This window comes from Muntiacus reevesi, chromosome 21, assembly GCF_963930625.1.
Source record: "Muntiacus reevesi chromosome 21, mMunRee1.1, whole genome shotgun sequence".
Classification (NCBI taxonomy): domain Eukaryota; kingdom Metazoa; phylum Chordata; class Mammalia; order Artiodactyla; family Cervidae; genus Muntiacus; species Muntiacus reevesi.
The window spans coordinates 41,140,743-41,284,921 of record NC_089269.1 but is presented as its reverse complement, the minus strand read 5'-3'; positions in this window follow the sequence as shown (position 1 = coordinate 41,284,921).

Here is a 144,179-nt window from a genome sequence, read left to right as displayed (position 1 = left end):
GAAGGCGAGGGTGGGATGTTCTGAGAGAACAGCATTGAAACAAGTACACTATCAAGGGTGAAACAGATCACCAGCCCAGGTTGGATGCATGAGACAAGTGCTCAGGGCTGGTGCACTAGGAAGACCCAGAGGGATGGGATGGGGAGGGAGGTGGGAGGGGGGATCGGGATGGGGAACACATGTAAATCCATGGCTGATTCATGTCAATGTATGGCAAAAACCACTACAATATTGTAAAGTAATTAGCCTCCAACTAATAAAAATAAATGGAAAAAAAAATCTGCCTGCCAAGCAGGAAACCCAGGTTTGATCCCTGTGTCAAGAAAATCCCCTTGAGAAGGAAATGGTTACTCACTCCAGTATTCTTGCCTGTAAATCCCAAGGAGAGAGGAGCCTGACTGCTGAAGTCCATGGGGTTGCAAAGAATCAGACACAGTTTAGCAACTAAACATCAAGAACTTTCTCTACTAGGAGTTCCAAAATTCCCAAATATATCATTTTGAAAATCACTAGGATGGTGGCTTAGACCTCAGTCCAAATTTAGAAAGCCAGTGTTATCCTGACACAGCTTCTATATAGCCACACTGTAACTATGTGGCTTTGATCTCTGTGACCTTCAGCTTTTTCAAATTCAGTTAAACTAGTGAGGGTGGGAAGGAAGAAGATGGCTTAAATTACATCCTAGTCAAAACATTTACAATGTTTGATCTACATTTAATTGCTTACAAAAATGGAAGGGCTTAAGAGTTTACAATCAATGTATTTCTGAAATCCAAAATGATAAAGTCCTCAGAGGAAATGTAGCAATAAATCATTGTTCAGACAGTTTGAAATACAAGCAGTTTTTTTTTTTTCTTTGTATTTTAGAGCAATTTTGAATTGCATATAGAACCCCTATGATGTTCTCTGATCATAAAAATAAATGACTAGAATGAAACAGATGAATAGCCAATGGCTATAATACATATTAATTGAATTATTTCCTAAGTACTTCACAAATATGAATTCATAATAGCTATTATAGAAAAAAGAAATTTCAGTCTTTATAAGGTCTAAACCTTGACAATCCATTTGAAGCACCTAGTGTTCTCTTTTTCCTAGATTCACTGTGTAGGGGTTTAAAAGAACAAAAGAACAGGGGATTCCTAAGAATAAAATAAAGTATTTTCTCAGGTTTTTTTTTTTTTTTTTTTTTGCTATTGTTGTGTGTCAGTTCAGTTTTTGACCTTTAGAACACATCGTGAGAAGTTCTATTCATTATGAATATTCAATCAGTCTACTGTGACACCTCAATCTAGTAGGTCTACATTTATGAATAAAATGAAATAGTTTTGAAATAATCATTAGAACATTAGTATGTCTATCAAATGGTGCTCCCATAGACAATTATTTGGGCAAATTTAAGATAATCAAATACCTTAGAGAAAACAACCTATTTTTCTCATAATTATGAATGCTCAATTTTTAAGATTTTGGTGTTATACTTCTTTGGGCTTCCCTGGTGGCTTGGCAATAAAGAATCCACTTGCCAATGAAAGAGACACAGATTCGATCCCTGGGTTGGGAAGATCGCCTGGAGAAGGAAATGGCAACCTCTCCAGTATGCTCACCTGGAAAAATCCCATTGACAGAAGAGCCATAGAGTCACAAAGAATCAGATACGACTAATGACTAAACAACAACATTCTGCTTCCTTACTATCCACTTGATCTGGAAGGCCACTTTCTACTTTCTACTACTGTAAGGCCACAATGTAAGGACTTTAACTCACAGGAAATATTAAAATAATTCCTTGCCCTCTGCATCCTTGGCCAAAGATGATGGAGAATATGGTCAAGGTGCGTGTTTCCCCCTTTCGCCTGTCTGAGGCTGCAATGGCCTTCAACTGCTTCCCTTTCTGTAGTTTCTCTACAGGACTCTCTCCTCTGGGTGTAGGTAATCTCTTTTCCCTCTCATCTTACTTAGGGGGTACAAGTGGCAACACTGATAATTGTGCTTCTGTGTTGCTGCAGTGTTCTCTGTGGTTTTTTCACAGTCTGCCTACACAATTGTAAATACTGTCTGTATAAAACCCTCCAGTAATCATGGTGAAACAGATCACCAGCCCAGGTGGGATGCATGAGTCAAGTGCTCGGGCCTGGTGGGCTGGGAAGACCCAGAGGAATCGGGTGGAGAGGGAGGTGGGAGGGGGGATCGGGATGGGGAATACATGTAACTCTATGGCTGATTCATATCAATGTATGACAAAACCCACTGAAAAATAAAAAACAAACAAACAAAAAATCCTCCAGTAATCATGGTATATGTGTTTGACTCCTACTTATTGTGGTCAGTGATTAATACCTACTATATCTAGTGACAACATGTAATACAAAGTGTCTTAGACCTGACCCTTTCAAAATTCCATTTAGCCTTTAAGCACATACTAAATGAGTGCTCACACCATGTACAAGTTATTCTGTGTATAATGAGAAAGCAGTACTATATTACTTTCTCTTTCCATTCTGTTGCTACTAACATCTCTAAGGGCTTCCCTGAGAGCTCAGTTGGTAAAGAATCCACCTGCAGTGCAGGAGACCTCAGTTTGATTCCTGGGTCAGGAGGATTCACTGGAGAAGGGAAAGGCTACCCACTTCAGTATTCTGACCTTGAATTCCGTGGACTGTATAGTCCATGGGGTCACAAAGAATTGGACACAACTGAGCGACTTTCACACTCACATAACATCTCTAAATGGCTACCATCTCTAAGGCTTCCTAAGACTCATTATCCAGTTTTAAAAGCCTTCTTTTAAATATGTAAAGATTTTACTTTAATGCTTGCTACAGTTCTGAAAGGATTTTTGTCTTTTCTTCTTTAATTTGTTATCTGCTTCTTTTCTTCTTCTTCTTCTTCTTCTTTTTTTTTCTCTCGTGCATTCATACCTTGAGCAGATACTCACCAAACATCATCATTGGTCAGGAGCTAGGATGGATGTAGTGAGCAAAGTTTACAAATCCCTCCATCCTCTGGAGCTCACATCCTGATAATCATTCTTTACCTTATACCATAGGGCAGACACTCATTTTTAATCGGACCATGAAAACATTAATCTTTTCCACATCACTCTACTGGGATCATTTCATATTTCTGAGCAGTAGGAAACTTCATCTACATTTTTTTATGTTGTTGTTCAGTGACTACGTCGCGTCTAACTCTTTGTGACCCCACAGACTACAGCAAGCTAGGCTTCCCTGTCCTTCACTGTCCTCTGGAGTTTGCTCAAATTCATGTCCATTGGGCCATATTTTTACGCTCCTTATATGTGTTCTCAGTTCTTCAAATTGCTTCTATCTCCATAGAAAATCTTTCTGTGGCATTTTAGACTATGTGACTCATTGATATTCATGCTGTTAATGTCAATTTATTCTTATCCAATCTTTTTGAAGTTTTTTTTTCTTTTGTTTTCTAAAAATATGAAATGTGAATGGCAACATTTAAGATTTAAAATAAAACATCCAACAATTTCTTCACGTATACCAAAAGGGATGTTTCAGATAGATCTTGTTGACAAAGATGTTTGGAATAGACAAGAATGTTTCTATCTATTTATTTTTGGCTTGAATACTTTAAAAATTTTAGGATGTAACTTTAGAACAATTTAATTAGAGCAAAACATAAAACTCTATTTTCCAGGATCAAATTCTCATTTCCTATATGATTCCTAGCATCCTCCCAGAGATGTGGAAATTTTCTATGGTTCATATTAGCTGGAAAAGAAAGAAGGCAAAAGGAGTAGGGGGCTGCAGAGAATGAGATGCTTATTTATCATCACCAACTCAATGGACATGAATTTGAGCAAACTCTGGGAGGGAGATTGAGGACAGAGGAGCCTGGCATGCTAAAGTCCATGAGATCCCAAAGAGTCAAACATGACTTAGCAGTGAACAACAACAACAAATATTTGAATTAGGAGCCAAGTTGAAGCTGCAGAGTCTATAAATGTTCTGGAGTCATCACGTTCTACAGATATCAGAGATCTTTTACAACCACATATTATTTACTTTCCAGAAATAGAATGCTTATGAGTGTATAGCAGTCTCCTGATTTCTCACCATATATCCAGTTACTGTGTAAACATTAAAAATAATACAAGATCAAGATAAAAATATAGGTTTTTGGTTATTTAGTTTTCAGTTTTTCAACCTAGTAAGTAAACATTTACTTTTTTTTTTTTTCTTCAAAGTAGGTTTGCTTTCAGTTTCAAGATACTGATTGCAGAGATTTCTTTGAAATCAGCAGGAAGTAGTTCCACCAGTTTGTTAAGTGGTTACTATATGGCTAAAACCCTTTGAAATTTCTGAACAGGAAACAGCAGATGAAACTTTCTCTCTGTGTCAAAATGTCACTTGCGGTATACATAGATATATTTTACAAAAGGTGCACTATTGCCTCTGAGTCTTGAGTCTAGGATTGGTTACAAAGAATAATCTTTGTGCTACATTGATTGTTCAAAGTCTTTATTAAATTCCACTAGAAATACACTCCAATATATTGTACAAGTAGTAGAAATGAAATCACTGTTAATTTTATATGTAGAATGAAAATAAATATCATTTTAGGATTCTATTGTTCCATCAGTTCAGTTTAGTTCAGTTGCTCAGTCATGTCCAACTCTTTGTAACCTCATGGACTCCAGCATGCCAGGCCTCCCTGTCCATCACCAACTCCGGGAGTTTACTCAAATTCATGTCCATTGATTCGGTGATGCCATCCAACCATCTTATCCTCTGTCATCCCCCTTTCCTACATCCTTCAATCTTTCCCAGCATCAGGGTGTTTTCAAATGAGTCAGTTCTTCGCATTAGGTGGCCAAAGTGTTGTGCTTCCCTGGTAGCTCTGATGATAAAGAATCTGCCTGCAATGCAGGAGACCTGGGTTCCATGCCTGGGTTGGGAAGATTTCCATGGAGAAGGGGAGGGTGATCCCCTCCAGTATTTTTGCCTGGAGATTCCCATGGGCAGAGGAGCCTGACAGGCTATGGTCCATGGGGTCACAAAGAATCAAACCCAACTGAACGACTAACATTACTATCACTCAGTTCAGTTCCGTTCCGTTCAGTCTCTCAGTCATGCCTGACTCTGTGATCCCATGGACTGCAGCATGCCAGGCTTCCCTGTCCATTACCAACACCTGGAGCTTACTCAAACTCATGTCCATAGAGTCAGTGATGTCATTCAACCATCTCATCCTCTATTTTCCCCTTCTCTTTCCACATTCAGTCTTTCCCAGCCTCAGGGTCTTCTCCAATGAGTCAGTTCTTTGCATCAGGTGGTCAAAATAATTGAGCTTCAGCCTCATCATCAGTCCTTCCAATGGATATTCAGGACTGATTTTCTTTAGAACTGACTGGTTTGATCTCCTTGCAGTCCAAGGGACTGTCAAGAGTCTTCTCCAACACCATAGTTCAAAAGCATCAGTTCTTTGGTGATCAGCTTTCTTTATCGTCCAACTCTCACATCCATACAGGACTACTTGAAAAACCCTAGCTTTGACTAGATGGACCTTTACTACTATTACTAGATCATATTAGAACATTCAATTAACCCCTGCATTTCAGTGGCTTACAACAGAAAAAAAAAATATTTCCCTATCAGGCTATATATCAGTTATGAGTTAACAGGGTAATATCAGCTTCTCCGTCATTCAAGCTCCTGCTGTTTATTGTACTGTGAGGGATAAAATCATTTGCCCTGACCCAGGAGTCTCAAGTGTTCTGCTAGCATCCAAACAATATATTTTCTCACCTTCTGTACTATTTGGAACATAGGTTTCTATGATACATATCTAGGAGATGCTAACAAAATAAAGTCTTATCTTTTTATGCTTCAACCCAAAATTGACACATCAAAGACCATCATTGGAATTTGTCACATGACCCTAACAAGTGGAAAGGTAATGTACCCTTCCTGGGTTCAGTTCTCCAGAAGAAAAGAGCCCCGCATACTGATGAATCCTAGTAATGCATAACCTCATGGGCTTTCTCTATTATGTGACCTATGGGTTGGCCTCCTATTCCCTTAAAATGCCATATATAGATAATGTGCATTTGCTGAAAGAATTCCTATAAAGAACTTACTCTTTTTATGACTATAGTTATTTCCAATTTGGGAGTACTAGTGTTCTTTTCTAGATTTGTGTTGAAAAACTGCACTTTTTATCCAGTAAAGATTATAGTGACTTGCCTCTTAGTGCATTATTTCACTTTTTTCTTAGAGGCAAAAAGCTAATCTTCAAAATTTTGCATACTTCAATGATTTCTTGACATTATTCTCTCCATATTAGACTGATATTTACCTTCTGTCTTTCAATTTAGACTGTATAATGAGTATTGAGAAGAGCGCTATTAACATGTCATTCTTTCCGGATGCTCCCAAGAAAGCTTTGGAGATTTTTAAATCACTGTACAGTTTTCAGTAACTATAAAACTATTCCACGGCATTGAAACTGTCTCATAGAGTTTCAGACTCTGGGTGATAAGTAGGTTTAATCTCATAAATCATTTCTGAACTATTGGTAGAATCAGCTTGGATTACTTTGTGGAAAAGTGCTGTGCTAGCTGCCATGGGCCTGCAAGGAGGAAAAAGCACATGCAGTGAATAATATTCCAAGCCAACTGAATCCTCTAAGAATATCACAAAAAAGCACAGTCTGATTGAGAAGGAAAGTGTCATTAGATGAGAAAACTCTTCACTTGCCAGCCCAAGTGGGACCTCCTGGACAATATTAAAGATTTTATTTTTATGCTAAAGCAGTGGAAATCCACCAAAGGAGTTTAGCCTGATAAGTACCCCTCATTCCCACAGAACAACTGTGTATATGGCTGCTTTCTCTTTGAAATAACAACTGACCTTTTCTCTAGACATGACTCCTAAGACTAAAACTTAATCTATTAAAATATCTATTGCCACTTTGAAAGAAAACATAAGGAGATGGAGAAAATTCAGAAGGGTAAGTATTTCTGTTAAGGCAAGGTGCTTGTTGATCTGCAAAGATAAGGGAATGTCTCAGAGGATAAGGTTTAGGGGAGACATAGCAAACTGGAGTTTTTTTTAAAAATACTCTCCATTTCTCTGAAAACTCTGTCTAGTGCTCTGACTTTTGAGAACATCCTGTTTTATTGATGACTCTGAAATTTTGACATGGTTATGCCAGGTTTTTGGTTATTTATTGGTCCAAACATTTAAAGCAACAGAAAATTAAATTCAATTAGATTACTGCCTATTCTAGCATATTGATATTATAAACACTTTCCTTCTCTGGATTTTTACATTTGATAGTTTGTGAATGATTGCTAAGCTTTTATGAAAAATGATTTTAATTACTTTATAGACTTTAGTTTTATAATTTTGATAATCTGGAAAACAAATGCTATGAAAACAAATCTGGAAAACAAATGTGATGTGTGTATGTGCTAAGTCACTTCAGTTGTCCTTGACTCTTTGTGACCTTGTGGCCTGTAGCCCACCTTCCTTCAAAAAAAAACCACAGATTTAGTACTTTCAGTACACTCTGGGAAGTAATTAATCAACACGACCAGTCATTATCTGTAGTAGTTTCTTTTGGGGAAAAGAAATTTGATTACTTTTCAACCCACAAGTGCATTAAACATGGAGTCATAGAGTTTCTGGCTAAAATATATCTGCTTCTTGAGCAACATTATGGAACTCACAAAATAATCTGCTATTTTTTTTTTAAACTTGGCCTAAGGATAGGAAATTTGTATTTGGACTCATTCTAAAAGATGTATATCTGAGTTAATCAGATATGAACCCAAGAAGAATGTTTATCTGCAAGAATGCTATAGGCAGTTTTTATCAGTTTTCTCATGCTAACTGTTCTCTGCCCCATGAATTATTCTAATTCTTATGAATCATAAATTAAAACAGACTTTTGAGATAGTAGAATAAAAGTAGCAGCATCATGATTAGCAATACCATTTCCCAAAGTATCTATGCAAACAAAACAGAAGAAAGAAATATATATATAAGGCTAAAGGATGTTATCTACAACTGTATACACAGTCCTGGTATGAATAACAGGTTCAGAAACTATTTTGTAACATAAGAGTTTTGGAAGCCTTACGTGCAGAATACAGTTAAGTAAATTTTTTTAATCATAAATATTTAATGAAGTTTTCTTAAGTGAATGAATAAATCACAAGGATCTATACAATAAAATTATTCCTGATTATTACTTTGGTTGAATACAACAAAACATGTTAATAGAAATGGATTTCAATATGATTTATTTTAGAATAACAACTCTTATTAAACATCAGCTTTCTCAAACTCTAGAACTAAGAGAAAAATAAGCTTTTATTTTACCAAGGACTTTAATAGTTACTGAAACAAATTTACTAATGAGTTGTATCAAGAAGGATATACTAATTATGATACAGATATTTGTAGAATAGAAATTTCAATAATGTTCTAAAAATGAGTCTCTCTAGCTTATAGGGATGTTTAATTTACAAATGTGTATTTTCTGAAAAAAAAGTCAATCAGAGTTTCCAATATTTTAAATTAAATGTACATTACTTAAAAGAGAAGTAGGTACAAGAATTGTAGCCAAAGACAATAAGCTCTGTAGAACAATGTTCTGAGAATAATTTCTGTGCTTATGGTGAGCACATGTTTCATCATCAGTCTGAGGAAGAACAGCTATCGATAGCCTGTTTAGCCCTTTTGTTCTCCAGCCCCTTTCTGCTCGGTGTGGTACTCCGACTGCGAGGACTAGATTAGTTCACTGCCCTGTGCTGCATGCAACACCGTCTCTTAAGACACAAGAATAAAAGTTGCTTCAGTTCAGTTCAGTTCACCACTCAGTCGTGTCCGACGCTGTGACCCCATGAATTGCAGCACGCCAGGCCTCCCTGTCCATCACCAACTCCCAGAGTTTACTCAAACTCATGTCCATCGAGTCGGTGATGCCATCCAACCATCTCATCCTCTGTCGTCCCCTTCTCCTCCTGCCCCCAATTCTTCCCAGCATCAGGGTGTTATCCAATGAGTCAACTCTTCACATGAAGTGGCCAGAGTACTGGAGTTTCAGCTTCAGCACCAGTCCTTCCAATGAACACCCAGGACTGATCTCCTTTAGGATGGACTGGTTGGATCTCCTTGTGGCCCAAGGGACTCTCAAGAGTCTTCTCAAACACCACAGTTCAAAAGCATCAATTCTTTGGTGATCAGCCTTCTTCACAGTCCAGCTCTCACATCCATACATGACCACTGGAAAAACCATAGCCTTGACTAGACACACCTTTGTTGGCAAAGTAATGTCTCTGCTTTTTAATATGCTGTCTAGGTTGGTCATAACTTTTCTTCCAAGGAGTAAGCATCTTTTAATTTCATGGCTGCAATCACCATCTGCAGTGATTTTGGAGCCCCCAAAAATAAACTCAGCCACTGTTTCCACTGTTTCCCCATCTATTTCCCATGAAGTGATGGGACCAGATGCCATGATCTTAGTTTTGAGTCAAAACTTTTGAAAAGTTTTGAGCTTTGAGTCAACTTTTTCACTCTCCTCCTTCACTTTCATTAAGAGGCTTTTTAGTTCCTCTTCACTTTCTGCCATGATGGTGGTGTCATCTGTATATCTGAGGTTATTGATATTTCTCCCAGCAATCTTGATTCCAGCTTGTGTTTCTTCCAGCCCAGCGTTTCTCATGATGTACTCTGCATATAAGTTAAATAAGCAGGGTGAAAATATACAACCTTGACGTATTCCTTTTCCTATTTGGAACCAGTCTGTTGTTCCATGCCCAGTTCTAACTGTTACTGCTGACCATCATATAGGTTTATCAAGAGGTGGGTCAGGTGGTCTGATATTCCCATCTCTTTCAGAATTTCCCACAGTTTATTGTGATCCACACAGTCAAAGCTTTGGCATAGTCAATAAAGCAGAAATAGATGTTTTTCTGGAACTCTCTTGCTTTTTCAATGATCCAGTGGATGTTGGCAATTTGATCTCTGGTTCCTCTGCCTTTTCTAAAACCAGCTTGAATATCTGGAAGATCACGGTCCATGTATTGCTGACGCCTGGCTTAGGAGAGTCAAAATTGGACATCTGATTCAGATCAGTGATATTTCAGTGAACAGGTTAGTTCAACATTCTGTGGTGTGTAATACAGTTTGGAAAAACACACACATATACAAGACATTTCTAAGACAGCTAGTTATATGCATGGTTCAGGATAGTGTTATTTCTGACTTGACTTCAACTCTTCCTGCTCTCAAATGACAACAGAACTCACATGACTTATGGAGGTTGAGAAGTCCTAAAATCTAACATTATGCTGGAGATCCAAAGGAGCCAATAGTGTAGTTTCAGCTTCAGTAGTGAAGCTCTGGGAACTCGGAGACATGAAAGCTCCAGTTTGAAAGACGGGAAGTTTGAGACCCGAGAACAGCTAATGTTTCAGTTTGAGTCTTGTGGCAGCAAAAGACCAATGTCCCAGCTAAGGTCTTTTGATTTCAAGGGATCAAGAGTCAGACACAACTGAGCATGCACACACTCATACTAAGGAGGACAACACTTTATTCAGTGTACTGATTGATTCAAATATTAAGCTAATCCAGAATGATGCTTACAGGCACACCCAGAGTATTGTTGGACCCACTGTCTAAACAAACTGAGGCCCAGCAAATTTGACATGTAAAGTTAGCCAAAATGCAGGAAACAGTGAATTTACGCTATGCATAGACATAAAGAATTAATCAGTAACTCTTAAGCAGTCTGCTACATTAAACATTCTAAGTAATTTTTTTTGCATGTCAAATAGAAATGATAAACATCTTTGCTAAATTTTACAAGAATTGAAATTACAATAAATTAGATATGTATTGCTGCTGCTCTTAAATCACTTCAGTCATGTCCGACTCTGCTACCCCATAGACAACAGTCCACCAGGGTCCACCGTCCCTGGGATTTTCCAGGCAAGAGTACTGGAGTGGGTTGCCATTGCCTTCTCCAGATATATATTGGGAAGTATGCATATAATAGTAGAAAAAAACATATTTTCTAGGAATTCGAATATTCAGTCATTTTCTAAGACTCTGAAATCCTGGCAAATTTGAGATCCTAATGGGACCCATGATAATGGACATGGATTATTTCCCTCCATTAAACATATATAGCCACCCAGTAAGTAATGAGTTCATCAGTTTATTTCCAAAGTTTGTAGAAATATTCAACTTTGTAAAAATTTGCATAATATTTATTTTATTTACCTATATAAACATATACCATCTTCTTTTCAGAAACTGAGGTAGTTGAATCAGAGGACAAATTCATTTTCTTACTACTAAGTAAGATCCTTCTTTGCAAATATGTAGCTGAAGTAATGTGGCCATTTCAGTCATAATCTCACAGTTAGAAGTTTTGAAAGTTTTGTTGATTTTTCTAAGGTTCAAGTATATCTTTCAGTATAATGTGTGCTAATTTCCAAAATAATATCCAAGTGGCTTAAAAGAGCACGACTTTCCAAAGGGTTGCTTAGTTTCCCTGATACAGTTTTCATTGTGACAAATTATAGTAAATAATGTCACAAACTTACATTGTAGGGTAGAACACAATTGCTGCAATTATATTTGGGGTTGTTTTTACTAAATAATTCTCAAAGGAATGCATTTCTAATAATGTAGTAAAATTTTCATGCTGATATGCAATATTAAGAGAACATTTTCCATTTTCCTAAGTTTTACCAATAATGTTTATGTTCATCCACAAGCCAATTTTAAGACTACTTTTAGGATTGAATGTTTATCAGTAAGGAAGGGCCATATCAGGGCAAATTTCTTTAGTGCCTGTGGAATGATAGTTTTCATCAATCCCTATTGCTCTCTGAGGTCTTTTTACAGTTCTGCAAAATTATATTGTCTTGTTTTAAAGCTTGAACAACAAATGAAACATATTATTTTGTCCAATGAAATTATATGGAGGCAAAATCTTGCTTGTCTAGCATAATTAGATTCTCCAGCTTTCTGAGAGAAAATACTACTGTACAAAAGAATTGTTCCATGCCAAAAAAAGAATTTTTTTTTCATTATTTTATTGATAGGTAAGTCATAGTTGAATAAACACCATATTTTTCCCATAATATCACACATTAGGAATACTATGATTATTTTACTTGGTTTGACAATGATTATAACTACCCTTTTCAATATTTGGAGTAAAATGTTTAAAATTAATAACTCTTTAGTAATAAAGAACTATTTTTTCCTATAGACCCAAGTTTATTTCTTTTAGTCACTCAACTTCAGAAAGATTTGAATTTCTACTGAAATAGTTTCAACTTTTAACTAGATAAATTTTTGAAAAGGAACAAATTTATTAATTATAATAAAAAAAGATTTCTTCTGTATTTGGGAAAATTTTTTGATGGGATAAAATTATATTGATGGGAAATTCTGTATTTTGGAATTGCTGAGAGAAATTCAATGTGACTAGGATACAAATAATAAAAAGAAAATAAATATAATTATACACATGAGATATGCACATCTATTTTATGTATATACAAGCAAAAGAAAAACAATATAATGATGAAAATTTATTGAAAATTCTGTGTCAAAATTATTTCTAAGAATCTTATATGTACTGTCTCATCACATTATTAAAATAGCCCATGCAACCTGTACAATATAAACCCATTATGTAGATGTAGACATTGAGACTTAGAAACATCAACTTAGTTGCCTGTCATAACATAGCTAAGAGCTGAGGTGAAGCACTGACTATTGTTATTCAGTCACTAAGCTGTGTTCAACTCTTCACGAACCCATGGACTGGAGCATACCTGGCTTCCCTGTCCTTCACTACCTCCCTCAGTTTGCCCAAGTTCATGGCCGATGAAACGGTGATGCCATCCAACCAGCTCATCCTCTGTCGTCCGCCTCTCACCCTGTCTTCAAGATTTTCCCCCGTCAGGGTCTTTTCCAATCAGTCAGCTCTTCACATCAGGTGGCCATATTATTGGAGCTTCAGCTTCAGTATCAGTCCTTTCAATTATTTTTCAGAATTGACTTCCTTTAAAATTGACTGACTGAATCTCCTGGCTGTCCATGGGATTCTTAAGAGTCTTTTCCAGTGCCACAATTCTAAAGCATAATGAGCCATGAAGAATTGACTAGGAGTAATAAAAAATAAGTACAGTTTACAATATGCTAGTCTCAGTTTATGATATGTGTTACTTCTCGTCACAAAGATAATGACCTGTATTTGAGATTGATTTCCATCAGATCTTCACTTAGTGCTACCATATTTTATTTTAGTTATTATAATGTTAGGTTACTATAAGGCAGAAATGAATTTTAATTTCTCTGTGGCCTAACACACACACACAAAATAACAATTCCCAGTAATGAAAAATTCAAATAAGCAGTGTCTCCCTTTAATGCAATGGAGGGTATTTGACCTCCAGTGTGAGAAGGTAGAAGAAAAGTAAGATAGAAGAAGCTGATTAGCTTTTATCCACCTTGACCTAAATCAGAAACACATAACTCCAGTCACATTCCTTTGTCCTGAAGTATTTGTATGCCTTCAATTCAACCTCAAGGGGGAATGTAAAATGCCAGGTCATACATGGAGATTTAGGGAGTGCAATATCTTTCCCAGCATTTACACCAATTTTTAAACTTTATACGCTGTAATTTTCTTTATCTTTCTGGCTTACTTCACTCTGTATAATGGGCTCCAGTTTCATCCATCTCATTAAAACTGATTCAAATGAATTCTTTTTAATGACTGAGTAATATTCCATGGTGTATATGTACCACAGCTTCCTTATCCATTCGTCTGCTGATGGGCATCTAGGTTGCTTCCATGTCCTGGCTATTATAAACAGTGCTGTGATGAACATTGGGGTGCACGTGTCTCTTTCAGATCTGGTTTCCTCAGTGTGTATGCCCAGTAATTAGCCTCCAACTAATAAAAAAATAAATAAATAAATAAAATAAAATAAACCTTACACGCATTTTTGTATGTTATTGTTAGATTGGATTTCCCCCAAAGGCAACTCTAAAACAAGGGATCAAACAGACGTACTTCATTCAGCTAGGGAACCCAGGAAACACTGGTAAAGGAATGAGGTATTTAAATGAATAAGAGGTGTAAGTCAGTAAAGGTTAAACCATAAAGGAAGCTACAAGTACAGCTTACTTTTGCTGGAAACTCTGGTAATAAGAGGATTCAAAGTCATCAACAAAGAAGAAAGGAAGGTGAAATGTTTGTGCACTATCATCAATTTATCACTTTTAAGGACATTAGTTCCTTGGAACTTTTAGTGTGCCCCAAGTGTAGGATTGAGTGTTCCAGGGGTAAGAGAAAGTCCCTTGGTAAAGAGATCCAGATATTGCCATTGGAAGTCATGAAAAAGGAGAATATGGACAGGATGTTTACTAGAAATACACACATTATGTCTGTGTGTATGTGTTTAAGTGCTCCTTATCTTATTTATATATGCACATACACATATGCAACATATATCAATGAGTATCATATATATAGTTTGTGTACTGAATCAGTGATCCCCAACATTTTGTCACCAGAGACCAGTTTCATGGAAAACAATTTTTCCATAGACTGGGGGTGGGGGGTAGGGGTTGGGGAGAGGGTCATTTCAGGATGATTCAAGCATTTTACATTTACTGTGTATTTTATTTCTATTATTATTACATCTGTTCCACCTCAGATCATCAGGCATTAGATCTCAGAGATTGGGAACCCCTGTACTAAATAGTATATATAATATATGATAATAAAAAATGCTCTTATTAAGTGCATCATTTCCTTTTGGACCAATATATACATATATATATCTGCAAGTAAGATAAATTCAGTTTTTCTGACTGTCCCAGTGGAAAGCAAAGTTATCCTTAATGCTTGCACTTCTTGAAGTTAAGGAAATGATATGGTTTGACTTGCACACAATGCAATTCTCACATCGCATATACTGGTGCAGGATTTTAAGCTGAACATTTGAGAACTAAGGTTTCTGAGTGAGAAAAAGCACTCTGTATGATATGAGTTGCCTGAGATGTGCTATCTGTGAATGGGGAATATAGTTGTGATATTACATACACTTCTTTTTAACTTACTTTCCTTCAAACAACAACATAATGTATAATTTGAATCACTCAGTGATGGGTAAAGAATGCACAGGTAACTGTGAGTTGAACAAAATGTTATGCAATTTTAATATTAGTAATGTTGATAAAACATTAATCACTTTAAATATTAAAACTATGAAGTTATTAAACTTATGTGTATATTATTTTTTAAACCAGCTTCAGTTTATCCATTTTAAATGTATAGTACTTTACCAGATGTATTTTATTTCTCTTTTTCATCTTGTGATTTCAGAGGTTTTAACTCTTTAGTTAGTAAATATTCTGTATATAAAAACTTCAAAGCAGATATATTCTCAAATTTAAATTTTTAGAAGAAAGAAAAACATTTCTTCTAAAGCCATCATTTCTTCATCCCCAACTCCAGGTTTCTTACTATTTTCATCAAAGCCCTACCTGGTTTGGCTCCTGAATAATTCTCCAATATCATGTCTTACCTCTTTATCCATTGCTCATTTCATCTTAAGTGACCACTTTCATTTCTTCAGGCATGTCAAGAATGCACTGAGCTTTCACATTTGCTGTTTTCACTGAAATTGTCTATTACCAGTTATGTGCACTGTTCTCTCAATATGTTCAAATCTCTGCTAAAAGGTAAAATCATCAAATAGAATTTCTTAAATCATCCCACCTAACATGCAGCCCCAAATTTATTCTTTTCCTACCCTGGCTTTATTTCATTACTGATGTTTATCATTCTTGAGAACATTCATATGTTCTTATGTTGTGTAGTTGCTTATGAATGTGTGGTTTTCTCCTCAATTAGTATATAATCTTCATGATGGCAGGGATCTTTACCTTAATCTCTCTAAAATTCCCAGTGCCTAGAACATTGTCTGAAAATATAGAACACATTAAAAATTTTTCTTTAATTGATACAAATCAATAAATGGATGAATTCACGTAAAGCAATTGTCTCATAGTATTAAATAGTTATCTTCAACACAAGTCATGTCAGCTATGATATTAAACCAAGATTTCTGATGACTACATTTGACTTAATTTATTTGTTCCTTTCAAAAACCCTGAGAACTGGGATTTATTATTATTTCTGCATTATTAGGGTAAGATAGTATCTAAGTTTCAGATTTAGTCTATATAGATAGTTACTATTTGAGCATACATTTTAATGGACTGATTTGGTGGAATGGTTAAGTAGCTAATTTTTTTATTTTTGTGAAAGCAAACAGGAATTTCTCAACAACAATAGAAGAGAATTTATATTTTTTGTTAGTTATTTTGCTTGCTTGTTTTGTTGTAAGGGCTTGCTGAGTGACTGCTGAGGGGTTTTTACTTTAGGTTATAGTAAAAGCTACAATTATCATATTGTATCAATCAGAGGTAGCAAAAATGATTCATAATATGGCATTTAGAATATTATAAAAAAATGGACCAACCAGAAATAAGAAAAATATTGAAACAATTTATGATTCTAAATGGGAGTATAAAGCATTGACTTTAGCCTTATCAACACCAGGGAAGAAGATGTCTAATCATCTTAAAAGACTTGTGATGGTAGTGTCTCCTGCAGCAGTCCTGTTAAACAGCTTAATTTGTATGTTCTGGGACTACTTGCTTCCCTAGGTATGACCATAGACCAAGTTTTGTTTTATTAAGCATGATAATGTAGCAAGAATAATTCAGATCATAAATATACTTTATCCAGTACCTCGTTCTGAAATCCAATTTCCTATCTGCCTCATTAGGTTCTTTCCATTTCTTTGTGAGAGCTTAGTGTGTAGCTTGGCTATTCTGTTAATTGCATTTAGCTATGGATTTCTAGAGTATTCGGTCCTGGTAAATGGGGTTCATTGGAAAGTAGACTACCATTGTGTATGTGTGTGTGCACGTGTGTGTGTGTGTGTGTGTGTGTGTGTGTGTGTGTGTGTGTGTGTACAGTTTCCTGGAATCTGGGATCAAATTACTCAAACTAAGAAAAGGATGTTGGAAATACAAGGGGATTTGAAACATGGGAGAACAAAGCATCGGCAATGAATACTTTATACAGATGATAAAGAAAAGAAAGAAAAAATAAAACAGGCTGTCAGTGATGCCAAAGGAGCACAGTTTCACTATTACCTTTGTTGCTAGATAATATAACGTAATTGTTCTCTTTCCGTTAATCTTTTCGTCATTAGTTCTCTCAGGGCAAAATCAGACCTCTATTCTTCAGGGATATATACATAGCAAGTGACTAAAATGGTGAGTTTTCGGGAAAAAGATTTCCCTTGTGGCTCAGCTGGTAAAGAATCTGCCTGCAATGTGGGAGACCTGAGTTTGATCCCTGAGTAGGGAAGATCCCCTGGAGAAGGGAAAGTCTACCCACTCCAGTATTCTGGCCTGGAGAATTCCGTGGACTGTATAGTCCATCAGGTCGCAAAGAGTTGGACACGACTTAGCAACTTTCATTTTCACTTTTAGAGGAAAAAAGAGGGCTTAAATAAATCAGTAAATTTGATTCTGAAAATTGGATCTTCATTATAATTCTTTTTTTTTTTTTTTTGTGGGGCTGTGGCTTTTTGAAAAAAGTACAGATTCCAGAGTCTTGCTACCAAAACTATCAGTTTAGACTAGGCGAGCTTGAATGACATAAATCAGTACATTCATAAAGTATGACAGGTTGTTAGAATTATCAGTCAGAGTGGGAACAACATCGTTTTCTCACTTGGATGCTTGCCCCTGTTCTGAGGGTCTAAGATACTGAACTCTCCACAGTCTCCTTTTCTCCCATGGCTGCAGTGAGAATGAAATAGTAACTCTCTGTTGACGTTGATCCCATCTTATTTGAGCATCGATAGCCTGAAAGACTGATGGATTTCCAGCATTCTCTGTTCCATAGCTGGAGAGTGAAAAATGTGGAACTACATTTAGAGCTTTTGCTAGACAAGTCACCTTAATCTGACAGCAACTCAGGGACACTTAACCTGCAGTTTCCTGGCATGCTCAGGGCATGTTGCTTTGTTTTCAATTGCATTTCAAGGTATCTTGGAATGTCTTTGTTAATCACTCTGTCTTTAGTCTCCCACTAAATTCCACTTTATTGACATGTACACGCTGTTATTAATATGTTTAAAATAGATAATCAACAAGGGCCGACTGTATAGTATAAGCAAGTTTTCTCAATATTCTCTAATAATCTAAATGGGAAAAGAATTTGAAAAAGAATAGATACATGCATATGTAAAAAAAGCAATTAAAAGCTATTTTAATATATCTTACCAATTGAGTTTCAGCATGTGATTGGTATCACTGCACCTGTCTAGAATGTGACATTGGCAGATTAATTCTGTTCTACATTTTGGTGTTACTGATTCTCTCTAAATGTCATGCACTTTGCATGGATGATAATGACAATGATAAAATGGCATCGAACATTTTAAAAGCCAAATTGCAGTACCTTTTGAGTGTTAGAAATTCAGAGCTATCATTAACATATGTACTAATGCATATTATACATAATATATAATATAAATAAATATATTATTTATATTAAATAAACATGTTATTAATGCATAAATGTGTTATTAATAAGCACCCTGTGGCTCAGATGGTAAGGAATTTGCTTGCAATGCAGGAGACCTATGTTTGATCCCTGGGTTAGGATGATCCCTTGGAGAAGGAAATGGCAACTCATTACAGTATTATTGCCTGAAGAATCCCATGGACAGAGGAGCCTGGTGGACTACAGTCCATGGGGTTGTAAAGAGTCAGACAGGATTAAGTGACTAATACTTTCACTTTCACATTATTTCTATATAATAAATATTATATAATATAGATAGTAAATCATTATATGATATAATAAAAGCTATAGAAAATAATAGATAATCATACATGTCATATGTCATATACATACATGTATACATGTATGCATATATACTTAATTTAAATGAAAATTTAATAGGATATCTGTACCAGATAATTTACTTATAGCTCCAAAGATATTGTAGCATTCTTGATTTGATTTACTTCTTCTTAAATTTATTTTCATAAGAGAGGGAAAAGCATGGAGTGATTATTTTAAGATTGTATTTTCATGTGAAAATTACGTCTTTGAGTTCCATTTCCCCTATGCTGATTGGTGACATCAGACTTATTTCACATGGCCATTCAAAGCACAGCATGAATCTGCAAATTAACTCAGAGCTGTTGTAATTTCCTCATGCAATTGTCTTATTTTTTTCTGTTATGTAAATTATCCAGATGGCAATAAGATCTTAAGAGATAAACAATATAACATAATTTGGATAAAATCATACATGATTATATCTATGTCTGATAGTGGGGAAATGAAGGTAGAATGATGACTTCAACTTTTGGAAATATAGTTTCTTTTTCCAAGTTTGAATTACTGTTCTGCCAATTGCTACTTTTTGTTGTTTTTGAGCAAATTTTTGGACTTAGGTTTCAGATCTAGATTGACCTTGATAATATAAGAAATAAAAGAGTAATCTTTCAAGACTGTTTTAAAGCCTAGAGAAAATATTTGTAAAATGTCTGTCTCACAATTTTATTCAAGTTGTTTTCACTACTGTAGTCTCAAAAGTTAATACGATAAAGTAATCACACTAATGTGGTAGTGATTATTTAGCCACTAAATCATGTCTTACTCTTGAGAGTAAGACTGTAGCCCCCTGCCCACCCCCTCAGGCTCCTCTGTCCATGGGGATACTCCAGGCAAGAAAACTGGATTGTGTTGCATTTCCTTCTCCAGGGGATCTTTCTGACCCAGGGATCGAACCTGAATCTCCTGCATTGGCAGGCGGATTCTTCACTGACTAATTCACTGGAAATCTTTACATCACACTAATAATCACATATATACATACATATATGTTGCCTGGAGAATCCTTATGGACAGAGGAGCCTGGTGGGCTATATACTCCATGTGGTCACAGTCAGACATGACTGAATCACTGGACACAGCACAGCATATATATATACACAGCATATATATATGTATATACATATATATATATCTCATTTACAAAATATAACTGAGGATATTGGACATATAAATCATATGTATAATTTGATATTTGTAATTTGATTATAAATCACGATCAAAACTTCTTAGGTTCTTCAGGTTTAGAGAAGAAAATAGTTTTTCATATGCAAATTTTCTAGAAATGTGACCTATTGCTTCATCATAACCACAGGTATAACCTTCTCTTTTCCCTTGCCCTTAGAGTTTGAACACTATAATTCTAAGGCTATGGATGCTTTCTTTCTCTTAGGTATTTCTCTGCACATCAGTTAAGTTCCTGATGGTCTTGACCTTTAACGATTCTGGCTGGTATAACTTCATGTGCCCTGAATTCGTTGTTGTAGACACTGCCCTAGTTCTCATTTGTGATCCACATTGGGAACAGAATCCACTCTCATATGACAAAGTTCTGTCAGGCCATCTACAAATGTTGCCTGCACTTGAATCTTAAAATACTTCCTTAAGCTTCGTTCTGGAGAAGGAAATGGCAACCCACTCCAGTATTCTTACTTGGAGAATTTCAGGGACAGCGGAGCCTGGTGGGCTGCCATCTATGGGGTCACACTGTCGAGACCAGCTTGACAAGCAGGGTTTCTGAAAGTGCCATAAGGTGAGAGAATGAGAAACAAGACACAAGAATTCAGAGAAAAGCGAGGATCAGGGGACCAACACCGCTCCAAGGTGAAGGTGCAGAAACTGAATCCAAGCCAGCTTTATTATACTTTCATCTGTGAATGAAAGAATATGAGGGGAGTTAAACCATAACTCATGTGGCCTTCAGGGCCAAAGAACAAAATGGTCATTAACCATTGAGTAATTAGGAAATAGTAATCAATAACAAATCAGTAACTAATATTCTTATCTATAGATTTTCCACCAGATAGGTAAAACATGTAACTCTGAGACCCCAGTTGAGAAAGTTGAGAAACAGTCTGGAGTCAATTTTCTGATCCCAGGATCATATCTTGTTTTCAAGATTATGAACTGTTCCCTCTGGAATTGTTCCAAAAATCTCATGCCTTATAGCATCCAGTTTGTCAATAATTATAAATTTCTTTTGCGAACCTTCCTCGGGCCTGGTTTTCTTTTATTCTTGCTGTCTCCTACACACACAGTCGGGCACAACTGAAGCGACTTAGCAAAAGCAGCAAGCTTGGTTTGGCTGCTCTTTATACACATTCATTTTATGATAGGAGGAAAACAGCTTTCAATTCTCATAAAGCAGTGATGTTTGTTTATAATTAAAAAGAGAAACTCCAATCACAGTCCACAATAACTGTTTTTTAGGTGAGTTCAATTATAGAATGTGAAAGAATTGTTCAGTAAGAGGTCAACCTAAAGTGTTCTTGAATCTGTTTGCTGGTATTTACTGCCTCATCTCTCTGTTAGTCCTGCAGGAACAATTACCTGGAGAACTTTATATGGCACTTCTGTGTTCACTATGCATGACTGCTCTTACACATTTGTTTCACTTGAGATCACATCTATTGCTGTTTACATATCACTGTTTCTTGGCTATGATTGTAGGACACATGACAAGGATATGTAAAGGATGACAGAGATCATGGGGTGAAATGGAAGTATGCACTTTGGAGTGAAAATATAACTAAGTCAGTGATTTTTAATGGTCTATTTAGATTAGATTACAGAGTGTGTAAAGAAACAAAAACTTCAACAATCACATTGGCAGTAGTAGTGATTGTATTGATGCTTAGGAATTAGAGACAAATCTTTACAGAATTTGAACAAACTCATGCTGAATTAGTGAATAATGTTTATGAAATCTGAGTTAGTTTCAAATGATTGGGTAAAATTGCATGGTAACTTAAGTAGTAGAATGTCAAGATTAATTTAAAAAGTTACCATTTCATTTACATATTCTGATATGTACACAAAAGCCCTCATGGGGCAAACATTTTTACAAATAGCTAATTAATTCATTAATTAAGTCAACATATACTACTGTGTTCTAGACACTAGGACACAGGAAATATAACAAGGGATAAGTTCATATTGAGGAGATATACAAGTTAATGTATAGAAGTCAGTTAATGTATAGAAGTATGTTTTGAGTAACAGACAAGATATGCCACACTGTAAGTCAAGAAGCCACAACCTTAAAACTTATTTCTGGAAAGAAACACACATACACATATAACTTACTTTCATGCTGAGAATGTTGAGAAATTCAATGAACAGAGTACTTATAACAGTGTGTAAGTGTTTAGAAAATGCAAAGAGAAGAATAAAGTACTCAAGGGGTGGAGGATGGGGGTAGGACACGAACGACTAAGAAAACAAACATATTCTTTTTTTGTCTAGCCTTGAAGTTGGTTGTCACCACTAAGTACTCAACTGGAGAAGAAGATACTCAAGAGGATAAAAAACAGATCTGTGTGTTCACACCATGTATATATGCATATATGTGTGGGTGATTGTGTGTGTGTTACTATGTTCTCTGAGGTGTGAAGCAGAATTAACAATATTACACCTTCTTCCTTAAGAAAAAAAAAAAAAAAACAACACAGAAATCACCTATTCCAGACCACTTTTGTATAAGTGAATATGATATTTGTTTAACCTTGGGATATGACTAATTTAGAAGGGAATGTTCAATTCTTTAGGCTCAAAAGTAAACTCATCCTCATCAATATCCCTCAAAGAACATTTTTAATGCATTTTGGTTTATGACATTCCCCTTCATATAGTTCAATAAGCTAAAATCTTAACAGCATTTGTTATTTTGTCTTTTTCCCTCATTCTCAGTGACTATGTCTTTCCAAATCAGTTTGGGATCTTTAACTCCACAACTTTCTGTTTCTCCTCATCTGCTTCAGATATATTGTTTTCTCTTTCCTATAATTTGTTTTCAAAAAGTGGTCCTCACCATAATGAAGACTTTGGCAACCCTTTCATCAATATCATCAACCACATCTATAACTTCTCCACAGTCTTAGCTTTCTAATTTAGGGAGACCCATCTCAGTTGGAGCTAGTAGTAGAGAACTTGGCTGCAATGCAGGAGATGTGGGTTTGATCCCTGGGTTGGGAAGAACCCCAGGAGACAACCCACTCCAGTATTCTTGCCTGGAAACTCCTGTGGACAGAGGACTGGCAGGCTACAGTCCATGGGGTCGCAAAGAGTCTGACATGACTGAAGTGACTTAGCACATATGCATCACTTACATGACCTGTGCACACACTTTGAGTCTGGAAAAATAATTCTGCATCTATGTTTTTAAGAGTTCATTTTAATGAAATTCCGAAACTCTTCCATGAGGGATCATCATGGTCATCCTGATAAACCTTACCTCTATCACAACTGCATTTAATTATTAAAAATGACTGTTTACTCTCCTAGCCAGTTAAGGTAAATGGGTTAAATGTTTCAGCTCCAGTCAATTCAGACTCATAGATGGACCTCTCCTACAAGTGGTTGATTGATGATTAGTGACTAACAGTGAACTCCTGAGCTTTCTTAGTTATCATCATATCCAGAGACAGACACAAGGTTATCTTCCAATAGAAATCAATCACACGAATTGAGGAAGCAGAGATCAGTACCCCAGTGTTCATTGCAGCACTATTTACAATAACTAGGACATGGAAGCAACCTAGATGTCCATCAGCAGATAAATGGATAAAGAAGTTGAGGTAAGGGTGAGACAATACATTAGAAGGACATGCGATCATCTTCCCCTGTGAGAAAACCCAATGGAACACTACTCAGCCATAAAAAGGAACACATTTGAATCAGTTATAATGAGGGGTATGAACCTAGAGCCTATTATACAAAGTGAAGTAAGCCAGAAAGAGAAAGACAAATATTGTATATTAATACATATACATGGAATCTAGAAGGATGGTACTGATGATCCTACATACAGAGCAGCAAGGAAGGCCCAGACAAAAAGAACAGAGCTCTAGACTCAGTGGGAGAAAGAGAGGGTGGGATGATTTGTGAGAAGAGCATGGAAATATGTGCATTACCATATGTAGGATGAATGACCAGTGGGAGTTCGATGCATGAAACAGGGCACCCAGGGCTGGTGCTCTGTGACAACTTGGAAGGATAGGGTGGGAAGGAAGGTAGGAGGGGAGTTCAGGCTGGTGGGGGGGTGGGGGGTGGCATATGTATACCTATCACTGATTCATGTTGATGTATGGCAAAAGCCATCACAATATTGTAAACTATCTTTCAATTAAAACAAATAAATAAAATTTTTAAAAAACAGCATAATTTTTCATTCCAAATGCTAAGGTTTAGAGAACAGTAACGCTGGTAATTTATGTTTTTTCTCTTGCTGATCATCCTCTTTCAGCATATACTAACTTCCAGATTAACAAGGATAATCCCACATGTTATTGGAGGTCAGCAGAGAAGTATAAATATTGCTCAGTTTGGGTAGGTTGTCTTTAACCACCACTGTTCCTCTAGGTGGCATCTGCTGAGTAAAATCTCATATTGTTCTGCTCCAATCATTTTGAATAATTACGCACTGGAATCAGATACTGAAATCCATGTTTGTGTTATGGGCTCCATTCTCCTAGGCTATGCACTTTGCAGGCTTTTCCACCTGATCCACCCAAACATCCTCAGGCTTTTTGCTTATTATTCCTGACCATCAGACTGCTCAGCTACACTCTGTTGAGGTGTGCAGGTCTCTGTAAGGTTACTCTATGGCATTTTTATGTCTACTTTTAATTTCACTATCATAAAATATAGATAATCAGCAATGGAATTGGACATTTTGTTAGTTGTGCAGTCACCCTAACTACTCTTTGGAGATGTAAGCACACTGTCTTCTCACCTCAAACATTCTTACTCTTTTCTTTCCTCTAGTCTTTTGAATGTGCATTTCTTTTCTCTACGGGAGAAATTCTAGCATTTGTGCAATTTTCCATTGTTTCCCACTCTGTATTTTTCATGATGTAAACTCTAGGCTATGAATCTTTCAGACTCTTGACATTGGTGTGCTAAAATTCGTTTGTAAAACAGCCTAGCTTTCATACTAACAAAGTGTTTCTGCTTTAAGACTAGTATCTTTGTAAACATGAAAAATAATTTATTTAGAAATCTACTTTTCTCCCTGAAGCAGTGAATGCCACTGTTTCGTATTACATACATTTTAGGATATTTTTGCCTACAAGCAGAAGAATTTAGTCTCAAGTTGGTTTAATCAGTAATAAAACATATATTCCTACATGAGGGAAGATTAGAGTGGTGTTGTCTTGAAGGCAGTTGTTTCAACAGTTCAAGAACATTTTAAAACGCTGGACTCTTTAGAAATTCTGAGTTCACTCTCAGCCTGATAGAAAGATAGCTATAGCCATTCTAATTTTCAGAGCTCCAGGCACATTCACATCATGAGGAAAATGAGAAACCTATCTCTTCTTTTTTTTTTTTTCTCTTCAAAATGGGAAAATTCCCTGAAGTTTCTGAGTTCACTGCTACCCATCATAGTAGTAGAAATGTAGTCCATTCCTGCACCAATCTCTGGAAAGATATCAAAGATTATCCTAAGGTTGATTATGCCAATGGAATCCACCCTCCCCTGGGGCATCATGGGGCAGAGGGAACAGGTATATATCTTCAACAATGGGTTCTATTAGGAAGGAGAATGGCATGAATGTTCATTGGGTAGCAAACAGTGAAGTCTGCAACAATCTTAAAACGATATTATTCAACAAAAATGTACTTGTGAGGAATTTGAAGACATATTTATTTAGCATCCTAAAGATTTTAGACTTGTCCCTCAAAGAGGGGGCACCACTGAGGGTTTCTGAACAGAGGTATAAGATGACAATATTTGCATTAAAGGCTGAACTTAGAAAACATGGGGGCAAGTGGACTTCTATGTATGATGTGTGTACAGGGTGGGAGTGGAGAGGGAGTGACATACAGAATTTCAGGAAGCCCCACAGGTTTTTTAATAAATTAAAGAGAAGTGAAGTGCTCAAACACAAAGAGTGTAGAGACAGAAGAAAAGGTTTTTATGTTACAAATTTTCCCACTGTCTTTTCTTTCAAAAGAAATTTTCTGTTGGGATTTGCCTCTTCAGACACAAGTTTCCATATGAAAGTGGTTGGGGCTGGCCCCTCTAACTGGAGAATGGAGAAAGGTAACTATGAAATGGCATTTCTTTGGGATTCAGTTGTTCTTTTCCTAATTTTAATGAGATTGAGCATGAAAGAGTTTAGTTTTTTTTTCCATTATATGAAGCCACATTTATCAATTAATTGAGACTAAATACTTTTTTTCATTCATGATTTCACTCAAATGGGTTAATTCTGTATTAATATTTTTTTCATGTGTTGTTGTTGTTGTTGTTGTTCGCTTGGTCAGTCGAGTCTGACTCTTTGTGACCCCATGAACTGCAGCATGCCAGGCTTCCCCGATTCTTCACCATTTCCTGGAGCTTGTTCAAACTCAGGTCCGCTGGGTCTGTGATGCCATCCAACCATCTCATCTTCTGTCATCCCCATCTCCTCCTGCCTTCAATCTTTCCCAGCATTAGGGTCTTTTCTAATGATTCAAATCTTCCTACCAGGTGGCCAAAGTATTGGAACTTCAGCTTCACCATCGTTCCTTCCAATGAATATTCAGGATTGATTTCCTTTAGGATTGACTGGTTTCATGTGTCACTGAACTTAATTTACTATTTAGATTAGGATTCTTGAATCAATGGCTATGAGTGTGATAAATGCACAACTACCCTTCCCTGCCCCCCCACTAGTTTTTGTTTGATTTGGCATCAAGACTGTTTTCCACTTGTAAAATAAATTTGAGATTGAACTTTTTCCTGCCATCTAAAACAATTTTTATAAGTTTACAGTGAACTGTTCATTGATATTTAGTGAAGCCATCCAGAGTCCCAGAGTTGGTGTTATTTGGGAGCCATCCAGTTTCAGAGTTAGTGTTATTTCAAGAGATAATCACTTGTGTGTGTGTGTATGAGTCACTCAACCGTGTCCAACACTTTGCAACCCCATGGACTGGCTAGACTTCTTTTATCTGTGGAATTCTGCATGAAAGAATACTGCAATAGGTTCCAATTTCCTTCTTCAGGGGATCTTCCTGATCCAGGGATTGAACCCAGGTCTCCAGCATTGCAGGCAGATTCACTTAAGCCATGCATTAGGGCTCAAATAGTAAAGAATTCATTTAGTGAAATGGCAGCCATCTAGAGTTGGTGATATTTCAAGGAAAAATTAATTACTGGCTCATTTTTCTAAATGTTTCCATAGGGCAGGTGAACTATTTTCCCATCTGAAACTATGTTCAAGAATCACCACAAAAGGGAAGAAGAGACTGTCTTTGAACCAGATACTCAGGACATGTTATATTTTGTTGTATAGTCTTATAATGAAGCCTCAGAAGGCTTGAACATTGAAGGAATGTGTAATTAGCTAAGGCTATGTTATTTATTTGACCATGTTTTTACAAAAGTAAAAATATTAAATTATACATCTTCCTCCACTCTTTATTAGAAAATTCATCCACATTCTCCCAACTAATGGAGTAAACTTCCCCTTGAGTAAGACTGGTATCCAGGACTTGTAGGCACCTCTCTATACAAAAATGATGGGACTGAAGGTTGGTCTTCCAAGGTCAGTTTCTCAGATATCACATAACACTACTCAGTCCAGGCTTTCAGTTCAGTTCAGTTCAGTCACTCAGTCGTGGCCAACTCTTTGCGACCCCATGAACTGCAGCATGCCAGGCCTCCCTGTCCATCACCAACTCCTGGAGTTTACTCAAACTCATGTCCACTGAGTCAGTGATGCCATCCAGCCATCCATCCATGCCATCTGTCATCCCCTTCTCCTCCTTCCTTCAGTCTTTCAGGGTATTTTCTAATGAGTCAATTCTTCACATCAGGTGGCCCGAATATTGGAGTTTCACCTTCAACATCAGTCCTCCCAATGAACACTTAGGACTGATCTCGTTTAGGATGGACTGGTTGGATCTCCTTGCAGCCCAAGGGACTCTCAAGAGTCTTCTCCAACACCACAGTTCAAAAGCATCAATTCTTCAGTGCTCAGCTTTTTTTTATAGCCCAACTCTCACATCAATACATGAATACTGGAAAAACCATAGCCTTGACTAGATGGATCTTTGTTGGCAAAGTAATGTCTCTGCTTTTTAATAGGCTGTTTAGGTTGGTCATAACTTTCCTACCAAGGAGTAAGTGTCTTTTAATTTCATGGCTGCAATCACCATCTGCAGTGATTTTGGAGACCCAAAAAATAAAGTCAGCTACTGTTTCCACTGTTTCCCCATCTATTTGCCATGAGGATATGGGACCAGATGCCTTATTAGTTTTCTGAATGTTTGGCTTTAAGCCAACTTTTTCACTCTCTTCTTTCCCTTTCATCAAGAGGCTCTTTAGCTTATCTTCCCTTTCTGCCATAAGAGTGGTGTCATCTGCTTATCTGAGGTTATTGATATTTCTACCAGCAATCTTGATTCCAGTTTGTGCTTCATCCCACCCAGCGGCTTCTCATGATGTACTCTGCATAGAAGTTAAATAAGCAGGGTGATAATATACAGCCTTGACACACTCCTTTTTCTATTTGGAACCAGTCTGTTGTTCCATGCCCAGTTCTAACTGTTGCTTCCTGACCTGCATACAGAATTCTAAAGAGGAAGGTCAGTTGGTCTGGTATTCCCATCTCATTCAGAATTTTCCACAGTTTACTGTGATACACACAGTCAAAGGCTTTGGCATAGTCAAAAAAGCAGAAATAGATGTTTTTCTGGAACTCTCTTGCTTCTTCAATAATTCAGTGGATGTTGGCAATTTGATCTCTGGTTCCTCTGCCTTTTCTAAAACCAGCTTGAACATCTGGAAGTTCACAGTTCACATATTGTTGAAGCCTGGCTTGGAGAATTTTGACCATTACTTTACTAGCGTGTGAGATGAGTGCAATTGTGTGGTAGTTTGAGCATTCTTTGGGATTGCCTTTCTTAGGGATTGTAATCAAAACGGACATTTTCCAGTCCTGTGGCCACTGCTGAGTTTTCCAAATTTCCTGGCATATTGAGTGCAGCACTTTCACAGCATCACCTTTTAGGATTTGAAAGAGTTCAACTGGAATTGCATCACCTCCAGTAGCTTTGTTTATAGTAATGCTTTCTAAGGCCCACCTGACTTCACATTCCAGGATGTCTGGCTCTAGGTGAGTGATCACACCATCTTGATTTTCTGGGTCGTGAAGATCTTTTTTTGTACAGTTCTTCTGTGTATTCTTGCCACCTCTTTTAAATATCTTCTGCTTCTGTTAGGTCCATACTATTTCTGTCCTTTATTGAGTTCATCTTTGCATGAAATGTTCCCTTGGTATTTCAAATTTTCTTGAAGAGATATCTAGTCTTTCCAATTCTATTGTTTTCCTTTTTTTTCTTTACCCTGATCACTGAGAAAGCCCAGACTTTGGCCTACTTGAGATGTCTCCTCCAGGAGTTGTATTTACTACTAAAGAAATTAAGCACTTCACTCCGTGTGCTTAGCGGCTCAGTTGTATCTGATGCTTTGCAACCCCTTGGACTGTAGCCTGCTGGGCTTCTCTGTCCATGGAGATTCTCCAGGCAAGAATACTGGTGTGGGTTGCCATGCCCTCCTCCAGGGGAATCTTCCCAATGCAGGGATCAAATCCAGGTCTCCCACATTGCAGGTGGATTCTTTACCATCTAATTCACCAGGGAAGCCCAAACACTTCACTTATTTCTGTGTCTAGAACATAATTTGTACCTACTGTGTTGAGTAAAGGTGGAGAGTTTTAAAGCAATAAATTAGAAAAATTAAAAAAAGAGGTTATACTGCAACTGATATGCCCCTAAACATATTTCAGAAGAGTCAAAACTTTGATGAATATTAAAACATTTGTGTCTGATTAGTATCTTTTCCCCACCCCCTTCACATCTTTCAGAAACATAAATGTAAGTATTATCAACCAGCCACTAGTCACGTCCTAGTAAAATATTTGAGAAACCTACAATTGGCTAATACTGATATTTTGGGGCATATGAGTAAAAATATAACAGAGAAAAATGGGACAAAATAGGTCACCAATATGATAATACTTCATTGGTATTAACAATAAGGTTCTTATTCAAACCACTCATAGGACTACTCCTGATGAAGGGCATAGCAACCCACTCCAGTATTCTTGCCTGGAGAATCCCATGGACAGAGAGAGGAGCCTGGTGGGCTAGAGTGCATGGGGTCACAAGGAGTCGGACACAACTGAAGCACCTTAGTACACACATATGACTCCTACTTGCAGCCAGAGGAACTAAAAAGAATAGAGTCGATTAACCCTTGGCAAAAACATTAACAACTTTACAACTCAAATGAAGAGACTGTAAAATGGTCTGGTCTTTATCAAAACATTCAGAATTTTTCTACTCTAGAATCACAAGCTCATCAAATTTCATTCTTTTATAAATTATACTTCAATTTGCTCTAAAATCTGAGCTGAAGTTTATTTTGATGGTTTCTTAGTGCTTTCATAATATTGGTTTTATGTTACATGATGTCGAACTTACTGCCAAATAAAAATTTGAATTGTAAAAAAAAAAATAAAAATAAAAGTAGTGTGTGAATTTAGGTCAGTGAAATTCTGAATTTTTTAAAAAAATATTTGACTACCTCTTACATTTAGCCATCTGGTTATAGAATGAAGTATTTATTTTAATGTTTTCAAAATAATTTTTAAAACATTAGTTTATTTTTCATTGTGTTTTTGATAGATGGCTCTGTTAGCTAGGAACTACCCCAGCAATTAGCATAGCAATCATGCAAGATTTTTCTCATTCCATTTAGATACCAAATTATGATAAATTCCTCTTATCCTCTTTTTTGCTATTATAAGAGGAATGTTATCCATAATCAGAATCCATGAATATAAACCTCATAATATGGTTCTGTAATAATTGCAAAATAAAATGAAGTAATTTGCCATAATAAATAGATTTCTCTACTTGTACATTTAAATGAATACGTGTACTGTTTCAAACATAAATCAGTTTGTAAAAATGCAAACTATTCAAATGCAAGCTGTTCAAATGTAGTTTTAAAGAGTAAAAGAAAAGCTTTTCATTCCTATCATTTAGAATCTGACAATTAAATGTGTATTTCACTAAGCTCTCTTTTATATTGTTGTAATAATGTGAAAACTCTGGCAGACCAAAGACATAATGGAAAACCAAGTATTAAATATTAAGAAGTTACTACTACAACCAAAATAATCTCAAATGAAAATGCATTTGTAATCTCTGTTCCTAAAATAGCTATTTTTAAAAGTTTGACATTTACTGGTTTGATTTAGAAGGGTTAAATAAGATAATATTCGCTGAAATTTGGAAATTTCAGAATCGCTTATTAAATATTTTATTTAAGGTAACAATTAAGGTACTCTTATTAAATATTTTACTCTTATTTAAGGTAACAATTAAGGTACTCCTATTAAGGTAACAATTAGAATCTCAGTCTCCTGACCCGTAGACTGCTGAAACTTTATTACCCCCACAAAAGGGGAAAGAACCTTACTGGAACAGTCAGCAGGCTAGAATTCCAATGCCACTCTGTTTCTTAAAATATTTGTGACGTTCAGCAGATTCATTATGTTTTCTGATTTTCACCTTTCTCATCTGCTTAGTGAAGACTATAACAATTTAGCATCATTATGGAGATTTGATGATACAAAATTGGGAAATGAGTACATCAAGGCTGTATGTGTGAACTTTTATGCAGAAATCATTATGTCAAATACCAGGCTGGATGAAACACAAGCTGGAATCAAGATTTCCAGGAGAAATATCAGTAACATCAGGTATGCAGAAGACACCACCTTATGGCAGAAAGCAAAGAGGAATTAAACAGCCTCTTGATGAAGGTGAAAGAGGAGAGTGAAAAAGCTGACTTAAAACTCAACATTCAAAAAACTAACATTGTGGCATCTGGTGCCATCACTCCATGGCAAATAGATAGGGAAGCAATGGAAACAGTGACAGACTAATTTCTTGGGCTCCAAAGTCACTATGGACCATGACTGTAGCCATGAATTAAAAAAACAAACAAACAAACAAAAAACTTGATCCTTGGAAGAAAAGCAATGAGAAACCTAGACAGCATATTAAAAAGCAGAGGTGTTACTTTGCCTGCAAAGGTCCATATAGTTAAAGCTATGATTTTTCCAGAAGTCATGTACAGATGTGAGAGCTGAACAATAAAAAAGGCTAACCCCTGAAAACTGATGCCTTAGAACTGTGGTGTTGAAGAATACTCTTGAGAGTCCCTCAGACAGCAAGGAGATCAAACCAGTCAATCTTAAAGGAATCAACCTTGAATATTCATTGGAAGGACTGATGCTGAAGCTGAAGTTTCAATACTTTGGCCACATGATGTGAAGATCAGATTCAATTGAAAAAGACCCCGATGCTGGGAAAGATTGTAGGCAGGAGGAGAAGGAGATGATAGAGGATGAGATGGTTGGATGGCATCATGGAATCAATGGACATGAGTTGAAGAAACCCCAGGAGATGGTGAAGGACAGGGAAGCCTGGTCTGCTGAAGGCCATGGAGTTGCAGTCAAAAATGACTGAGCGACTGAATGACCACAATAACAACAAATTGTTTTTCTAACAACCCATTCCAGTATTTTGCCTGGAGAATTTCATGGACAGACGAATCCAGCGGTCTATGGTCCATGGAGTCACAGAGTTGGACATGGCTAAGTGACTAACACACACAAACACACACACAAAGCTTCACTGGGGCTTCCTAAATGGTGCAGTGTTAAAGAATCCGCCTGCCAGTGCAGGAGATCCTAGAGACATGGGTTTGATCCATGGGTCAGGAAGATCACCTGGAGTAAGAAATAGCAATCTACTCCAGGATTCTTGCCTGGAAAGTTCTTTTGACAGAGGAGCCTGGTGGGCTACAGTCCATGGAGTCACAAAAATGTCGGACACGAATGAATGACTGAGCATGCACGCATGCAGTGCTATTGAACACCAGTTATTTCATTATCACAAATATTTTTTTCACTGTAAGTCTTTCTGATATAATGCTATAAACATAGAAGCACTGCTCCATGTCTCCTTTCAGTTCAGTTCAGTCGCTGTTACGTCCGACTCCGTGCTCCAGGGAATCTGGTTCAGTTCAGTCGCTTAGTCCTGTCCGACTCTTTGCGACCCCACCGACTGCTGCATGCGAGGCCTCCCTGTCCATCATCAACTCCCAGAGTTTACTCAAACTCATGTCCATTGAGTCGGTGATGCCATCTAACCGTCTCATCCGCTGTCGTCCCCTCCTCCTTTCGCCTTCAATCTTTCCCAGTATCAGGGTCTTTTCAAATGAGTAAGCTCTCTTTTAAGAAGTGATATTGTAATTTTAGATATTACTCTAATGGTACAACATGGAATCTATGTTTAATCTCAATATTGTATAGCCATTTTGGGTTTAAAACCCCAACTTTGTATTAAGAAGATTTAAACAGTATATTTTATTTAACCTAGGAGAAGTTGCACCCAATCCTTATCTCTTTGCTTCTCCTTAAGCACTAAATTGCCAGCTCAGCAAATTACAAGAACAAAACAAAAAACAACTATGCCTCTCAAATGGAACCCTCCATGCATATCTGTTTCATAAGTATTTCCTAGTGTTATTTAAGATCTCAGTGAGAGTTACTGAGGTAGTGTCAGATGCCAGGAAATTTGCCTCAATCTTGTGTTCCCAGTTTCAGGTTCTCTGCTCATCAAGCCCTGCCAAAGGTGGGATCAGGCTGGATGGAAGCCATAGTCAAGTGCTGCAAATCTCCAGCTAAACAGACAAAGCTGTTCTCCCCCTGCAGTGCATTCACTACTGTTTATCCCCTATGGCTTGCATCAACACTGTATCTTCCTTGTAGAACGCATAATCAACTATTAGAAAACAAAATAATGAAGAGAATAGATTCTCTAATATGGGGGAAACAAAACGTTCTTGTATAAAACAAGGAAACAAAATTGGAAAATAAGGCAAAATAAACTTCTGGTAGCAGTCAGAAGGAGGGAAACAGCTGCAGCAGAGATGGTAATAAGAGAGAAAGCATAATTAAACCAGATGTTTTAAAATGTGCAATTTTAAATGATATACAACATTGATTTAAAATATAAATGTAAATAAAAGTGGATGGATGGGAGGCATAATTAAAACCAAAAGAAACAAAAATAATCTCAGTGAACACGAAATTAGAATGATAGACAATAACTGCCTTTGCTTAGCCAACTAAATATTAGCTGGTGAAGAAGATTTTTCTTGATCTTAATTTTAGTGCTGCTTAATCAAACATGCATTTAACAGGGTTTCAGTAGGCGTGTTCAGTGATGATGAACTTCAGAGAAAATGAAACAGGAAAAATTGTGCGTTTATAACATTTTGGAAATACAGTTCATGGTACTATATTTAATACTCTCAGAAATTTCTACAATCTAAGATCCTGGGGTACTCTCAGTGATGAGACTAACTTAACAGTTTACTTATATCCCAATTCTCTCCACTGTCTCACCTTACCCCAAATTCTCTTTTTGCTTGAACTAGCATTTTCCTTTCATCCTGAAACCCAGCTCAACCTTATGACTTGGAAAACCACAGGTCTGTAACTGTTTTCTCTTGATCTGCTCCTCCCCCATTTTTTAATGTGTCATCCCCTACCTGCACTTCCTGGCACCTACTGCTGGCAAGCCTGGTAACACACACACTGCTGCGTGGGCTGGTCACATCAGGGGCTGCCATAAAGGACAGAGCAGCTACTGAGGTCCCTGTAGAGGAGACGGTAGGGAAGAGAGGAGGGGTACTTGGTACCGAAGCCCTGGCTGGAAGGTTGGGTTGCCTTCAAAGGAGGCAGTATGAGTGCTTCCCAAGGTGGAAGGTGGAGCTCGCATTGCCTCAAACACGGGGCCTCTTGATGAAGCAGTGGCTGGGTATCTCACCAGCAGAGGCTGATGAAGTAAGCATATGAAGGACAAGGGAAGACAGGGTACCTAGGAACTCTGGAATTTCATCAGGGTCCTCACCCTAGATAATATAACTGGTATATATACAAAAACACATATATGTGTGGACTTCCCAGGTGGCACTGTGGTAATGAACCTGCCTGCGAACGGGAAGATCCGCTGGAGAAGGAACGGACAACCCACTGAAGTATCCTTGCCTGCAAAATTCCATGAACAGAGGAGCCTATGCACGATGGGCTACAATCCATGGGGTTGCAAAGAGTCAGTCACAACTGAGCACACCCCACCCACATGCATATATATATATAGGCACATGTATATGAAGAATGAACATCTCTGTGATGAGTGTTAATACAACATAAAACTAATTATTAATCTCCTTTAGGATTAATCTCCTTCTACTAAAGTAAATCATTAGATTTACTTTACTTTGTTGAGATGCTTCAGTTCTATTAATTATTTCTTATGACTCTCCTACTTTGTAATTGGTACTTTATTGCATAAGTACTTATATAGTGTTCTAAGCACTTTATAAATTGTCATTTTTTCATCCTTATTACAAGCTTTTGAGTCAGAGACTCATCTTTATCCTCATTTCAGAGAAAAGGAATGGAAGTGAGCCACTGGGGATGCTAAGTATCCAGCCCAAGGTCACAGGGACAAAAATTGGGAGGTCTGAAATCTGAGCTCAGGACTCCAGACTGTGCATTTCCTTCCAAGTCTATAAAACTGAGTGCCTTAATTACCTATGGTTAATTAGTTAATTAATTAGAATCAGACACCTACATTTTGTTCACTATCAGCCTGGAGTTCACACACACCATCTACTGCAGTCCTCACCAAATCCTTTGAGGAAGTTACTGAATTTCTGTCTTAAAATTGTCTTTAGCCCTATTTTCTATCTTTCAAGTATTACCAACCAGCTATATAAAGTTGGTGCAGAGGTTCACTCAACTTTTCAAAGCATTATCTCTTGATTTGTTGTCATGAGGAGAGAAAAATTACAGCGAGAAGGGAGATTTTTTTTCCCCCTTTTTAAAACATGTGCAGGAGGGAGCTCCAGGAAGGAGGGGATATATATATCAGTTCAGTTCAATACCTCAGTCATGTCTGACTCTGCGGCCCCATGCATTGCAGCACATCAGGCTTCCCTGTCCATCACCAACTCCTGGATCTTGTTCAAACTCATGTCCATCAAGTTGGTGATCCTATCCAACCATCTCATCCTCAGCAGTCCCTTCTCCTGCCTTCAATCTTTCCCAGCATCAGGGTCTTTTCCAATGAGTCAGTTTTTCGCATCAGGTGGTCAAAGTATTGGGGCTTAGGCTTCAGCATCAGTCCTTCCAATGAATATTCAGGACTGATTTCCTTTAGGATTGACTGGTTGGGTCTCCTATATAGTTGATTCATTTTGTGTACGGCACAAACTAACACAATATTGTAAAGCAACTATACTCCAATTTAAAAAAGTAGGTACATGTCTGCATGCATTTAATATGTATAAGTTGATATATTTATAATATATAATTATTATATTGATAACAAAAATACCTTTGGAAATGTATAAAATCATGCATATGATCTATTTAGCCATGTGAGTCTTGGAAAATGCACTGCATTACAGTCTTCCCCTGTTCCTTTGCCTGTGAGCAAATCCCGTGGCCAATGGTCTCAGTGGGGCTTCTGTTATCTCTCACAACAGAAGCAGACCATTTGGAAGTTGACTACCGGCTGCCAAGATATGGCTTAAAGTACAGTTAATGCTCTTTTTCAAATAAAATAAGGTTTCTTATATAAAGTCTCTTCCTGGGTGTAAACAAAAAATAAAACAGGAACTATGACTAATAAATTGGCCAAAAAAACATTTTTTCGTATCTTGAGAAGAAGGATTTTAAATGTGTTCTTTGCATCTGTTTCTACCTTGATGAATTTAAGTAAGCATTGAATTTCACATCTGATCTAATGAAAAGAGGTAAAATCTTGAAAGGATATATTTTCAATAGGCTCCATGAGGTAGAATCTAATTGAAGATTTCCAAGGAAACAGAAGATGGAGTATTATTTGTTATCGTATCACAGAATAGGATATGACATATTTAAATAAAATAAGCATGTAAAAAGTAATATAGTTTGTATACTAGTTTATCTCTTTCTTTAAAAGTGACCTAAAGATGGTCAGATTGAAAGAGTGAGAACTCCCTTAAACTGCTGCAGATGTAATTGAAAAATTCTGGTGTCATATAATAATTTGAGAATAAGTACCTTCCAGTGATCTGACACTAACAACCAGACAAAGTCATTTACATGGAAACTGTTAGAAGTTACTAGAAACCAGCTGGCACATTTCAAACAGTAAGTTAACATCCATACAATGCATTCTTTCTCTCTCTCTCCAAGCAGTTAAAAACAGATGAAACATTTTACTGATTAAAATTTTATTAATTACTTATTGTCTTATTAAAAATTACAGAAGCAGAACTAAATTTTGTAGATATAAACAAAAATGACAGTTTCAGGGCTTATCCACGGCTGTGCATTCTGGTTTTAAAATTCAGAATAATGCAATGTCCAAAAATGGATGTTAGAGCATGGACATACATAAAAAGGTGCAAATCTAAAATGCACATACACTGGAAAAATTAATCTCTTTCAGTGGGCTCTGGGAGAAGCAAACTGCGTGAGCATATTGATGAGAAACAGATCCTCTAATGAGTCAGTGAAGCTTTATTCTTTGTTTGAATTTTGTGAAAATATATTGTGTTGCTTTGGTACTTTTGAGAAAAAGATAGCATTCATTCATGAAAAGATATTCCTAGTTTTGATGAAAGTTAGAAATGTAAGGCTACATCTGAGTTTAAGAACAACAAATTTCCTTTAGCTAAAAATTCTTGTGCTATATTCTTTAACTCTATTGTTAATGCTCTTCTTTTCACTATCACTATTTTATTCACCTATCTCTATTTTCTGATGTATGTATAAAGCATTATATTGTGCTAACAATTTGACATTTTATTTGTTTCAATGGTATTTAGACTATTTGTCCAAGATTAAGTTAAATCATCCATTTCCTTCCTGATTAATTAATAATCATGCCATACCTTAGCCATCTACAGACAGTAATATGATTAAATCATCAGAAAAGTTAGCTTGCTAAGATAATTGAATCAGATCTACATGTTACCTGGATTTCAGTGGATTCAGTGAATTTTTATATCCCTTAAAAATCATATTCCATCACTGGTGCCTGTTTTCACTCAATGCACACAGTAAAGAGGGACAGAAAATAAATGTTTCAGTAAGGTGAGCAAAAAAGCAACATTTCATCCATCAGTCACTGTCCTTCTCATAATTTATAAATAAAAGATATAGGACTTTCTTAAAAGGATGTATTTAACCACTTCTCTGCATGAAATAGACATTTGAATCTTTAAGAATCTGCTGAAACCCAATGACTGCTTCATTTTTTTTAATGGAAAAAATATGAAGTAAGGAGAAAGATTAGACACAAAGAAGGAGGGATTAGAATTTAGTGCAAGATCATTACTTCTGTTTTACATGAATTAGTACTGGGGTCAAGTGAGTGAATTATGTATCTGAGGGCATAACAATGATAACATCTGAAATTCAAACATAGATTTTTCTGATTCCGAAGCCCATCCTACTGGCAAATGTGAGCCATTCTTTTGAATAATTATAAAACATTTTCTTGATAATTAATATATCTAAATGATATTTTCAAATTGACTTAGCTATTATTTTATTGTCTAATTTATTACCTATTTGAAAGTGAAAATGTTAGTTGCTCAATCATGTCCAACTCTTTCAGATTGTATGGCCTATTCCCTTTCAGTCTCTGTCCATTGAATTCTCCAGGCAAGAATACTGGAGTGAGTAGTCATGCCCTTTCTCCAGGGTATCTTCCTGATGCAGGGATTGAACTTGGGTCTTCCTCATTGCAGGCAGATTCTTTACCATCTGAGCCCCAAGGGTAGCCCAATTACCTATTTAGCTTAGATCATACTATATATTTCTTCTTAAATATTTATAATTATTTTTTCAATAATAATTAATTTCAAGTCAGATTAATATGTAAATCTACCTTTTAAAATCCAGAGCATTATAAGCATAATTTTTTTTATATTTGAGGTAAATGTGCATGCATGTTCAGTGGCTCAGTTGTGTTGCACTCTTGCATCACCATGGACTGTAGCCCACCAGGCTCCTCTATCCATGGGATCTTCCAGGTAAGAATACTGGAATGAATTGCCATTTCCTTCTCCATGGGATCTTCCTGACCCAGGAATCAGCCATGTCTCCTGAGTCTCCTGCTTTGGCAGGCAGATTCTTTACCATTGCATACTTGGGAAGCTCAAGATAAGTTTATCTACTATTAAAGAAAAAAAATTGTGACCTTTTTATTCTACAAGGGAATTTGCCATAATTAGACATTTCATTGTGAAGCTAATGATTTACAGAGGAAAATGCAGTTCTATTCAATCGCACAGCAAAAAATCTTGACTCATAAAGGCTCATGGAGATTTTAATAACAGTTAAAAGTTTTTATGTGAGTATAAGAAATAGATGTTCAAGATGCATAAAAAGATGACATTTTGCAGTGGATCAAAAAAGGGAACATATGTCTGAGATTATAGAAATATGAAGAAGCAACCTAACTGCTCCGTTTCCTCAACTCTAATCTATTCATTGTTCTTCCTTTAACAGTTTCAGTGTCCTCAATATTTGTGATTCCCTAGGTTCTGCTTTGGTCAAAAAGGTCAGCATCGAAATTTTCTTCTCTGGTTCAGAAGAAAAGATGGGAATGTATAAAAAGAAAGTTCTGAATGAGGCTCCGGAGAGATCCTGAATCCCTGAATCCTTCAGATTTAAATTTCTCAGAATTAAAAGCACATGCTGATTACTTGAGTTCCCTTTGGAAGAACAGCTCAACTTTCTATATTTTTTCATTGAAATATAGTTGATTTATAATGTGTTAGTTTCAGATGTACAACAAAGTGATTCCATTATTCATATATATATATATGTATATGTATATATATATATTTTTTACATTCTCCTCCTTTCTAGGTTATTATAAGATATTGAGTATAGTTCCTTGTGTTATACAATGGGACCTCATTGGTTATATATTTTACACATAGTAGTGTATATGCATTAATTACAAACTCCTAATTTATCCCTTCCCAACCATTTCCCCTTTGGTAGCCAGAAGTTTGTTTTCTGTGTCTGTGAGTAGATTTTGTAAATAAGTTCATTTGTACCATCTTTTAGATTCTGCAGCTCATCTTTAGCAAGAGAAAGTTAATAAATCATGAAAGAAAATTTTCTAGATGTACTAAGGGCTTCCCTAATAGCTCAGTTGGTAAAGAATCTGCCTGCAATGCAGGAGACCCTGGTTCAACTCCTGGGTTGGGAAGATTCCCTGAAGACGGGATAGGCTTCCCACTCCAGTATTCTTGGGCTTGCCTCATGGCTCAGCTGGTAAAGAATCTACCTGCAATGTGGGAGACCTGGGTTTGATCCCTGGGTTGGGAGGATGCCCTGGAGAAGGGAAAGGCTACCCACTCCAGTATTCTGGCCTAGAGAATTCCATGGACTGTATAGTCCATGGGGTTGCAAAGAGTTGGACATGACTGACCAACTTTCATTTCACTTCATTTCACAGATATACTAAGTGGATGTAAATGTTGAGACTGGATAGGGGGCTGGAAATCAAGCAGAAGAACTGATTTGGAGTAAAAACACAGAGAGAGATGCAATTATTTTAGGAAAAAGTAATTTGTAGATAGATATTAGAAAATTAGAAAATAGTATCTGAATAATAGAACAACAGGAATGATAAAACATACAGGTTCAAGGAGATGCTGAATTAATTAAAGAAAAAGCACTAGAAGAATGATTCTCTGAAATGAAGAATGGATTTAAATATGTAGATTGCAATTGCAAGGGTCAACTGAAGTTCAGACAGATCTGATTAGGAAAAAATGCTTATATACATACATACATACATACATATATATATATATATATAGAGAGAGAGAGAGAGAGAGAGAGAGAGAGAGAGAGAAGGGAATGGCACCCCACTCCAATACTCTTGCCTGGAAAATCCCATAGACAGAGGAGCCTGGTAGGCTGCAGTCCATGGGGTCGGGAAGAGTCGGACACGACTGAGCTTCACTTTCACTTTTCACTTTCATGCATTGGAGAAGGAAAAGGCAACCCACTCCAGCGTTCTTGCCTGGAGAATCCCAGGGGCGGTGGAGCCTGGTGGGCTGCCGACTATGGGGTCGCACAGAGTCAGACACGACTGAAGCGACTTGGCAGCAGCAGCAGCATATGTATATATACGTGTGTGTGTGTGTGTGTGTGTGTGTGTGTGTGTGTGTGTGTGTGTATTTAGTCTTATTTTGGTAAATGCCTAAACAACACAGATGAGATTAAAAATGGCTAGGCATGGAAAGTGAGACTAGGGATTAACAACTGATTCTAATACCTGTGTATTTCTGCTTAGAGATGGTTAATGATTAGACCCTTGATAGAACAAATCTTGCAGTTCTTACTTAGGGAGCCCAAGGGGTGAGAATCTGGCCCAGGCTATCATGAAATGGGCCCATTTGTGAGATCGTTTCTGTTTTGTGGCTGTGCTGGTCCTTCGCTTTTGTGCAGGCTTTCCTCTAGTGTCGGCAAACAGGGCCGACCCTCTAGTTGTGGTTTGCGGGCTTCTCATCGCGGAGCTTCTCTGCGGAGCACAGGCCCTAAGCTTCAGCTGTTGCCACCGCCAGGCTCCTAAGCACAGGCTCAGCAGTCGTGGCGCATGGGCTCAGCTGCCCCAGCGCACGTGGGATCTGCCCAGACTGGATCAAACCGGTCTCCTGCACTGGCAGGAGAACTCCTTACCACTCTGAGCCACCAGGGAAGTCCTAGATTTCATTTTTTTATTTAACTAATATTTTGGCAGTATTAATAAGATATAGCTGTGCCAGAAAATAGAAGCTAGTCCATAGTCCTGAGAGACTTCATAACCAGCCAAGTTTGAAATCCTAAGGATTCCTTGAGTTGATGGCTCGCTTCTCTATGTTGATGCTCTCAGTACCCATCAGGTTCCTCTAGAGATCACGTGGGCCCCAAACTCAGCAAATGGGGACTTCCGGAAGTTCCATTTGGGAATCACAAAAATTGCAACATATTGTTGCTGTGAATGCTACATTTTCCCAGATTTTGTGATTTCATGTAATGAAAAATTAAAAAGCGGCACTGCATGAAGCCCATTTTGTGTAAGCAATTTGGTTGTTGGTTTGAACTGGAGATCACGGATGTTTCTAGAACCGAGAGCAAACTCCTGAGCTCAGAAGCAAGAGTCATTGTCACAGCCTCAGCTTTGGATAACGGAAAGTTCAGAGACGGCAGTTCTGACAGACTGTGATCGTGGACATTTGGTAAATTATTCTTGATTTGATGTGAACATTCTGTTGCATCTTTCTGGAGATGAATGTTGTGAGTAGAGTTTTGGATATTATAGCCGCTCTTCCTCAGCAGAACGGCCATGTTGCTCTGAGCGCCGCTGTCTTGTGCATGGCCGCTCAGTCAGGTTGCTCAGCCATGTCCGGCTCTGTGACCCCCCACGGTCCTTAGCCTGTCAGCTCCTCTGTCAACGGGAGGATTCTGGAGTGGGTTGCTAGGCCCTCCTCCAGGGGATTTTCCCAAACCAGGGATCTCCCGCATTGCAGGCAGATTCTTTTCTGTCTGAGCCGCTAGGGAAGCCCATGAACACTGGAGTGGGTAGCCTATCTCTTCTTCAGGGGAACTTCCCGACCCAGGGATTGAACTGGGATCTCCAGCACTGCAGGTGGATTCTTTACCAGCTGAGCTACCTGGGAAGTCACAAGTTGCTTTGACAATGACTAAAATTGACTGACTGAAGGTTGTAGACAGAGCCCTTTGGGATTATTAGAAACTGGTGCACAGTGAACTGTTATCCCTTGGAGAAGGATGAAAAAACAGTAAGAGAGTGTTGAAAGCAAAATGTGAAGATATGATGAGTGGTGGGTGAAGCCTATTATGTTTATGAGTTTAGTTTATTGACTGCTGTCAATGACGAAGTCAAGATTTAGTGTCGTTTTCTTAAATCCTATTTGGTATCACTTATAACTAGTAAGTAAATAAAACTATTTTATTTCCTGAAATATTAATATATACCTAAACAAACAAGTACTCAGGTAATATACATATAGATGTATGTCAACATTTCCTTATATACATCACTTTCCTTTCTTATACTATAGCAGTTTTATACAACAGGTGGATTTTTATTATACTTTTGCATATTATTTATTTCTGATTATTTTCCTAATAATTAATTTTATGTCCGTGTTTATGTAAAAGTCAATTTTAAAGTAGTTTGTTATAAAATTTTTTCTTTCAAAATGTAAAATAGTGCTATTTTAATTTTCTTTTAAAGACATTAAATGACAAAGCTTCAAAAAGTCAGTCATTCTTTAGTACTTAATATTATACCATTAGAAGACTATGAAACATCTCTGTTAAAGGCCTTACATTAGCCTTTCAATTTTTTTTGTCTTTATAATATATTTGGGCAAGTATTCATCACTTTAGCTTCAAGAGTGATTCACTATCTCTGATTCCATTCCAAAATATGAAACAATTTCAAGTGAGCTATCAGGGAAGCCTTTGAAATATATAGGCAGTTATTTTTCACACAGGGAGTCCTTTAATTGCCTACAATACCTAAATTAATAAACAGCTTCTAAAGATACACTGTGGTCAAAACACAAATGTGAACGTTTAATATATATGTGTACTGTAATTATGCATATACACATATATGTATTATTCTATCATGCATTGAATAATATATATATATAATGCTTACATAATATGCATTGTCTTTATAATTATGTAAAATATGTGCATACAATATGTTATAGACTGTGTGTGTTTAGTACAAAGAAACTATAAGGGGCTAAAAATAACTGTGTGCTTGCACAGTTGGGGCAAATTATGGACAACAAAATACAAAAAAATTCCAACTGCCAGTTCTGAAAAGCTGGGAGCAAAAGCAGAGTCCTGCAAAGAACACCACGAAAGGAGTGGGCAAACCACCTAACCCACACCTCCTCTGACCCCCTAGACACACTCCCACTCTCACAATCTACAAGGAGCCAACTAACCCTCCACCTCTTAGCAAACAAGCAAACTAGGGAACATGCCACTTGAACTTGCTCCCTCCTGCTGCAGCAGGGGCCCCAATAAAGCCTTGCTTGAATTTATTGTCTGGTCTCTGATCAATTTCTATTGATTAAAGAGGCCAAGAACCCCAGTCAGCAGTCATAAGTCAGCAGTGCTAAATAAGCAGGTTATATAATCCAAATTAAATTTTGTGAAACTTTAATAGTTTAATATTTGTTAAGGCTTTCTGTGTGAATTAAAAATAAATACTGTCACACATTCATTTTACCTTCTTGGTGTAACCTTTGTGAAATCACAGTGTTATCATGAAGAAATTTGATATTTGGAACACTAAAATAATAATCTTGCCATGTTAGGCAAGAGTCTGACAAAAGACTTAAATAAAACTGAGCATGTTTGCAACAGGAAAGTTTAGTGCCTTCTAATTTCTATCATCAAAGAAAAAAGAAATTGTCCAGTGATAGCATAGACAGAAAATAACAGCAAAAATGTGTCTGCTTTCTTATTGAACTGAGATTTTATGAACTCTCCTTGCCTCGTGGCTGGCCATAGGTTTTTACACTGGCCGGTTTGCCATCTCGCTCAGAATATGAGAGAAGTGTTCACCCTGACTTATCTCTTTCTCATCAGAGTTAGCTGCAGGAAACATCAGACCAAGAAATTGTTTCATAGCTTTGCCATAAAGCTTTAGAAGAGGACTCTTTATTCCTGAGCTGTATAATTTACTTTTTTTTCCCCTGGGATTTTATTTCATTTTATTTATTTATTTTTTTATTCCTTAGAAATGTAGGTTTCAGGGGGATACATTCTTTGAGGAAAAGCAACAAAACACACCTTTGACCTTATTCTCTTTCATCCTGTCTGATTTATTTATTTGTTTGTTATAACAGTGATTTCAAGCTTGGGTCTCAGGTAATAATCAACTTGAGTATGACATTAGGACAATTCCCTTAGTCCCTAGTCCACTTCTGATTAAATCCCAGGGGATATTAATGCTGACTTGGAAAGTTTCCCTAACAAGGTTGGGACCATCTCCTTGACTCTGCCAACAGGACCTTCAACTGATGACACAGATTTATCCAGGACCTTCAAGTGTCCAGAAATGTTATCTCCTGAAATGTTCTGACACAGCATTCTGTCTAGAAAATTTGATGTAAAAATATATATATAAGCCCTTGAACTATGAGAGAACAGTTCAGCTTCATCATTTTCAACTGCATATCTTTGCCTAATAGTATAGAATGACTGAAAGATTAAAAATCCTCATCAGGTTCTTATACGTAAAAAGTGTTAAAATAAATGCCAAAGAACTAGGGTTTGCTATCAATTTTACACCTTCTAATTCGAACACATTCTGCTTATTTAACAAATTTAATTGCTACTCGGAGATATTGGCAGATTCGATCAGGACCACAGAGGTGATTTATGGAAAAGAAGAAGGTGGAGTTCTCAACTTCCAGACCACTGATTTTTCCAGCATGTCACATTAATGCTAATGCTATCTTTATTTTCGTGTGTGTGACAATGATTCCTTGACATAATTGCTCTTATTTTAAGGCAAATACTAAAAGATAAGGCACATTATTAAAGCTAAAATTAGAAAATTTAAAATAACTTAATAACATTCATGTTTAATTATATTTAATAATAAAAATATATTAAATATTGCATTCTTAATTACTGTAATATTTGATTAATGGAAATATCAACAAAGCAAAATATCAGGCCAATCTCAAAGCAAACAAATAAGAACAGATATCTCTTCTCAGACAAGATAGACATTTTTTACAGGACACTTGAAGGAGCTTATTTATAAGAAAGCCCTGGCCATTCAGATTTCTACATTCCGATTGTTTCCAAGATAGTGATTCTGCTTAAGGTAATGCTCAATTTACATTCCGGAGACAAAATATTTTTGAGTGGGACCACTTTAAGTTGAATAATCACTCAAATAAAAACTTTCACTGGACTCAGAAATGTGACCAGCTGAAAGAAAATAAATCTAGCTTTAATCACATATTGAGACAGAAACAAAAGAGCGTAGATTTTAATTATTCTGGTTCACAAAGATGCTGACACTCATCTAAATTCTTTTCTGGAAGTGACGATCAAAACATCCACATGGACTCTTTTTGTTACTTTATAGGACAGTCATTCTCATTTGGTACATTTGTATAGCTTTTCTTCATGGAAAAATCAAAACATTTGTCCATGAAATAGTTTATGCTTAATATCAGGATAAAGCTAAAAATGTTTTCTTGGGGGTAAAATTATGTTATAAAGTCATGTGGAGTCATATATATATATATATATATATGTACATATATGTGTAACTATAGTATAAATACAAAAAATTTATCATTTCAATCTTTTTAAAATATGCAATCCTAAGACATTAAATACATCCACATTATGGGGAAACCATTGTCACCATCTATCTCCAGAAATTTTTCATCTTTTCCAACTGAAATTCTGAACCGTTAAACGCTAAATCCTCCTTTCTGCCTCCGCTCAACCTCTGGCCATCACCAATCTCTATAAATTTGGCTATAATAGCAGCTTCATGCAAGTAGATTCATACAGTATTTGTCCTTTTGTAACTGGCTTACTCCACTTAGTATACTGTCTTCAGGAATGATCTGTGTCGTAACATGTGTCAGAATTTTCCTTCTTTTTTAAGGCTGAATGATACTATCTGCATTTATGCCAAATTTTACACATCGATGGGCACACGTTTGTTTCCTCTTGTTGACTATTGTGAATGATCGTGATTTGAACTTGTGTGTGTTAACAACACGTCTCCGCCTCAGTTCTTCTGCATATATACCCAGAAGTTAAACTGCTGTGAAAAGGGAAAGTGTTAGTCTTTCAGTTATGTCCGATTCTTTTAGGTCCCATGGACTGTGGCCTGCCAAGCTTCTCTGTTCATGGAATTCTCCAGGCAAGTACACCAGAAAAATAAAGTAGTCATTCCTATTTCCAGGGAATCTTCCTGACCCTGGGATCGAACCTGCATTGCAGGCAGTTTCTTTACAGTCTGAGCTGCCAGGTATCACATGACCATTCTATGTTTAATTTTTTTTTAAAGATATCCTCATACTGTTCTCAGAAATGACTGTATCATTTTGCATTCCCACCAGCAATGCACAAGGGTTCCAGTTTCTTCAAATCTTCTCCAATGCTAGTTTATTCTGGATTTTGTTTGTTTCTGTTTTTTTTTTATTGTTTTTGTTTTGGTTATCCAATAATAGCCATTGTAATAGGTGTGATGTGGTATCTAATTACAGTTTTAATCATATTTCCTTAATGACAGGTGAAGATCGGCATTTTTTCATGTGATTACTGGTTATTTTCTGGAGAAATATCTCAAGTTCTTTCCCCATGTTTCAATCAGCTTGTTTGTTTTATTTCTGTTGATCATGCCTGTATCTTAGCAAGTAAATACTTGGAATGAACACACTTTTACAAATATATTAGGATGATATCTCAAAACCCATTTTATTTCAATTTTCATAAAATTTCTCTAATATAATACTAAAATATATTTTTATGTGAACTTAAAGAACACTGTTTCCTATATGCAGCATGATGTTCTATTTTTCAATGACCAACTGAATATATAAATGATTTGACTATTTTGAAGAAAAATGTAAAAAAAATCAGTGGAGATAAATTTTAGTCCAAGCTCTACCCTGACCAGCTTTCTCATTCTTAGAGAATTTATAGAACCTATTTCATTTTTAGTAAATTAATATATTTAATTTTTTAATTTGTAAAACTTGCAGTTGTCCATATTGCATCTGATTCACCTGCCTTTGTTTCATTACTTTACACCTTTTATGACAATCTTTCAGAAGTACTGCACAAAGTCTTCATTTATTCAAATATGGAGTCAATACCAATATCACATGTTTTAACATTTGATACTTAGAGCTCCTTTCATTGTCATGAAACTCTTTTTCAATTTAAGCAAACAGAAATTTTTAATGTTGAATCACTTTATTTAAAGTGCCAATACAATTGCACTGCATACCTTGTTTCAGATTGTTTTCAAGTCTAGAGAAAGTCAATTAGTTTATGCCAGAGACTTTGTGATTCTCATGCTATAGGGAATAAGATTGCCTGGTTGCCACAATCCATTTCTTTTTTCATTTATTTTTATTAGTTGGAGGCTAATTACTTTACAATATTGTAGTGGTTTTTGCCATACATTGACATGAATCAGCCATGGATTTACATGTGTTCCCCATCCCGATCCCCCCTCCCGCCTCCCTCCCCATCTGATTCCTCTGGGTCTTCCCAGTGCACCAGCCCCGAGCACTTGTCTCATGCATCCAAAATTAGCACTTCCCTGGTGGCCCAGCTGGTAAAGAATCCACCTGCAATTTGGGAGACCTGGGTTCAATCCCTGGGTTGGGAAGAATCCTGGAAAAGAGAATGGCTACCCACTTCAGTATTCTTGACTGGAGAATTCTATGGACAGAGGAGCCTGGAAGGCTACAGCTCATGGGGTCTCGAACAGTTGGACACTACTGAGTGATTTTTCACTTTTGTAAATTAAATTGCTTCTGTTTGAACTGTAGCTATATGTGTTATTAAGACAATGAGTGGTCAATATCCTAAAACTTATCCAGTGTTGAACCTGAGAATGAAACATCTGGGAAATGCAAATTAGCCTCTTGTGGTTATTTACATAGCAAGCTTATTATTATCATTATCATCATTATTATTATTCACCATTTGAAAAATAATGTTCACATTATATAAATCAGTTTTAGAATCAATCCCATGCTTTAGTATTTTTCTCATTCTATCTTTGGAAAGCTATTTAACTGATAAGTCAATTTCATTGACAAGTCAATTAGCAGTTGACTTGTTCATCTGAAAATTTTCAGCGAATATTGTATAAAATATTTAGATACAAGCAAAATCTGAACATGCATTTTGAGATGACTTTATTTTAGCTGAAATTAGTATATCATTAAATAACATGTTATTTACAATCCTTTTTACTATTTCATGGCACCCTTCCATTATTTCCAAATTGTATACAATGACCATATTTACTTTAGGGATTATAAAAATGAAAACAAAAAGAATAATTTTATTGATCTCTTTTTATTAAAATGTATTTCAAGAACAGAACCGATGTGTGAACATAAGAATGGATATGTTTTCCTCTAAACATGGCTACCTGAAAATAGGTATTGTCAGGGTTATAAGAGTAACATTATTTTTATTTCAGATAACTGGCCAGTGTAGCTACTGAATTTTCTTTTGCTTTCACTCTCTTGATGGGGCTTTGATTAAGATAGAATTTGCTTTTCAGCTCAGCGCTGCAGCTCAAAAATTCCACTGTAATTGCTACCTTAACGCTCTGCTGGGAATCTTCATTAACTGTTAACCCAGAGGAGGGGGAAAAAAAAAGCCTGACAGTTTTAGAAGTGAAACTATGAATATCACAGAGTTCAAAATAATCTCTGAATATAATACCATTTTGAGAATGTTGGGAAAGAAGTATCGGCAGGATGGTGGAAAGAAAATGAGGCAAAATTGGCTTTGTAGTCAGGCCTCAGTGCATTTTAAATTACAAGTGACTAGAGTTATTTTAATAATGGTTAATACGTTCTGAGTGGTCTTTGTGGGTCAGTCATTGCTCTAAGACATTTGCATGTGTAGGTTTATTTAATACCCACTGGAAGCTTGTAAAGGAGCAAGACAATTTCAACAGTTTAAGTAATTTCCTACAACTATAAATGATAACCACATAAGTAACAAAGAGTATGATGCTTATTCTAGTAAAAACTATTTTAATACATTATGTAAGACTTTCTGAAACAATTATTCCAGAAACATTGTCATGTCATGCTCTCAGTCCTGTCCAAGTTTTGTGGTCCCATGGACTGTAGTCAGCCAAGTTTCTCTACCCATGGAATTTTCCAGGCAAGAATGCTGCAGTGGGGTGCCATTTCCTACTCCAGGGTATCTTCCCCACCCAGTAATTGAACCATCATCTCTTGCATCTCCTGCATTGGCAGACTGATTCTTTACCACTAGCACCACCTGGGAAGCCCCAACATTTATTAAATTTACAGGACATTCTGATTTTTTAATTTGCATTTTAGATTTGTACAAGTGTGTTTTCAAATACTGTCATATCACCATTCAAAAAACATAAAACGTTATCACCATCTTGTATTAATTATTCATGTAGAAAATTCTAGGTGACCGAGGATGACTCCCATAATGCCAGCTTCATATGAAAAGCTACATATCACATTCCCTGCTTAAATATTCCTGTATATGTTTTAGTTTCTTTTTCAAGAAAAAAGGTTAATAGGAATGATTTTTAAAAACAGTACTTAAACTATAGAGAACATAGCTGAATTAAGTTAATGGCATCCTAGTAAAACTTAAATTCTTATAAATTAATGAATACTGCTCTTCTAAAATAAAATTCAAATTTTTCTTTCAATATTGCTATTATAGGAAATATTTTTGTGCAAATATTAGCTCTCTTATTCAAACAAAAGGTTATAATTTTGCTTTTTGAATGCTGTATTGATTTAGTATAAACTTGCAGAATCACTGGCTGCTGCTAATCCCAGGAGTAAGATTTATCTTAAGAATTTGACAAATTGACATTCTCTAAAATTTAATATTGATAAATAGCTTAAGAAGCAATTTTTAATTTGTCATCATTTGTGATTTTAAGGGGCAGCAAATTTTTATATGCAGTCTTTGTTAGACCATGCTAGCAGACTTGTTAGAGTTATTATGAGATTTAAAAATTAGGATATTAATAAAATTAAGATTTTTCAAGAATAATTTAAAAATTACACTACTGAAATCAATATTTAGTACAAATCTATAGAATTTCAGTACAGCTAAATATTAGACTAAATTTATTTTTTTTCATTTATTTTTATTAGTTGGAGGCTAATTACTTTACAATATTCTATACTATGAAGGGTGAAACAGATCGCCAGCCCAGGTTGGATGCATGAGACAAGTGCTCAGGGCTGGTGCAGTGGGAAGACCCAGAGGGATGGGATGGAGAGGGAGGCGGGAGGGGGGATCGGGATGGGGAACACATGTAAATCCATGGCTGATTCATGTCAATGTATGGCAAAAACCACTACAATATTAGACTTAGTTTAATATTTAAATATTCACAGCACCAAAAAGTAAATATTCTCTAATGATTTAGCTTCTTAAAGTAATTCAATAGTCACATTTTTATGATGTAGAAAATATTATTTTTTAGGTGAGGATTGAGCTTTGGTTAGAATTTTAAAGGTCTGTGTTTTATTATGAGAAATTTTTCTGATATAATAATTACACTAATAAATAACAATTACAAATTTTTTACTTGTACTTGGGAAATTACACTCCACAAGCCCTCAAAAGATAAATCTGAAAGATATGACTTGTAATTACATCAAAAATCTCTCTCAGGGTAGCTCACCAAGAGAAAACTTATAAATACTTCACAAGCAGTTTGGCAGAATATTGACACAAATGTTAACATTTAGTGATGAACTTTGCTTCATGACAATAAAGAGGAGAGCATTGTTTAAAATAGGAGGGCCTGTTTAGAAAATGTCAGAGCTATATTATTAAGGAAAGAATTGTTTAGGCAGTAAGTTGTGTCTGACCCTTTGTAACCCTATGGACTGTGGCTCACCAGCCAGAGGATTTTCCTAGGCAAGAACACTGGAGAGGGTTGCCATTTCCTTCTCCAACGGACCTTCCCCACGCAGCGATCAAACCCACATCTTATCTAGGGTGAAACAGATCACCAGCCCAGGTGGGATGCATGAGACAAGTGCTCGGGCCTGGTGCACTGGGAGGACCCAGAGGGATCGGGTGGAGAGAGAGGTGGGAGGGGGGATCGGGATGGGGAATGCATGTAACTCCATGGCTGATTCATGTCAATGTATGACAAAACCCACTACTATATTGTAAAGTAATTAGCCTCCAACTAATAAAAATAAATGAAAAAAAAACAAACCCACATCTCCTGCACTGGCAGTCAGGTTCTTTACCAGAGGCACCAGGGAAGCCCCAAGGAAAGAATTAGAGGAATTGAAACTATAGGAAAAGTTAATTTTATTTAAGCAGTATACATATAATAATGCATTTATTAGATGGGTTGAATGAGATATATATGATTAGAAAATTCATTCTATTAGTATTTTATTAATACTCACCACTGGATAGAACTTTATTTACTGTGTTTTATTTCAGTAAGTTCTAAACAGCAAAATGAGTATAAAATTACCATGCTTGGCACAGGAAGTTGAAGTTACAAATAGTTTTAAGAATTATTAGACAGAAAGACTTTGCCCCAAAATCCACCATTCAAATTGAGTGTGCCATTTTCCAAAATTTATAGCATGGTATTCTCCTGTTTTATATAAGAGCAAAATGAACAAAAAACTGATAAAGCTATTACGATTTGTGTATGTGTGTACACACATGTGCAGGAGATCTAAGAGATGCAGATTTGATCCTTGGGTCAGGAAGATCCCCTGGAGGAGGGCATGGAAACCCAATCCAGTATTCTTGCCTAGAGAATCCCATGAACAGAGGAGCCTGGTAAGCTACAGTCCATAGAATCACAAAGGGTCTGACAGGACTTAATCAATGTACCACCCACACATACACAGACTAGTAGTACTACTGGAAGGATATAATTACTTTCCTGCTTCACTCCATAATATGTACGCTTTTTCTTCCTTTTTTAAGAAAAAATTTTATTTTAATTGGAGGTTAATTCAGTTCAATTCGTCATGTCCAATTCTTTGCAACCGCATGAACCTGCACGTCAGGCCTCCTTGTCCATCACCAACTCCTGGAGTTTACCCAGACTCCTGTCCATTGAGACAGTGATGCCATCTAACCATCTTATCCTCTGTCATCCCCTTCTCCTCCTGCCCCCAATCCCTCCCAGCGTCAGGGTCTTTTCAAATGAGTCAGCTCTTTGAATCAGGTGGCCAAAGTATTGGAGTGTCAACTTCAACATCACTCCTTCCAATGAAAACCCAGGACTGACTTCTTTTAGGATAGACTGGCTGGATCTCCTTGCAGTCTGACTCTCAAGAGTCTTCTCCAACACCACAGTTCAAATGCATCAATTCTTCGGTGCTCAGCTTTCTTCACAGTCCAACTCTCATATCCATATATGACCACTGGAAAAACCATAGCTTGACTAGACGAACCTTTGTTGGCAAAGTAATGTCTCTGCTTTTTAATATGCTATCTAGGTTGGTCATAACTTTCCTTCCAAGGAGTAAGTGTCTTTTAATTTTGGGGGTGCAGTCACTATCTGCAGTGATTTTGGAGCCCCCCAAAATAAAATTTGTCACTGTTTCCACTGTTTCCCCATCTATTTGCCATAAAGTGATGGGACTGATTGCCATGATCTTAGTTTTCTGAATGTTGAGCTTTAAGCCAACTTTTTCACTCTCCTCTTTCACTTTCATCAAGAGGCTCTTTAGTTCCTCTTACTTCCTGCCATAAGAGTGGTTTCATCTGCATATCTGAGGTTTTTGATATTTCTCCTGACAATCTTGATTCTAGCTTGTGCTTCTTCCATCCCAGCGTTTCTCACGATGTATTTTGTATATAAGTTAAATAAGCAGGGTGACCATATACAGCCTTGACGTACTCCTTTTCCTAATTGGGATCAGTCTGTTGTTCCATGTCCAGTTCTAACTGTTGCTTCCTGACCTGCATACAGGTTTCTCAAGAGGCAAGTCAGGTGGTCTGGCATTACCATCTCTTTCAGAATTTTCCACAGTTAATTGTGGTCCACACTGTCAAAGGCTTTGGCATAGTCAATAAAGCAGAAATAGATGTTTTTCTGCAACTCTCTTGCTTTTTCAATTACAAAGCCAATGTTGGCAATTTGATCTCTGGTTCCTCTGCCTTTTCTAAAACCAGCTTGAACACCTGGAATTTCTCTGTTCACGTATTGCTGAGCCCTGGCTTGGAGAATTCTGAGCGTTACTTTATTAGCGTGTGCTGCTAAGTCGCTTCAGTCGTGTCCGACTCTGTGCAATACCATAAACGGCAGCCCACCAGGCTCCCCTGTCCCTGGGATTCTCCAGGCAAGAACACTGGAGTGGGTTTCCATTTCCTTCTCCAATGCATGAAAGTGAAAAGTGAAAATGAAGTCTCTCAGTCATGTCCGACTCCCAGCGACCCCATGGACTGCAGCCCACCAGGCTCCTCTGTCCATGGGCTCTTCCAGGGAAGAGTACTGGAGTGGGGTGCCATTGCCTTCTCCTTGCTAGCATGTGAGATGAGGCTAATTACTTTACAATATTTTAGTGTTTTTGCCATACATTGACATGAATCAGTCACGGGTGTACATGTATCCCCTATCCTGAACCCCTTTCCCCCTTCCTTCCTCATGCCATTCCTCAGGTTATAACAATGTGTAACACACATTATTTTTCATTGTCACGAGAAACCTGTTGTCTTATTTCAAAACTACAAGGCTAAGCAGACATATTTTTTTTCTTCAGAATGCTTTTAATATACCCCATCCATGTCAAATTTCCAATAACTAACCTATAAACTGTGACTAATAAATTACATTAATACCACAGCAAAGTATACCTAGTCTATTGAAAATGTGGTTGTAATAAATATTTGTAGTTAAACTGCCAAAGACAACTGTGTTTTCCATAACTGAATATAAAGGTTATATTCCCGTGTTTCAGTTTTTTATATATCCATTTTACATTTAGGTAGAAGTATATATTAAAATGATATTAAACTTAGCATTGTTTTTCATTTCAGAGCAAGATAATTCTGAGTTCCTGAGTTCTATCTGTGTCTTTACATTACCTTATTAACTTGAACATTTGTATAGTTTTATATTCATATGTAACATAGATTCTTCTCTTTTAGAAAGTACTATGATATCATAGTCTTCCTTGGTGGCTCAGAGGGTAAAGAATCTGCCTAAATTTAAGGAGACCCAGGTTTGATCCCTGGGTCAGGAAGACCCCCTGGAAAAGGGAATGGAAACCCACTTCAGTATTATTGCCTGGGAAATCCCATACACAGGTGAGCCTGATGGCTATGGTCCATGGGGTAGCAAAGAGTAAAAACCAGAACAACATATGATATATAACTGGCTTTCCTGGTGGCTCAATGATAAAGGATCCTCCTGCCAATGCAGGAGGTGTGGGTTTAATACCTGGAGAAGGAAATGACAACCCACTCCAGTATTCTTACCTGGGAAATCCCATTGGCAGAGGAGTCCATGGGGTTGCAAAAGAGTTGGACATGACTTAGAGGCTAAGCAAAAAACATTCACCTATAGCTTTATTTGGGACTTCCCTGGTGGCTCAGAGGTTGAAGTGTCTGCCTGCAATGTGGGAGACCCTGGTTCGGTCCCTGGGTTGGGAAGGTCCCCTGGAGAAGGAAATGGCAACCCACTCCAGTGTTCTTGCCTGGAGAATCCCATGGATGGATGATCCTGGTGGGCTACAGTCCACGGGGTCGCAAAGAGTCGGACATGACTGAGCGACTTCACTTCTTCGCTTCCCTTATAGCTTTATTTACAGGGCAAATGATGATAGTTGGAAATAATTGTTGATTCCAAGGGACAGGGTAAGTTATAATACCTCATATCAGCAGAAATTCTTAGAGTTGGTAATACAAATCAAGTGCCTATTTGTGTGTGTGTGTGTGTGTGTGTGTGTGTGTGTGTTGATAGAGTCCTTCTGAATTTTACTGGTATTAGTCATCAGCGATTTTGTTAATGCACTGAGTGTTCAATGTGCACTGTTCTATCTTTAACATGGTGCAATGTCTTGTATTTCATTTTGTAGCAAAGTAAATCATAATCTTTGTCAATGAAAAGGAAAGAGGGCAACAAACAAGGATAAACCTTGATTGGTATCCTTTACATAACATCTACTAATTTGGAAGTTAAATTAAACCATCAAGTTAGGAATATTCCTCCATTTGATAATTGTCAAGAGACCACATTTTGTTTATTTGGCTTAAAAATTATGTTTAAACATCCTTCAAAGTTATGATGAGTTCTGAAAATTTACCAGTAATACTTTTTGCCTTACTTTTAGAAAAGAGAGATCGTGATCAAGAGAAACACTTAATATGACTATGTCTATTATTAACTGTGGAAATAATAACTTGGGTAACATACTTGAGTGTCTTCTAATCTCGTTTAAAAGGCTCATTTTCTTAAAATAAATTGACTCATTTTCTTACAAGGTGTGTTAGATAGAATTAAGTTTTAAATTATCTGTAGTTTGATCTATAAATTGCAGTACTTGGTTCTTTTTATGGGTGTTGTGGTGATAGGGGAACTTATAAAACTGACAGTTTGAATTTCTAAGGTCATCCCTCTCTACAGGTAGAAGAGAAAATGTCACAGGGTAAATTCTATATTGTCATACTTAATGGAGCCAAAATTTCCTAGAGGATTTTATGATGTAGTCTGGGTAATGGATGTCATATCTAGCAATCAGCTAAGACTGAAGATCTGAGATAAACTAAGGATACTGGCGCAAATGGTAAAGAATTCGCCTGTGATGAAGGGGGCCTGGGTTTGATCCCTAGACTGGGAAAATAACTCGGAGAAGGGAATGGCTACCCATTCCAGTATTGTTGCCTAGAGAATTCTATGTGTAGAGGAGTCTGGCGGGCTGCAGTCCATAGGCTTGCAAAGAGTTGGACACAATTGAGCAACTAACTCTTTCACTTTTTTCAAGGATGGTTTTGGGTATTTTCTGATCCAACAATTACACTAAATGGAAAAGAAAACAGAGCAAAAGGTGGCTATGAGTGGGTGACAACAAGGGGTCTATAGAAAATGAGAAAAAAAGAAAAGACTATACACAATCAGGTAAAAGAAAGAATAGAAGATTAGACAGAGGTCTTGGTTCATCATCTTGGAGGGAAGATTTCCACCAACATCACTGCTTTGTTCCAATGGTCTTGGTTTAGCTGCATAGTTCTGAAATTGGCTGTTTCTAGGGGATCTCCAAGAATCTTCAGTTTGAGTTCCTATCTTAGAGTAGCCTTCCAAATGTGTGGAATTGGGAATTGTATCTTTTTAGTTATGAAATGTGAACTCGAGTATTGACTTCCATTTTTTTTTTCCTTAACAGAACCTAAAATGATTCCTTCAATGATGTTCAAATGTTTTGTTTCTTTTTCAATAAATAAAATCCTATGGTTGAAGATCACAAAAAAAGCTGTTTCATAAGATGTAGGAAGAACATCTGAATTTCTTGAGATTTGGTTACAATATGTGAATTCCTGGCAATATTTTGTAAGGCAAAGTCTGGTGTCAGAAATAAACCACTAAAGGCATGTATCTTCCAGTTATCAGTTCAAAAGGGATAAGTGAGTGTGCTTGAGGGAGCAGACTATATGTATATAATGTCTAGGGGTCTATGTTTAGACAAGGTAGTTCAAAAGTTTCTGAAATCTTGTCAATTTTTATACATAGATGCTCCTTCTTCTGCCTTTCCAGATGGTCCTGAGTGGTAACTGCAGTGCAGATTTTGCAGTTTCTTAATGTTATAGCCATACATAGTTCTTTTTAAATTGTTCCCCAAAAAGTGTGTGTCTCCTTCACCTAATATAAAAATTGGTATGCTCTGGGGTTGAATACACAAAATCATGCAGGCTTTTAGCAACTGTAAAAGATGTAGCTTTTTTAAAAAAAATGTTTTACCCCACCGTTAAAATAGATGTAACTGATTGAGACATTTTTCTTTCCCACAGATGGCAGAAGCTTGATGAATTACATCTGGAGATACTCAAATGAAGAGTAAAGCTTTGGTTTCCGGCCAAGTGCCACCTCCCCCCCCCCCCCCCCCAGAATTATGTGGTTGGCACATCCCCTGTAACTCAAAGTAACCTCTAGTTTTCTTTCAGTGTTTTACCATTTTGCCAATTTGCAACAGTAAATGATTTTCCTCTACTGTGATATAGGGTTTTGTGGGGAAATTTAGCTCATTCATTTGAAATTATCTGATGTGAACAAGTGGAAGTCTTAGGAGCATTAAACATGATCTGAGTGAATGATGTAACAAGACTTTTCCACGTGTCCTTTTAAAAATCAGCAGCTAAACATTACTATTTTATAATGTCCTCTTTGAATCCCTGGAGATATTTATCCTTTAAGTACTTAGTTATGACTTTATCTTGATTATGGTTAATTGTTTGATATTATAACCTGCTAGAGAGTTTTCTTTGTCTTCCATATACCTTAAAAAAATATTTTCTTTTCCATTTTGGCCTCAGATTTTAGAATAATGTCTCACTAGCATGCAATAGTGCATTTGAAAGTTTTTAAATTTGTATAATTCTGATGAAATTTCCATCAGAAGTGAGAAATTCCCTTTTGTTTTCCAAAGCATAACAAGGTCATCTACTACTGAAAAACATGTCTACTATTTGCATATATGTGTACTCAAGGATGTTGTTTAGTTGACAAACCCTAATGTTACAAAATCCAAGTTCACTCTGCTCACTGCCAGAGAGGCCAACGAATCTGAAAGATGAGACAAGAAATACAACTTTATTCAGAAAGCTGGCAGACCGAAAAGATGACAGACTAATGTCTCAAAATAACCATCTTACTGGGGTCTGGATGCCAGGTTCTTTTATGGATCAGAGATGGAGGTGAAGTGAGGAAGCAAAGTAAAAAGGCCATTAATCTTGCCCAGTATCTCCTAGAATGACAAGTCTCAGGTAGGGAAATGTGTTAATTTCTTCCTTCCTGCCATCTGCAGGTGGACAGGGGTCTGAATATAGGAACTTTTGTTTAGCAGTCAGGCAGAGAGACAGGTTCTTCTGAGTCAGGCTATTATGTATAATTATAATAGCAAAAGACAACCAAAAAGCACAGCAAAGAAACAGTTCCAACATGGAGTCAGAATCACCTTCTCCCTACTAGATTGTTCAGTCTTTGTGCCATCTGGACTAATTTTATCTCAGATATAGGACTGCATAATAAAGAAGGATTTTTGTTAATGATAGCACAAGCTTTTCATTAACCTCTAGTTTTGGTATTGAGATATGATTCATGAACTAATAACATTAGGTCAGTGTTCCTAGTGGAAATCTTTAGTGAATCTGACAAAGATAAACTTTCTTAAATAATTATGGCAACAGCAAGTATTCTATTTTTCTGGTAAAGCCCAGAGAATGGTGACATGTAGGGTGTTACAATGGAATTAACAATGCTGGAAAGAGATCAATAGATTCAGGTAACAGGTTAATCTGTTGACTTAAACATGTTGTGTTTCTTTAGTTAGTAGTGTATATACTGTATAAAAAACTATGAAGTAAAGTGTAGAGCTTAGAACTAGCTCAGTAAGAGCATCAATATTTTTTGTAGCTATTGTCCTAAAATGAAGCAGAGATAGGCCTTTGCAACCTGATCAAGGATGAAGCTGTAATATACAGTGCATTTTTATATTTTCCCTGAAATTGAGTTAAAATTATAAGAATTCCAGGTCACTTATGTATAAAAGATATTCCATTAGTGATACCTAGCTATTGAAGAGTCTTTCAGATTCTAAATGGACTCATTATGTTTAGGTTCAGTATTTAGTCAAGTAACTAAAGAGGTTTTGGAAACTCAGGAAAAAAATATTACATTTATGTCTTAAATATCCAGTTAAATCTAGAACTATGGACAGAATATTTGTGTCTCCCAAATTCATATTTCATGACCTCACCCCAAGATGATGGTAGTTGGAGATGGAAACTTTGGAGGTGATTAGGTCATGAAGCTGAAAAGTTTATGAATGGGATAAGTGTCCATACTCAAGAGGCATGAGAAAGTTCCTTAGCCCGTTTCCCCAAGTGAGGTGCTGGTGACAACATGATCATCTATGAACCAGAAAATGCATTCACTGGATGCAGAAACTGACATAGAGGACACTCTGATCTTGAAATTCCAGGCTCCAAGCTGTGAGAAGTCAATTGCTCTTGTTTATAAGCCACTCAGTTTATGGTGTCTTGTTCAGTGGCCTGAGTGGACTAAGACACCTAGGAATTTTTCTGATTGCCATTTTCAGTTCAGTTCAGTTCAATTCAGTCTCTCAGTCATGTCCGACTCTTTGTGACCCCATGAATTGCAGCACGCCAGGCCTCCCTGTCCATCACCAACTCCGGGAGTCTACCCAAACCCACGCCCATTGAGTCGGTGATGCCATCCAGCCATCTCATCCTGTCATCCCCGTCTCCTCCTGCCTCCAATCCCTCCCAGCATCAGTGTCTTTTCCAATGAGTCAACTCTTCACATGAGGTGGCCAAAGTACTGGAGTTTTAGCTTCAGCATCAGTCCTTTCAATGAACACCCAGGACTTATCTCCTTTAGGATGGACTGGTTGGAGCTCCTTGCAGTCCAAGGGACTCTCAAGAGTCTTCTCCAACATCACAGTTCAAAAGCATCCATTTTTCGGTGCTCAGCTTTCTTCACAGTCCAACTCTCACATCCATACATGACTACTGGAAAAACCATAGCCTTGACCAGACGGACCTTTGTTGGCAAAGTAATGTCTCTGCTTTTTAATACGCTATCTAGTTTGGTCATAACTTTCCTTTTAAAGAGTAAGCGTCTTTTAATTTCATGGCTGCAGTCACCATCTGCAGTGATTTTGGAGCCCCCCCCAATTAAAGTCTGACACTCTTTCCACTCTTTCCCCATCTATTTCCCATGAGGTGATGGGACCAGATGCCATGATCTTCGTTTTCTGAATGTTAAGCTTTAAGTCAACTTTTTCACTCTCATTTTGCAAGGGGTCTAATATAAATTTGAAGAATTTCTAGTCTATCTGGAGAGACAATCTTTTTTCTCTTTAAGTAGAATATACCCTAAATTATCGACATCATGCTGTTGTCATGGTTAGATTCTTTAGATCTAGTTTCATTTTAATTTTCCTAGAGATAGGAATAAAGTGTAGTGGAATATGTACTGAGTGAGGTCAATTCCGTTCTTGAGAGTGGAGACACGATTAACACCCTATTTTCACCCCAGCTTCTATTGATAACTTTGAACTCTGAACAGAGTCTCTGTATTTCAATTGCCTCCTCTGCTTTCTTTAATTACATTATGTTGCTACTATCTTAGTTAACTTTATTCATTTACTTCATCTTCTTTTTATCCTGGTACTTGTTGAAATTTCCAACTCATTGGTGAATCTCTTTATCACCTTGTCCTTATCACCTTGTCTGGGAATTAAAGGTACCTATTACTCTTTAACAGAAGCAATGATAATTCACTGTACATTCAATCATGTCATCATTCTTATTTCCAATGAAATGTATAAATCAGTATCTATTGCATTAACTCATTAGTCAACCATTCACATTTGACTATAACAGAGGAAGTGCTTATCTGACTCTTCATTTTGGGGGAGGGCAAGAAGAAAATATTTTGGCCCACTCTTTACAAAGGAGTATACTGACTCACCAAAGGACAATAGAGTTTAATGAATGTGAATAATAAAATTATATTAAAATTAAGTGCAATGAGTATTATATCTATTCAAGATAGTCATGGCAATAAATATAGTACAGTGTATCCCATTCCACATTCATCCACTTTCACTAAAGAATTGGTGATTAAAATCTCTATAACATCAATATTTCATGGAAAATGTGGTCTTAGCCTTTGTCATGTTATTGTAGTCTTTCTATTAAAAAAAGGAACCCTGGCAATCATTATGAAATTTCCACATTCATTTTATAATCTATATTAGTTTTTCAATGTAATATGTCAAAAAGTTATAAAATAAGAGAAAAAAGTCAATATAATTGGAGCATTCAAGGAACTCAAAAAATAAATTCAAAGGAGCCATCTACTAGAAAGACTATCTCATAAACTTATAAATGTAAAATATACCTCACACTGACAGGTTTATTGAAATGGCCTTGTTGATAAACTATGGGTACACAGTTGTTAAGGACAAAAAATTCTTAGAGGTGAGTGATAATAAACAGTGATGTGGTCTTAAACAGCTTCAGATAAATTATAAAAGTTTTGTAGAGAATTTCAAAAATTTTAAAATTAAGTGTTATAATTATTGGATATATTTAAGATAAGGGCTTGCATATGTATAAAAATTCTCTAAACAGCAAGTAATGTTCAAATGGTTACATGAAGGTAAACAAAGACAAGTCTACGAAAGAAATTTTGAGTTTTAGAAATCAATACACAACATAGTAATCATTCTTTAACCCTTTGTAAAAGGGGAGCAATACTCTGGGCTGTTTAGCATTCTTTCCCTATTTCGTTCTGTGTGCTCTGGTTTTGCTTTACAGGGAAATGTTTTCCCCTGAAATTTAACAACATTTGTTCAAAAGAGGGCAGTGTGTCTTCACAAATGTAAAAAAATGCATATATAAAACAAGATTCCCATATGTTTTTTAATTTCAATCTTTTGAAACTATTGAGTGGAAATGAGTTTGAGTATAATGAATATAAGAACATGCTGCTTTAATTTGAGAAACTTTTTGAAATGAACATTATTTTTACTTAAGTTGTTTTAGCATCATGTTAACTTACATAAACATGAAACATAAATGGTTTGCTTTAGACAATGGTCAAAGATTAAATCCTTAGCTAATCAACAGTATTCTCAGTGTAAAATATGGCAAAATACAATTAAGATACTTGTAGATTTTGCTGAGTTATAGTACACATTCATTTAATTTTCAGTAGAGAGTGGGGGCAATTTACACATTCCTTGGCTTTGTAATTACTATTTTTTCTATACTACATATTAGAGTTTAAACCAGAATTGTTGTTTCTGAAAGCATTATTACCATTGTCTGAAAGATGTATCCATAATGAGATGAAATTTGAATTCATAGTGACCTAGAAAGCATTCCCTCATTCTAACTTGCAATATATTAGCCCAAATCTTGCTACCCATCCAAGATAGAATAAAGTATAAGGCAAAGTGTTTAGCTTTATCATTTTAAAAGGCATTGTTTTTGAATGATATACTAAAATGGGTGAGAGAAAAATATCTGGAAGAACAGAATCATATAATTTAGTCAGAAGGAAGTCCTGAACCTGGCATGTGATCATAAACTTATGGCTTTTTGCCCCTTGGTCCAGTGTAGAATTTCTTTATGGACTATACAGGACTTTCCTGGTAGCTCAGATGGTAAAGAATCCTTCTGCAGTGCAGGAGATGCGGGCTCCATCCCTGGGTCAGGTAGATCCCTTGAGGAAGAAAATGGCAATCCACTCCAGTATTCCTGCCTGGAAATCCCACGGACAGAGGAACCTGGCAGGCTTCAGTCCACTGGGTTGCAATACAAATATAGATCTGATTGCTACGCACAGTTTAAACAACTGTAAAATGAATGCTAGTGTATTCATCATCCCAGTTAAGAAACAGATAGATGCCATGTCTCTGAAACACCCTATCTTGGTTGTTGATTGGATCCTCATCATTCTTTTTCTTCTGGATCCTCACCATTCTTCTTCCCTTTCTCCTAGGACAGTGATCACACTAACTCTGCTAATCACACTAACTGTGCTAATCACACTATCATATTTAATTAGCGCTCACATTATGACCCTAAATAACATTTTTTTAAATTATCTAAATTTGAAATTTAGATAATGTTTTCTGTTATCATGGCAACAATACAAAATTATTGTAGAAAAACAAGTTGAATAGAAGGGGTGATGATATCCATCCTTGTCTTATGTCTGATTATGATGACAACAGAGACAATATATTATCATTCAGTGTTTTTACTGTTGGTTTTTGTACATCTTTATATAACATTTGGGGACTTATCATCTATTACTGAGTTGAAAGAAATTTATTTTATGCTTTTTAAGTCATGAGTGGATGTGGGATTTTATAGAAAGCTGCTGGCATTTATTAAGAGAACCATATGGCTTTTATCCTTTGTGTTTAGCATATTCATTGTTAAGTAATTTTGTAATGTTGTATTAATATTTTATTTTTAAAATTCTCAATCTGGCCATAACCTGTTCTCATTTTTAGCCATCTGAGATAGAAATTTTGCATCACTGATCTTAAATGATAATGACCTGTAATTTTATTTACTCACACAGTTCTTGACTGGTTTTAATAACAATGTTAAACAAATTTTACAAAATCACTTGAGTCTGTTTCTTCTTGTTTTATTTATGCCAGATTTCTCCTTCCTTCTGTCAGAAACTCGAAAGTTTCCTAGAATTACTTATATTTAGTATTCCATAAACTCTGGTGTGCTTTATTAGTTTGTTTTTATTTTATAGCCCACTCTAATGCTTGACATATGATAGGCACACAGGACATAATTTATTTATGAGAAAATGTATAAATAATTGACTAAATGAGTAAATACCAATGCTGTAGTAAGCCATCATTTATTTTTTCTCCCAAAAGATTTTCATTAATGACTACAGTTTCAAGTAAATATTATTTACATGGTTTTATTAACTGTAAAAAGATTTCCATAATATCTTTCTGGTTTTTGTTTTCTGTCTACATTTATGCATTGTGTTGATAATCAGTACAAAATATCTATACCTTAAACATTCCCACTTGCAATGCTTTTTTTAAGATTATTTTAACTGCAAACTGGGACTTAAGAAATCAGACTCAGTTGTTCACGCAATTTGTATCCTGGTATTATGATATACTATCTTTAATAGATCTGATAGACAGTGCCTGATGAACTATGGATGGAGGTTCATGACATTGTACAGGAGATGGGGATCAAGACCATTCCCATGGAAAAGAAATGCAAAAAGGCAAAATGGTTGTCTGAGGAGGTCTTACAAATAGCTGTGAAAAGAAGAGAAGCAAAAAACAAAGGAGAAAAGGAAAGATATTCCCATTTGAACACAGAGTTCCAAAGAATAACAAGGAGAGATAAGAAAGTCTTCCTCAGCGATCAATGCAAAGAAATAGAGGAAAACAAAAGAATGGGAAAGACTAGAGATCTCTTCAAGGAAAGTAGAGATACCAAGGGGACATTTCATGCAAAGATGGCTTCCATAAAGGACAGAAATGGTATGGACCTAACAGAAGCGGAAGATATTAAGAAGAGGTGGCAAGAATACACAGAAAAACTGTACAAAAAACTTCACAACCCAGATCATCATGATGGTGTGATCACTCACCTAGAGACAGATATCCTGGAATGTGAAGTCAAGTGGGCCTTAGAAAGCATCATTACGAACAAAGCTAGTGGAGGTGAGGGAATTCCAGTTGAGCTATTTCAAATCCTGAAAGATGATGCTGTGAAAGTGCTGCACGCAGTATGTCAGCGAATTTGGAAAACTCAGCAGTTTTCCAACAGGACTGGAAAAAGTCAGTTGTCATTCCAATTCCAAAGAAAGGCAATCCCAAAGAATGCTCAAACTACCGCACAATTGCACTCATCTCACACACTGGTAAAGTAATGCTCAAAATTCTCCAAGCCAGGCTTCAGCAGTATGTGAACCATGAACTTCCAGATGTTCAAGCTGGTTTTAGAAAAGGCAGAGGAACCAGAGACCAAATTTCCAATATCTACTGGATCATTGAAAAAGCAAGAGAGTTCCAGAAATACATCTATTTCTGCTTTATTGACTATGCCAAAGCCTTGGACTGTGTAGATCACAATAAACTGTGGAAAATTCTGAAAGAGATGAGCATACCAGACCATCTGATCTGCCTCTTGAGAAACTTATATGCAGGTCAGGAAGCAAGAGTTAGAACTGGACATGGACCAACAGACTGGTTCGAAATAGGAAAACGAGTACATCAAGGCTGTATATTGTCACCCTGTTTATTTAACTTATATGCAGAGTCCATCATGAGAAACACTGGGCTGGATGAAGCACAAGCTGAAATCAAGATTGCTGGGAGAAATATCAATAATCTCAGATATGCAGATGGCACCACCTTTTATGGCAGAAATTGAAGATGAACTAAAAAGCCTCTTGATGAAAGTGAAAGAGGAGAGTGAAAAAGTTGGCTTAAAGCTTAACATTCAGAAAACTAAGATCATGGCATCTGGTCCCATCACTTCATGGTAAATAGATGGGGAAACAGTGGAAATAATGTCAGACTTTATTTTTTTTTGGGCTCCAAAATCACTGCAGATGGTGACTGCAGCCATGAAATTAAAAGACACTTACTCCTTGGAAGGAAAGTTATGACCAACCTAGACAGCATTTTAAAAAGCAGAGACATAAGTTTGCCAACAAAAGTCTGTCTGGTCAAGGCTATGGTTTTTCCAGTGGTCATGTATGGATGTGAGAGTTGGGCTATAAAGAAAGCTGAGCACCAAAGAATTGATGCTTTTGAACTGTGGTGCTGGGGAAGACTTGAGAGTCCCTTGGACTGCAAGGAGATCCAACCAGTCCATCCTAAAGGAGATCAGTCCTGCGTGTTCATTGGAAGGACTGAGGATGAAGCTGAAACTCCAATACATTGGCCACCTCATGTGAAGAGTTGACTCATTGGAAAAGACCCTGATGCTGGGAGGGATTGGGATAGGAGGAGAAGGGGACTACAGAGGATGAGATGGCTGAATGGCATCACAACTCGATGGACATGTGTTTGAGTAAACTCTGGGAGTTTGTGATGGAAAGAGATGCCTGGCATGCTCTGATTCATGGGGTCACAAAGAGTCAGACACGACTGAGCAACTGAACTGAACTGACTGATCTTTACTCCTTTATGAAGAAAATTTTCAGTATATTCACAGAAATGAAATATTTTAGAAAAAATATGACTAATTATAAACTCTCAGTGCATTTGTTATATATTCAACTTGTAATGTCTTTTGTAGTATGTAATATACCAAACTAGTATGGAGTTTCCAAAATCAGAGGGTAGACAATGGTCTTCTATTGGTTCAAACTCCCACAAAATTGAGTTCAATGTCTTATAAGTCATAAAGTTAACTTCCCAAATTACATAAAGGAGAGACTGAAACGATTTGAACAGATCTTTGAAAATAACTTGGATTCCACAGGAAAGGAAATAAATAGACAAGATATTAAAACCAAATATATGTTGTTTAATTTCTTCTTCAGTCTCTATGCCTTGGAGATACTCCAAAGGAATTTGCCTCGAAGCATGTATCATCCCTTTAATCTTTTTTGCCTTCTAACTCACTTCTCTCTGCTACTCCCATGGAGAGTCTTCTGATATTTTTTGCATCAATTGGCAAGATATGTAAATGGTAACATCTCTCTCTATATCCATGGTGAACTGTCGCAATGACTTTAATGACTATTAATATAGAAAAAAATGTAAAGAGAAGTGAAGGGGGTTTGCAAGCATTCTATGCTGTTTCCCTGGCAAATCAAATTAATTACTTATAGAAGGTTTTCCAAAATATCCTTCTGGGTATACTTGGTCAACAGATTCCTTTTAAAAATGGTAAACAGATTCTTTTAAAATATATATTTTAAACTGCTAAATAGAGTATAATGGGATATGGAAACACACAAAATTATATTTATACCCACTTTAATTATTTATGAAAGAATAAATATTTGTGTCCTCTCCAAATGCAAATGCTGAAACCCCAGTATAATGGTATTTGGGGTTGGGGGCTTAGGAAGTTATTAGCCATAAAGATGGAGCCCTCATGAATGGCATAAGAGTACCAGGTGGCTCTTGTGGTAAAGAACCTGCCTGACAATTCAGGAGATGTAAGAGACATGGGTTTGGTCCCTGGGTTGGGAAGGCACCCTGGAGAAGGGAGTGGCTGCAGTCTTGCTGTATCTCACTGTGTGTACTCTTTGCTGAACCCAGGGTAGGCAAGGTGTGAGCCAAGAGGCTGGAAGAAGACTTGAGGAGCTGTAGGGACTGCAGACACATTTATTCTCTCCTGGCTGATGCAGCAGCCTAACAGTAGACACATTATATTCTCTCCTCCCATGGCTGACCCAACAGACACAGCCATGACACAGCAGTAATGCTGCTGCTTTTTAGGTGGAGCTCATATAACAAAAATAGCCCATGTCTGACCAAGTAGCTCATGATGTGCATGCAAAGTGCTATGAGTCATCTCAGCTGTTACATAGTCATCATTTACAAAATAATGGCGTGAGAGCACCTGACCATGCCATCTTGGCTAATTTGCTCTTTGCCTGCAGCGACCCACTCCAGGATTCTTGCCTGGACAGTCCCATGGACAGAGAAACCTGGTGGGTTACAGTCCATAGTGTCAGAAAGAGTAGGGCATGACTGAAGTGACTCAGCACACACGTACCTTATAAAAGAGACCTTGGAGGAAACAATGACAGACTATTTTCTTGGGCTCCAAAATCACTGCAGATGGTGACTGCAGCCATGAAATTAAAAGTCGCTTGCTCCTTGGAAGAAAAGATGTGATAAACATAGACATTATGTTAAAAAACAGGGACATAATTTTGTTGACAATGGTCTGTGTAGTCAAATCTATGGTTGTTCCTGTAGTCAGGTATGGATGTAGGAGTTGGACTATAAAGAAAGCTGAGGGCCAAAGAATTTATACTCTTGAACTGTGGTGTTAGAGAATACGCTTGAGAGTCCCTTGGACTGCAAGGAGATCCAACCAGTCCATCCTAAAGGAAATCAGTCCTGAATATTCATTGGAAGGACTGATGTTGAAGGTGAAACTCCAATACTTTGGCCACCTGATGCAAAGAACTGACTCATTGGAAAATAACCTGATGCTGGGAAAGATTGAAGGCAGGAGGAGAAGGGGATGGCAGAGGATGAGATGGTTGGATGGCATCACTAACTCCATGGACATGAGTTTGAGCAAGCTCCAGGGGTTGGTGATGGACAGAGAGGCCTGGAATGTTGCAGTCCATGGGGTTGCAGAGTCGGACACGACTGAGAGACTGAACTGAACTGAGAGAGCCCCCTTACTTTTTCTTCCATGTGAGGGCAGAATGAAAAAATCACCATCTATGAACTAGTAAGTGGGCCACCGTCAAGTACTGGGTCCTTGTACCTTGAGCTTGGACTTCTCAGCTGCTGCTGCTAAGTCGCTTCAGTTGTGTCCGACTCTGTGCGACCCCATAGACGGCAGCCCACCAGGCTCCCCCACCCCTGGGATTCTCCAGGCAAGAACACTGGAGTGGGTTGCCATTTTCTTCTCCAATTCATGAAAGTGAAAATTGAAAGTGAAGTTGCTCAGTCGTGTCCGACTCTTAGTGACCCCATGGACTAGAACTGTAACAAATGTATTTCTGCTGTTTAAAAGACATGCAGATTATGGTATTTTTATAGCAGCCTAAATGTATTAAGATACTGTCAGTTCCAGGACTTCCACGAAAACACTGTGCTTTTAAAAGCGATATTTGAATTTCACACTGTAGTAGGAAAGAGAATCAGTTACTGATTTAAAATATCCATTTTCTCTCATTTTGTAATTTATAAGAACAGACATTGCCATGTTCCTAAGCAGCGTCACTATTTGTTTAAATCAGAGAAAATTGATTACTCTAAGGAAAACTTTGCTCCATGAATACTTTTGTAGTCCTTGACCGCTTGTTTTACAAAGATAAAAAAAGTAAAACATGCAATATCAGATAGTAAACATTAAAAATTATTTGTCTGTTTTCATTATCAAGTGAGAAGATAAATGATTTTCATCAGCAAAGGCTATACTTGATATTATTGTTTTAGCCCAGGAAATATCACACTATACAATTATGAACATCAATAGTTAATTTAACTTCCACGCTTTTCTCTAGTGAGTGTGTTTCATAATGCGTGGTTCACTATAATGGAAAAGAAGAAAGAGAAATTAGTAGCTTAAATATTAAAAATACTTAATATTTAAGTGATAAAATATTGATATCAAAATGGTATACTTTTATAGTCAATTGCAAATGCAGATAGATAAGAGTATTTAAATATCCCCAGCAATAAACTAGTAAGACAGAATATATTAATTAATAGTGTGTAATAAAAATCAGGCTAGTTGTTATTATGCATCCATATTATACCATATAAAACTTCGCAACTGTAAATACTAATTTGATTTATATGAGTCACTAAATTATTTCTTAAAATTTGATATAGATCTCAGCTGTTTATATTTTTATAATACAATACATTTTTGTAGTAGCTTTTGCACAGTACTAAATTTGAAGTGGTTATATAAAATATAAGAATATACACAATTATAGTATTGGAAGAACAGTGGAGTGGGTAGCCATTCCCTTCTCCTGGGGATCTTCCCAGTCCAGGGATCAAACCTAGGTCTTGCACATTGCAAGTGGATTCATTACAATCTGAGCCACCAGGGAAGCCTAATATATGCCGAGTTATCTCACTGTCACTTACAGTTTTAGCAATCTCTCCAGCCACTGAAAATATACAAGAACTAGATGGAACACTGATTCCTCTAAACTGTTTTCCTGAGGCACTAATCATCAGAAAATAGAGACAAGCCACCAAGGACCATCATGCAAAAAGAGAATCAATGTTGATTGCTTTTATTTTGGTTTGCATATGCTTATTTCATTATGTGTTCATTTCCTTTGATTTGCCGCCAATTTTCTATCATATTTTACAAAAACACTCATAAAATTATTAATAAAACATTTGTTTTGAGTTAACTGGAAAATCTAGTGGAAAAAAGCAGAGTAAGAGGAAAATTGATCACATTCTATATTCAATTTGATGACTTTCTTATCTACTTAGGAAGGAAAGGGACACACTTCAGTTGGTATTTTGAAGAGCACACAGAATACAATACAATTGCTGAAGGAAAAGAAAGTTAGTTGATATCTACATAATTATTGGAAAAGATTGGATTGATTACTTACTTCAAAATAATAATAGGGACTTTAGTGGTAGATAGTTTTGTTTTCCAACTATATATTCAGATTTCTAGAGTAGTGCTGGCATGGAAGAGGGACGTTTCCTCCAAAAAATAAATTATTATAAAGGTTGAGATTGTTACTGTATGCTAATTAATGTTTAACTTACAGGTTCAGCTGAGTTCAGTTCAGTAGCCCAGTTGTGTCCGACCCTTTGCAACCCCATGGACTGCAGCAGGCCAGGCCTCCCTGTCCTGTCACCAACTCCCGGAGTTCACTCACTATCATGTCCATTGAGTCGGTGATGCCATCCAACCATCTCATCCTCTGTCATCCCCTTCTCCTCCTGCCTTAAATCTTTCCGAGAAAATCAGGTCTTTTCAAATGAGTCAGTTCTTCGCATCAGGTAGTCAAAGTATTGAAGTTTCAGCTTCAACATCAGTCCTTCCAATGAATATACAGGACAGATTTCCTTTAGTATAGGACTGGTTGGATCTCCTTGCAGTCCAAGGGACTCTCAAGAGTCTTCTCCAACATCACAGCTCAAAAGCATCAATTCTTTAGTGCTCAGCTTTCCTTCTAGTCCAAATCTCACATCCATACATAACTACAGGAAAAACCATAGCCTTGACTAGATGGATCTTTTTTGACGAAGCAATGTCTCTGCTTTATAACATGCTGCCTAGGTTGGTCATAACTTTTCTTCTAAGGAGTAAGTGTCTTTTAATTTCATGGCTGCAGTCACCATCTGCAGTGATTTTGGAGCCCAAGAAAATAAAGTCTGCCACTGTTTCTCCATCTATTTGCCATGCAGTAATGGGACCGGATGCCATGAACTTAGTTTTCTGAATGTTGAGCTTTATGCCAACTTTTTCACTTTCCTGTTTCACTTTCATCAAAAGGCTTTTTAGTTATTCTTCGCTTTCTGCCATAAGGGTGATGTCATCTGCATATCTGAAGTATTGATATTTCTCCGACAATCTTGATTCCGGTTTGTGCGTCATCCAGCCCAGCATTTCTCATATTGTACTCTACATATAAGTTAAATAAACAGAGTGACAATATATAGCCTTGACATACTCCTTTTTTATTTGGAATGAGTCTGTTGTTCCATGTCCAGTTCTAGCTGTTGCTGTCTGACCTGCATACAGATTTCTCGAGGCAAGTCAGGTGGTCTGGTATTCCAATCTCTTTCAGAATTTTCCACAGTTTGTTTTGACCCATACAGGCAAAGGCTTTGGCATAGTCAAAAATCAGACATAGATGTTTTTCTGAAACTCTCTTGCTTTTTCAATGATCCAGTGGATGTTGTCAATTTGATCTCTGGTTCCTCTGCCTTTTCTAGAACCAGCTTGAACACCTGCAAGTTCATGGTTCACATATTGTTGAAGCCTGGCTTGGAGAATTTTGAGCATGATTTACTAGTGTGTGAGATGAGTGCAATTGTGTGGTAGTTTGAGCATTCTCTGACATTGCCTTTTTTTGGGATTGGAATGAAAACTGACCTTTTCCAGTTCTGTGGTCACTGCTGAGTTTTCCAAGTTTGTTGGCATATTGAGTGCAGCACTTTCATAGCATCATCATTTAGGATTTGAAATAGCTTAACTCGAATTTCCTCACCTCCACTAGCTTTGTTTGTAGTGATGCTTCCTAAGGCCCACTTAACATTCCAGGATGTCTGGCTCGAGGTGAGTGATCACACCATCATAATTATCTGGGTTGTATAGATCTTTTTTGTACAATTCTTCTGTGTATTCTTGCCACCACTTCTTAACATCTTCTTCTTCTGTCAGGTCTGTACCATTTCTGTCCTTTACTGAGCCCATCTTTGCGTGAAATATTCCCTTGGTATCTCTAATTTTCTTGAAGAGATCTCTAGTCTTTCCCATTCTTTTGTTTTCCTCTATTTCTTTGCACTGATCACTGAGGAAGGCTTTCTTATGTCTCCTTGCTATTCTTTGGAACTCTGCGTTCAAATGGGTTTACCTTTCCTATTCTCCTTTGCTTTTTAGTTCTCTTCTTTTCACAGCTATTTGTAGGACCTCCTCAGACAGCCATTTTTTTTTTTTTTTTTTTGGCCTTTTTTTCCCTTGGGGATGGTCTTGATCCCTGGCCCCTGTACAGTGTCATGAACCTCCATCTATAGTTCATCAGTTAACTTATAAAGTCATAGTTAACTTATGAAGATCCTCATATAAAACAAACAAACAACAAGTTAAAGTCCTCTTTTAAATACGGGTCACCTATATTTATTTTTTTCTGTTTTGCCACTGCTTTAGCAGTCAACTTCTCAGGCTGTAAATTTCTCTGTAAATAGTATGTTGCAGGGCACAGAAAAAGGTACTTCACTTCAATCCTTAAGCTTTAAGCTTTTGATTAATGTTATGGACTGAAGTATCACCACCCACCCAATTCACATACAGAAACCCTAATCTTCAATGAGATTATATTTGGCTATAGGACCTTTAAGGAAATAATTAAGAGTAAATGAGGTCATAAGGTGAGGCCCTGATTCGACAGGAATGATAACCTTATAAGAAGGGGAATATCCATCAGTGACTCCTCTCTCTGTGCACACAGAGGAAAAACTATGTAGGGATAGGAGGAGAAAGTTGCAACTTGAAAGCCAAGAAAAGACATCTTATGAAATACTAATCCTGCCTGGTGCCTTGATGTTTGACCTTGAGCCTCTAGAATTATGAGAAAGTAAGTTTCTGTTACTTTAGCAACTCATTGTGTGGCATTTGCTTATCTTATATGGCAGCCCAAGCAGACAAATACACCTCATATAATTTCCAAAATAAGAGAACATTCTTTATCTCTATCTGTGAAGATTGGGGATTTTGGCAAAAGTTGAAAGAATGTCCCTGTTTCATAAACTCTGTTCAATAGGCAAATCCAGAGACTATTGATTGCCAATGAAGTAAAATAGGATTCCTGGAAGAAAAGGTCAAATCTAGGGGTGGGGAAGGCTAAAATACAAGATGGATCAGGAGCATTTGTTGTGATAGAAAGCAAGGAGGTGAACAAAATACCAAAGGATGGGAGCAAGTTAAAGTGATATAGAGGCCAACTTGAAAGATGTCATCCACTTCGTATCCAAAATGCAGAGAAAGATCACATATGGTTATAGCACATCTCTAGATGAACAAAGGCACTCATAATCTCAGATTCAGTCTCGTAGAATACACTTGACTGTGGAATTTCATTAGAGATGTATAGAAGATGAGATAGGGAAAGGGGGATGATACTTTGGACTTTGTTTCCTTTTTGGAAGTAGAAGACAGTGGAAGATGATTAAATTATCAAGGGAAGAAAAGGGAACCCTCTTACACTGTTGGTGGGAGTACAAACTAGTACAACCACTATGGAGAACAGTGTGGAGATTTCTTAAAAAACTGGAAATAGAACTGCCATATGACCCAGCAATACCACTTCTGGGCATACACACCAAGGAAACCAGATTTGAAAGAGACACTTGCACCCCAATGTTCATCGCAGCACTGTTTATAATAGCCAGGACATGGAAGCTACCTAGATGCCCATCAGCAGACGAATGAATAAGGAAGCTGTGGTACATATACACCATGGAATATTACTCAGCCATTAAAAAGAATTCATTTGAATCAGTTCTAATGAGATGGGTGAAACTGGAGCCCATTATACAGAGTGAAGTAAGCCAGAAAGATAAAGAACATTACAGCATACTAACACAAATATATGGAATTTAGAAAGATGGTAATGATAACCCTATATGCAAAACAGAAAAAGAGACACAGATGTACAGAACAGACTTTTGGACTCTGTGGGAGAAGGCGAGGGTGGGATGTTTTGAGAGAACAGCATGTATATTATCTATAGTGAAACAGATCATCAGCCCAGGTGGGATGCATGAGACAAGTGTTCGGGCCTGGTGCACTGGGAAGACCCAGAGGAATCGGGTGGAGAGGGAGGTGGGAGGGGGGATCGGGACGGGGAATACATGTAACTCCATGACTGATTCATGTCAATGTATGACAAAACCCACTGAAATGTTGTGAAGTAATTAGCCTCCAACTAATAAAAATAAATGAAAAAAAAAAAAAAAAAAGAAAAAAATTATCAAGGGAAGAAATTTAGAATTTCACTAACATTTAAGGTCAAGACTTCAGTATACATTTGTGATTTTAAATTAAGAACAGAGTGGATAAGGCCCATTGGATAAGCAGGCCAAATAGAACACCAGGGAGCTGGGAACATGTGGGTAAGCAAGAAGCCAAAGAAGGAAAAAGAAAAAAAGAAAAAAAAAACTCTTGAAAAATGGTCAGTTTGATTAAACTCTAAAATGAGTTTAAAAACTTAAAAACAAAGATAATTTTTAGATTAATTTTGTCATATTGTATTAGTTTCTGCTATACAGCAAAGTCAATAATCTGTGTGTGTGTGTGTGTGTGTACACATATATCCTCAATTTTGGATTTCCGTCGCATTTAGATCACTTCTCAGCATTGAGTAGAATTCCCTCTGCTATACAGTAGGTTCTCATTAGTTATCTATTTTATACATAGTATAAGCAGTGTATATATATCAATCCCAACCTCTAGTTCATTCGATCACCATCCCCTTCCCCATTGGAATCCATACATTTGTTCTCTACATCTGTGTCTCTATTTCTGCTTTTCAAAGAAGAAATATAACATCATCTATACTATTTTTCTAGATTCTGCATAAATATCTTTATATTTCTTTATCTTTTTCTGACTTACTTCACTCTATATTACATTCTCTAGGATTATCCATCTCTCTGCAAAGGTACAGTTTCATTCCTTTATATGGCTGGGTAATATTCCATTGGCTGTATGTACCACATCTTCTTTATCCATTCCTCTGCTAGTGCACATTTAAATTGCTTCTATGTGCTGGCTATTTTAAATAGTGTTGCAATGAACATTGGGGTTCATGTATAAGAAAGATAAATTTTAAAATAATTTTTTGAGATGTCAACTCCATATTGTTACAATAAGAGGTTGTTGAAGGAACTGGCCAAAATAATCTAGTGCATTGGAGCCACGGAATAATCACAATCATTGGTCATAGTGTATTTTCAAGACTATTGCTATGATTTACACATCTATTACAAGATGTCAATGGGATACTATAAACTATCATGGGTTACATTGGGCTTCCCTGGTGGGAAGTAAAGAATCCACCTGCATTATGGAAAAACTGGGTTTCAATCCCTGGTTTGGGAAGACCCCCTGGAGAAGGGAATGGCTACCCACTCCAGTATTCTTGCCTGTAGAATTCCATGGGCAGAGGAGCCTGGCAGGCTATAGTCCATGGGGTCACAAAGAGTTAGACATGACTGAATTATATACTACTTTATGATCAATTACTCAAGTCTAAAAAATGACAAGAGATATTTCCATTTGATGATCTTAAGGCATTAGTGTTATGTAACTATTATTATTAGCTTTCTAAGCTATCTGGGATGCTTTCTTTTCTCAATAAAAATTTCCCCAAATACTGAAATTTGAAATTAAATCACAGGAAGGACCAGGTTCACTATAAATTACCTTTCATTGAAGTTACTTCTTATTGACAGTTATAGAATATAGAATGCAAATTTATTTTTTAAGCTTTGGCTATTATTCCCTTTGAAGTCATTTACTGGAAGGCAGTGCTCTGTGTTATGAACGTCCCTGGTTTTGAGCTTTCAGGCAGTAGGCTTCCTAAAATCTATTAGGAAACAAAGATTTTCCTTTGTACCTTAGAATACTCAGTTTGACATTGTCAGATTACTCTATTGTTCTTACTAAATAGAAAGGACAATAACTTAAATATACACTGTTCTTATTATAATGCAAAACAATGCCAAATTTGAACTGACATCCAAAGTAAAATACAATACTTGAGCTTTCATGCTAGTCAATTCCTTAGATTATTATGAAAACTGTTGTTAGAAATTTGCCATCATGAGGGTGAATTTAGTGAACACTGACATATTTTTATTGATCTAGGTGTTTCATAGCAAGTTTTACAGAACCTGGCATTTAGGAACTTGGATTTTAAAGCAGTCAACACTGATATTTGACTCTAAAGCAATGGTATTTGAAATAGAGAGGAAATAGGAGACTGGAAAGATGAACAGAAACGATGCAGTGACAGATCATAAAAAAATACCACTACGTTACAGCTGACTCAGGTAACAACTGCATCCCACCTTTTAATTACATCCTTATAAAGGGGATGGATGACTCAAGATCAAAATACTCTGCAAGACTGAGGTGTAAACAGGCATAGGAGAGTCTCAAAACAACAAAATCAAATAATACTTTGGATGTAGGGATGCGATTAAGGAAACACCTTTGACAAATAAGGCTTTATATACATCTGCTAAAAGTAAATGCTTTGCTGAAAATATACTGGTGTTTTGGTTTTGCTTTTTAAATTATTGGAGGAGTGGAATTAGCCATGGACACCAATGTTATAAACAGCCAGTTACATATATATGTTACATAGGAGTCAAGGATACTTAGTGGAGAAATTGCAGAGTTTTTTTTAATAAAGGGTGCTGGGATATTTGAATTTTCATATGCAAATGAATGAAATTGGACCAATGTCAAAACATTAGTCAAAAAAAAAAGCTTGAAATGGATACAGACTTGCATATAAGACCTAAAACCATGAAACTCCTAGAAGAAATTGTAGGAACAAAACTTAACATAAGACTTAGTGATAGATTTTTTTTTTTAACAACACTTGAAGCACAGGCAACAAGGGCCGTTATCAAGTTTGTGACTTGCAAATAAATTAAATTTTCTCATTCCATAAGTTATCTTCTTATTTTGTTGACTGTTTTTTGTGTGTGTGTGTGTTTAGTTTGATGTTATCCAACATTTTTGTATTTGATTTTATTGCCTATGCTTTAGGTGTCATTAAAAAAATCATTGATATCAAATTGATATTGAATTGATAAGGATTCAGTACCCAAAGTGGGCTTCCCAGGTGGTACTGGTGGTACATCTGCCAAAGCAGGAGACAAGAGACATGGATTCGATCCCTCTGTCAGGAAGAGCCCCTGGAGGAGGCAAAAGCAACTCATTCTAGTATTCTTACCTGGAGAATTCCATGGACAGAGGAGCCTGGCAAACTATAGTCCATAGGGTCACAAAGAACTGGACACAACTGAGTTAATAAGACTTTCACTTCACTTCACAATGGACCTGAATTTCTCCAAAATTTTTCTTCCAAACATTTCTCCAAAGAGGATATACGAAAGGCCAAGAGGTACATGAAAAAAATGTTCAACATTAGTAGCCATTTGGAAAATGGAAATTAAAAGCACAATGAGATGCAAACTGATGTCATTATTAAAAATATGCGTTAACAAATGCTGCTATAGATGTGGAGAAATGAAACTCTTGTGCATTGTTGTGATTGTAAATTGCTACAGCCACTATAGGAAAAAGTAGGGAATTTCTTGAAAAAATTAAAAATAACACCAACATATGATCCAGCAGAGTGTGTGTGGGTCACAGCAGACTGCAAAATTCTTAAAGAGAGGAGAATGTTAGACCACCTCACCTGACTCCTGAAAAATCTGTATGCATGTCAAGAAGCAACAGTTAAAACCAGATATGTGAAAACTGACTGGTTCCAAATTGGGAAAGGAGTATGACAAGGCTGTATATTGTCACCCTGCTTATTTAACTTATGCAGAGTACAGCATGCGAAATGCTGGGCTGGATGAAGGACAATCTGGAATCAACATTGCTGGGAGAAATATCAATAACCTCAGATATGAAGATGACACCACCCGTATGGCAGAAATCAAAGAAGAATTAAAGAGCCTCTTGATGAAAGTGAAAGAGGAGAGTGAAAAAGTTGACTTAAAGCTCAACATTCAGAAAACAAAGATCATGGCATCCAGTCCCATCACTTCATGGCAAATAGATGGGGAAACAGTGAAAACAGTGACAAACTTTATTTTGGGGGGCTCCAAAATCACTGTAGATGGTGATTGCAGCCATGAAATTAAAAGATGCTTGCTCCTTGGAAGAAAAGCTATGACAAACCTGGACAGCATATTAAAAAGCAGAGACATTACTTTGCCAATAAATGTCCATCTAGTCAAAGCTATGATTTTTCTGGTTGTTATATACGGATGTGAGAGTTGGACTCTAAAGAAAGCTGAGTGCCGCAGAATTAACGCTTTTGAACTGTGGTGTTGGAGAAGACTTTTGAGAGTCCCTTGGACTGCAAGAAGATCAAACCAGTCCATCCTAAAGGAAATCAGTCCTGAATATTCATTGGAAGGACTGATGCTGAAGCTGAAACTCCAATACTTTGGCCACTTGATGCAAAGAACTGACTCATTGGAAAAGACCCTGATAAAGAGTGAAGGCAGGAGGACGAGAGGATGACAGAGGATAAGATAGCTGGATGGCATCACTGACTCAATGGACACGAGTTTGAGGAAGCTCTGGAAACTGGTGTTGGACTAGGAAGCCTGGCATGCTACAGCCCATGGGGTTGCAAAGAGTTGGACATAACTGACTGACTGAACTGATGATCCAGCAATGTCACCTGTGGGAATACATTCAAGTGTAACAAAACTACTCACTTAAAAGAGGAATCAGGTGGAGAGGGAGGTGGGAGGGGGGATCAGGATGGGGAATACGTGTAACTCTATGGCTGATTCATATCAATGTATGTCAAAACTCACTGGAAAAAAAAAAAAAGAAAAAAAAATATATCTGCATGCCCACTTTCATAGCAGTATTAGCTACAGTAGCCAATATATGGACATAACCTACGTGTTGAATGGACAAGTGGATAAATTAATGTATTAATGGACAAAGAAGCTGTATGATCCATACATACATGCGTTGCTATGTGATACACAACTTAAGTGAGTAAATCGTAAGAGCACTCATCACAAGGATATTTTTTTCCTGTATTCTTTTCTTGTAGCTATGTGAGAAGATGGGCTTCCCTGGTGCTTAAGATGGGCTTCCCTGATAGCTCAGTTGGTAAAGAATCTACTTGCAGTGCAGAACACCCCAGATTGATTACTGGGTAGGGAAAATCCATTGGAGAAGGGATAGCCTACCCACTCCAGTATTCTTAGGCTTCCTTTGTGGCTCTTCTGGTAAAAAATTCGCCTGCAATGCGGGAGACCTGGGTTCAATCCCTTGGTTGGGAAGATCCCCTGGAAAAGGGAAAGGCTACCCACTCCAGTTTTCTGGTCTGGAGAATTCCATGGAGTGCATAGTCCATGGGGTCACAAAGAGTCGGGCACAACTGAGTGACTTTCACTTTCATGTGGGAAGATAGATACTGGCTGAAACATTGTGGGAACTATTTCACAAAATATTTAAATCAAATAGTCAAACTGTATGCCTTAAATTCATATGATAATGTATGTCAATTATTTTTCAACAAAAACTGGAAAAAAATGTATGAATGTGAAATTTTTATTTCCAAATATTCTCACAGGAAGAAAACAGAAACCCTTATCAAATTATATAAAATAGTAAAGAAGGAAATCTTTTAAAAAATATCACCAAGGGATAAATATTATTATGCTTGAATTTTCTCTTTAGAATCTCCCATATTTTTATCTCCCCCCTTGAGTTGCATGCTTACACACAGTGAAGGGCAATGAGCACCGCCCGGGAGTTGAGAGGCAAATCTCAATAACCCTCTCATGGTCCTGAATGTCTTCTGAAGAGATCCATTGATATTCTTGAACATTTGTTTGTTACATATGTTTAAGGATGTGTGTATAAGAAATAGTCATGAAGGATAGAAAGGTTATTTCTCTCCAGGACAAAGAACAGGTGTTTTGCTCCTCTCCAGAATAAAAAAGAAAATGTCTTTATCTGGAGAAAAGGTTGTGCACATCTCTTAGCAGCCACACGTGAAAGACTGAAATTTTCTCATCAATCATGCAAGTATGTTGACTGTGCAGAATCTCAGCTGCTCTCCATTGTCTAGTGGGACTTGGTGATGAGAGAAGCTATTGTGAACATAAAACTTATGCTCCCTGCTGTGCCATGAATGAAAAAGTCCATTGTCTCTGACCCAGAAAGTCTTGTGTCTTCTGCCACAATGTATGGAACTGTGATAAACTAACTTGTTAGCTTGCAAGCGGGATCACATCTTCTCCCCTTTTCAGCTCTTGAAACCATGGCTCTATTTGTCCTTACATGATTAAGTTTGTGCCAGAATTGAGGCAATCAGTGACATCTAAGAAGATCTTACTGCCTCGGATCTTCACTCCCTTTTATATTTTTTTCTCATTCAATTGAATCTGCTCTCTCAATCAAGTTGAAATTCCTTCTACTATTTCAGAAAAAAAAATATATAGTAAAGATCAGATAATCTTATATTTGAGTTAAAAAAAAAAAAAAAACCTTCCATAATTAACAGCTCTGTCCATCATGCAAGGCTGATAAATGACTCTGCACATTTGACTCTGTGATTTGACTTTAACTTTATGAAGGAATACTGCTTTTGAAATGAGTGTGTTTCTTTGTTGTTAATTTTTTAAAAAATTGTATTGGAGTATAAGTTGATTTACAATGACATGCTAGTTTCTGCTGTACAGTAAAGTGAGTCAGTTATACATTTACATATATTTACTCTTTTTTAGATTTTTTTTTCCATGTAGATCACTACAGACTCTGAGTAAGAATTTCCTATGTTATATGGTAGGTCCTTTTTAGGTACTTGTTTATATTTATATATATGAAATTTAGTGGTTTTAACTACCACAATGTATCCTCTGCCTAATACTTCTGAGGAGGTTCAACACAAACCTCCCCAAATGTGCCACTGTGTGGCATGTGAAGTATTTTGAGCTGAGGACAATCAATGCTCAAAAAATTCATGAGCTTTTTATATCTCACTTAACTACCTAATGGAATGTATATCAAGGTATAGTTAGAGAGTTACTTTTTTGAAAAGTAGAAAGATGACTTTTATCTGAATGACCTATCTGCTAATTGCCAAATGCCTGCTTTTCTGATTGTCCTATGAATTAGCTTCCTTCCTTTTGCAAAGCCCCAGGCCATTGGCCCACTCATTAGCTCAGAATGGCATACAGGTTACAGCCACACAAATGACTTTTGGGGAATCTTTGGGATTCCCAAACGTATGTAGCTGAATTTGTCTTTCTTCTATTCATCTGTCTTATGTCAATTTAATTAGAATAGCCAAAGAGCCTAGGAGGTTAGAGAAAGAAAAAGAAAATTACTCCTGAAAACTTCCTTTCAATTTGCCCATTGTGAGAAAAATGCAATCTGAAGGAGACTATAAGTTTAAAAGTTTTTGCCCATCAGAAGTTTGCTTAACAGCTTAACTTGACATAAAGATAGTTAAAGTGTTAGTCACTCAGTTATGTCTGACTCTTTGTGACCCCATGGACTGTAGCCAACCAGGCTTCCCTGTCCATGGGATTTTCCAGGCAAGAATATTGGAGTGGGTTGCCATTCTCTTCTCCAGGGAATCTTCCCAACTCAGGGGTAAAACCCAGGTCTCCTGCATTGCAGGTGGATTCTTTACCATCTGAGCCCCCAGGCAATTATCACTGTTTATAATCTGATTCTCAACTGACTTTGATGGCACAAATAAAATAATTTCAATCTCTTAAGAATTAGTTCACATTAATAAATCTCACAAACTGATATTAAACAGTATGTCAGTTATTTAATTGTAATGAGCAATGCAAAGTCCTTGAGGATAACCAGCACATTTCTTCATTATAGGAAACAAATTTTAAGACACATTTTAATCACGTTTGTTTGAAAAGGATGACATATAATATGTCAACACAAACCTCCCCAAATGACAAATCTGGTTGTCAGAAGTACTGAAAACCTCCATCTAAACACGAGAATATATGCCTGCTAAACAGACTTCCCAAGTAAAAAATCTGCCTGCAATAAGGGAGATCTGGGTTCTCACTTCAGTACTCTTGCCTGGAGAATCCCAGGGACAGATGAGCCTGGTGGACTACAGTCCATGAGGCGGCCAAGAGTCAGATGCCACTGAGTCGCTAACACAGACTTCATAGTAAAATAAAATAGTGAGTCTGTACATCCCCTTGGATTTGCTAATTGGGGAAAGCCAGTTTCCCCTTCATATTTTAATACTGAATTTTAGTAAGCATTTAAATACTCTATACTAATTATTAATAATTCTCTCTTCTGTCAAATTGTGCCTAAGTACAGGAATATTTCTAGCAGAATTTTGCACACTCCTTAGAACTTAATTCACTAAAACTTCTAGAATAACTTTGGTTATCTCTTTCTCTCCTGGCTCCCAAAGAATATCCATGGCAGTTATATAAATTGCATAAACTATTCACTTTCAAAACACATTTTAATCTTTGGGGATATCCTTAATTTCCATTATTATAAATAAAAATACATAATAGGCCATGGCAAATAAGGAATACAAGTGTCAGAACATTCCTTAAAAGTTTATATCTCAAGTTTTGGCTATCTTGTGATATGTACTTTTAGTTTATTTATACTATCCTAGAACTAGAGTTTTCATTAGGCTGAAATGTGGGCAGAATTTGTTTGCCGCTTCCTAGAAAGATGTGAGGAGGAAGAATCCTATTGATTTTATTTCTAGCTTTTGGCTTCAAGCAAAAAGAGCAAAAAAGGCCTCCCAAGAGCCCTAGCTACTCTGAGGGAGTGGTTTTATAAATAATTGAGTTACTTACCTGAAAGAAAATTCTTCTTTCTTTCCTTATATTTTGTGAGTTTTCATTGAAATTTTATTTTGACATTAATTCTGTTTATTCTAAATAAGGATTCTGAACAAGTGAATTAACTATACCAGTTAATCCACAGCAAGAAAAAATATTAATTTATACCTGATGTCATATCAGGACAAATGTCTAATGAAGACATTCTCATTGTCTAACCTGGTTCTGTGATGGAATATTATGCAGTTTCTAGTGGAAAATAGAAGAATATGCTATCCCTTTGGTGTAGGAACTATTTAAAGGTAAAAGCATTTAAAATGAAGCAAACACAATAAGTTCCCTACATGCTAACACTCAGATTGCAAACTTTCAAAGATGTAAACATTATAAACCTATTAGAGTCCAGTACTACATAGCCTATTGTGTTAGTTGGGTGCCTAAGTTAATTTTGTTGGACTTATGAACAAATTGGTTTTATGAATGCACTCTTGTAATGGGATTTGTTTATATGTAGAGGACTTAAAAAGTGAGACTGTTAATCTCTCAGTCATGTCTAACTCTTTGCCACCCCATGTACTGTAGCCTGCCAGGCGCCTCTGTCCATGGGATTCTCCAGGCAAGAATACTGAAGTGAGAAGCTATTCCCTTCTCCAGGGAACCTTCCTGACCCAGGGATCAAACGTGGGTCCACACTGCAGACAGATTTTACCAACTGAACCACTAAATAACAAAAGCTTTCTGTCTTCCCCCTATTTGCCTGAAATAAGGATATAAATGTACAAAAGTGGCCCTCCTCCTCTCTCTGTGTGGAAGACAGAAGATACTCATGGGAAACAACTCTAAACCTCTGTCACTCAGGGTCATCATCAAAAGGGTCTATATGGCAAATCTTGCTAAACTTTTATCTGGCATTTGTTTTCCCATATCTTTACTTTCCCACAGTATTCTACTCCTAGATTCTCAAGGTCAATTTCCTTCCTCTTGTTACTTCTCTAACAATGCATTGTTATTTATTATGTTGCTATGTAAGTTCAAGTTTGCATCATTGCTAGATATATACCTGATGTCCATATTAGAAACTTGTGTTTGTTAATCTTTCTATCTGTCTCTTGTTAGTCTAATATATAAGGCCTGGCCAAAGAGCCAGTGAGGGTAGAGGGAAAAATCAATTTTTTTTCTCCCCCTTCAAAAGCAATTGTGGATTTCTGACACATTGACTCATTTTTACCTTCACCATCAGAAAAAATAAATATTAGGTGCCCTTGAAATCTTGATTAATATTAAGTATCTTTTATATAAGATTACAATGATATTTTAAAATTCTCATATTGACAGGGAAGGAAATTATTTAAAGAATTTTTGCCAGTTAATGAAGGAAATAATGATATATCCATTTCCTAAAAGTGTTTTTAAATTAAATAATAAACTATTAATTTTCATTAGTCAGTCATTTTTCCCTCTGAGGAACTTAAACATACTGCCCATACATTTCACATGTATGAATGTCAAAGCTGAATTAGAAATCTCAAAGATAGAAATACCAGCTACTACCTCAGTCTGAAAAGAAGGAATAGCAATATTTAAAGACTGTGAATTAAAAAGTGGATAAAGTCAGGACTAGGAAAAACAAGGGAAAACAATTTTTCATTAGTTATAAATTCTGCCTTTTTTCTGATGAATAAATTCAAGCAACTACAATAAATTCAGGGCCCTCCTTTCTGTGATGCCTTAAATTGCCTCCTGCAAGTCAGACTGAATTTGTTAGACATCCCGATTACTGGTGTGTACTCCTGAAATACAGGTACAGCCATCCTTTCACCTAACATGAGTTCATTTTTAAACTTCCTGTTTTTTGCCTGGCCTCTCTTGATGGCCATCTTATTTATTTTCAAACACCAGGATCTGGCATAATTGATCTGTGTGTGTGTATGTCACTTCAATCGTGTCTGACTCCTTGCGACTCTATGGTTCCGCTAGGTTCCTCTGTCCATGTGATTTCCCAGGCAAGAATACTGAAGTGGGTTGCCATTTCCTTCTCCAGGGAATCTTCCTGATCTAGAGATCAAACCTTCATCTCTTAAGTTGCCTGCATTGACAGGCGGGTTCTTTACCACTAGCACCACCTGGGAAGCAATTGATCTAGTATCTTTTAAGTAAATATATGTTTAATGAATGAATGCTTTAAAAAGATATTACCAGGAAGAAATTTAGATGAAAACTGACTTTTGTTTTAGTCATTCTCAATTCTACTTTTAACAAGCATAAATTATGAGATCTTGAATAAGAATAGACATATCTTTTAGCTTTCTTATTTGTGGATTACAATAATTGAACTCATTATAGCACACACACACACACACACAAACACACACACACACACAAACACACACTATTGAATGCATATCCAAGTTCATCTTTCTTTATCCTTATTAGTAAAATCCTAAATTTGAATGAGTATTCATTCTATTCCTGAGCCCAATTATTAATAAGTGGAAACTCTCCTTTGACCCTGGAAGTTTATTTTTCTTTGGTCTGTTACAAAGTTTCTCACATTTAGATCTCCAAGACAACAGCTTAGAAATTATGGAAGCTCAATAAAGAGAAGAGAAAGAAAGTGTATTTAAGGAAATGATGAGAGGATATTTGCCAGATCTGGAAAATAAACATCCAGATGTATGTTACCCATAGAATTTCAAGCTGATGCAACATAAGAGGTGATCATCAAGGCACATTATAGCAACTTGTCAAAAATCAGTGACAGAGAGAGGATTTTGAAAACAGAAAGAGAAAAGAAACTCATCATATGCAGGGGAACCCCCATTAGATAATCAGCAGATTTCCCATCAGAAACCTTGCAGATTGGGAGTCAGTGAGATGATTTATCCAAAGAGCTAAAAGAAGGAAAGAAAAAAAACCCTGCCAATCAAAATTAACACAACACAGTGAACCAACAATGCATCAATTTAAAATAATATTTTTTTTAAATGGGAGAAAAAGTGCTTGAGAAAATAACAAATCCTATTTGTTATTCTCTCATTTTAATAAACCATAACATAGTACTCATGTGTTGAAATGCCATTTGTATCTACTGAACATTTTCCATTGCTACTGATAATTTCTTTTTTTTATTTTTATTTTTTGTTTTTCAGTGGGTTTTGTCATACATTGATATGAATCAGCTGATAATTTCTTAGACTAAAACTTGTCTGAGGCAAAGTTGACTTAGTAATGCTTATCTTAACTCTTGACTTTTTAATCTCCAGTCAGCTTTTTATAATAACAAATTATCACCATCCCTGAAAATTTAAGATTTTTCACTTACTTCCTAACACAATTATGAAATACTGTTACAAAAAATCTACACTTATCCAAGATTTGCACTCTCTTAATACTTTTAATGCCCTTAATAATCTCTCATCATTCAATTTATATGACTCTATTCTTCCTTGATTTTCTAATTTTTAGGGCTAAATTACAAACAACTTCTTCTGGAGTATATTTTTTAAGGGAATATAACATGTTGACCTAATATTGTCATGATATTTTCTCATTTTCTGCTTTATGAGATGTCCTACTCTTTTCATCGCCCATCGTATCAGCATTTAAACTGGACTCAATGCCAACCTTCATTATGAAGTATTCACATAGAGATCTTTATTCTCGGAATCCTGAATAACATTTTCTTTCAACATCACACATTTGAGTATATAAACTGTAGTAGGTTGTATAGCTAATTATGTGCATTCAATGCTATTAGGGGTTCAAAGCTCAGAGTCTTGGTAAGAGGTAGAACCAGGACATAAATTAACTTCCCAAGATCCATGAGGGCAGGGGCATAATTTACACCTCATAATTCCCCTCAGAATATCCAGTATCCTGCAGGGCATACATTTTGTGCTGTTTTTATTTCTTTAAAATAGTGGGATGTTTTGGACACATGAAATTTAAAGAAGATTATGGAGAAGATAAAGCCTGCCTACTGTGTCTCATTTAAGCTGTAACCACTCACTGCCTGCCTGTGCTGTATCTGATGGCATGAATCATATCTCCTCCTTAAGGACTACGAGCAGGGAGCGATTCAGCTTGTAACCTAATATGACTGCTCTGAAATGTGGTCTTATTAGAGCTAATGTCAGTGGACCTGTCAGATTCAACATGAGTTCCTGTCATTGTCTTCAGAGGAATGAGGTATTGCTTTGATTGATCTGCAGAATTGCCAGTTGCTTGACATCACTCAGCTTTTCTCTGAGCTTTGAATGAATCCATGGCTATCAATCAACATGTATACATATATATGGGAAACTCATCTGGGAAGTCTCATGGCATTAATATGCCAAATCTTTGTGATTTAAACCAAAGGTGTTGGTTAAGAGTACATTATTGATTCCTATAGACAAGGAATATTTGCATTGCAAATTACATTTCAAAGCCAAAGTAACTAGTCCATGCTTTAGGCAACCAAATGTAAAATGGTATTTCTATAACTTAGCTTCCAAAATTGTGATTTTTACTTACTAAATTAATAAAATAAAAAGTATAAAAAGGACTGTAAAATTATGAGGTAGTTTACTGAAAACTCATATTTTAATGTTAGTGACTCTATGGAAAACAATGGCTTAGGGTAACTTGATAATTTGTCATTCAAGCATGCATTTTTATGAATAGATAATGTTTCTAGGAGCTTTTTCAAATTATTAAGAGATGACACTAAATCCCTGAATGGCTGAATGCTATAGATTGAACATTTACGGTTCAAATTTACCTCCCCAAAACTCATATCTTGAAATCCTAATAACTACGGGAAATATATTAAGAAGTGGGACCTTTTAGAGGAGACTAGGTCATGAGGGTTGAGTCCTCATGATTAGAATTATTGCTTTTCTAATAAAGCAGCAACAACACAGAGATCCTCACTCCTTCCATCAAGTGAGGACACAGTGAGAAACACCAATATTTAGAGATGGGTTCCCCCCACCCAGATACCTACTCTGCTTGGCCTCAGCCTCCCAAACTGTGAGAAATAAATTTTCATTGTTCATGGTCTATCCAGCCTATGGTATTTCTGTTATGGCAGCCTGTATGGATTAAGACAAATGATTAGGGTTGGTTTGATAATAAGCTTTGAGGATGGAAGTTATGAAGGTTGAATGATCTTTATCCTCACTCATCTTGGGTCTTTTGTGAATCTACATGTGACTATATGCCTATATTAAAAAAATACCAGCACTTTTGAGTCTACTCTTTAATCCTATAATATCTTCATCATTTTCATCACCAAATCCTAACCACTTCCTCATAGAATTTAGCAGCTGGCACAACTTTTGTCATAATACAAGTCAACCAGGTCATAATACATAATACATAATACAACCAGGTCACCCTGTTTGGGGTGGGGCAGGTCATTCTGCAGGTCAGATATATTTTACTGCTAGACTGGGAGGCATTCATTCTATTTCTTGGAAGGCCTGAGAGTCTGACTTTAGCTCTTGGATAAGGTAAATGTAAGTGGATTAATTAACACAACTTAATGTTTTCTGGTGTGCTTTTTAAGAGTCAAAACTCCCCTTGTGAAAACCAAATTCAGTTTATTTGTGAGTGGTTTTCACCTGACTGACCAGAGAGCTGTACAACCCAGTTGTTAGAAATTTTCATCAGAAGTCTTCGGAAACTAAGATTCATCACTCATCTTGGTAGTTAGTTTCAAAGCCAAAGTATGTCCTTGAACGGGAAAGAAGACTCTAGGGTGATTTGGTCCTAAATGCCCCTCAGAATTATGATGCTTGCCTACACTCTATTCCTCTTATTCTATCATATTCTTTTTTCATTTTATTTAATTTAAATTAATTTATTTTTCATTCAAGTATAGTTTATTACAATGCTGTGTTAGTTTCAGGTGTACAACAAAGTGAATATCTATCTTTCCAGTTTCTTTTCCCTTATAGTTTATAAAAAATATTAAATATAGTTCCCTGTGTTATACAGTAAACCCTTGGTGGTTATCTATTTTATCTGTAACAGTGTGTATATGTAAATCCAAAATTCCTAATTCATCCCTCTTCTCCACTCTTTCTGGGCTTCCCAGGTGGTTCAATGGTAATGAATCTGCCTGCCAATGCAGGATATGTGAGTTCAATCCCTGGGTTAGGAAGATCTCCTGGAGGGGCAACTGGCAACCTACTCCAGTATTCTTCCTTGGAAAATCCCCATGGAGGAGCCTGGCAGGATACAGTTCATAGGGTCACAAAGAGTCAGACACAACTGAATGACTAACACACACATACATACATTGCCATTGATATCTATATTTTTGTTTAGAGAGTAGCTGTAGAGTTCATCATGGAATTGATCAGATATCTGAGACTTTAAGGGAAAGTTTCCTGAGCAATAACTCATTCTAAGAAAAAGAGAATCATGCATATCAACTTTTTCAATAACATTAGTTTGATAATCAAGCTTCCCTGCTGGCTCAGGCATTAAAGAAATCTGCCCATAATACTGGAGACCTGGGTTCAATCTCTGGGTCAGGATGATCTCCTAGAGAAGTTAATGGCTACCCACACCAGTATTCTTACCTGGAGAATGGCATGGACAGAGGAGTCTGGCAGGTTAGAGTTTGTGGGGTCACAAAGAGTCAGATACAACTGAGCGACACTTTCTTTCACTTTCTTTTAGCTTGATAACCAGGCTTGGTGGACTTTTATCAGGCATGGCAGGGGAATTAAGGTTTAGGAGTTCTATAAAAACAGCACAAAAATTGAAAAGATTGGTTCAAAAACTTAAGATTGAAATGTAGGATTGCTTTGAGAACAAAATCATAGAAAAACATATTGGGTTGGCCAAAGTGCTCATTCAGGTTTTTCCACAAGATGCTATGTTATTTTTTGGCCAATCTAATATGTTTTTCTATGTGTTTGTTCTCAAAGCACTCTTCAATTTCAATCTTGATTTTGAATGATCTCTTTAGCCAATCCAATAGATAAAGGGAAATGGTATTACCTCTTCTTAAGCACAAGAAGCACAAATGGCTTTGGTTTACTGTTGTTCCAAGGAACTGAGTCCAGTTGGTAAATATATTCTGGTTTTCATCAGTGCTAGTTTCACTTGCAAAGTCTATGAGAGTGGTCAGCTAGGGCTCCAAGAACAATAGCACTTAGTGTCACAAGTTTCAGCATCATGACAAAGCCTTGTTTGCCATAACAGACTGGAAGGACAGAAATTTGGGGAGTAAAAGGCAGTAGTGTCCATGGCACATAGATCTTGCTTTGAACTGTGTACAACAGAACTTCTAATAGGGGGTGATCTGCATACAGTGGAAAGGAATTTAAAGGTAGATGATAATTCCAAAGAATAAAGGAAGCAAGAAAAAGTAAAATGCTTTCTTTACTGTTTAATGTTGCATCTTTTATAGGCCTAGGCTACTGCATTACAGTAATTACACACATTAATCTGAAAGGTGAGCATTTCTACCCCAAATTGTACATTATTCTATAGTTTTCATTATCTTTCATGATATAGCTATGTGTGATATAATTACTAAAACTGTAAAAAACACATTAAATCATTCAAATATACAAGCACAAACATTAAATAATTTCTTTATATTTAAAATGTACACTCCTGGAGAAGGAAATGACAACCCACTCCAGTATTCTTGCCTGGAAAACTCCCTGGACAGAGGACCCTGGCAGGATACAGTCCGTGGAGTTGCAGGAGTCAGACATGACTGAGCATGCTCACATGCAAAATGTCAAAGTTTGATTTTAAAGTCCTGGAATTTTGAATAACATAAAATTATTCATTTAATAATTCAAAAACTCATTCATTTTTTCAAGCATCTCTTGTAAGGTTATGAGTGTTTTTGACATGTTAATATTCAATTTGATACAGATTATATAAAAGACTAGATATGTGAAAGCGAAAGTGAAAGTCACTCAGTTATCTCCAACTCTTCGTGACCCCATAGACTAAAACAGTCCATGGAATTCTCCAGGCCAGAATACTGTGAAATGATGTATATATAACTGAAATCTGAAGTATTGTTAGTAATCCAGATAAATGTAAGTGTTTTGATTAGTGGTATGATTCAGGTACTGTTTGTAATATGATTATCATCAAAGAGATTTTTTTTTCATGGCTTGTAATGTGAATATTCAAATGTACTCATTTCCTGTCATGGTGACATTCTTGGAATATACCTTTTGTTTTTCTATACGGAGTTTTTTGTGTTTGTTTTTTACTTTTTTATAAGCTTCAGTTCCTATCTGTGCCCTGTTCACTTTCATGATGCCAAGTGTTTACCCTGCCTGCAAACAGAAATCAGTGCCATTGAACTGTCAAAGTATTTAAAACCCCTATGTTTTAAGCAAGAAATTGCTACTCAAAATCTATAATAGTAAATACCATAAAAGTCACTCAGTAACATATAAGGTCAAATAGAATATTACATTTAAGATCAAAATATGTAAACTTAAAAAAAAATGATTTGTTGGAGCCTTCATCTGTTCATATTAACAGAGGGAACATTCTTTTCTTCTCTTCTTTCTCTCCTGTCCTCTCTCTTAGGTTTCCACATTTTAACTGTTCAGGAAACCAATATATTTGACCTCCCTAGTGGCTCAGAAGGCAAAGAATATGCCTGCAATGTGGGAGACCTGAATTTGATCTCTGGGTCAGGAAGATCCACTGGAGAAGGGAATGGTAACTCCCTCCACATTTTAATTGCTCATGAATCCTATATATTTACTCAGTTCCAAAGGGTCATTGTTATGACCAAATGTCAGCTAAAAGAAAAATTAAGTTTGCTATCAATGTACTTGCAAACCACAATACATCCATTGAATGATATAGCTCTCTTGGAAATGAGGACCAATGTCTTCACTGAATTTATGTGAAATACGTAAAGGTTAATGTGTTAAAGTTGAAATCATTCTCTTTGTTGTGCACTAGTACGGATGCTGATCACAAGCAATTGTGTCTGCTTGCTGAGATGGATGGCTACTGAGAGAAAAACATCTAGAGACTCTCTGAACTGCAGACAAACTTAGTTTTCCTGTAAAGTCTGAAAGTTTTGTCCCAAATTCTTAGATAGGTCAATGGTCAGCCCAATTCATTTGTCAGAAATCTTCTGAGAAAAGTTTTTGTAATAATTGTTACCCCCCTATATATTTTTTGTTCTAATGGTGACATGTAGTAAAATATAAATCTAATGCCTTTTTACTCTAATAATATTATGTGTCTATATCATTTATCTAATAATTTGTTTATTGAGTGTTTGATTATGAAAATTGCAAACACACAGCAAAGATAAATGGTAGAAACCAACACAAGATTTTTAAGAAATTATCGGGTCTGGTGCACTGGGAAGACCCAGAGGAATCGGGTGGAGAGGGAGGTGGGAGGGGGGATCGGGATGGGCAATACTTGTAAATCCATGGCTGATTCATGTCAATGTATGACAAAAACCACTACAATATTGTAAAGTAATTAACCTCCAACTAATAAAAATAAATGAAATAAAAAAAAGAAAAAGATATTATCCTCCAATTAAAAAAAAAAAGTCACTAAGTCCCCAAACAGATATTGGATTAGAGTCAAAGTGGAAATACTAATTCAAAGAAATGTAATCTAAATATTGCGGTTCCCAGAAGGTACAGTGTTAAAGAATCCACCTGTCAAGTGGATTTGACCCTTGTGTTTGGAAGATCCCCTGGAGAAGGAAATGGCAACCCATTCCCATATTCTTGCTTGCAAGATTTCATGGACAGAGGAGAATCTTAGAAATACTAGGCATAAAGTGAAGATCTGTTTTCAGTGAGATTCAAAAATATGGGTTTGAATTGACAAGGTGGAGCAAGTAGTGTATGTGCTTAGTCGTGTTCAACTCTTTCCAATCCCTTGGACTGTTGTCCACCAGGCTCCTCTGTTCACGGAATTTCAGGCAAGAACACTGAAGTGGGCTGCCATTTCCTCCTCCAAGGGATCTTCCTGACCCAGGGATTGAACCTGCATCTCTTGCACCTGCTGCATTGGCAGGTGGATTCTTTACTACTGCACCATCTGAGAAGCCCATTTCTGGAGCAAGGAGTGTGCCAAATTCAACATCATTTCTGAGCCTTGTGAAAGAAAAATAAATCCTTTTCCAAGGCTCTTGGTAAAACATGCCTTGAGGGAAGTGGCAAATGTCTATTTCCTTTATAAGGAGTCTGTCCTATGTGCTGGTTAAATAAATAGACACTGGAGTCAGATAGAACTGACTAGAATGTTTGGTCCCAATAATTAACAATTAATAATTGCCTCAGTCTTTCTAAATCAGTCAAACCAGACAATCATAAAGGAAATCAACCCTAAAGGAAATCAACTCTGAATATTCACTGGAATGACTGATGCTGAAGCTGAAGTTCCAATACTTTGGCCACCTGCTTCGAAGAGCTGACTCATTGGAAAAGACCCTGATGCTGGGAAAGATTGAAGGCAGTAGGATAAGGGGATGACAGAGGATGAGATGTTTGGATGGCATCACCGACTTAATGGACAGGAGTTTGAGCAAGCTCTGAAGATGGTAAGGGACAGGGAAGCCTGGATGTTGTGGTCATGGGATCACAAAGAGTCGGACATGACTGAGCAACTGAACAACAAAAATCTTTCTAGAAACTAGTTTTAAAATCTATGTATTGAGAATAATAATAGTTGCCTTATGAAGATACATGTTTGTTAAATATTTAACTTGTAAAACATTAGTACAGAGATTTGCAAAGAAGTAGTACACAATTTGAGAAATGAAAATTATTAGAAGAGTAAATAGAATATGCCCATTGTGGACCCTGTAAAATGTATGAACTCATGAGTGAGGAGTTGAATGTTGGGTTAAGTTAGAGGGAGTTAGAGCATTATGAAGCTAAAAAGTTTTAACAGTGAAGAGCAGAGCAGAGTAAGGAGGCTTATAGCCTCATGGTTGCCAAGATAATGGGACTATGTTCTATTCTGTCAGTTTTTTGTCATTTTTTCCCAAATGAATTCATATCTGAGGTCTTTTAACTTTTGAGTCTGGGAGAATCCTAACCTAGAAGCCAGGCTAGTCACTGAATGTATCATTTTCTAGGACACATAAATACATTGAAATATGCAGACTTTGAAGGATGGTGGAAGTTAGTTGAACTAGAAGTGGTTTTCTTGAAATGAAAAGGTTTTCCTTTCCAGAGGAGCAAGGGCAGGCCACAATTTTCTGGCAAGTTACTGAAAGTGTGGGTAGAGATATGTGCTTAATGGAAAAAGTCAATGTAAAAATAATCTATTTGTTTGCACACTTCCATTTTCTCTATCAATTTGTCTTGCTTCAATTAATTTGTCCATTGCTTCCAGATTCTAGGGGATTTCCTGGTGAGTCAGATGGTAAAGAATTTTCCTCCAATGCAGGAGACCTGGATTGGATTCCTGGGTCAGGAAGATCCCCTTGGGGAGAAAATGGCTATACACTCCAGTATTCTTGCTTGGAAAATTCCAAGGATAAAGAAGCCTGGTGGGCTATAATTCTTGTGATCCCAAAAAGTTGGACAGGACTGAACAACCAAAGCTTTCACTTTCCAGATTCTAATCCACAAATCAAGCCATCAAAGTAAACAATTCTCACAGAATGGGTTGTTTTATGCTCTCAGTACACAGTTGGATCATCCAAAAAGTTGCTTTTTCTTGACTGGATCATTGAAGGTTCTCTAATCATTATATGTTAATACTATAAAATCCTTAGAAAGCATCTTTAAAAAAAAATTTAAACCGTATTGTGCTTTCTGATTTCTGACTCCTCCCTCACACTGCGGTGTATTTTATTTACTCTTCTAATAATCTTAATTTTTATTTCTCAAATTGTATACCAGTTCTTTGCAAATCTTTGTACTAATCCTTTATAAGTTGAATATTTAACAAATACATATCTTCATTCTTTCTGATAGACAATTTCATCAACATGCACTTTAATGTTGTTGGCATAACTAGAATCTAGACACTAGTGATGTTCATATAGAAGTTATTCTGTATAAAGAGCTTCTGAGTTGTTGCATTTTTTTTTTTTGAGTTGTTGCATTTTTATAAAAATTTTGTCAGAATTTAACAACACATAATGTAGTGCCCTTAGGAATGATAACCTGGGAAACAATGGTTGTCTTGGTTACCCTGAATGGATGTGCCACATTATCAATGACCCAGTACACCGTTGTGGTAGGAAAGTTTAACTCGAGATGGATGTATTATTTTAACTGTAGTTTAGAGAGAGACACTACTGATCACTGGTTATTTCTGTTACATAAAGTGAACATGAAGTCGCTCAGTTGTGTCCAACTCTTTGTGACCCCATGGACTGTAGCCTACCAGGCTCCTCCGTCCATGGGCTTTTCCAGGCAAGAGTACTGAAGTGGGTTACCATTGCCTTCTCCAGGGGATCTTTCCAACCCAGGAATTGAACCCGGGTATCCCACATTGCAGGCAGATTCTTTACCCTCTTAGCCACCAGTGAAGCCCGTAAAAATCAACATAAAAACATTCACTAAAATATGTGAAGTGTCCTATTGAACTATCACTGTAATAGGAAATCTTACAAAAACACAGGCTGAATGAAGATACACTTAATATTCTATCACGCATATAAGACTAATGGTGCTGGTATCCACATACTTGTACATAATAACCTGTATAGTATAGGCCTTAAAATATGTATGGCTATACCTATTTCTTTTACTATGTTTATCTATCATTTATCTAATACTTAATTTTGAATCTATGTGCCATGTATTTTTCAGACATTTAATATAAAACTGAACCATGGTACAGATTTGGCTATGCACATCTATTAATACTTTCTTTCCATCTTTCCAACAATTTTGCAGTCTCCTCATTGAAAAGTCCTTCCCAGCTGATGCTAGTGGTAAAGAACCCAGTGCAGGAGACAGGCAAAAGAGACGTGGTTTCAGTCCCTGGGTTGGGAAGATCCCCTGGAGGAGGGTATGGCAAGCCACTCCAGCATTCTTGCCTGGAGAATCCCATGGACAGAGGAACCTGGCAGTCTGCAGTCCATGGGGTTGCAAAGAATCGGACATAACTGAAGTGGCTTAGCCTGCACACACTCCCTCATGACAGTTAAGTTCCAACCACGTTGACCTTCTTTAATAGCATCTGAAGCATTGGAGGTCATCAACAACCACTTGATGATTAATGAACATCATTCTACTACACCATAACACTGTGTTTATTCTTGCATATTTTGAATATTAACAGTAATCAAATCTAAATTGCTAAATATTTCCTAGATAAAATGTTTTAAACTATTTTAAATTAACTTTGAATTCAGAGACTAAACAGCCAAAGAAACAAATAAACAAGAGCTAAAGAAGAATGCAATTTGTTCCATCATTAAACAAGAAATATTAAAAGAAAAACTGAGCATGCTGTTATTCTAATTGAATGTCTTTTCTCAGATGGAAGTTGACATGATTTTTTGCTACTCCAGGACAAAAAGATGATAATAAATCTGCACTATGGAAGTTAGCTAATCAAAATCAGAAATTACATTTAGAAGTATGAGGTGATCTAAAGAATATCTATACTTCATTTTGATGTCACTAGTTTTATATTAGTTCAAACAATGACATTTTAGTGTCAATAATTTTATACTAAAGTATGTTATAATATACATCGTGCTTTCTCATTCTTTTAAGTTGCAATAAAATCCAGGGTCTAAAGCTACATATTATTGAGACATGGGACTTCAGTTCAGTTCAGTTCAGTCACTCAGTGTTGTCTGACTCTTTGCAACCCCATGAACTGCAGCACACCAGGCCTCCCTGTCCTTCACCAACTCCTGAAGTTTACTCAAACTCATGTCCATTGAGTTGGTGATGCCATCCAACCATCTCATCCTCTGTCATCCCCTTCTCCCCCTGCCCTCAATCTTTCCCAGCATCGTGGTCTTTTCAAGTAAGTCAGCTCTTTGCATCAGGTGGCCAAAGTATTGGAGTTTTAGCTTCAACAGCAGCCCTTCCAATGAACACCCAGGACTGACTTCCTTTAGGATGGACTGGTTGGATCTCTTTGCAGTCCAAAGGACTCTCATGAGTCTTCTTCAACACCACAGTGCAAAAGCATCAATTCTTCATTGCTCAGCTTTCTTTGTAGTCCAACTCTCATATCCCTACGTTACTGCTGGTAAAACCATAGCCTTGACTAGACAGACTTTGTTGACAAAGTAATGTCTCTGCTTTTTAATATGCTGTCTAGGTTGGTCATAGCTTTCCTTCTAAGGAGTGTCTTTCAATTTCATAGCTGCAATCACAATCTGCAGTGATTTTGGAGACATGGGCCTTATTGTTCCATTATTTGAATTTGCCTCTTTGCATCAGCACTTAGGAAGAGTTACTTATTATCTCTTACCCTCACTGTATTTTTCTTTCTTTAAATATAAAGATACCTGTAGATACCTCATGACTCTTCATGAATATTAGTGAGATAATCCATGTAAACTATATAAAAGAGTGCCTGAGGTACTAAAAATTCTAAAAACTCATTCATTCTAAAAATTCAGTTGTCGTTACCATTAGTAAGATACTACTATTAACAACATTAACTTATATCAGAGTTTTAATGTTTCACTACGAATTTCTTGTGACAATACTTTAACTATTTACCTGCTCTCACATTTTCTAAGGTAAAGACTTCTGAACCAATAGTTTAAGAATTAATAGAATTTGACAGGATAAACTCCAACAATACAGGAGATGACTCTACACATGGACATCACCAGTTGGTCAATTACAAAATCAGATTAATTATATTCTTTGCAACCAAAGGTGAAGAAGTTCTATACAGTCAGCAAAAATAAGACCTGGAGCTGACTGTGGCTCAGAACATCAACCCCTTATTGCAAAATTAAGGCTCAAATTGAAGAAAGTAGGGAAAATCACTAGGCCATTCAGGTATGACTTAAATCAAATTCCTTATGATTACACAGTGGAGATGATGAACAGTTTCAAGGGACTAGATCTAGTAGACAGAGTACCTGAAGAACTGTGGACAGAAGTTTGTAACATTGCACAGGAGGTGATGATCAAAACCATCCATCCCCCCAGAAAGATAAATGCAAGAAGGCAAAGTAGTTGTCTGAAGAGGGATTACAAATAGCTGAGAAAAGAAGAGAAACTAAAGGCAAAGGAGAAAAGGAAAGATCTACCCATCTGAATGCAGAATAGCAAGGAGAGATAGGAAAGCTTTCCAAAGTAAGGAATGCAAAGAAATAGAGGAAAACAATAGAATGAGAAAGACTAGAAGTCTCTTCAAGAAAATTAGAGATACCAATGCAAAATTTCTTGCAAAGATTGGCACAATAAAGGACAGAAATAATATGGACCTAAAGAAAGCAGAAGATATCAAGAATAGGTGGCAAATATACACAGAAAACCTGTACAAAAAAGATCTTAATTACCCAGATAACTATGATGGTGTGATCAGTCATCTAGTTCCAGACATCCTGGAATATGAAGCCAAGTGGGCCTTAGGAAACATCCTTATAGACAGAGTTAGTGGAGGTGATGGATTCCAACTGAGCTGTTTCAAACCCTAAAAGATAATGCTGTTATAGTGCTGCACTCAATACACCAGCAAATTTGGGAAACTCAGTAACGGCCACAGGACTGAAAAAAAAAAAAAAAGAAAAAAAGAAAAAAAAAACAAAAAACAATTTCCATTCCTAGTCCAAAGAAGGGCATTTCAAAGCATGCTCAAACTATTGCACATTTTGCAGTCACTTCTCATGTTAGCAAGGTAATGCTCAAAATCCTTGAAGCTAGGTTTCAACAGTAGGTCAACTGAGAACTTTGTGATGTACAAGCTGGAAATAGAAAAGGCAGAAACCAAAGATCAAATTGCCAACATCTGTTGCTTCATTACAAAAGCAAGAGAATTTCAGAAGAAACATCTATTTCTGCTTCATTGACTACACTAAAGGCTTTGACTGGGTGGATCACAAAAAGTTTTGGAAAATAAAAGAGATAGGAATAAGACCACCTTACTTGACACCTGAGAAACTTGTATGAAGGTCAAGAAACAATAGTTAGAACCACACGTGGAACAACAGACTGCTTCTGAATTGGAAAGGAGCACAACAAGGCTATGTATTTTCACCCAGCTTAAATAACTTATATGTCTATTTAACTTATATGCAGAGTATATCATGTGAAATGCCTGGCTGGATGAAGCACAAGCTGGAATCAAGATTTCCAGAAATTTGAGAAAACAACCTCAGATATGCAGATGACACCACCCTTATGGCAGAAATTGAAGAGGAACTAAAGAGTCTCTTGATCAAGTTGAAAGAGGAGAGTGAAAATGCTGGCTTAAAACTCAGCATTCAAAAAATGAATATCATGGCAACTGGTCCCATCATTTCATGGCAAATAGTTGGGGAAACAATGCAAGTGGTGACAGACTTTATGTTCTTGGGCTTCAGAGTCATTGCAGATGGTGACTACAACCATGAAATTAAAATATGCTTGCTCCTTGAAAGAAAAGTTATGACCAACCTAGACAGACTATTAAAAAGCACAGACATTACTTGACTGACAAAGGTACATTTAGTCAATGCTATGGTTTTTCGTGTAGTCATGTATGGATGACCATGCATGGATGAGAGTTGGACTATAAAAAAAGCTGAGCACAAAAAAATTGATCCTTTTGAACTGTTGTGTTGGAGGAGACTCTTGAGAGTCCCTTGGACTGCAAGATCAGACCAGTCAATCCTAAATGAAATCAACCTTGAATATTCATTGAAAAGACTGGAGCTGAAGCTGAAGCTCCAATATTTTGGCTACCTGATACTAACAGTCAACACATTAGAAAAGCCTCTGATGGTGGAAAAGATTGTAGGCAAAAGGAGAAGGGGATAACAGGATGAAATAGTTGAATGGTGTCACCAACTCAACGGGCATGATTTTGAGGAAAATCTGGGAGATGTCGAAGGACAGGGAAGCCTGCAGTCCATGGTTTCACAAACAGTCAGATATAACTGAGTGACTGTTCAACGACAAATTTCTTTAAAGGCCCTCTAGCCAAATGCAGTCACATTGGAGTTTCGGGCTTCTGCATATCAATTTGGGAGAGGATAATTCCTTCCATAACAGTTAAAAATGTAAGGATTTTAGTACAGTACATTTTTCTGTGCCCTCTGACTGAACATCTGAACAACAATAACAACAACCTGGATAAAGTTTAATCATGAATAGTACTTGAGTTTGGAGAGTAGGTGGCATGTTAAAACATTGATAAGATCCCAAAGGGCCTGCAATATAAAGAGTGGTAGAAGAATAGCTCTGTGTCATGGCATCAGGAAGACCTGCCAAAGTCTTTGGGAGCTATGGCAGGAATGTTGCTACTTACTAATAGCACATGGGAAGCCAACAAAGCAATTGGAATATGGAGTGAATCATAATCAGCTCAAACATTTATATTTTGTGCAAACGTGATTTGAATCTTGGATTTTGTATATCACCATATATACTTATGAACCACAGAATTATTGTAAATCATATTCTAATAAAAAAGAAAATTAATAAGAAAATTAAAAATTAATACCTAATTGAAAAAATTAAAAATAAACTAAAAGATGTTAATTCTCATTTTAGAAAAAGACAATAACATTTAAATAAGATGTGGAAATAACATGATGGCGGGAATCAGAAAGACAATAAAAATCAAAATAAAAAAGATATCAAATCCTTATGGATAAAGATTTCTTATAATTAAAATAGTTTTTCATCATTATCACAGCAAGGGCTAATCAAGGAGGAAATTAGAGTTCTTTGGCATGAAATGAGAAATAAGATAGCAAGGACAATAAAACTGCTGAAGTATTAAATGAATATTTTCCAATGTGTTTATAAAGAACAGAATTAATGGTTCAAGAACTAAAAATTCCTAATTAATATATCTTTTACTAACTCTCAAAGGGTCAGCATTTTAAATAGACTGTCCAATTTACCATCAGCAACATTGATGATACTAAAAATTAAAATTCCTATGATTCTTACTGAATCTATTGGGCTTTATATTTTACTTTAAAATATAATGACAGATTAAGCAAAAACTATTTTAAATCCTTAAACAAGTTGATGTCAACACTAGCAAAGTAACTGAAATAATTACTCTGTGATTTAAATTTTTCAGTAGCATGCACTCCATCTGTAGTGCATGGAAGTTGCTAAGTCATGTCCAACTCTTTGCAACCCTGTGGACTGTAGCCCACCAGGCTCCTCCATACATGGTATTTCCCAGATCAGAATACTGGAATAGATTGCCATTTCATTCTTCAGGGGAACCTCCCCACCCAGGGATCAAACTCAAGTACCCTGTGGATTCTTTACCACTGAGCAACCAGGAAAGTCCCTCTGCATTGCAGAGAAATGATGGTTGTGAAAAAATATATAAAGCAATAAACATAAGTATAATCATTTCTAAGCTCACTGTTCAGAGATATCCATTAATAACATAAAAAGTAGACACACACATGTCACAAAAAAGGAAGGAAACCTTTGAGGAAAGTGATAGCTTTTGTTTGGGGGGGGGGGCAGCAACAACTACAACCATAAATCAAGGATGTTCAGGGAAGAGTTGAAGTTACAGAGCCACTTTGTTTTAAAATTTGAAAGTCTCTAGAGAGGAATTTGGAAATATTATACAAAAACAGCTAGGTGGAAAAGTAGCAGATTGAGGTTAGAAGCACAGAAAAGGTAAACATAGTTTCTATTCTATCCCTCAAGTTTCTTCTAGAGTTAAGTGAGCAAAGAAATTAAAATTCTTGGTGGGTGTTGATTTCTGAAATTACTGAAATAAATCAGTGACTGAAGTGTGCCTTGTGTAAGAGTATTTAGGGACTGCTTTGGGTCTGCACATTTATACACCTATGTGGTATTAGCAATGAAATACAGGATAATAAGAATACATGCAGGATGTTGCAGATAGAACACTCTGGATTAGTCAACTAAGGTTGTCTGTAATAAGCAACTTCAAAATTTGTTCTTGTTGTTTAGTTGTTGTGTTTGACTCTTCGTAACCCTAAGGACAGTAGCCAAACAGGCTACTCTGTACTTGAGATTTCCCAGGCAAGAATACTTGAGTGGCTTGCTATTGCCTTCTCCGGGGGACCTTCCTGATGCAGGGATAGATCTGTGTCTCCTACGTTGCAGGCGGATCCTTTAACACTGAGCCACTGGGGGAGACAACTTCAAGATTTACTAATATTCAAAACTAAGAATTTACTCTTCAAATACAGAGAGTCAGTTCGGTACAGTTCATTTACTCAGTCGTGTCTGACATTCTGTGGCCCTAAGGACACCATGGACTGCAGCATGCCAGGCTTCCCTGTCCATTAAACTCCTGGAGCTTACTCAAACTCATGTCCATCCAGTCAGTGACTCCATGTAACCATCTCATCTTCTGTCATACCCTTCTCCTCAACTGGAATTCCATCACCTCCACTAGATTTGTCTGTAGTGATGCTTCCTAAGGTCCACTTACTTCACATTCCAGGATGTCTGGCTCTGAGTGAGTGATCACACCATTGTGATCATCTGGGTCATAAAGATCATTTTTGTACAGTTCTTCTGTGTATTCTTGCTACCTCTTCTTAATACCTTCTGCTTCTGTTAGGTCCATACCATTTCTGTCCTTCATTGTGCACATCTTTGAATGAAATGTTCCCTTGGTATCTCTAATTTTCTTAAAGAGATCTCTAGTCTTTCCCATTCTATTGTGTTCCTCTGTTTCCTTGCAATGATCACTGAGGACGGCTTTCTTATCTCTCCTTGCTATTCTTTGGAACTCTGCATTCAAATGGGTATATCTTTCATTTTCTCCTTTGCTTTTTGCTTCTCTTCTTTTTCTCAGCTATTGGTAAGGCCTCCTCAGACAACCATTTTGCCTTTTTGCATTTCTTTTCCATGGAGATGGTCTTGATCACTGCTTCCTATACAATGTCATGAACCTCTGTCCATAGTTCTTCAGGCATTCTGTCTATCATATACAATCCCTTGAATCTATTTGTGACTCCCACTGTATAATCGTAAGGGATTTCATTTAGGTCATACCTGAATGGTCCAGTGGGTTTTCCCTACTTTCTTCAATTTAAGTCTGAATTTGGCATGAGTTCATGATCTGAGCCACAGTCAGCTCCAAGTCTTGCTTTTGCTGACTGTATAGAGCTTCTCAATCTTTGGCTACAAAGAATATAATCAATCTAATTTTAGTATTGATCATCTGGTGATGTTCATGTGTAGAGTCTTCTTTTGTGTTGTTGGGAGAGGGTGTTTGCTATGAGCAGTGCATTCTCTTGGCAAAGCTCTATTAGCCTTTGCCCTGCTTCAGTCTGTACTCCTAGGCCAAATTTGTCTGTTACTCCAAGTGTTTCTTGACTTCCTAATTTTGCATTCCAGTCCCCTATAATGAAAAGGACATCTTTTTGGGGTATTAGTTCTAGAAGGTCTTGTAGGTCTTCATAAAATGGTTTAACTTCAGCTTCTTCAGCATTACTGGTCAGGGCATAGATTTGGATTATCATGATATTGAATGGTTTGCCTTGGAAATGTAAAGAGATCATTTTGTCGTTTTTGAGATTGCATCCAGGTGCTGCATTTTGGACTCTTTTTGTTGACCATGATGGCTACTCCATTTCTTATAAGGGATTCTTGCCCACAGTAGTAGATATACGTTCAAATGAGTTAAAGTCACTCATTCAGGTTCATTTTAGTTCACTGATTCCTAAAATGTCAAAGTTCACTCTTGCCCTCTCCTATTTGACCACTTCTAATTTACCTGGATTCATGGACTTACCATTCCAGGTCCCTATGTAATATTGTTATTTGCAACATCAGACTTTACTTCCATCACCCGTCACATCCACAGCTGGGTATTGTTTTTTTCTTTGGCCCCATCCCTTCATTCTTTCTGGAGTTGTTTCTCCACTCTTCTCCAGTAGCATATTGGGCACCTACCAGCCTGGGGAGTTCACCTTTCTGTGTCCTATCTTTTTGCCTTTTCATACTGTTCATGGGGTTCTCAAGGCAAGAATACTGAAGTGGTTTGCCATTACCTTCTCCAGTGGACCAAGTTTTGTCAGAACTTTCCTCCGTGACCTGTCCGTCTTGGGTGGCCCTATATGGCATGGCTCATAGTTTCATTGTATTGGACAAGGATTTGGTTCATGTGATTAGTTTGGTTAGTTTTCTGTGATTGTGGTTTTCATTCTGTCTGCCTTCTGATGGATAAGGATAAGAAGCTTATGGAAGCTTCCTGATGGGAGAGACTGACTGAGGGAAAAGTGGGTCTTGTTCTGATGGGCGGGACTGTGTTCCCTTCCTGTTGTTTGACCTGAGGCCAAACTATGGTGAAGGTAATGACGATAATGGCGGCCTCCTTCAGAAGGTCTTGTGCAAACACTCTCATACTCAGTGCCCTCAGCCCTGCAGCCTGCCCTGCTGATCCAGGCCTCCGCTGGAGACTCCTGGACACTCATGGGCAAGCCTGGGTCAGTCTCTTATGGGGTCACTGCTCCTTTCTCCTGGGTCTTGGTGTGCACAAGGTTTTGTCTGTGCCCTCCAAGAGTCTGTTCTGGCTGCTCTGTTGTGGGATTAATGGCAACCTCCTCCAAGAGGACTTATGTCATACCTAGGTCTGCTGCACCCAGAACCCCTGCCCCTGCGGCAGGCCACTTTTGATCCATACCTTCAGAGGAGACACTCAAACACTCAAAGGCAAGTCTGACTTAGTCTCCGTAGGGTCTTCTGGTGCACTCAAGGTTTTGTTTGAGCCCTCTGAGCATCTCTGGTGCATATGGGGTTTGATTCTAAATTCAATTTCACCCCTCCAGCCATCTTACTGGAGCTTCTCCTTTGCCCTTGGATGTGGGGTATCTTTTTTTTTTTTTTTGGTGGGATCCAACATTCTCCAGTCAATGGATGCTCAGCAGCGAATTGTAATTTTGGAGTGCTAGCGGGATAAGATGAGCACATGGCCTTCTACTCTACCATCTTGGTGTTGCAGAGATCTCCAGTTCAATTGGTCTGAGTTGGACCCATTTTGGTGGATATTCTTGAGGTGAGCTTGGATCAAAACTGAGCACACTTTTTCTACTTTGCATTCACTTATTCTGGGTCCAGACTCCAAACAGAGAACAACTGAAACCTGGCCTTTGCTTATGCTGGCATTCATTAACCAAAACAAGCTGTATGGTTAAGCCTAACCACCTGATGTAAAGAGTCAGCTCACTGGAAAAGATCCCAATGTTAGGAAAAATTGAAGGCTAAAGGAGAAAGAGATGGCAGAGGATGAGAGGCTTAGATAGTATCACTGACTCAATGAACATGAATCTGAGCAAACTCAGGGAGATAGTGGAGGACAAAAGAGTGCTGCAGTCCATGAGGTCACAAAGAGTCAGATACGACTTTGTAACTGAACAGCAACAACAACAGCACAATCTGCCCTGAGTGAGAAAAGATGTTGAATCATAATTTACTGAACAATTCCTCAAACTATCACACACTTCCTCAGGCTTTCCTCCTACTGCTTTCTATGTAGTTTTGATAGCCTTTCATCTTTTAGAGAGGCATTGGTGAGGATGAAGTCCCAACACTAGCATAGAAGGTCTGTGTGTTCTGGGACACTTCCTGCATATTTCTTGTGCTTGAGACAAAGATGAACCTATATTTTAAGCCATAGACATAGTCTTCATTTCAGAAAAATATCTACTGCTGCTTTATTGACTATGCCAAAGCTTTTGACTGTGTGGATCACAACAAACTGTGGAAAATTCCGAAAGAGCAACTGATCTGCCTCCTGTGAAATCTGTATGCAGGTCAAGAAGAAACAGAGCTGGACATGGATCAACAGACTGGGTTCAAATCAAGAAAGGAGTACGTTAAGGCTGTATATTGTCACCCTGCTTATTTAACTTATATGCAGAGAACATAATGAGAAATGCTGGGCTGGAAGAAGCACAAACTGGAATCAAGACAGCCAGGAGAAATATCAGTAACCTCAGATATGCAGATGACACCACTCTTATGGAAGAAAGTGAAGAACAACTAAAGGGCGTCTTGATGGAAGTGAAAGAGGAGAGTGAAAATGTTGGCTTAAAGCTCAACATTCAGAAAACTAATATCATGACATCCAGTCCCATCACTTAACGGCAAATAGATGGGGAAACAATGGAAACAGTGACAGACTTTATTTTCTTGGGCTCCAAAATCACTGTGGATAGTGCCTGCTATCCACATGAAATTAGAAGATGCTTGCTCCTTGGAATTAAAGTTATGACCAATCTAGACAGCATATTAACAAGCAGTTGCATCACTTTTCTGATAAATGTCCATTTAGTCAAAATTATGATTTTTCCAGTAGTCATGTACGGAAGTAAGAGTTGGACCATAAAGAAGTCTGAGTACTGAAAAATTGATGCTTTTGAGGTAGGATGTTGGAAAAGGCTCTTGAGAATCCCTTGGACTGCAAGGAGATCAAACCAGTCCATCCTAAAGGAAATCAATTTCAACTAATATTCATTGGAAGGGCCAATACTAAAGCTGAAGCTCCAATACTTTGGCCACCTGATGAGAGGAGCAACTCATAGGAAAAGACCCTGATACTGGGAAAGACTGAGGGCAGGAGGAGAACGGGGCGACAGAGGATGAGACGGTTGGATGGCGTCATTGATTCAATGGACATGTTTGTGCAAACTACTGGAGATAGTGAAGTCTGACATGCTCCAGTCCTTGGGGTCCCATAAAGACCCAACTGACTGACTCAACAACAACGACAACAGCAACAAAGACTTGCTTATTGAATGGATCTCTATTTCCATCTATGTGTAGAACAATGCAGCAGAAGTTATTGGCAACAAAGTTAGTCAATAACAAAGCAGTGACAAGACAGAACAGACTCAAGAATCCTGGTGGTTTTAGTCACAAAATCCCGTCAGACTCTTTGCAACCCCCTTTACTGTAGCCCACCAGACACTTTTGTCCTTAGGATTTTCCAGTCAAGAATACTAGAGTGGGTTGCCAATTTCCTTTTCCAGGGGAATCTTCACAACCCACGGATCTATCCCGAGTCTCCTTCATTGCAAGTGGACTCTTAACCAGCTGGGCCACTAACCCATCCTCAAAGATGGCCCCATCAACCTCAGTAATGACAAAGTGTTAGCACGGCATTCTAAACAGGTGTAGGGAAGATAGCAGTGTGAAGAGTTAAAGAGTGTGAGACCTCCTCCATGGACACAGAGATATCAGAAAACGCTGATGTAGTTTGAAAGGTGAAGTTTAACGAACTTGTTCCTTTCTAGTATTAATGTTACACAAGTATATTAGTATCCTTATTGGTGTCTTGGGGAGTTCTAAAATGTCTTTTCTTGTCATGTAGAAAGTTTGTAGATTAGCCACTGGGTTTTAGATGTAGTACCTCTGAAAACAGAGATTGATAGAGAAAATATACACAGCAAAAAATTTTACTCATTTGGAAATTAGCAAAGAGGGGAAGGGGAGTGAGGTTTTACAAAAAAAATCATGAACTCTGTGAATTTTAATTTACTTAGCCAAATTATAAGTAGATATTGTTTAAAAAGATACACAAAAACCTGAAAGATCTATTCTAAAAGAAAAACGTTATATGGTAGACATGGACAAACATAAGTTCTGTGTTACCTGCTAATTTAGGTAGGTTTCAGTTCATTTGACCCTTGCAGGGAGTACAAGGAGGAGATATTGTCTTCACAGGAGATGTATTAGAGAGTACTACTAAATATAGCTAAAAGCTTATCTTACTACGAACATAAAAATAAAAATAATTGATGCCATCTAAAGCACATAACTTCAAGCAAAATTCACAAGCTGGAGCACATAAAGAAAGTGATGCTCTGTTTACATACAAAGTCTTTTCTCACCTGGAGCAAAGACACAAAACTAGGGATTAAAAAGGTCAGTGCTTAGAAATATTCTATATAGAATACTTGAATTTGTTGCTATCTTTTTGTAGTAGTCTTTTGTAGTAATTATGTTTCAATGTGAAATTTATCACATATGAGAATGGCAGTGTCAGTTTAAAGATATGTGAATAGTATATTTAGATATGCATAGTAAAGGTGGACAATTTTTTTTTAATTACTAAGTTGATACAAAGTTTAATTACAAATCAAGGTTAAATTAAGTTAGAGGGTTTTTTTTTTTTTTTTGGTTTGTTTTTGTTTTAATATCTTACAAGCTACAGTAAACTATTTTGTGCCTGGGCTTTCTCAAATGTATTGATGCAGGTAAGAACAGTCTAAAGTACCAGATAGAACTCATGGCATTGACTTCTTTCTTTCCCCTTTTCTATCATCTCTTCCTCACTCTGTTAATAATTCAACTCCAAATCTGCTGGATAATGCAAAATAAAGTAGGGGTAAATGTCAGTTGTATTTTGCGTGAGGGCATCATCTGAATGATTATGAGATCATATATATTAAATCCAAATTTAAGGACATTCTTCCAAATATCTGTATAAAATAGGTTAAAAACATACAGTGCCTATGCTCTGTGCCTAGTAGCTCAGTCTTCTCCAACCCTTTCTGACCCCCATGGACTGTAGCCCACCAGGCTCCTCTGTCCATGGGGATTATCCATGCAAGAATACTGGTGTGGACCACCATGCCCTCCTCAGCAGATCTCCCCAACCCAGGGATCAAATCCAGGTCTCCGGCATTGCAGGTGGGTTCTTTACCATCTGAGCCACCATGGAAGTCCAAGAGCACCAAAGTCGGTAGCCTACTTCTTCTCCAGGAGAACTTACCAACCCAGCAATTGAACCTGGATCTCTTGCATTGCAGGCTGATTCTGTACCAGCTGAGCTACCAAGGAAGCCCTGGTAGTGCCTCCTTTAAGTAAATTTTGATCAGTTAACAGGGGCATTGTTGTGTACAAGCAAAAATAAAAATACACCCAGTTAAAGATATAATAAAGGGTAATATGATTTCATAGGGAATTTTAAGAAAAATATCAGTCTGTCAATAAATGAAATTATACAAAATGGGGAACCCCAGGGCTCAAAAATTTATTTATAGAATTAAAGTTTCAAATGCATTGATCTAAATGCATTGTGGAGAGCAAGATTGGGAAGTTTTATAATAGTTTTTTATATTTTTCAATTTTCATTAAAAATTAAGTTGAAGTGCTTTTAGAATACAACCCATTCTGAAGCCTGGACTGTCATTTCATTGCTTCTTTCTGTTATAAAATAAGCTAAATTTATAAAATTCTAGAATTTTCTGTTTAAAATATGAAGGGTGAAGAAGAATGTCTTTAGGGCCCGAGTATGGATGTACCACTTTAGGAGTTAGTTTGCAAGCTGGAAGTGGATCTGTGGAAGTTACTCATGGTTAGTGAACTGTCATAACTAAATAATGCTCTTGGGGCTAAAATTGCTTCCCTAGGAGCATATGCATGTATCTCTTTATTGGATCCAGATGTCACTTAGTTACAGCTATGCTGCCATGCTGAGTAACTAGACTGTCACAGGGACACTATAAAGGTGATAGCCTTTAAGGTCAAGTGAAACCTTGGAAGAAAAGTGATGACCAACTTAGACAGCATATTAAGAAGTAGAGATATTACTTTGCCAACAAATGACCATCTAGTCAAAGCTATGGTTTTTCTGATAGTTATGTATGGATGTGAGAGTTGGACTATAAAGAAAACTGAGTGCAAAAGAATTGATGGTTTTGAACTGTGGTGTTGCAGAAGACTCTTGAGAGACCTTTGGACTGCAGAGAGATCCAACAAGTCGATCCTAAAGGAAATCAGTCCTGAATATTTATTGGAAGGACTGATGCTTAAGCTAAAACTCCAATACTTTGGCTACCTGATGAGAAGAACTGATTCATTGGAAAAGACCCTGAAGCTGGGAAAAATTGAAGATGTGTGGAGATGGGGACAACAGGGGATGAGATGGTTGGATGGTATCACCAGCTTAATGGACATGAGTTTGAGTAAACTCCAGGAGTGGGTGATGCACAGGGATGCCTGGCGTGCTGCAGCCCATGAAGTCGAAAAGAGTCCGACATCACTGAATGACTGAACTGACTGGCTGACTGACTTAATACTTAAGCCAATGAGATTTTCAAGAATCTGGCTGAATGCCTACATCTTTCAAAATATTTTTAGTGGTAAATACTGTACATATGCAAAACTTTATTTTCTAACTGATAAAATGTGCCCCCAAGGTATTTTAAGTTACTGTGCATGGTGCCTGAAGCCATGAAATTAAAAGACACTTGCTTCTTGGAGGAAAAACTATGACAAACCTAAACAGCATATTAAAAAGCAGAGATATCTCTTTGCTGACAGAAGTCCATCTAGTCAAAGGTATGGTTTTTCCAGTAGTCATATACGGATGTGAGAGCTGGACCATAAAAAAGACTGAGCACCAAAAATTGATGCTTTCAAACTGTGGTTCTTGAGAAGACTCTTTAGAGCCCCTTGGACAGCAAGGAGATCAAATCAGTCAATCCTAAAGGAAATCAATCCTGAGTATTCATTGAAAAGATTGATGCTGAAGCTCCAATACTTTGGCCACCTGATGCAAAGAGCTGACTCATTGGAAAAGTTCCTGACGTTTGGAGAGATGGAAGGCAGAAGGAGAAGGGGGCAACAGAGGATGAGATGGTTGGAGGACATCATTGACTAAATGGACATGAGTTTGAGCAAACTCCAAGAGATGGCGAAGGACAAGGAAGGCTGATGTGTTGTAGCCCATGGGGTCACAAAGAGTTGAACATGACTGAACGATTGAACAGCAACTTTGTTCTCACAGGCAGTAACCAAAGACCACTTAGGTTAGATAAATATGGGCCTAAACCAATGTGATCAGATTTTGTCAGGCAGTGATCTCACTGTGCTACAGACTTAAAGCTGTGTGGTGGAAATACTATAGGATTATATGCCGATGAGTCACTCTTCCCAACTCCTTACCTGAAGATGTCATGTTGATAACTTAAAATCAACTCTGATGAGAGTATGTAGACCATAAACACTGAATAAAAATCAAAGTTATTTATTACTTGGCTGTGTGAATAAGGATAATATCAATCATGCATTAAGTTGAAATGTAAAACCATTACAGTGTGCAAAATAGAACTGAGGAAATGCACTTCTAATAGTCAGACTATTATTCATTTTAGCAAAGGAAAATCACTAATGTCACAAAAGAATGAGGAATGTTCTGACAAATGTTTTTATTCTTTGACTTTTGTCATACGCTTTCACATAAATTCAAAAACCATCAAACGCTAATGTTGAATAACTCGAGATACAAGAGTCGATACATATAAAAAGAAAGCATATGGTGAGATTCAATTAGCTACATGGAATGCATAGTAAAAAATTATAATTTATCTTACCACTATTTATAAATTATATGCTGTGCATAATTTATACTGTTAAACTTCATAATAAATTCTGTTCCTACATATATCCATCCTTTTTATGGGTAGAGGCAAGTGTTTAACCTTGACCGGTACATCATTGTCTCTCAGTTCTATTATGGAGCTTCCTGAACTGGAGAAAGAGTTCCTAAATATTAATAATAATTAAGATTCTACAATGCAGGATGAACAATGTAAGAAGAACAGTACCTGCCATTGCTGCCATTTTTTTACCACAGAAAAAATCCTGATTCATTTTCCAGTCTTTGGATTGACAACAATACCTATTGTATATGTTCACTGAAAAATAAAAGTGAAAGTCACTCAGTCGAGTCTGGCTCTTTGTGACCCCATGGACCATATCCTACCAGGTTCCTCTACCCAAGGAATTCTCCAGACAAGCATACTGGAGTGGGTGGCCATTCCTTTCTCTAGGGGATCTTTTCGGCCCAGGGATTGAACCCAGGTCTCCTGCATTGCAGGCAGATTCTTTACCATTCAAGTCACCAAGAAAGCCCACATGTACATTGAGATTTGGTGTAAAATAATAAAATTATCTAGCACAGGACCATGCTTAGTAATTATTCAACTCTCTTCTACACATCTCACTAAGAGAATAAGGATAATGATGATAATAACAATAATAAGACTAGATAACACTTTTGGGACCCTCTATTACTCTGCCAAATACTTTACATATATAGATGTATTTAGTGCCCACAACTTTATATGTAGGCATTATTCTTGTTCATGTTTCACTGATGATAAATTATTGTTTGATATTTAACTATAGAGATGTAATTTCTGATGTAAACTATATGATAACAAACCAACAAACAGGATATTTCCTCATTTTCACCTAATATTAATAATGATGTGCTTTCCAATCTCACTGCTGTGATCAGTGAGTTCTTTGCACAGCATGAGGTTGACAGCGAACTGAGGTTCCAGCACACGGACTAAATTAATAGGTCAGCAGACTGGCTCAAGGTTAAGAACACAGTAGGTACATTTTCATACAGGAAAAAAGAAAATTTGATATCAAAACTAATTTTCTATCATGTTTACTAAGGAAAAATTTCCAGGAGGTACTATAATTTCATTCATTATATAAACAACCTCAAAAGAACACATTGATGAACCATTTTTAAGAAATTTTGTTTTCATCACAGCTTGTTAACCTTGTTAAAATTTATCAATATATTTCTAATCAGCCTGCTGTTTAACATAAAATTGAGTTTTCATGATGATGCTGACTTTATCTTAATGCAAACTTTGTAAAATCAAAATATTTTCTGCAGACTGTCTCTAAGAAAATCAGGAGTATAAAGATTCCCTCAATAATTTGCCCATGCCTAAGTCAGTCTCATCAAACTATAATATGCAATGCGTTTTTGGCAAATTACCAATAATCACAATTCTAAGAAAGACTCAAATTTCAGAAAAAGTGCATCAACATTTCAGCTATCAGAATACATACTGGCTTTTAAGTAAAATATAGGAATATATCCTTTATTTAGAAATGAAAATGAAGAGATAGTCAAAGTGGTTAAAAATGAAAAGGTCCAGCTATACATGGTCTCCAAGAAAACTATTTTAAATATGGTTGTCTATGGACTTCCTTGTGGTCCAGTGGTTAAGACTCCAAGCTTACACTGCAGGGAGCACAGATTGGATTCAATTTCTGGTGAGAGAACTTAGATCCCATATGCTGTGCTATGTGGACAGGAAAAAAAACAAAAACAAAAACATATGCACACACACACACACACATATACGTATATCATATACATAGAATATACACTGGGGTCTATATATGTTACAGCTAAAATAATGCAAAAATATATTTTATGCCTGAAAGTGAAAAGTCGCTCAGTCGTATCTGACTCTTTGCGACCCCCGGACTACCAGGCTCCTCCATCCATGGAGTTTTCTAGGCAAGAGTACTGGAGCGGGTTGCCGTTTCCTTTTCCAGGGGATCTTCCCAACCCGGGAACCGAACCTGGGTCTCCCGCATTGTGGGCAGACGCTTTACTGTCTGAGCCACCAGGGAATCCCATTTTATGCCTACATAGCAGCCAATGAATAGTCAGAAATTGAAAACTTATAAGAGCATCAGCATTATAACAGACATATGATAAATGTGATGTGAGTTAGGCACAGTGAAGGGCATGACCTTACTTCCACCCGCAAAGTCCTTCTGCAGCAGTACCTGACTGGGCAGTGTAAGGAACTCTTTCAGGGATCTCATTAGAATTCTCCCTACTATATAGGGTTGTTGGGCTTCCCTGGTGGCTCAGGAGTAAATAACTTACCAGGTTTGATCCCTGGGCTGGGAGGTCCCCTGGAGAAGGGAATGGAACTCGCTCCAGTATTCTTGCCTGGAGAATCCCATGAACAGAGGAGCCTGGGGGGCTACAGCCCACGGAATCGCAAAGAGTCAGACAGGACTGAGTGAGCACACACACTTGCAAATACACAAGCACAATGAATAGAAGAAAACACTGGCATACTAAATGGCACTCTGAAAACAATAGCATATTTCAGAGAAAAGTTAAACACATAGTGGAGGGACATTCAGGGATAAGAGTGCTCAATATTGTTAACACGTGTATTCTTACAGTGCAATATATTATCTTTAACACAATATCAATCAGAATCCTAGCAAGCATATTTTGGAAAATTGTAAACTAATTGTAGAATTTACATGGATAAGAATGTGTGTGTACAGGATCCTGATGACATCAATTGAAACAGAGAAAAACAAAGTTGAAGGGTTTACATTACCTGTGTCTGTGCTAGGTTTTTTTTTTATTTTTTCTTTCCTGAATTATATTGAATATTTTTCAAGTCTGTCTAAGGTTTGGATTGGCTCCTCTCCCTTCTATCTCTAATTAGCACTAATATCTTGCAACCCAATTGAATGGATCATCTTTTCTTTACTTGACTCCAATCTACCATAGAATAGCAGTGCTCACAGCAAGAATTCATCTTTGAGAGTATAACATTGTTTGTGCCTTCAAAAAGATAAGTTATTAGTTTGGAGGTTGAATCCTTTATGTGTTAAAAAGGTAAAAATTAATGTAGCAAGATCTCTCTTGCACTAATTTGAAAAGAAATCCAGTTCTTTCCTATATTTCTCCAAAACCTTGGAAGGCATACACATTCTGATTTTTACTCATCCCCCCTTCTCCCTTCACTTCTCATCTGTTAGCAACCCAAGTTGCTTCAGCACCCCACTTTTCAATTCCAATCCTAGCCTAGGAGCCTTTTACTATTTCTACAATCTACCATGAACCCAAGTTGAATGAACCTTTTAAAATTAAACACTTCCTAATTGTATAAACCTTAATTATGTTGAATTGGTTCATAGTGATTTTCAGTTCTACTGTATCCTTCTACTTTTCTGTATATTCATTCTATTAATTTTTGATTGTTTGATATTGAAACTCTAACTAAAAATTTTAATTTACCTAAAAATAATTGAAATATGTACTAGAACTATATGTAACTTTGTTCTGCAATTTCCAAGGCTCCTGTAAAAGTGTTATCATAGCTTCATAATTAAAAAAAAAAGAAAGATAAAAAAATTAAACACTTTCTCTCTTCTCCATATTTGCAATTATTGTTCTTTCCCAACCAAATTGTGTTTTCTTGTCATAGGAGTAAAAAAGGATGCCTCTCAGAGATCTGCGTTTGAAGAAGTGCAAACTTCTAATATTTTTTAGAAGGAAAGAGTTAAAAGAAAACCGGGAAAATCAAAATTAAATATCAAAACTGGAAATTCAATATTTTAATGAATTAACACATATACTCACATAGGTAAATATCCTTAAAATATTTAAGTGAAATTTTAAAAAAATTGAAAATTGAAATTAAATTCACAAAGAAATAAAATATTTATATCATAACATTTCAAACACTTTATAAATATATGTCAAATATATTGCATTATAAGTTTCCTTCAAGGTAAATAGCTTCAACAGGCCAATACTGCAATTTAATTTTGGAAGAAACATTTGTAGGAAGTTGTTATTCATTTTTAGGCTCTATTAAAAAAAGAAAATGCTGATTAAAAAAGGATTCTTAGATTCTTGATGGACACTAGGGTAGACTGCTGTATTTCCATACACACACACACACACAAAGTTTTAATAGCATTAAGGTTTATAAGAAAATTGTCTAAGCATTTTATCAGAATGCTAACTTTTTCTCAGATGATAATTATAGATCAGAACGCACTAAAATAAGTTTTTTTGTTAGATTAGCTTGGTATCATTTTTCATAACATTGCTTGTATCATATAGAGTACTCAAGGTTAGAGTCTCAAGTGAAAGTAAAATACAAAATGAGAATATATAAGGATGAAAAAGAAATAAAAATATAGAAAGAGAATAACGAAAAAGTCAACCTAAATTTGAACTGCTCTGGGGTACTTGGTAATACTTTAGCTTTTGTGGAAATAGTTTTGAATTTTGATAACCAAAGATGATTGGCAGTTACATAATTCCATGGTCCCCTGGAGCTATAGAATCCCTGCTACCTTAGAACACTTAACCCAGGAGTAGAATTTTAAAATTCTTTGAAATGTGTACTCTAACCCCTGGTAGCTGTGATAAAGCAGAGTATATATGGTGTAGATGTCTAGATATTAGTATTCAGTGTTAAAATTAAAAAGCAACAATGTCATCATTATTTCTCTTAATTTTTTCCTACATTTTCTGAGACAAAAGGCAAAGAGAATTTCCATCACTACAGGTTCAAGTAGGTAGACAAAACTAAAGATTGAAATTAAAGTAATACTCTTGAATGTCAATGATGAGTGAAACAACCATCAAATTTCTAATTCATCACTCCAGATACAATTTCAACAAAAAGTCACTAATATCCTAAAGATAATAATTCATCAAACTTGCAAGTATTCTAAAGTCCGCAAGACAGGTTAAATGGGAAAACATATCTTTAAAACAAGCTGAAAGAAAACAAAAATAAAAGCAACGTGTAGTATATACTTTCAGCTAACTTCTTCAGGAAGCAAGTGACTGATTTTTCAGAAAAGTTACAAGGTGAGAATATAACAATGTCAAAATGTTCAAACTTTTTTTTTTTTTTTTTGCTAAATGAGAAGTTAGGACACATAAACAAATTTCCCCATTATGATCTCTGAACACTTCTAAAAAATCATTTATACGTTAAATGATAATCTTTCCTGGAAAATTCAGTTCAGTTCAGTTGCTCAGTCGTGTCCAACTCTTTGTGACCTTATGGACTGCAGCATGCCAGGCCTTCCTGTCCATCACCAACTCCTGGAGTATACTCAAACCCATGTCCATCGAGTCGGTGATGCCATCCAGCCATCTCATCCTCTGTTGTCCCCTTCTCCTTCTACCCCCAATCTTTCCCAGCATCAGAGCCTTTTCAAATGAGTCAGCTCTCTGCATCAGGTGGTCAAAGAATTGGAGTTTCAGCTTCAGCATCAGTCCTTCCAATGAACACCCAGGACTGATCTCCTTTAGGATGGCCTGGTTGGATCTCCGTGCAGACCAAGGGACTCTCAAGAGTCTTCTCCAACACCACAGTTCAAAAGCATCAATTCTTCAGCACTCAGCTTTCTTTACAGTTTAACTAAGATCATGGTATCCAGTCCCATCACTTCATGGCAAATAGATGGGGGAAATAGTGGAAACAGTGGCAGACTTTATTTTTGGGGGCTCCAAAATCACTGCAGATGGTGCATGCAGCCACAGATTTAAAAGATGCTTGCTCCTTGGCAGGAAAGTTATGACCAACCTAGACAAGATATTAAAAAGCAGAGACATTACTTTGCCAACAATGGTCCTTCTAGTTAAGGCTATGGTTTTTCCAGTAGTCATGTATGGATGTGAGAGTTGGAAAAGTCAGGAAGCATTAATACCTTTCCTATCACTGTTAATAAGATGCCTTATTCCTTTATTTTAAACTAATTCTGAAAAAACATTAACCTGTCAGAGGAAAGATTGCAAAGTTAGAATGTTGAGGGAGACTTTATTCAAGGTTATTGCAAGAAAGCAGTGAGATTACGATTGACTTGGAAGTCAAATGTGCTGAAACAAAGAACACAGTCTAAGCACTCTTAAGTACAATGTTTATTGGTAGGTCTGAAATCATGGGGAAAATGCGATTCCCAAATGAAATCAGAGAAGGACAAACTCTGCATTATTTTGCTTATATGAGACATAAACAAACTCATGATGAGCAGCCAAACTCACTGAAGCAGAAAGTAGAATGTTAGTTGCTAGAGGCTGGGTGGAGGTAGAAATCTAAAGTTACTCCTCAATGTTTCAGTCACACAGGATAAAAAAGTTCTAGAGATCTATATGCAACATTGTGCCTATGTTAATAGTATGGTGTGGTACACTTAAATATTTGTAAAGAGGGTACATCATGTGTTATATGCCATTTTTTTACCATAATAAAAAAGCAATGGTTTCTATACATGAGGAGTTCTGTGAAAAATTAATATAATTTATCTGCTCTAATGTGAACACTCAATCATTCACTCAAAAAATATTTATCAGTAATATTTATTTGTCTGGCACTGTGTCAAACCAACAGAGTATTTTCATAAAGACTGTGCTTTCTTCTGGAGAGAGACAGATACACTAGTGTGACATTTGGAGATACTTATAGCAGTAAGCTTAGAATAAAAGTAAGGAAAATAAAATGAAAAAGAGGAAACTTGCCATGAATTGTAAGTAAAATACCTTTTATTTTTTAGTAAATTCTAAAAGGCTTCTGAGTAAATAAATGCTTGATTGCATTCATGAATCATTCCTGAAGATTATAACATTATTTCAGAATAGTGAATCTCTCCAAGTGCCACTTTAGCCCATTATTCATAAAATAGCACAACCTGAATAACTTCTTTTGAATCTGAATATTTTAAAACTTTCTACTAAATATATAACTATTATCAAATTCTCTATAGTGATAAAAGTATCTTGAATGTTAGATTACTATAAGATTTTAAAATCTAAACATAAATGGAAGCAAAATAAATGAAAGTAAATTATAAATCAAACTATTTCTAATACCTTGAGATATCACAGATATTTTCCTTTCAATATTAAGAAACTTTCATTAATGGTTTTCTTGAAGCTCTACATTGGTTTCTTTGAGATTTTGAACTTATATTCAAATTTTAAAATATTTTATTTTGAAATAATTATAAACTCCCAGGAAATTGAAAATATAGTCAAAAATGTGGGTTTAATTTTGGGTTTTTTCCACTCTTCAAACAAGAAATCTCAGTCTATTGAATGTCTTTTTTCTTCTTTTAATGTTAAAGGTCAACTATGGTCTCCATTGTAATGAATTTTTCTGGGGAGGAGGCATTTAAAAAGGGGAGTTGTTGCCCTAAATAGAGCATGAATGTATCTAGGGCAAATAGTGCATGTCATATGCTCTTTTAGCTACAGTGTTTTGTAAGAAATTTCAGAATTTTGGAGATACTGTGATAACAATGATAATGATGAAAATTATATGAATGTCAGCACTGTGATAATGACATTATAACCTAACAACCATCCTCTGATGTACATGTAGATATAACTATGCAAGCTAAACGGTTGGGTTGCCTCTAATTTCAGTTTACAGTTAGAGAAACTATAGAAAAAAAAAACACTGGTGAACCGTACATAGAAATTGTTTTTAATGGGGAGTTAAAACCATGAGCCAGCTTCAGTTTTATTTTTGTCTGAAGATATTAATTAAATGTGTGTATGCTGCTTAATTTTGGCATTATTATTGCACTTATAGCATCATATGTAATTTTAAAGTATGAGTGTAACCTGGCATTGGAAAAAGCATAAAAGCTTAAAATGAGCCTCAAACACATTGACATTACTCTATGGTAGAGATGTTGTCTTTAGGGGAATGAAAAAATTAAATTCATTTAATAAATAAAACTGTCTTGTTTTATAAAAATTTGAGAAAATATTGTAATTTTCTTTCAATTTGCTCTCCAGGAAGTTTGCATTTCCCAGATAGGGGGAAAAAAATAGGGGCACAAATAAAGAATATAGAATTGCCTGTATCAATTTAGAAGTCATATCAAAATATAGAAAAATCAATTTTAAAAGATGCGGTTTAAAATTTTTTGCCATTTTAAAAATGTCATTTTGTGTGCAATAATTATTATAGTAAAATATGATTAGTATTGCTTAAACCTGTATGGATAATACAAAGCAGTGAAAATTTTGTGAGCACATTCAAGGTTCTCCATAGAAGTTATTTATCAAAGTAAGACTCTCTGTTTGAAGAAGTTCAGTTCAGTTCAGTTCAGTCACTCAGTCGTGTCCGACTCTTTGCGACCCCATGAATCGCAGCACGCTAGGCCTCCCTGTCCATCACAAACTCCCGGAATTTACTCAAACTCATGCCCATCAAGTCGGTGATGCCATCTAGCCATCTCATCCTCTGTCGTTCCCTTCTCCTCCTGCCCCAATCCCTCCCAGCATCAGAGTCTTTTCCAATGAGTCAGCTTTTCGCATGAGGTGGCCAAAGTATTGGAGTTTCAGCTTCAGCATCAATCCTTCCGATGAACAGCCAAGACTGATCTCCTTTAGGATGGACTAGTCGGATCTCCCTGCAGTCCAAGGAATTCTTGAGAGTCTTCTCCAACACCACAGTTCAAAAGCATCAGTTTTTTGGTGCTCAGCTTTCTTCACAGTCCAACTCTCACATCCACACATGACCACTGGAAAAATCATAACCTTGACCAGATGGATGCCTCTGCTTTTTAATATGCTGTCTAGGTTGGTCATAACTTTCCTTCCAAGCAGTAAGCGTCTTTTAATTTCATGGCTGCAATCACCATCTGAGGTGATTTTGGAGCCCAAAAAAATAAAGTCTGACACTGTTTCCACTGTCTCCCCATCTATTTCCCATGAGGTGATGGGACCAGATGCCATGATCTTAGTTTTCTGGATGTTGAGCTTTAAGCCAACATTTTCACTCTCCTCTTTCACTTTCATCAAGAGGCTTTTTAGTTCCTCTTCACTTTCTGCCATAAGGGTGGTGTCATCTGCATACCTGAGGTTATTGATATTTCTCCCAGCAATCTTGATTCCAGCTTGTGCTTCTTCCAGCCCAGCATTTCTCATGATGTGCTCTGCATATAAGTTAAATAAGCAGGGTGACAATATACAGCCTTGACGTACTCCTTTTCCTATTTGGAACCAGTCTGTTGGTCCATGTCCAGTTCTAACTGTTGCTTCCTGACCTGCATACAGGTTTCTCAAGAGGCAGGTCAGGTGGTCTGGTATTCCCATCTCCTTCAGAATTTTCCACAGTTTATTGTGATCCACACAGTCGAAGGTTTTGGCATAGTCAATAAAGCAGAAATAGATGATTTTCTGAAACTCTCTTGCTTTTTTGATGATCGAATGGATGTTGGCAATTTGACCTCTGGTTCCTCTGCCTTTTCTAAAACCAGCTTGAACGTCTCGCTGAAGCCTGGCTTGGAGAATTTTGAGCATTACTTACTAGTGTGTGAGATGAGTGCCATTGTGTGGTAGTTTGAGCATTCTTTGGGATTGCCTTTCTCAGGGATTGGAATGAAAACGGACCTTTTCCAGTCCTGTGGCCACTGCTGAGTTTTCCAAATTTGCTGGCATATTAAGTGCAGCACTTTCACAGCATCATCTTTCAGGATTTGAAATAGCTCAACTGGAATTCCATCACATTCACTAGCTTTGTTCATAGTGATGCTTTCTAAGGCCCACTTGATTTCACATTCCAGTATGTCTGGCTCTAGGTGAGTGATCACACTATTGTGATTATCTGGGTCATAAAGATCTTTTTTGTACAGTTCTGTGTATTCTTACCACCTCTTCTTATAAACAGTTCAAGATAGCAACAAATCTAAAAATTAAGCAAAAAGAATTCTAATTTTCCCTTTAAGTCCTTGAACAAGTCTTTTAAATGCTATGTCTCACTATTTGTATGTTAATTGAGACAAAGGAATGGTCTTTTAGTGGATTTAAGAAGCAGTAAAATTAATTTTAATGAAACTTGGATCTAATAAAATATAAATTTCTATCTTGTGACAAAAAGAGAATAGACCATCTTACTTAGGAACTATCAGCAGTGTGAGTGGATCACAAAATGGGGCACTTAGCAATCATTGATAAAGTTCACATTTAAAGCAGACATTATAAGGTGTTAAAGAAACCAATACTACGTAGAAAATGCATGTCTTTCTTAAATTCCAACAATTACATATTCTGTATTAAAAACTGATCATGTTTTCTAAAATAGACAATTGTCTTAATCCATACTGGTTATATTATTGTAAAACTTAATGTACAGCGTATTCATATGATCCTTTCTTCTACATGAATGTCTCTTTCACCTTAAAAATTCAAATTCTGAATGAAAATATGTTTAGAAGACATTAAACAAAATTGCATGTTTTCTGGTAACATAAAGAAAGATATCAGTGCTTGGAGGATCTTATACTCACCATTTTGGTAACTGCTTGCTTCTAAGTTTGAAGGTAAAGCAAGAATAACTTATTAGAAGAAAAACATATAAAAGTTAAACTAAAACCTTTCTTTAGAGTTTTGCATATTGTTTGCAGTAGTGTTTTATTGACGATAGAGATGATTAATTTTAGCTCCAGTTAGATATAACCTTGCTTACTTTAGCCTTATTACATAGTCAAATTATTTTTCAATTAATATTTTGGCAAGATATTTTAAATTCTTTAAAATTTTATGTAAGCAAAATTATATTTATCTATTTACTTTATAATTGTTCCTTGGATTGAGATAATTTAAGCAGAACACATGAAAAACAGCTGTATTATTGCTATGTGATGTGATCCCATGTAGTTTTGCTATATCATGGGATCCCATGACTGCAGCACACCAGGCTTCCTAGTTCTTCATTGTCCCCCTAGGTTTGCTCAAACTCATGTCCACTGAGTTGATGATGTCACTTTTTTTTAACCTTTTACAAACATCTTAAATTTCTGTTATAATCATAAAGTCTATTTTTGTCTATCAAGTTTTTGAGAGATTTTCAACAGATTCTATAAGATGCTACTATTTGCCGGTTTTCAATCTCCTTTCCTCAAAGAAACATAAACATTTTGCTTTTTCATCTAGTCGTTTATTCTTTAAAATTTTTTTGGATGACATGTGTCTTTAGTATCAGAAAATATCCATGTTACATTAGACTGTCGCCATTACCGTACAGAATTGTTTCATTCAAATAAAAAAAAAAAAAAAACAGAGTAGCTAGAAACTTTCAGGTGTTTTCCATAAATAGTAAAGCAATTCTGTTACTGTCTTCAAAAAAATGTTTTATTCATATAATAGTTTATCACTCGCTCCCTCATAGTTTACTTAATATCAATTTAGCTAATAAACTGGTGGGTTTCGAGAAATTCCTTTTGGTCTTCCATAAGTACAAACCCTACTGGATAGAGGGTTGTGAGTCGTTATTATGAATGAAAGATACAGACTGCAAACCCTTTTTCAACTACACCAGAGTTGGCATTTTCCTGTTCAATTACTGTGTGTGTGTTTTAGTTAGGAGTGGGGACCTGGAGGTGCTTTTTGCATTACTTTATTATGTAACACAGTTCCAGTTCATTTCAGTTGCTCAGTCCTGTCCAACTCTTTGTGACCCCATGGACTGCAGCACGCCAGGGTTCCCTGTCCATCACCAGCTTCCGCACTTTACTCAAACTCATGTCAATTGAGTTGGTGATGCCATCCAACAATCTCATACTCTGTCATCCCCTTCTCCTCCTGCCTTCAATCTTTCCCAGCATCAGGGTCTTTTCGAATGGGTCGCTTGTTCACATTAGGTGTCCAAAGTACTGAAATTTCACCATCAGTCCTTTCAGTAAATATTCAGGGCTGATCTCCTTTAGGATAGACTGGTTAGATCTCCTTGTAGTCCAAGGGACTCTCAAGAGTCTTTTCCAATATCACAGGTCAAAAGCATCAATTCTTTGTCACTCAGCATTCTTTATAGTCCAGCTCTCACATCCATACATGACTATTGGAAAAATCATAGCCTTGACTAGATAGACCTTTATTGGCAAAGTAATGTCTCTGCTTTTTAAAATGTTATCCAGGTTGGTCATAACTGTCTTCCCAAGGAGTAAGCAGCTTTTAATTTCATGGCTGCAATCACCATCTGCAGTGATTTTGGAGCCCCACAAACATAAAGTCAGTCACTGTTTCCACTCTTTCCCTATCTATTTGCCATGAAGTAATGGGACCAGATGCCATGATCTTAGTTTTCTGAATGTTGAGTTTTAAGCCAACTTTTTCACTCTCCTCTTTCACTTTCATCAACAGGCTCTTTAGTTCTTTACTTTCTGCCATATAGGTGATGTCATCTGCGTATATGAGGTTACTGATACTTTTCCCTTCAATCTTGATTCCAGCTTGTGCTTCATCCATCCCAGTGTTTTTCTTGATGTACCCTGCATATAAATTAAATAAGCAGGGTGGCAATATGCAGCCTTGACATACTCTTTTTCCTAATTGGAACCAGTCTGTTGTTCCATGTCCAGTTCTAACTCTTGCTTCCTGACCTGCATATAGATTTCTCAAGAGGAAGGTCAGATGGTCTGGTATTCCCATCTCTTTTAGAATTTTCCAGTTTATTGTGATCCACACAGTCAAAGGCTTTGGCATAGTCAATAAAGCAGAAATAGGTATTTTTCTGGAACTCTCTTTCTTTTTTTGATGATCCGGTAGATTTTGGCAATTTGACCTCTGGTTCCCCTCCCTTTTCTAAAACCAGCTTGAACATCTGGAAGTTCACGGTTCATGTATTGTTGAAGCCTGGCTTTGAGAATTTTGAGGATTACTTTACTATTGTGTGAGATGAGTGCAATTGTGTGGTAGTTTGAGCATTCTATGGTATTGCCTTTCTTTGTGATTGGTTAACTACAGTTAACCACGTGTGTGTGTGTGAAAGTCACTCAGTCATATCCAACTATTTGATACCGCATGAACTGTAGCCTGCCAGGCTCCTCTGTCCATGGAATTTTCCAGGCAAGCATACTAGAGTGGGTAGTCATTCCCTTTTGCAGAGGACTCTTCCAAACCCAGAGACTGAACCTAAGTCTCCCATATTGCAGTCAGATTCTTTGCCATCAGAGCCACCAGGGAAGCCCATACTCTATTGAATAGTGGAAATCTGCTAAACTTGATTTCAGGTGCTTTCACCCACTTCCCCCCCTACCCTTCCCAGAAAAGGTAACTGTGGGGCTATCATAAGGCTACTAGCTTGACTATGATAATCATTTGAATATATATCTCAAGTCACATTACACACCTTAAGTAGATATAATTTGTATTTTAAAAAGATGAACATTTAAAAGACAAGTTTAAACACATTATGAAATAAATTTTAGTGAAATATACATAAAAAATCTATAAAATATATTGAAAATATTCTCACCAAATCAGAATTACAAAGGCTTACATTCAGTTATAATCACTATTGTGATTAACACAATGGTATTATAGTCACCATGATGTAGGGAGAGAAACTGATTCTCCATATAAAGTTATATGCATAGAGCTCTTAGAAGTTCAAAGTGGTTTCTGAAAACTATTGCACTGCATTAATTAGAATAATGAACAAAAAATTAAAATCAATTTTATCAGTAAAAAATGTTATTGTACAAAAATAATAACTGTAATTGAAATTTCTTATGGAGACATATAAAAGTCTTCATATTATTTCATTAAGTGAGACAAACAGTCCTTGCTAATGTCGCTTCAGTCATTTCCAACTCTTTGTGACCCCATGGACCATAGCCCTTCAGGCTCCTCTGTCCATGGGATTCCAATCGTCAAGAACACTGGAGTGGGTTGCCATTTCCTACTACACGGGACCTTCCCAACCCAGGGATTGAATCCACATCTCTAAAAAGAAAAATGTCATTTTATATACTATAATAAGAACCTTAACAATTTTCTTTCACAAAGAGTTAAAAGTATACAGCTATCTCTAAAACAGAGATTATAAAATATTTATGAAATAAGCATATTTTACTGGTTTTAGGACTCTATTACTTAGCCCCTTTGGAATTTTGTTCATAGTGTTGCTTTCTAAGGCCCATTTGACTTCACATTCCAGGATGTCTGGCTCTAGGTGAGTGATGACACAATACTGATTATCTGGGTTGTGAAGATGTTTTTTGTATAGTTTTCCTGTGTATTCTTGCCACCTCTTCTTAATATCTTCTGCTTCTGTTAGGTTCCCTACCATTTCTGTCCTTATTGAGCCCATCCTCGCATGAAATGTTCCCTTGGTATCTCTAATTTTTTTGAAGAGATCTCTAGTCTTTCCCATTCTATTGTTTTCCTCTATTTCTTTGCATTGATCGCTGAGGAAGGCTTTCTTTTCTCTCCTTGCTATTCTTTGGAATCTGTATTCAAATGGGTATATCTTTCCTTTTCTCCTTTGCTTTTCACTTCCCTTCTTTCACAGCTATTTATAAGGACTCCTCAGACAGCCATTTTGCATTTTTGCATTTCTTTTTCTTGGGGATGGTCTTGTTCCTGTCTCTTGTACAATGTCACGAACCTCCCTCCATAGTTCATCAGGCACTCTGTCTATCAGATCTAGTCCCTTAACTCTATTTCTCATTTCCACTGTATAGTCATAGGGGATTTGATTTAGGTCATACCTGAATGGTCTAGTGGTTTTCTCCACTTTCTTCAATTTCAGTCTGAACTTGACAATAAGGAGCTCATCGTCTGAGCCACAGTCATCTCCTGGTCTTGTTTTTGCTGACTGTATAGAGCTTCTCCATCTTTGGCCACAAAGAAGACAATCAATCTGATTTTGGTGTCAACCATCTGGTGATGTCCATGTGTAGAGTCTTCTCTTGTGTTGTCGGAAGAGGATGTTTGCTATGACCAGTGCATTCTCTTGGCAGAACTCTGTTAGCCTTTGCCCTGCTTCATTCTGTACTCCAAGCCCGAACTTGCCTGTTACTCCAGGTGTTTCTTGACTTCGTACTTTTTCATTTCAGTCACCTATAATGAAAAGGACATCTTTTTTGGGTGTTAGTTCTAGAAGGTCTTGTAGGTCTTCACAGAACTGTTCAACTTCAACTTCTTCAGGATTACTGGTCGGGGCATAGGCTTGGATTACCATGATATTGAATGGTTTGCCTTGGAAACAAAAAGAGATCATTCTGTCGTTTTTGAGATTGTATCCAAGTACTGCATTTCGGACTCTTTTGTTGACTATGATGGCTACTCCATTTCTCCTAAGGGATTCTTGCCCACAGTAGTAGATATAATGGCCATCTGAGTGAAATTCCCCCATTCCAGTTCATGTTAGTTCCCTGATTCCTAGAATGTTGGTGTTCACTCTTGCCATCTCCTGTTTGACCACTTCCAATTTGCTTTGTTTCATGGACATAACATTCCAGGTTCCTATGCAATATTGATCTTTACAGCATCAGACCCTGCTTCTACCACCAGTCCCATTTGCAACTGGGTGTTGTCTTTGCTTTGGCTCGATCCCTAAGTCAAGTGGGCCTTAGGAAGCATCACTACGAACAAAGCTAGGGGAGGTGATGGAATTCCAGTTGAGCTAGTTCAAATCCTAAAAGATGATGCTCTGAAAGTGCTGCATTCAATATGCCAACAAACTTGGAAAACTCAGCAGAGGCCACAGGACTGGAAAAAGTCAGTTTTTATTCCAATCCCAAAGAAAGGCAATGACAAGAAATGCTCAAACTATCTCACAGTTGCACTCATCTCACACACTCATAAAGTAAAGGTCAAAATTCTCCAAGCCAGGCTTCAACAATATGTGAACCATAAACTTCCAGATGTTTAAGCTGGTTTTAGAAAAGGCAGAGGAACAAGGGATCAAATTACCAACATCCACTGGATCATTGAAAGTGCAAGAGAGTTCCAGAAAAAAAAAAAAAAAAAAAACCAAACAAACAAACAAACAAAAAACAAAAAAAACCCATCTATTTCTGCTTTATCGACTATGCCAAAGCCTTTGACTGTGTGGATCACAATAAACTGTGGAAAATTCTAAAAGAGATGGGAGTACCGGACCATCTGAGCTGCCTCTGGAGAAACCTGCATGCAGGTCAGGAAGCAACAGTTAGAACTGGACATGGAATAACAGACTGGTTCCAAATAGGAAAACGAGTATGTCAAGGCTGTATATTGTCACCCTGCTTATTTAACTTATATGCAGAGTACATCAGGAGAAACGCTTGGCTGGAGGAAGCACAAGCTAGAATCAAGATTGGTGGAAGAAATATCAATAACCTCAGATATGCAGATGACACCACCCTAATGGCAGAAAGTGAAGAACAAAAGAGCCTCTTGATGAAAGTGAAAGAGGAGAGTGAAAAAGTTGGCTTAAAGCTCAACATTCAGAAAACTATGATCATGGCATCTGGCCCCATCACTTCATGGCAAATACATGGGGAAACAGTGGAAACAGTGGATGACTTTATTTTTCTGGTCTCCAAAATCACCTCAGATTGTGACTGCAGCCATAAAGTTAAAAGACAGTTCATCGCAGCACTGTTTATAATAGCCAGGACATGGAAGCAACCTATATGCTCATTGCAGATGAATGGGTAAGAAAGCTATGGCACATAAACACAATGGAATATTACTCAACCATTAGAAAGAATATATTTGAATCAGTTCTAATGAGATGGATAAAACTGGAGCCCATTATACCGAGTGAAGTAAGCCAGAAAAATAAACACCAATACAGTATACTAATGCATATATATGGAATTTAGAAAGATGGTAACGATAACCCTATATGCAAGACAGGAAGAGACACAGATGTATAGAACAGACTTTTGGACTCTATGGGAGAAGGCAAGGGTGTGATGATCTGAGAGAACAGCATCGAAACATGTATATTATCAAGTGTGAAACAGGTCGCCAGTCCAGGTTGGATGCATGAGACAAGTGCTCGGGGCCGGTGCACTGGGATGACCCAGAGGGATGGGATGGGGAGGGAGGTGGGAAGGAGGTTCAGGATGGAGAACACATGTAAATCCATGGCTGATTCATGTCAATGTATGGCAAAAACCACTACAATATTGTAGAGTAATTAGCCTCCAACTAATAAAAATAGTTTGGGGGAGGCAGAAAGACACTTACTCCTTGGAAGGAAAGCTATGACACATTAAAAGCACGTTAAAAAGCAGAGACATTACTTTGCCAACAAAGGTCTTCCAATCAAGGCTATGATTTTTCCAGTGGTCACGTACGGATGTGAGAGTTGAATTATAAAGAAAGCTAAGTACCAAAGATTTGATATTTTTGAACTGTGGTGTTGGAGAAGACTCTTGAGAATCCCTTGAGCTGCAAGGAGATCCAACCATCCATCCTAAAGGATATCAGTCCTGGGTGTTTATTGGAAGGACTGATGCTGAAGCTGAAACTCCAATACTTTGGCCACCTGATGCGAAGAGCTGACTCATTTGAAAAGACCCCGTGTCTGGGACAGTTTGAGGGCTGGAGGAGAAGGGGATGCCAGAGGAGAGATGGTTGAATGGCATCACTGACTCAGTGGACATAGGTTTTGGTGGACTCCGGGTGTTGTTTATGGACAGAGAGGCCTGGTGTGCTGCAGTTCATGGGGATGCAAAGAGTCTGACACGACTGAGTGACTGAACTGAACTTTGGAATTTTGAAATGTGGATTTCAAAATTCCATCACTTGTATGTCATGCAGCAAGAGGCTTCTTGTATGAGACCATTTTTTAAAGTCTATTATCTACAGTTATGCTGAGCTTCCCTGGTGGCTCAGTGGTAAAGTTGAATGCTTTATATCTTATCTTGAAGATCCCAGACAAGCCTCCATGATGAAAGCTTTAGCTTTGCCACCAGGATGATAGATGAAAGCTTACAGTCTTCCACTGGATTCATGGTCTCCAAAGAAGGTTTAACTCTGGGACTAAAGACAGTCTCGGTCACTCAGAACTTTGTATAGTAGAAATTTTATTAAGGCTATAGTGACAGAAAAAGCTTCTGACATAGATATCAGAAGGTGCTAGAATGATCATCTGCATCATTGACTTGAGCAGAGCATTATATACTTACTTTTCAGTTGGCTTGCTGAGAATAGAATAAAATACCTCAATGCTGTGAAAATCTTGCCCAGACTTTTTTCCTTACCATACATCCTGGGGTGACATCAGCATGAGATCAGCCAGAGGAATGAGTTAACCCAGAGCTCAAGGCTGTGGAACTTTTAACCAGACCTTCTCCCATAACATATATTCTGAGCTCAAAAAAGCACATCCTTGAATGAGAGATACTGCTGCTTGTGAGGCCTACATGTCTAAGGCAAAAGAAATGTGAAAAATAAAGAATGTTCACCTCCTCCTTAAAGGGGGCTTAGACTTGGACTCCTATTCACTGCCTGAGTTAACTCTCTCAAAGTATCCACCTGCCCATGCAGGAGATGCAGGTTTGAACCCTGGATCAGGAAGATCCCCTGGGGAAGGAAATGGAAATGCACTCCAGTATTCTTGCCTGGAGAATCCCATGGACAGAGGAACCTGGTGGGATACAGTCCATGTGGTCACAGAAGATTCAGACATGACTCAGTGACTAAAACTACAGCAACATGGCTGTGATAGAAAGTGTGTTCAAGAAAGGGAACATTTTTCTGAATAAAAGTATTGCTTCTTTGATGAATCTATTTTTGTACATACTTTTTCTAGTATGTGTACTTATTTATGTTTGATTTATTTCTTAAATAATAAATACCATAACATGTAATAAACTCAGAAGACATGGCACTATTTTTATATATGCAGTCAATAGAATATGAAATGAAAAATAAGAAGTTTCATAAGTTATGACTTCTTGGGAAGCTTCTAATTAAGGTCTAGATGGCATGTAGTATTACTGCAGAAATGATTCTTTGACTTCATGAATCAAATGGTTGCCATAGTAACCTTTTTCTATATCGTACATAATGCATTTTCTCCTATTGGATATTAAGCTTAGCAATATAATTTAAATTAATTTTTTGTATTTTATAGTTTAAGTTGTCACAGTAAAACATTCTTGAGTTTAAGAAGGATATTTGGAATTTTAGAACCACAATACATTTTGTCCATAAAATTAAATAAAATCATGTAAGATTGAGAGTTATAACTTTTCAGTGCATGTTCAGTGTTAGTGAATATGCCTCTTGATAAGAAGGCCAAAAAAAAAAAAATATGGAAATGTTTAAACTGATTAAAGCTGGTTAAAATTTTTACTATCTGATATGTCTTATATTTTATTTGCTTTGCTCAGTATAATATATCCTTCATAGGGTAGACAATTTGTTCATGACAGTGGATATCCAGAGTCTACAACATTACCTAGTACACAGAAGTTGTAAAATAAATACTTATAAATAAAATGTATATAATGAGATCATCTCATTTTTACAATTAGAAAATTATGAATATCTTTAAAATGTTTGTTGAAGTCAGAAACTGTTATATTAATTCCTATTACACTGTAAATAAAACAGCTTGAATTTTGACATTCCCTCCGAGGTGGCACAGACAGGAAAGAATCTGCCTGCAGTGAGGAAGACCCAGGTTTGATCCCTGGATCAGGAAGATTCCCTAGAGAAGGGAATGGCTACAGAATCCAGCATTCTTGCCTGGAGAATTCCATGGACAGAGGAGCCTGGCAGACTACAGTCCATGGGTTTGCAAAGACCCAGACATGACTTAGCAACTAACAACTGCTCAAAATTTGAAGGAATAATTACTTTCCCTTTAGGTTTTACATGTTAACATGTATATTTGTCAGAATGGAGTGAATTCTGTGTGGTATGTTGTGCCAAGGTTCATCTTTCAATATAGGCTTTCCACTTTATAATCATCTGATTTTAAACTTACATTTATTTTAAAAGATGGTTATTAACATGACTTAGAATCACTTTCCACCTCAAACTACAGAGAAATTGGAATGCGGTTTTTTTTTTCTATTTATGGAAATATTAAAATCAATACCACTTTAATAAATTTCTATTTTTTTAAGCCATCAAGTTTGTAGTAATTAGTTTCAGCAGCCATAGAAAATTGCTACATTTTCACTCACCAAATATACAGTTATCTAAATTATATAAATATACAATTATACAATTACAAAAATACAAACATTATCTACACTTGCTTTTTATTAGAAGTGTATCCTTTTTAATCATAAACATGAGGTCTTTTATTCTGAAAAATCAAGAAAACAATCGTGTTCTTTTCCTTTTTTTTTAAATATAACAAGAATTATGAAGATTTTCCATTGTTATTGTCTCCTATGAATAATTTCATAACATTTTGGCATAATCACCTTCTTTTATACATTGTTTTCATTTTGAGTTGATTTTAATTAATAATTTTTCTGGCATACCCCAAGTTTTGCAATAACAAATGACATGGAACTTATGATTTTAAAATGAATACAACTATGTAATAAGAAACTATATTGGCATTGTCGGGGTTATTTGTTTAATTTCAAATGCTCAGAACTGAAAGTGAATTAGAGTCACACATAAATTTTAATTCATACATAATAGCAAGAGCAATATATATATATGTACATATATATATATTTCTATCCACATAAATACATATATGCAAATGTATGTGTATATATAAGCAAGTATAAGCACATATAAGCAAATATATGTGCATATACATATATATACATGCTGCATATGTATGCTATTTATCTACATGTATCATTGTAAATGGGCTGAATTGTATATCAGAACCTCCACCATATATTGATGGAGATGAATATTTAAAGTATAATGCAAGGGGCTTCCCTGGTGGTCCAATGGCTAAGAATTTACCTAATGTGTAGGTTTCAGCTTAATTTCCATCACAGGGGTACAGGTTTGATCCTTGGTTGGGGAACTAAGATATCCCACATGTCTTGCAGCCAAAACACTGAAAACATAAAGCAGAAACAATATTTTAACAAATTTAATACTTTTAAAATAGTCTACCTCAAAAAAATCATTTAAAAATAACATAATAGTACAAAAGACAAAATATGTCTCTTTGTTTATAATAGAAAAAAATTTCTATAAATATCTTGGTCAATGTGTAGGTTTTAACTCAATTTCTCTGCTTAAATATTGAACTGGTATAGATATGCTTTTTGCACTATAGATTAACATGCATTTTATATAAATATGCTCATTAGAATTTCACTGAAATATTGTGCTGAGAACTCCATAGCAAAACTTTAATCAATCTGTGTACTTTCTTCTAAGAGTCTAACTAGGACAAATGCTAGATAACAGTTGAAGATTTTCCTTTTTTTGAAGACATTTATAAAACAGAAACAAAATTAAATGCCAGAACTATTTTCAGTTCAGAAAAATAAATCTCTAAAACCAGTTAAATGCCAAATGAAAATCAGAAGAGGTATTTATGTAAGTGCAACCTTAAAGCTTACATCATATATGAGTACCATGTAATTTTCCTTTATATGTTTAAAATACTTTATTTCAGAGCCTGTTTTATTATCTATTCCCATACTCAAAACATCATTATCATAAAACATCAGGTAAAAAAATCTAAAAAGAGATAGAGCATACTTTAAAAGTATGTTATTTTCCCAATCTAGTAAAAACACAGACATTTATTATTCTCATTTGTAAACATTCAGAAAAGAATGCATAGTCATTTGTCTTCCCTGATACTAAAGTAATATGGAAGCTTTGGTCATAAACGATAATGAAGACATTTCTGTCCCAGGTTCCATATCTGTTTCTGTCTCTCTGGGGCTTCCAGGATTCGATAACTAAAGTGTGCAGCAGATTGGTTAATTCCTCTGTGTGTGAACTACAGCTCAATGAGAGATAAATGAACTCTCTTCTGGGAACAACTGAGCAGAAGCTTGTCTGATAACCATCTGACTTATGATCACTGCTACATCTGAGTTGTTGAAATGAAGTGCTCCCTAGTCAAGAGACCAGGCTATAAAATAATGGGTGAATAAACGTTAAGGTGCTTAACTTATGGTGTTTAATCAGGTATTTGGATTGCACAGTATAAATTATGTTGATAGTGTCATAGACCATTGTTTCTGAACATATAGTTTTACTATCAATACATAAAAGGATATGAACATTTATAGCATTAATCATATAAATCAATAAAACAAGAGATTTCACACTTGTATTCATCTCCTTTAAACTTAAGAGTATTTTAGCAAATCAAATATACTATTTTCCTACCTGATAAGCTGAGCTGTCTGTTAAATTGATTGCAAACATGCCCTTTAAAAGTATACCTACAAATTCTGATTTTGTATGTTTAAGTATTCTTTAATATCAGTTTTAATTTTTACTTTTTTGCTCTATCAGATAACATCTTTACATATGGTACTGATGACTACCACATTGCTCTTAGGCCACAGATTCATGTTTGCTTCAATATTGAAAATAGGATGTTTTTTTTTAAATAGCTGTAATTAACTGTGAAATTAATTATTTTAATTTCTATATCAAAAAGGAAATACTTAATATTCAAGAAACTGCATGTGTTCCAACTGAGTATATTGAGTTTCTCTTGATTATTAACATCTTTCTTTGCTTGACAAATCAGAAACCAAAGGTTTATGATCATGTATCCATTTCTAACATTCCTTCATTTACTAAGTAATCATCTGAGGCCTACTCCTTACCACAGACTGAAAGTGAGAGCTACACTAAAGAACAAGGAAACATTGCCTTTGTGTTTTCAGAGTTTATAGACTGGTAGGGATAAGAAATGTAAATAATAGTCCCCCAAATCAGGTATTACATGCATATCCTGCATTTTTGTTTTATTTAATTATAGAAATAGTTTATTTTTTCCTTTATCTTTTCACAGACAAAGGAATTGCGAAATTGCATTGCTCTAAAAGAATATAAAGTGGAATGTGTATATACATTACAAAGACCTGCAGCAGCAACCAAAGGCCTCAGACAAAGCTTTCCTAAGGATGTGATATTGAACTATTTTTTTATAATGCAACTAGAAGGATGAAGAGGAATCATTTAAATGGAAAGCTAGCTGAAAGCATATTTTTAATCTATAATTATTTAGATTCAGAACAATATTCAGCATCTTGAGGAAGTAGCAAACGCACCAAGTCCAGAGTACTAAGGAGTATGAGGCAGGGGCTTAGCAGACAGAGGGGACAATAGAAAAATACAAGATTTGATTTAGTTGGCATTCTCAGAAACTGATATCCAGATAAGCAAATAAAGTATTTCTCTATGTTGCTCTTGTTCAGTTGATAAGTCAGGTCAAAACTTTTGCAGTCCCAAGGACTGCAGAATACCAGGCTCCTCTGTCTTCCACTATCTCCTGGAGTTTATTCAAATACATGTTCATTAACATCCGTGGTGTTATCTAAACATCTCATCCTCTGTCCCCTCTTCTCCTTTTGTCTCAGTCTTACCCAGTATCAGGGTTTCTTTCTTTTTTTTTTTTCCAGTAAATCAGCTCTTCACATCTGGTGGACAAAGTTTTGGAGCTTCAGCTTTAGCGTCAGTTCTTCCAAGGAATATTCCGGGTTGACTTCCTTTAGGATTGACTGGCTTGATCTTGCTTTCCTGGGGACTCTCAAGAGTCTTCTGCATCACCACCATTCAAAAGCATCAATTCTTTGGCACTCAGCTCCCTTTATGATCCATCTCTCACATCTGTACATGACTACTCAAAACACTGTAGATTTGACTATATGGACCTTTGTCCATATCAGCCTCATATCAGTAGACTATTCATATTATCAGGATTTACCCATAATAGATATGGAATATGAAATATCCCAAATCAAGAAATATCAATAATACGACTAACATAACATTTCCTTAGAGCTTATAGTTAAGAAAATATGTTGAAAAAATATCACACAGAACAAGATGAGTAAATAAAAGTTGATTTTATTCTGATCCTATTGCCAGCAGCTGGGGAGACAACACAGATCAAGCCTGCATACCCAGCTCCACGGAAGGAAAAAGCAAAAAGATTTTAAATACTGGAGTGAGCTAGTGGAAAATTACTGGAGGATACTGGGTGGGAGCTTGATCAACTGGATATGCTACCACATTAAGTGGTTCCCAAATTTGCCAATATTTTTCTCTGTGATTAGGCCATTTGTGTTTGATAATTAGCTTTGCCCAAAGAAAAGAAAAATTTCTCCTGTCTTAACCACTAAAAGTAGTTTTGCAACTTGAAGCAAGGCTCCAGGTTAGGCTGGAGTTAGTCTCCTACCCTCCTGTAGAGACTGTCACACAGGGACTGCTTCCTCCTTGATCACTTTAGAAGGGATGGCTCTCAGGTCTTTGAGAAAAAACAGTGGTTGTTGTTTTTGTTCAGTTGCTAAATTGTGCCCAACTCTTTGTGACTCCATGGACTGTAGCACCTCAGGTTCGTCTGTCCTCCTCAGGCTTCCCTGGAGGCTCAGTGATAAAGAATCCACCTGCCAATGCACGAGATGGTGATTCAGTCCCTGGGTTAGGAAGATCCCCTGCAGAAGGAAATGGTAATTCACCTCAGTATTCTTACCTGGGAAATTCCATGGACAGAGGAGGCTGGTGGTCGGCAGTCCATGAGGTTGCAAAAGATGAAAGACAGTCCTGAGTTACAAAACTGGAAAGAGCCTTTTAAAAAGATATTTATCTCAAAGAGACAAAGAAGTAAATTAAAATTACACATTTTAATGCTCTAAGAAAAGAAATAGATCAGATGATGCAGGAGAAATTCATGTGATATCCATCAAGTAAATACCTTGAAAGTGTCTACTTGAAGTAGAAAGTTTTGTTTTGATAAAAGCTGTTTAAAATTCCAGTTTAATATGCAAGAAGCAAACATCCCCATCATTCTGTACTTCTTGAAATTTTGCTAAATGTAAGACTGTTCATATTATGTAATATTGGTTTTCAGTAATTAAAGTTATGTGCTAGATTTTGCTATTTTGACAAGGAGATTCTTATACATACAGAAAGCTAGCATCATTGATCCAGTGATTTATTGATTGTATTGTATTGTTTCATATTGTATTGTTCAAAGGAAATTTAGTTTGTAGATCCTAAGAACATTACCCATTCATCTGATTAGTGTCAAACAGATTGCAGACCTTATATTTAGCAAGAAGAAAACAGCTTTGACAAGATTAGCTGTGCAGTTTTAAATCTTGCTAAAGTGTGGAGAGGAATCTCACTGAAGTCACTTAAAAAAAAAAAATAAAGAAAGTCCTATGAGTCTAAACCAAGAGCAGAAGCACCATGCCATACAGAAAACTGTCTGAGATTGACAGTAGTAAGGTTTCCCAGAAAAGTAAAGCCTTGCTGACAGAAAAAGTCCTGATTCATGTTCAAGGAAATATTCTTCCAAATCTGAAGAATATTGAGATATATATCTGAGAATAATACAGTGGACCAGTGAATTAAAGCTATCTCTGATATACACACTCAAATGTACATAGTGAATGCCATTCCTTGTAACAGCAAAGATCCATATATGTGTTAATATCTAGAGTTTAAATATGTAGCAGAATACATGCATAAACCTCTCCCTTCTGAAATGTAATTTTTAAATCACCTGATTTTGAAAAGAAATAACTAAATATCAGTGTAACCTCTAACTCAATCTATGACATAAAAGTAAGACGCATAAAATTTTAGCACAGAGATCTCAGGAAATCATCCTCAGATGCCCTAAGAAAATTGCAGAATTTTACAGGGAAAATCATGAGACCCTAGGAAAAACAACCCTCATTTCATGTGTCAAAATCAAGGCTAGGAAAGGATGAACAGTTAGAGAGTGGCTGTGAATAAAACTCAAGCATGTGGTAGCTCAGCTGGTAAAGAATCCACCTGCAATGCGGGAGACCCCCGTTCGATTCCTGGGTCAGGAAGATCTACTGTAGAAGGGATAAGCTGCCCACTCCAATATTCTTGGGCTTCTCTGGTGGCTCAGCTGGTAAAGAATCCGACTACAATGCAGGAGACCTGTGTTTGATCCCTGGGTTGGGAAGATCCTCTGGAGAAGAGAAAGATCACCCACTCCAGTATTCTGGCCTGGGGAATTCCATGGACTGTGTATTCCTTGAGGTTCCAAAGAGTGACAATCAAAAAGTAATTGAGTGACTTTCACTTTCCTGTTAAAAACAACAACAACAACACTGACATGTTATTTCTTCTTTTTTTTTTTTCTTGTGGCATTATTTGTTTAAAAAGGTTTTATTAGCTTGAAATTCACTAATTATTTTCACAACCCCTTGTTAGAGGTTAAGAAGATGGAATCTGAGATTTGCTAACTTGGCCAAAGCTCTTATTTAAGTTTACCCTAGTACCTAGTTTAACCTTTCTAGCTATGCCATATGATTATTCAACTGGGAAAAAGCTGGCTACCTTATGGTTTCGTTGTGGATATTAAATGTGATAGTGTATATGAAACAATTAGCGTGCTTCTTGTTCCAAACAGATGTTAGCTACTCTGTAATTATCATTATCATAAGATATTCAAACTGATTTAACCAATATTATTATCATATGATATCTCATCCAGCAGATCATGTACCTGCTCACATACAATTACTTCTGCACATGTTCTGTTTAAAGTGAACAGTCAGCAAAGAAGCGGAGGGTTGGCAAGTTAATGACATCTCCATGATCCAAAGAACAACAGAAAAACAAACAAAAGCTTCAGTTAAGAAAAAAGTTTTTCTATTTTCTCTGTTATAAACAGTTCTACACCTAGCTTATGGAGTGGCCATGCTATTTTTCTTTGCCGATAAATATGACTTTTGCTCTACTAGTGAAGAGCCTCAGATTTTTATTCTCTAATTCTATATTTACTCAACTTTCCTAGAGAGAGTCCACTTACATTTTTTCCCTGAACTTCTATAAGTTTTGTCACTAAAAGATTGTTGTACATACATTTTCTATCACAAAAAGTGTTAGTTTTTCGTTTCTAAGCTAAAGAACAGAAGAAATATTGTAGGATATTTCCCCCCTTGACTATTATTCAGTTTTGCTTTCATTTGAACTCAAATAAATTCATGATAATATATTAATGTGAGATTTTAAATTGATATTGAAAAATGGCAGCATTTTGTTGTTCTTTAGTCACAAAGTCATTTCTCTTTTGTGATGCCATGGACTGTAGAATGCTGAGTTTCTCTGTCCATGTGGTTTCCCAGGCAAGAATACTGGAGTGGGTTATCATTTCTTTCTACAGGAATCGTCCTGACCCAGGGTTCAAATCCACTGCATTGGCAGGCGGACTCTTCATTACTGAGCCACCAAGAAAGCACAGAGAGCAGTATTAATTGGTATCCCTTGAAGGTAGCTTATTTAAATTTATAAACTATCAGAAATCAAGTTTTGCTTATCTTGATTTGAGTTGCAGCATGTTACTGACTTGACAAGATGAGTGAACTCTACTTATATGAAACATTAATGTACACACTTGTTTGAACTTAATCTGAAGATTAACGTTCCAAATCAAGCCTTCCTTCTTCTTCAAAGAAGATGTATTAAAAATTAAATATAAAATGAATAAATAAATAAATAAAAATTAAATATAATTCACTGAAACTTCCATTCACTTTATATGTTTACTTTTTTTCTTTTTCTGATGCTGAAATCAATTGTTTCTATTGTTTGAGGTTCAGAACATCTTCTATGCCACTGGACTATAATCTACTGACTATGATATAAAGATCTCATTGGGGTGACAGTCCCAAGATGGCAGAGGAATAGGACAGGGAGACCACTTTCTCCCCCATAAATTCATCAAAAGATCATTTGAATGCTCAGCTATTTCCACAAAACCACTTCTGAACACTGGTGGAGGACACTGGACACCCAGAAAGGCAGTCTCTTCTCTTCAAAAGAAGATAGGGCAAAATATAAAAGACCAAAAGAGACAAATTTTTAGGGATGAAGACCTGTCCTGGGGAGGGAGTCATGAAGGAGGAGAAGTTTCCAAACAGTAGGAAATGCTCTTAAAGGCGGGTATGTGGGGAGTTTTGGAATCTCAGAGAGCAACATAACTTGGAGATTAAAACACACACACACACACACACACACACACACACACACACACACACACACACACACAGAGTATGCACCTAACATAACTGCCAGTGGAGAAGTAGCCCAGAACCTCGTTTCCACCACCATCATTCTGGGGTTGGACAGGGAGGTGTGGGCTGCAAAATTGGTGCTAAAGGTAAGGACCATCATATGGTGCCTTGGCCAGGAATTCAACTGAGTCTCCTGCATGGGAGGCAAGAGTTCTAACACTGAACCACTAATGCAGTGACACTGTATATTTTCACCTTGCTTATTTAACTTATATGCAGAGTATATCATGAGAAACACTGGGCTGGATGAATCACAAACTGGAATCAAGATTGCTGGAGAAGTATCAATAACCTCAGATGTGTAGATGACACCACCCTTATGGCAGAGAGTGAAGAACTAAAGAGCCTCTTGATGAAAGTGAGAGAGGAGAGTGAAAAAGTTGACTTAAAGCTCAACATTCAGAAAACTAATATCATGGCCTCCAGTCCCATCACTTCATAGCAAATAGATGGCAAAGCAGTGGCAGAATTTATTTTTTGGGGCTCCAAAATCACTGCAGATGGTGACTGCAGCCAAGAAGTCAGAAGACGCTTACTGTTTGGAAGGAAAGTTATGACCAATCTAGACAGCAAATGGAAAAGCAGAGACATTACTTTTCCAACAAAGGTCTGTCTAGTCAAGGCTATGGTTTTTCCCGTGGTCATGTATGGATGTGAGAGTTGGACTATAAAGAAAGCTGAGCACCAAAGAATTGATGCTCTTGAACTGTAGTGTTGGAGAAGACTCTTGAGAGTCCCTTGGACTTCAAAGAGATCCAACCAGTTCATCCCAAAGGAGATCAATCATGAGTGTTCATTTGAAGGACTGATGCTGAAGCTCGAACTCCAATACTTTGGCCACCTGATAAGAAGAGCTGACTCATTTGAAAAGACCCTGATGCTGGGAATTATTGAAGGCGGGAGGAGAAGGAGACAACAGAGGATGAATTGGTTGGATGGCATCACCAACTGAATGGACATGAGTTTGGATAAACTTCAGGGGTTGGTTATGGACAGGGAGACCCGGCATGATGCAGTCCATGGGGTCGCAAAGAGTCAGATATGACTTAGTGACTGAACTGAACTGAACTGAAGGTAAGGACCAGGGGGCCTGAATGTCCTGAGGACAATCTGAGGGAGCTAATGTGAGATAGCAACCCAAACTTTGGAATTGTCGTAGATAAAATAAAAGAGAACTTTCCCACAGAAGTTGCTAACATGCAGCCTGGACTGCTCACATAACAAAGGATTGGGTGAATGCCAAAGAAGAGCTAGCAGGCTGCATACAGGCTCCTTCTCCCCTCCACCAGAGGCAGAGAGGCAGGCCCGCGACAGACAGGGCCAGAAAGCAAGGAGCTGCTGCAGTCTTGGCCTTGGAGACCGACATCCTCCACCAAACTGTGAGCAGGCTCCCAGTTGCTAACCGTGTCATCCTGGAATCTTGGATGGTTGACATCTGTCAGTAGGGTCACAGCCTGAGATCAGCTCCCCAGAGGAGACATTCGGCACACCTGAGATGGTGATCTCATGGCGCACCTGGGAAACTGAGCAGCCGGGACTGGGGAGGCGATTAAGACACACGGTTCACCAGGGCCTGTGTGCTGGCTAAGCACCTGGTCACTTGAGCTGCTCGGACCTGGGAAGTGCACAAAACTCAAGCCCAGCTGAGTCTGTATGCTTGTGGAGTACCCAAGAAATTAAGTGGCTTGGGCCTGGGAAGTGCATGAAATGCAGGGCCCACTTTGGACAATGCCCCTGCAGAGCACCCTGGAGCCTGAGCAGTGTAGACTCAGGAAGCACATGCCACCTTGAGCTGAGGCAAACCCAGTGTGGTCCGTATACTGTGAGCACTCCCCATACATGCCAGTGATATTTGTTTGCAGTATTGTTCCCTCCCCACAACACAACTGAACAAGTGAGCCTAAATAAGTGACCACCTTTGCCTCCTTGTGTGAGCTTGGAAATTAGACACTGAAGAGACTTCCAAAAAGAGGAAGCCAAAATAAAAAAATAAGAGGGATCCACTCTGGAAGTGACAGGTGCAACAGCTTAAATCCCTGTAGTTAACATTGACTAAGCATTGGAAGGGGCCTATAGACCTTGAGAAAAAGTACAAGCTGGAACAAGGAACTATCTGAAACTGAACTGACCCCACACTGCCCACAATAGCTCCAGAGAAATTCCTAGATATATTTTTATTATTATCACTTTTTAAAAATTTTAAGATCTTTATTGCTCCTTTAATTTTCATTTTTATAACCTACAATTGCCTTGCAAAAAAAGATACAATTTTAAAGAAAATTTCATATGTGTGTATATATATATATATAATTTTGTGACTGATTTTGTTTGATATTTGTAATACTGGTTTTTTGAGAGCCTAACCTCTATGCTAGATTTTTAATAGTTGCTTTTTGGTATTTGTTATCAACTTTGTACTTTTAAGAATATAATCTTCAGTTTCCATTTTCACTTAGGGATGTGATAACTGACTTGATTGTTCTTTCCCCTTTTGACTCTCTCTTTTCTCCCCCAGGTCAACTCTATCTCCTCCCTCCCCCTTCTCTTCTCTATGTAACTCTGTGAATCTCTCTGGGTGTTCCAGACTGTTGACAGCACTTAGGGAGTTGATTACTGGCTAGATTACTCTCTCCCTTTTTTATTCCCCCTCTTCTCCTCCTAGTAACCACTATCTCTTCCCTCTCTCTATCTACATCTCTCTCCCACCCTCTTTTCTTCTCCATGTAACTCTGTGAGCCTCTCTGCATGTCCCTTGCTATGGAAAATTGTTTCATCATTAATCTAGATGCTTTATCATCTGTGTTGTATGGATGGAGAAGTCTTGAGGCTACTGTAAGAATAAGACTGAAAGTCACAGGCAGGAGGCTTAACTCCAAAACTTGAGAACTTCAGAGAACCCCCAATTCCAGGAAAGAGTAATAGACAAAAACTCACCCAAAAGCCTTTATAACTACATTGAGACCAGGCTCCACCCAAGAGCCAACAATTTCCAGGGCAAGACATGCCATTGTAATTCTCCAGCAAAGCAGGAACGCAGCCCTGGACATTAAAAGATAGGCTGCCCAAGGCCATGCCAAATCCAAAGACAACCCAAAACTCACTACTGGACACTTCACTACACTCCAGAGAGAAGAGATCCAGCTCCACTCACCAGAACACCAACACAAATTTGCCCAACTGGGAAACCTTGACAAGTCACTTTTCCAACCCCACCCAAAATAAAGAGGAATCACGAACTTCCAGTCTACAGAAAGGGAACCCCAAACACAGAAATCTAAACCAAATGAAAAGACAGAGAAATATTCAGCAGGTGAAGGAACATGATAAATGCCCACCAAACCAAACAAAAGAGGAGGTGATAGGGAGTCTACTTGAAAAAGAATTCAGGGTAATGTTAGTACAGATGATCCAAAATCTTGAAAACAAAATGGGGCAACAGAAAAATAGACTAGAGATAAGGATTGAGAAGATGCAAGAAATGTTTAACAAGAACCTGAAAAGAATAAAGAAGAGTCAATCAATAATGAATAATGCAGTAACTGAGATCAAAAGCACTCTGGAGGGAATCAACAGTAGAATAACTGAGGCAGAAGATAGAAGAAGTGTAGAAGAAGATAGAATGG